This window comes from Triturus cristatus, chromosome 5_2 (assembly GCF_964204655.1).
Source record: "Triturus cristatus chromosome 5_2, aTriCri1.1, whole genome shotgun sequence".
Classification (NCBI taxonomy): domain Eukaryota; kingdom Metazoa; phylum Chordata; class Amphibia; order Caudata; family Salamandridae; genus Triturus; species Triturus cristatus.
The window spans coordinates 1,100,364,832-1,100,509,010 of NC_140588.1; the positions used below are offsets into that span (position 1 = coordinate 1,100,364,832).

At 45.1% G+C, this 144,179-nt stretch overlaps 1 protein-coding gene across 1 annotated transcript; it reads right to left on the bottom strand.

Annotated features, from left to right (window-relative positions):
* Nucleotides 1-17,321: 17,321 nt before the first annotated feature.
* Nucleotides 17,322-73,149, bottom strand: LOC146829764 (nicotinamide N-methyltransferase-like). Its single transcript, XM_085608485.1, has 4 exons — nucleotides 72,962-73,149; nucleotides 53,529-53,736; nucleotides 29,129-29,182; nucleotides 17,322-17,787 (listed from the first exon to the last, which is right to left on the bottom strand). Exons 1-4 carry the CDS (start codon nucleotides 73,107-73,109, stop codon nucleotides 17,406-17,408), a joined length of 792 nt encoding a protein of 263 aa, XP_085464611.1. The 5' UTR covers nucleotides 73,110-73,149; the 3' UTR covers nucleotides 17,322-17,405.
* Nucleotides 73,150-144,179: the final 71,030 nt, after the last annotated feature.

Consider the following 144,179-nt stretch of genomic DNA (forward strand, 5'->3'; position numbering starts at 1 on the left):
ATAATGGCGCCCGAACAGGGACACTTTCTCATCTCACGCGCCGGCGGTGCGTTGCAGGCCCGGTCTCCTGCCACAGCTGGACGGACCATAAACGCGTACCAGCAGGATTTCCTGTAAGCTCCCTCCGGTCAAGCGGGGGCGACTGAGGCTGCGATCAACCCAGACGAGGCGGTGAGAAGTGCGAAGTATCCCGACCAGAGCCTAGCTGAGAGAGCAAGATCCGAGGTATACAGAGGCCCACCAGGTTTTCGAAATCCCGATGTCCAGAGGGTCCGCTGTCCGCAGTCATCGAGTCCCGTTCATTCTCTGAGGCCTTCCGTTTCAAGGAGCTACTCGGTGAGTACCATCGCCGGGGAGGCGTGTTGACAGCACATAGGTTGTGCTGGTCAAGACGGATTTGGGTACACAAATCCGGTCTGCACTGTTTAGCAGTGTATATGTACTGTTTAGCAGTATATCAAGTATTCCGAAGTATTCAGTTATTATCAAGAATTCAGCTTGGTGATTAGTTATGCAGACTGTCATCATTGTCGGTCATTTTTAAAAATGTTTAATGTTTAATGTTTAAAGTGTTAAAATGTCTTGCATATTGTGGTATGAATGATTGTTCATTGTTCACCGTTCATTATTGTGTTTTCCGTATTAAGTGAATTCAAGAGTAAGTATCAGATCAGTTGTCGAGATGCCGCTCTTCTCGAAGTTAAGACAGATTACTACCAGAAAAGGGGTACTTGAAGAAGCCGTCCCTATTCCTCCTAGGGACACTCCAGGGCATTTTATGTATCACAAGCATGGCTTAGATGCCATATTGTTTCTTGATCTATGGGTAGATTATACCAAGGGATTGCCGGAAAGTCAAAGGTGGCCCGCAGCGGGAACCTGGGATGCAGAGTGCATCATGAAAGTGGAGGAAGAGTTATGGAAAAGAAAAGTCAGACAGTCACAGAAAGACGCTGTTGAGTTATGGCGTAAAGAATCTCATAGACGAACAGAAAAAGCACGTGGACAGGAGGAGAAGAGTAAAGAGAGTTCTAATAAAGTTCAAGAGAATCTACTAATTGAGGAAGGTATCCGAGTGAAATCAGAACAAGTAGATAGACAAAGAAACGCTCTTATGAGTGGTATGTACCCCCTCCTAGCCGAAGGACTACCTAAGGCTGTTCCAGAGATGCCAAAAGACTTGCCACCCCCATTATTTCCAATTAGGGTACATCCAAAAGGGCATCCCAGAACCGCAGAAGATGTTTTTCTTTCCTCATATCTAGATGACGCAGCTCCCGAGTATGCTAACCCCACACCACATAGACCGTCTGGCGGAGGGGTTCAACGTCAGGATCAGGTATCTGTCCCCGTGCAACAGCAAGTCCCGACACGAGCTCCGGCAAGCACATCTGTTTCCGCATCTGTCCCCGCAATCGATTCTACAGTGGTATCGACACCTATAGTTGCTGTATACGTTCAACGAATCCATTCACACCCGACGCCCCTGAAGGGGCCACGGGAGGTGCAAGCAATACTTTTACGCCACCTAGAATAAATAAACTTGTTTTTCAAGAATCAGCGCATTCACGTACACCCAAGTTCGTAAGTGAACGTACGCTTAAGGAACTCCTTATAGATTGTAGATATGACCCAGTGGTCGGTAAAGAGGACGAAATGGTCCTGGCATCCTTACGTATCAGACGAGCCGCAGAGTATTTAGCAAGGTTACCAGGAAAGATTACGCATCTAGATAAAATATATCATTTTGTCCAAACAGGGCGAGACCCAGAATGTATTAACAGAGCTATGGAATTCCAGAAAGTAGAGATACAGGGGGAACTGTTACGTTTCCTCATAAACTGTGTGATCAGAAATCAAGACCGACCGGGGGTAGACCCGAATACAATGCTTACTCTTACAAGATGGAGCCAGAATATATCAGAAGGGAGACACGATAAGAAAAACTGTATAATAGCCATGTGCCGAAAAATCCGTAGGGAAATAGAACGTATTCACGAAGAAAGATTGGAAACAGACGAGTTCGAGCAAGATGAAGTCTCCGAATCAGGGAATTCCGCAAGACAGTCAGAAACCATAGCATACGTAGGCAGAGGAAGATCCTGTGATAATACTAGATGTTTTTCTGATCCCATACACTCAGAATGTCCAAATAATAGCAGAACGTATCCGACGCCTGTAATAAATTTAAAGTCTCCTGAACATTTGTTCCAAGCCGCAGATAAAATACTACGGGGACGAAGGGGTTACCATCTCCTCGATTCCCTGGATGAGCAAGAATTAGCCAGATCAGCCGTTCACTGGATTGACAGTCCTGAAAAATACGGTGATGAGACCGTAGCACACACGTTTTTTAACCTTAGTGCAGATGAACAACGTCTAGCTGGAATCTATATGATTCAGCAACTCCTTATACTGTATAAAAGCCAACATGCTGACCCTGGTCCTTTACCTGATATATTAACGGAACTACTCACGAACAGATGGAGAGGTTCTAGTAACAAGTTAATTAAAGAAATATTAGTGTCACGTAAACAGTATGTCCTTTTTGTAAATCCGGATTCTTTCCCACTGCCCCGCAGAGAAAGAACGCCGTATTATATGGATAGACAAAATCCCTTACGAGAAGTGCACCCAATAAAAGGCGAAGACAATGAGTTTCACCGTGTATTTGTATACACACCCATATCAAAAATTGAATTGTTAGAAATGAAGAAAGTAGTACCAAGTCATGACAAAGACCCAGCGGGTTTCCACCGAGAAATTAAGGACATGTTGCTGATGGGAGAGTATACCTATCCTGATATTATGACGATATTAAAGGTGCTCTTACCTGCTGGCATTTATGAAAAACTGAAAGAAAAAGAGTGGGAAGTGGGAGACCAAAAGATAGATTGGACAGCATTAGAAACGGAAGAAAAGGCCCGAGCTGCAGGTTCAGGGCTCGGGGATAAAGTCAAAGCATTACCAGGTTTACTAGTACAAGTACTGCCACGTTTATTAACTACGAAAAAGGAAGATTGGGGTGCAATCACGGCCTGTAAACAAAAGCATGATGAAGACACAAGTGACTATTATGCCCGATTTGAAAAATGTTTTGGAATAAATAGTGGTATAAAAACAAGTAGTGAGTCGTATCCACATTTATTTGTGACAAAATTAGTAGAAAATGCTTTACCTCCAGTAAAGAATAGAATATTGAAATTCGAGAGTACCTGGCAAAGTAACACTCCGTCACAAATGCTACAAATGTTACAGTATCATCACAATAGAATTCGAGATGAACAAGAACACGAACAAAGACGTATGAAGGATACAAAAATGAAAATGCTAGTGTCTCAGACAGTACCGGCTGAAGGACATAAAAAGGGTATGACACAGTCCGATTCAGCAGGACCGGTAAAAGGAACATGCAATTATTGCAAAAAGCCAGGTCATTACGTACACGATTGTCCAGTTTTAAAACATAATATCGCCATAGGTAAAACACAAGAAAGATCACGGCCACACAGACAAGATCAGAATGAACAAGGAGCTATGCCGCATTCCCAGGCCATGCCAGCCGCACAACAGCCAATACAGTTTGTGCCAGCTGCACCGCCGTTGCCTGTTACTGCCACACAAACCACAACACGACAAATGTATCAGACTGCACAGTATGAATATCCTGAGTATCAGCGTTACGCATGAACCAGCCTAGAGAGGGAAGTTGACTTACCGCTTATCGAGATTCCTGTAGATCAAGAAGGACCTTATGTACATAGTGAATTATTAGGTCAAGATAGAAAATTCTTACTCGATACAGGGGCAAGTCGAACAACTATAAAACGTAGTGAAGTTCCAGGGGCACCCCTCTCAGGCTCTCAAAATGTTTCCCTTGGTTTTTCAGGAAAACCTATTGTTAATGAAGTATCACAGCCTCTTCCACTTACGATAGGACCTTTGACACGAACCACAGATTTATTGCTTACTAAATCATGCCCAGAAAATCTGTTAGGAATTAAAACTCTGAAAGCCCTAGGAGCCATAATATGTTGTTCTCCGGAAGGAGTAAGATTGTTTTTACGTGATTTTAAAGGTCACTATGTATCTAGAGACATGGATCCCCGACTACAGACTTTACCAGCACATCTATGGGCACAAGGCCCTACTGATGTTGGTTGCATGAACATTACACCATACCGAGTTACACTCAAGGCAGGAGTGGTATTACCACGAATGCGACAATACAAGTTACCGCAAGATGCTGTAGTGGCTTTGTTGAAAATCATTGATGAGCTAATTGCCCAAGGAGTAGTTGTAGAAACAGACTCCAATGTATGTAATTCACCGATAATTCCGATTCTTAAACGAACTGACCCTACTGCTCCGCCAGTATACCGATTGGTTATTGATTTGCGTGAACTAAACAAGTGCATTGTGCCACAATTTCCTGTGGTCCCCGACATATCATCATTATTGACAGCAATTGATTCCGAAGCAACATTCTTTACTGTAATTGATCTCAAGAATGCCTTCTTCAGCGTCCCAATAGATCCGGAAAGCCAATATTTGTTCGGATTCAGTTTAAATGGGCGCAGCTTTAAATTCTCACGCGCTCCCCAAGGATTTACAGAAAGCCCCAGCATCTACAGCCAAGCACTGAAACGAGAACTTGACAGTATCCACATGCCAGTCAACACTGCACTGTTTCAATATGTCGATGATCTGCTGATCACCGCGAGAAGCGAACCTGAATGTGAAAAGGCTTCTCTGACAGTTTTACATTTTCTAGCCGACAAGGGGCACAAGGTGTCTCCTTCTAAGCTGCAATTCTGTGTCCAGCGAGTTATTTATCTTGGTCACTCGCTGTCCAAGGAGGGAAGGCAGCTTACACCAGATCGCATCCAGTTAATTGCTAATATGTCAATACCCCAGACACAAAAGGAGGTGCGGGCTTTCATAGGCCTCACTTCATATTGTAGGCAGTGGATCCCTCAGTACGCATTTCTAGCAAAACCACTCATTCAGTTAACCACACAGGAGGCAGCCACATCGACTGTTCTCCCTTGGACTCAGGAACATACACAAGCTTTTGAAAGCCTAAAGGAAGCTTTATGCCAAGCACCTGTTTTAGCAACACCATGTTATAGCAAACATTTCACACTCTTCGTTACAGAACGCGAAGGTACTGCTTTGTCAGTACTCACTCAGGATCAAGCAGGATCACACAAGCCATGTGCTTATTTTTCCAGTACATTAGATCCCGTAGCTCAGGCTTTGCCCGCGTGCCTGAAATCAGTGGCAGCAACAGCTTTAGCAATCAGACAAAGCGATGCCATAGTGTTAGGACATCCATTGACAGTACAAGTACCACATGCAGTAGAAGTTCTTGTGAACCGAACACAAACACAACACTTGACCATAGCAAGACTTACCGGTTATGAACTGACATTGTTTCAGCCACACATAGAGATCCGACGGTGTAATACATTGAATCCTGCTACACTATTACCTGTAATTGGAACAGACCCACTAGCTCATGATTGTGTTGAAATTATTGAAATAAAGACGAAACCTAGACAAGACTTGACAGACGTTCCATTGTTAGATCCAGACCTGACGTTGTATGTAGACGGATCGTGTATGAGAGCAAGTACAGGAGACTTAGTGGCCGCGTATGCAGTCACAACAGACACTGAAGTTATTGAGACAAATTGTATAGATACTTTGTCAGCCCAAGCAGCAGAACTTATTGCTCTAACACAAGCCTGTATTCAAGCCACAAATAAGAAAGTTAATGTATACACTGATTCACGTTATGCATTCGGAGTTGTACACGACTTCGGCGTGCTGTGGCGAGAGAGAGGTTATTTAACCTCCCATGGTACCCACATTCAGCACGGAACCCTCATTCATGCCTTGTTAGACGCAATACATCTACCAACTGCCATATCGATTATGAAATGTAAAGCACACACGAAGGTTACTGATATCATTTCTCAAGGCAATGATTTAGCTGACAGAACAGCTAAACAGACTGCTCAGAATCGCACATTAGACATGACAAAGCCAATAGTTCAGACACCAACACAGTGTATGACAATTAAGGATCCCGCACTTGACGTAATTGACATACAGACACATGCTACTGCAGAAGAATTAAAGAAATGGACTGAACTAGGAGGGATCCAGACAGATCAGGGATGGATGACGAAGGAGAAATCTGTATGGTTTCTTCCTGACTCTATGGTCCAAGCCATTATAGCTACAATTCACAGCCCAGCGCATTTAGGAGAGAAAGCTATGCTAGATAGCATCCAACACATTTGGTTCAACAAACATTTACGAGCAGCAGCTAAACAAAAAGTCCGTACCTGTATGATATGTTGTCAGTTCAACCCAGGAAAAAGTGTTCCCGTAGAACAGGGTGGATTCCAGACTCCTGATCATCCTTTTGAAGTGCTCCAAATGGATTATATCCAGATGGAACGATGTCGAGGATTCAAATATGTTCTCGTAGTTGTCTGCGCTCTCTCCCGATGGACTGAGGCGTACCCAGTATCAGATTACACGGCCCCGACTACTGCCAAACAGTTAGTGCGAGAATTCTTCCCGCGGTACGGTTTACCACGTGTTGTATATTCAGATAACGGCCAGCCTTTCTCATCCGAATTAATGAAACATGTCTCACTTTTGTTGGGATATCAGTGGAAATTCCACTGTGTCCGACACCCCGAGGCAGCAGGTCTTGTAGAAAGACATAACCAGATACTGAAAATCAGACTGTCTAAAATATGTAAGGAGAAAGGTGTTGACTGGATAGTAGCATTACCAGTTGCACTATTTTACATAAGAATGGTAGCACACTCTCGAACAGGGCTATCCCCGTATGAGGTGATCTTCGGTAGACCACCAAATATGTGGGGGACGCCTATACCACGTAAAATAACTGATGTTAATTGTAATATGCTGACAGATTACTTGGCTTCCTTGATGTCTGCACTACAATCTTGTCGTTCACAGGTAGCTGCAGCTTTTCCTGACAACACTGAGGTGAAACCCCATGACGTTGCTCCGGGGGATCTGGTGTTTAGAAGAAATTTTGATCGGAAGACCCAGTTGGAGCCCAGGTGGAAAGCACCGAAGCTAGTCCTGCTGACCACAAGAACAGCCGTGAAAGTTGAGGGCCGCAAGGGCTGGATACATTCCAGCCATATTAAGAAATTTCATGGACTATCCTCGGATATAGACACTGTGCCCTGCACTCCCTCACAGACTGATTCAAAACTTCCTTTTGTTGAACAGAATGACTCTCAGTGCTATAAATTAAAGCTTAGGCCCAAACAGTCGAGCAATTTGATTGTTTAAGTCCTCTCCAAGGTGAAGCGGTTGAATTGTCTCCGACATGTATCCCTTGGACCTGAGTAGAGAAAATACCCGAGAAATGTTGAAACGACAGGCGTATTGTAAATCACTGCGTAGCTACTGTATGAGGACATTATTAATTTTGTTTTTATTGAGTGTTTTAATAATTATTACGAGTGTGATTTTGCACATATATCATCCTATCTCTAGACATGTTTATAATGTTGCTGCTGAACATTCTTTTAGTGACCTACCGCCACATGAATTATCTTATAGACTTGCGCTGCGCAATAACACCTTCATTAGTATGTTACATCATTCCCATCAGACTAGTAATGCCACCAATTGTTGGGTGTGTGGCCGACTCCCTCCCTATCAGAATAACAAAGGAGTTCTGCCTTTCTTTCCACATCCATTCACACACAATGGCTCCTGTGGAGCATGGTTTAGCTTACTAAATTCCATAGACCCAGACACAGCAGTTTATCAACAACATTGGATATGGGGAAATCTGAATCTAGTTTTATTCAAAGTCTGTCATCCTAATAAGGAGGGTCGCCCCAGTAGAACAGGAACTGATCTAGAAAATGAAGTGTATAAATTAGGTAATTTTACACCTAATCTTATGATTCTGAATGTCAAATCCGAAGTTGAACTAATTCTGCCCACTATGTCAGTATTTCCAGTTAAGGGTGAATTATGTGTAAGAAAAGTTGGTTCCATACATATGGGCCATAGCCAATGCGTTACTACAATAGAATATAGTGATCAAGGTAAATCCTCATTTAGAGCTTCTCGCCATTCTTACTTTATATGTGGTCAGACGGCATATATGCGTCTGCCTCTAGATTGGGATGGTACCTGTTACATAGCATTCCTTTTACCACCTGTTTTCCTAGCTCCCCCTGATTATTATCGGAATGTTCATTTAGTACACAATAGAGAGCGAAGAGATCTCCCAGTTGTCGATTATACTGAGACGGCATGGGACAAGTATGTAGATTTCAATAAAGGCATCTTTCCCTATATAGGTACAATATCAAATAGTAAGCTGATACGTAGACTAACCAAGACTCTCGAAGCTGTAGTAAACGAGACTATAGCCGCCCTAGGCAATCTGACAGAGGAACAATCAGTGATGAGAATTGTTGTTCTCCAGAATCGTCTTGTTCTCGACGTCATCCTGGCCGATAGGGGCGGAGCTTGCAGGGTCATCGGATCCAGCTGCTGCATATTCATACCAGAAAATTCGCCATCTGTATATAAAGCTATAACACGCCTTCATAAGATTGTGAGCCAGATACACGAAAATCCAGGCACTTGGACGTGGTCCGGGTGGTTTTGGAGTGTGATATCAGCCTGGGGATGGAGAGTTCTATCCTTCCTAGGTATTGGCCTTCTTATGCTCTTCAGTTGTTGTTTATGCCTGCAATGTGGACCAGCGATTTGTGGTCTGTGTGCCACATCATGCATTCCATATCAAGGTTCTCGTTCAAGATCCCAGAAGAAGAAGGAAGAACAAATGATGCTATATGAACAGATCAATGGATTGATGAAGATTGATATCTCGTGAAGGGCAAGAAGGGGACAAGGAGGGAATGTGGAAATATGGATTTTTATGGTCAGTTATGTCCCCTATCTTGGACCCCAACGGTTCTATGTGCATGTCACAAGTACATGTATGTTTCCCTCCAGTTCCAGTTTCCAAAACGCAAACATATGTGCGTCCACCGTCAACATGTTCTCTGTCAGATCCGCCATCAATGGGCTGGATATTCGATTCCTAAGTATGAAAGGCCACCGACTTTATATGGCTAAGTTACTCCATTTTTACAGTTCAGGCAAGTAGGCCCGATTCTGTCCTCAAAGCCTTCCCTGCTCTCTGTCTCTGACAGCTTCAGCTTGAGCTCGCATCTGTATCCATGAACTTTGTCCTACTCCCTGTGCAGCTAACGGTGCCTGCCTCGGCCAGTTTTTGCCTGCCTGCCAAGAAACTGTATTTCACCTTCGAATTATCTACTTTGCTCTTCAGCCGATGCATTCCTGTCCAGTGATTTAGGTAAACATTTCCTTTAGCTCATAGGCAAAGGACTCGGCCTTTCCGTCCTCCTGCAAGTAATTCATAGCCCTGTTGCCATGGAAAGTTGTCTGCCCCTCGCATCTCATATAGACACTTAGACGCTTGTACACGCACACAGTCAGTATAGAATAGATTCTGTCCGAGAGTCTCTTCTTGTGGATAACATAGTTCTCTAAACATAGGATGTTAGATATGATTTGGGATTAGGTTGACTTGACCCCCCAGACTTCTTGTCTCCACACGTAGAGCTAAATGTCAAGTCCCCTTCACCCCCTAGTTGCACGTCAATCACACGTCATGCTGCTGCGCGCGCATCTATGTTAAGTATTATCTTATAGATCCACCTATGCATGATAATCAGAGCCAATCATGTTTCTTTCTGCTCCTTATTACGCCTAGTTTCGGCTACGCACACCAAACGTCAATGTCCTTATCAATTGTTACGCCTACTGTATTCACTTCATTGTGATGTATGTATTATAAAAGTTACTTCTTGTCAATAAAGTATTGTACTTCACTTCCTGAACCCTCGTGGTGACGGAACCTGAAGGCCGCCACTCGAGTCGGCCATTTTGGAATAAAGCCCATTCAGAAAATCTCTTATACCACGGATTCTGCCTCTTGTTATTCTGAGCTATTTTACTTTACTTTAGATTCCGTATGAAATTCAGTCAAGGTAAAAAAGAATATTTACCACAGAATTTGCAAGGTTTTTTAAATGCTAATTCCTAACTATAACGTGTGTGAAACCTATGGTTTTTTCAGTGAATTTGTACGGTTTTTTAAATGCTAAGTTACTTTACGCCATTCGTGGCGTGCGCACCCACTTTACGCAGTTAGTGCCGTGCCCACGTTACGCTAGATGGGCCATGTACGCACGATGCGCTTCGCGCACCGTGCGCACATGGAGGACATATTATGCGCTTCCTTGTGATCGGTAATCTGTTGAATTTTTTTGGGGAATTTCTGTGCTCTAATAAGCCATGCACAAATGGTGGCCTGCGGCCACCATTTGCAGACGGGGTGGAGAAAGTGTGGATTTTTTTTTTTTTTTAATTTTTGACCGTACGCGTACGGTAAGCGTACCGTAAGCGTAATCGGCGAAATTGCCGAAAAAAAAATAAAACCTTTTTTGCTCTTGGGGGATGTTTCGGGGCTCCCTTAACATGACTATGTGGGAGGGAGTTGTCAAAACAGCCCCGTAACATGTTTTTGGCCATCAGGTTTGTTAAACAACACTCAGTGCGAGAGACAAAATGGCGGACGCCGCTTCCTGGTTTCGGCCGATTCGAATGTTTACTAAGATCTAAGAGCCAATCAGAATCGCGCTCGCGCATGCCACCGTACGCTTACCGTAAGCGTACGGTAAGCGTACCGTAAGCGGGCTCAGATATATATATTGATTTAAAGGCTATTTTCTCAGAATCTACTGAACAGATTTACACCAAACCTACAAAAGGCACTTCCTTGACCTAGGGACTACCTCTCTGCCAAATTTCTAGTAATTCTGTTCAGCCGTTCGGGCTGTAGCTCGTTCTAAAGGTCCTATGGAAAAATGCATGGGAAAAACGCGTTTTGGGACCCCCCTTTTATCTCAGCCCCCGCTTGACGAATCCCCCCGAGACTTTCAGGGTAGGAGCGGAGCGTAGCGCCCCACCTATTTTGAGAAATTCGCGAGGATTCGTCGACCGGCGCCAAAGTTATTCAAAATAGAATGTTGAGGTTTTCCTATGGAAACGTGGTCCTAACTATAACTACCTACTGGCGACCGCCAGTAGGTAATATATATATATATATATATATATGTATATATATATATATATATATATATATATATATATATATATATATATATATATATATATATATATGCTTTCACAGGTTTGCTCAGAAATTGAGGACACACTCCGTAGCAGGTAGGTACAACCTTTTAAATAAAAAAGCAGGCAGCTTCACATCCCGAGATATCATCCTTCGGCCTGATGCATTTCAGGGAGTCATTTCCCCTTCCTCAATGCCCATAGCGAGCAGCTGCAAAGTTACGTGCTCTGCACTGTCCCCTATGTGCTCCTTTTAAATTCAATTAATTTGTCCTCCAGTGTGCCTCCCATTAATTCAGTGTTCCAACGCACACTTTGAGACCTGCAGTTCCGATTCTGCACTATTTTTCTCTCCAGTGCAGAATCGGAACTGCAGTTCCCAGCGAGCATTGGAATACTGAATTAATGGGAGGGACACTGGAGGCCAATTTAATTGAATTTAAAAGGAGCTCGCAGGGCTCCTTTTAAATTCTTCAAATATTCTCCATATTTAAACAGGGTAGGTAATGACAATAGGTATGAGAATAGGAGATAAATGAATTTTTCCATCTGTACTTAAATGAGTAAACTGAGGTTTGTTTTTATTTTCTATAAAGAATTTTAGATGGTTTTGGATATTTCTTTTAACAAGTTTCGATATTTTTTATTTTGTAAATAGGACCATGTTCTTATGAGAGACAACTGTAACAAAAAGAAAAAAGAGAGAGGCTCAAGATGTAATAATTTTCCTGTGGTGATTAGTTCTTTGCAATTTAGGTTCTAAGATGCTTCATGTGGATACGCCCACTTGGGCTGGACCTTAATGTGTATATTAATATCTGTAACTACAGCAAATATGCCCACAAGGGCGAAACTGGACATGTCAAATATATGTAAGGATGAATTGATTCCGGATATATGAAGTGTTATGGGGACAAAAGGCAAGAGCAAAAGAAAGATGATGCACACATGTATTTATCATTAATATGCTGCTGCTGGGCTTTAGTGTGCTTGGAACATATACTAAATATGATCTGTGTATCCATTCAACTGTGGAAGGCTGTCTTCATTATCTATGCACACAGAAATGCTTTTGAGTAATATCACTATAGATTAAATATTGATTTGTGTTAAACAATGAATGTAAAGAAAACCCATTACAAAATGGCACTTAAAAAATTGTTACAAACAGAAGCCTGGCCCGAATTCTATGTTTATCACATGTGTATGTAAACGGAAGTTGAATATTGCTTGCTTCACCGTGACCAAGCCGTAATTGGCGAAACGCGCCGGTAGGAAGCTTTGTATTTGCATTAAATAAGAATTAAGTATCCTGGAGAGTCCTACACTGTTATTTCTTTAAGGAGAAATGTTGTCACTTAAAAATAAGCGACACCCACCTCCCCTTGGTAATCTTGATTAAAATGCGGGGGTCCTTTGAGAACTCCCAGCCCCGGGGGTCCCCACCTCCTGAAGCCCTCGATGGCCCTGGGGACTGCCACCCCCCAGGGCCAGTTCTTACAATGTCCCTGGGTGCCCACTCCCTATGGCAGGGCAGGAGAACGGTTCACACCCTGCCAGAGCAAACACTGCTCTTGCTTCCAAGAAGCAAAGTAGAATTGTGTCCTGAGAACCTCAGGACTGAAATGGACTTAATCCCTCGAGCAGCAGTGCGCCAGGTAGCATATTTGCTGAGTGGTGTAGAAAGGGGTTGTGACCTCGGAGCACTCTCAGCAATCTAGCTGTGTTGAACTTACTGGAGGTAACAGGAGGGCTAGTTGGCCCCCAGAGACCCTCAGTAGGCAAGGGGACTTTACCCCCAACCAAGAGTGCACCAGGAGGTGTGTTTGCAGAGAGGTGGACAAAGGGGGTGTAGCCTAAGTCCACCTCTCAGCATTCCCACTTTGTGGGGTTTACTGGAGGTAACAGGTAGGCTAGTTGTCCCCTAAGGACCCCCAGCAGCAAAGTGGACTCTAATCACCATGCAAGGGCATGCCAGGGAGTGCATTTGCAAAGTGGTGGGAAAAGGGGGTGTGGTATGCTATGAGTACTTAGCAATGCTGATGTGTGGGACTTACTGGAGGTAATAGGAGGGGTAGTTGCCCCCTAAGGTTGTCCTTTGGGGCCAACTACTTCTTGCCTATTTTGGCACCCCTCTTCTATCTTTCTGCACCCCTGTTCCCTCTTTTTGCACCTCTTCTGCCTGTTTCTGCACCTCTGCTGCCCCTCTTTTTAAACTTCTCTTACCTCCTTCTGCACCGCTATTGCTTCTTTTTGCACTTCTCTTACTCTTTGTGTATCCCTCTTGCCTCTTTCTGCACCTCTGTTGCTTCTTTCTGCACTTCTCTTGCATCTTTCTGTAACCCTCTTGCCTCTTTCTTCACCTCTGTTGATTATTTCTGCACTTCTCTTGCATCTTTCTGCACTTCTCTTCTTTCTGCACCCTGTGTGCTTCTTTCTGTACCCTTCTTCCCTCTTTCTATACCTCTGCAACTCTCTTGCCTCTTTCTACAGTCCTCTTGTCTCTTTCTGCACCTCCGTTGCTTCTTTCTGCACTTCTCTTACCTCTTCTGCACCCCTTTTGCCTCTTTCTGCACCTCTCTTGGTTGTTTCTGTACTGCTCTTTTTAGGTCTCACCTGGCTATCGCGTAAGCGATCCATCAGCGAGTCTTATGTAGGGGCTTCAGAAAATGCTCCCAAAGGCTTCCCAGGCAGATTGGGTGGCGGTTACGCGCACAACCACGCGCATTCCATTTGCCACCAGCTACTTTCTGCGCGTGCGCCGCCTCACGCATTCAGAGAGATTTAGTAAGGGGCACAAGACCTTAGGAATGCGGTTTATGGCCAGTGCATGTGAGGCATTAAAGCGCGAAGCTGGCATCTGGCATCGGACTTGAAAGCAGCAGACTGCTTTAGCCAGCGTGCGCTCGGCCTCACTTCCTGCATCCCCTCTTACAACAATTAACTTTCGTTATAACTCACACCCCATATGCTCGTTCCCTCCCACCCTTCCTTTGATGTCCGCTTTTCTTGTTGTTTACAAACCACGCCACACACTGCTGCACGCCACACACTGCTGCATGCCACACACTGCTGCACGCCACACACTGCTGCACGCCGCACACTTCTGTACGCCACACACTGCTGCGCACACTGCTGCATTACACACTGCTGCATTACACACTGCTGCACGCTGCACACTGCTGCACACCGCACACTGCTGCACGCCGCACACTGCTGCACGCCTCACACTGCTACACAAAACACTGCTGCACGCCTCACACTGCTTCATGCCTCACACTGCTGCACACACACACTGCTGCACACCACACACTGCTGCACGCCACACACTGCTGCATGCCTCACACTGCTGCACGCCTCACACTGCTGCACGCCTCCACTGCTGCATGCCGCACACTGCTGCATGCTGCACACTGCTGCACTCCGCACACTGCTGCACGCCGCACACTGCTACACGCCACGCACTGCTGCACACCACACACTGCTGCATGCCACACACTGCTGCATGCCGCTGCATGCCACACACTGCTACACGCCACACACTGATGCACGCCGCACACTGCTGCATGCCGCACACTGCTGCACGCCGCACACTGCTACACAAAACACTGCTGCACGCCACACACTGCTGCACGCCACACACTGCTGCACTCCACACACTGCTGCATGCCACACACTGCTGCACGCCGCACACTGCTGCACGCCGCACACTGCTGCACACTGCTGCATTACTCACTGCTGCATGCTGCACGACACTGCTGCATGCAGCACACTGCTGCACGCCGCACACTGCTGCACGGCGCTGCACACCACACAGTGCTGCATGCCTCACACTGCTACACGAAACACTGCTGCACGCCGCATGCTGCTGCACGCCAGACACTGCTGCATGCCACACACTGCTGCATGCCGCACACTGCTGCACGCCGCACACTGCTACATGCCGCACACTGCTGCACGCCACACTCTGCTGCACGCCGCACACTGTTGCACCCCATACACTGCTTTTATGCAAGATTATGCTACTGACATTGTAAATGACAATGCCTTTTATTTGTTTTAAAACCAAAACATAAATAAAAGGCATTGTAATTTTACAATGCCAATAGCTCAAACTCTTATAAATGCGAGACCTATAGCATTGCAAATGCTTGTTTCTTTCTGCATCTGTCTTGCAAACTTCTGCACCCCTCTTGCCTCTTTCTGCACCCCTCTTCCCTCTTTCTGCAGATCTCTTGCCTCTGTTTGCACCCTTTCTGCCTCTTTCTCCACCTCTGTTCCTTCTTTCTGCACTTCTCTTGCTTCTTTCTGTACTGTTATTGCCTTTTTCTGCACGTGAGTTGCTTCTTTCAGCACTTTTCTTGCTTCTTTCTGCACCTCACTTGCAAATGTCTGTCCCCCTCGTGTCTCAGTGTGAACCTCTCTTGCCTCTTTCTGCTCATCTCTTGCCTCTTTCTACATCCCTCTTGCCTCTTTCTACACCTGTTTTGCTTTTTCCTGCACTTCTCTTGCCTCTTTCTGCGCCCCTATTGCCTCTTTGTGCACCTCTGTTGGTTCTTTTTGCATTGTTCTTGCTTCTTTCTGCTACTCGCTTGCACATTTATTCATACCCTCTTGCCTCTTTCTGCACCTCTGTTAGTTCTTTCTGTTCCTCTCTTGCCTCTGATTGTACCCTTGTTCCCTCTTTGTGCACCTCTTTTGCCTGTTTCTGAAACTCACTTGCCTCTTTCTGCACTTTTCTTGCCTCTTTTTGCACCTCTGTTGCTTCCTTCTGCACTTCTCTTGCCTCTTTCTGCACCCCTCTTGTCTCCTTCTGCACCTCTGTTGCTTCTTTCTGCACTTCTCTTGCTTCTTTCCACACCTCTCTTGCTTCTTTCTGCACCCCTCGTGCCTCTTTCTACACCCTTCTTCCCTTTTCATGCACTTCTCTTGCTTCTTTCTTGCTGCACTTGCCTCTTTCTGCACCCCTCTTTCCTCTTTCTGCACGTCTTTTGCTTCTTTCTGCACTTCTCTTGCATCTTTCTGTACCCCTCTTGTCTCTTTCTGCACCTCTGTTGGTTTCTTCTCCAATATACTTGCATCTGTCTGTCCCTCTGTTGTTTCTTTCAGCACATCTCTTGCTGTTTCTGCACCTCATTTGCCTCTTTCTGCACCGTTCTTCCCTCTTTCCCTATATATAGTCTTATCAGACAAGGTCCCTGTCTAATATATTTATTGACACTGAGTACTGTGTCCACAGAGGCTGCAGCCTTCAATTGTATCCTGTGGGCTCTGATTATAGGGCTTCACATCCAGTCTCAGTATTCCTCAAGTCCGACTGTCCAGACTTCACAGGGTATGACCTCTGGCAGCACACAGTGATCTCTGGGCAAACAATATTGTTGAAGGCCACAGAGCATGCAGGGTCCAAGGATCCTTCAGTACAGGATGTGGCCCACCCATAGTATAGTCAGTGGTGTCACGCTCTTCCCAATCTGTTTCATGAGAACATCTGCATTACATGAGCTGGCCAACATCTATGTTCAGTCTCCATACACCCAGTGAGAAGCAATCTTTGATTAGAATGAGTCAGTACTAGAATCAGAATGCAGAATGCACTTATTATTTGGCTCACTCTTGTAAACAACCTCAACATATTCCTCCTTAAATACTTCTAATTTATATTTAAAAATAATGAATGTCAATATATAATCCTCACTTCATTAGGGTAAATTGAAATCTTCATTTTCAAAATGAATATATAGAAAATAGGAGCACATTCTCAACCTCCCTTAATGAAGTTAATATGGACTAGTGGCACATTTATCCAGAAATCTTAGCACTAACCCAGTCCATTCTCTGGCTTCTGATTATTATTGCCTGTATGAGGATCCAGATTCTTGGCTTTGTAATTAAAATCAGTCATGGTATTTGATAAAGAAAGTAATGTGCAGGAGGTGGGATGACAACATTTCTTACTAACATTTCACCTCACCACTGTTACTCAGCATTGTATGTCCAGCTTGATAGAACATTTTAATGTTTTACCAACATGTCACTATAATTGTAAATACATGAATAAAAACATCTTAGGAGAAATGGAAAATAAATTTATTTGATGCTCGTCCGAGCTGATATTTTCATCACTGTGCTTTGGGAGGTTTTCATCTATTGAAATGTTACACCTCTCTTTCTTTGCATGCTTTTAAAACGACAAAACTTGTATAATCTGCTACAGAATACACACTGTTTTGTTTCCGATGAATAATGTAAAATTCCTCGATGACATAACCAGCCCTGATGAGAGCATTTCTCAGAAAATCCTCATTCATGCAGAGAAGAGGAAACCTTACGTCACCAACCAAAAAAAACGTGGCTTCTAGGGCAGCAATCATTATTAGATGTCCTTTAGTCTTTAACAGTGAGGAGACATTTTTCAAAGCATTGGAGAAGGACTTTTTGTCTCTGACAAGGTTCTCCAAACAGTGTGCCAAGACCAGACAGTCAGCCTGGGGCTGGATGATAGGCGACAGCGGGTTACTGCTCATGACATCACATTTCCAAACTTGTGGAAATGTGGATTTTCCTGATCAGTTATGTCCCCTATCTTGGACCCCAACGGTTCTATATGCATGTTACAAGTACATGTATGTTCCCTCCAGTTCCAGTTTCTAAGACGCAAACATATGTGTGTCTACCGTCGACATGTTCTCTGTCAGATCCGCCATCAATGGGCTGGATATTCGATTCCTAAGTATGAAAGGCCACCGACTTTATATGGCTAAGTTACTTCATTTTTACAGTTCAGGCAAGTAGGCCCGATTCTGTCCTCAAAGCCTTTCCCTGCTTTCTGTCTCTGACAGCTTCAGCTTGAGCTCGCATCTGTATCCATGAACTTTGTCCTACTCCCTGTGCAGCTAACGGTGCCTGCCTCGGCCAGTTTTCGCCTGTCTGCCAAGAAGTTGTATTTCACCTTCGAATTATCTATTTTGCTCTTCAGCCGATGCATTCCTGTCCAGTGATTTAGGTAAACATTTCCTTTAGCTCACAAGCAAAGGACTCAGCTTTCCGTCCTCCTGCAAGTGATTCATAGCCCTGTTGCCATGGAAAGTTTTCTGCCCCTCGCATCTCATATAGACACTTAGACGCTTGTACACGTACACAGTCAGTATAGAATAGATTCTGTCCGAGAGTCTCTTCCTTGTGGATAACATAGTTCTTTAAACATAGGATGTTAGATATGATTTGGGATTAGGTTGACTTGACCCCAGACTTCTCGTCTCCACATGTAGAGCTAAATGTCAAGTCCCTTTCACCCCCTAGTTGCACGTCAATTACACGTCATGCTGCCGCGCGCGCATCTATGCCAAGTATTATCTTATAGATCCACCTATGTCTGATAATTCTAACCAATCATGTTTCTTTTATTCCTTATTACGCCTAGTTTCGATTATGTCACTGTCACGTCACTTTTCTTAACAAATGTTACGCCTTCTACATTCGTTTCATTGTAATGCACTTATTATAAAAATACATGTCTGTTAATGAATTATTGTACTTCACTTCCTGAACCCTCGTGGTGACGGAACCTGAAGGCCGCGACTCGAGTCGGCCATTTTGAATGGAATAAAGCCCATTAGAAAACCTCGTATACCACGGATTCTGCCTCTTGTTATTTTGAGCTATTTTACTTTATTTTAAGATTCCGTATGAAATTCAGTCCGGTAATATTTATTTTATTTACCACATAATGGCGCCCGAACAGGGACACTTTCTCATCTCACGCGCCGGCGGTGCGTTGCAGGCCCGGTCTCCTGCCACAGCTGGACGGACCATAAACGCGTACCAGCAGGATTTCCTGTAAGCTCCCTCCGGTCAAGCGGGGGCGACTGAGGCTGCGATCAACCCAGACGAGGCGGTGAGAAGTGCGAAGTATCCCGACCAGAGCCTAGCTGAGAGAGCAAGATCCGAGGTATACAGAGGCCCACCAGGTTTTCCGAAATCCCGACGTCCAGAGGGTCCGATGTCCGCAGTTATCGAGTCCTGTCCATTCTCTGAGGCCTTCCGTTTCAAGGAGCTACTCGGTGAGTACCATCGCCGGGGAGGCGTGTTGACGCGCACATAGGTTGTGCCGGTCAAGACGGATTTGGGTACACAAATCCGGTCTGCACTGTTTAGCAGTGTATATGTACTGTTTAGCAGTATATCAAGTATTCCGAAGTATTCAGTTATTGTCAAGAATTCAGCGTGGTGATTAGTTAGGCAGACTGTCATCATTGTCGATCATTGTTATAATGTTTAATGTTTAATGTTTAAAGTATTCAGAAATGTCTTGCATATTGTGGTATGAATGATTGTTCATTGTTCACTGTTCATTATTGTGTTTTTCTCGTATTAAGTAAGTTCAAGAGTAAGTATCAGATCAGTTGTCAATATGCCGTTCTTCTCGAAGTTAAGACAGATTACTACCAGAAAAGGGGTGCTTGAAGAAGCAGTTCCTATTCCTCCTAGAGACACCCCAGGACATTTCATGTACCATAAGCATGGCTTAGATGCCATATTGTTTCTTGATCTATGGGTAGATTATACCAGAGGATTACCGGAAAGTCAAAGGTGGCCCATAGCGGGAACCTGGGATGCAGAGTGCATCATGAAAGTGGAGGAAGAGTTATGGAAAAGAAAGGTCAGACAGTCACAGAAAGACGCTGTTGAGTTATGGCGTAAAGAATCTCATAGACGAACAGAAAAAGCACGTAGACAAGAAGAGAGGAGTAAAGAAAGTTCAAATAAAGTTCAAGAAAATCTATTAATTGAGGAAGGTATCCGAGTGAAATCAGAACAAGTGAATAGACAAAGAAATGCTCTTATGAATGGTATGTATCCCCTTCTAGCCGAAGGACTACCTAAGGCTGTTACGGAGGTGCCAAAAGACTTGCCACCCCCATTATTTCCAATTAAGGTACATCCAAAGGGGCATCCCAGAACCGCAGAAGATGTTTTTCTTTCCTCATATCTAGATGACGCAGCTCCCGAGTATGCTAACGCCACACCACATAGACCGTCTGGCGGAGGGGTTCAACGTCAGGATCAGGTATCTGTCCCCGTGCAACAGCAAGTTCCGACACAAGCATCGGCAAGCACATCTGTTTCCGCATCTGTCTCCGCAGTCGACTCTACAGAGGTATCGACACCCATAGTTGCTGTGTCACGTTCAACGAATCCATTCACACCCGACGCCCCAGATAGGGCCACGGGAGGTGCTAGCAGTACTTTTACACCACCTAGAATAAATAAACTTGTTTTTCAAGAGTCAGCACATTCACGTACACCTAAGTTCGTAAATGAACGTACGCTTAAGGAACTCCTTGTAAATTGTAGATATGACCCGGTGGTTGGTAAAGAGGACGAAATGGTCCTGGCATCATTACGTATCAGGCGAGCCGCAGAGTATTTAGCAAGGTTACCAGGGATGACTACGCATCTAGATAACATATATCATTTTGTTCAAACAGGACGAGATTCAGGATGTATTAACAGAGCTATGGAATTCCAGAAAGTAGAGATACAGGGGGAACTGTTACGTTTCCTCATAAACTGTGTAATTAGAAATCAAGATCGTCCGGGGGTAGACCCGAATGCAATGCTTATTCTTACAAGATGGAGTCAGAATATATCAGAAGGGAGACACGATAAGCAAAATTGTATAATAGCCATGTGCCGAAAAATCCGTAAAGAAATAGAGTGTATTCATGAAGAAAGATTGGGAACAGACGAGTATGAGCAAGATGAAGTGTCCGAATCAGGGAACTCTGCAAGACAGTCAGAGACCATAGCCTATGTAGGCAGAGGAAGATCTTGTGAAAATACTAGATGTTTTTCTGATCCCATACACTCTGTATGTCCAAATAATAGCAGAACGTATCCGACGCCTGTAATGAATCTGAAATCTCCTGAACATTCGTTTCAAGCCGCAGATAAAATACTACGAGAACGAAGAGGTTACCACCTCCTCGATTCCATAGATGAGCAAGAATTAGCCAGATCAGCCGTTCACTGGATTGACAGTCCTGAAAAATACGGTGATAAGACCGTAGCACACACGTTTTTTAATCTCAGTACAGATGAACAACGTTTAGCTGGAATCTATATGATTCAGCAACTCCTCATATTATATAAGAGCCAACATGCTGACCCTGGTCCTTTACCTGATATATTAACGGAACTACTCACGAACAGATGGAGAGGTTCTAGTAACAAGCTAATTAAAGAGATATTAGTGTCACGTAAGCAGTATGTCCTTTTTGTAAGTCCGGATTCTCTCTCGCTGCCCCACAGAGAAAGAGCGCCGTACTATATGGATAGACAAAATCCCCTACGAGAAGTGCACCCAATAAAAGGCGAAGACAATGAGTTTCACCGTGTATTTGTTTACACACCCATATCAAAAATGGAATTATTAGAAATGAAAAAAGTAGTACCTAGTCATGACAAAGACCCAGCGGGTTTCCACCGAGAAATTAAAGACATGTTACTGATGGGAGAGTACACCTTTCCTGATATTATGACGATATTAAAGGTGCTTTTGCCTGCTGGCATATATGAAAAACTGAAAGAAAAAGAGTGGGAAGTGGGAGACCAAAAGATAGACTGGACAGCATTAGCAGAGGAAGAAAGGGGCCGAGCTGCAGGTTCGGGGCTCGGGGATAAAGTTAAACTATTACCAGGTTTACTAGTACAGGTACTGCCACGTTTATTAACTACAAAAAAGGAAGATTGGGGTGCAATCACAGCCTGTAAACAAAAGCAAGATGAAGACACAAGCGATTATTATGCTCGATTTGAAAAATGTTTTGGTATAAATAGTGGTATAAAAGCAAGTAGTGATTCATATCCACATTTATTTGTGACAAAATTAGTGGAAAATGCATTGCCTCCAGTGAAGAATAGAATATTGAAATTCGAGAGTACCTGGCAAAGTAACACTCCGTCGCAAATGCTACAAATGTTACAGTATCATCACAATAGAATTAGGGATGAACAAGAACACGAGCATAGACGCATGAAGGATACAAAAATGAAAATGCTAGTTTCTCAGACAGTACCAGCGGATGGTCACAAAAAGGGTGTGACACATTCTGGTGATTCTGCAGTTCCTGTAAAAGGAACCTGCAATTACTGTAAACAACTAGGCCATTATGTACATGATTGTCAAGTCCTGAAACGTAATATAGCTACAGGTATTGCAAAGGAGAGACCACGATTAGTTAGACAAGATCAGAATGAACAAGGAGCTATGCAGCATGGACAGTCCATGCCAGTTCAGCAACAGTCCATGCCAGCCTCACAGCAACCCATACAGTTTGTGCCAGCTGCACCACCGTTGCCTGCTACTGCCACACAAACCACAACACGACAAATGTATCAGACTGCACAGTATGAATACCCTGAGTATCAGCGTTACGCATGAACCAGCCTAGAGAGGGAAGTTGACTTACCGCTTATCGAGATTCCGGTAGATCAAGAAGGACCTTATGTACATAGTGAATTATTAGGTCAAGATAGAAAATTCTTACTCGATACAGGGGCAAGTCGAACAACAATAAAACGTAGTGAAGTTCCAGGGGCACCCCTCTCAGGCTCTCAAAATGTTTCCCTTGGTTTTTCGGGAAAACCTATTGTTAATGAAGTATCACAGCCTCTACCACTTACGATAGGACCTTTGACACGAACTACAGATTTATTGCTTACTAAATCATGCCCAGAAAATCTGTTAGGAATTAAGACTCTGAAAGCACTAGGAGCCATAATATGTTGTTCTCCGGAAGGAGTAAGGTTGTTTTTGCGTGATTTTAAAGGTCACTATGTGTCTAGAGACATGGATCCCCGACTACAGACTTTACCAGTGCATCTATGGGCACAAGGCCCTACGGATGTTGGCTGCATGAACATTACACCCTATCGAGTTACATTGAAAGCAGGAGTGGTACTACCACGAATGCGACAATACAAGTTACCGCATGATGCTGTAGTGGCTTTGTTGAAAATCATTGATGAGCTAATTGCCCAGGGAGTAGTTGTAGAAACAGACTCCAATGTATGTAATTCACCGATAATTCCGATTCTTAAACGAACTGATCCTACTGCTCCGCCAGTATACCGATTGGTTATTGATTTGCGTGAACTAAACAAGTGTATTGTACCACAATTCCCTGTGGTCCCTGATATATCATCATTGTTGACAGCAATTGATTCCGAAGCAACATTTTTTACTGTAATTGATCTCAAGAATGCCTTTTTCAGCGTCCCAATAGATCCGGAAAGCCAATACTTGTTCGGATTCAGTTTAAATGGGCGCAGTTTTAAATTCTCACGCGCTCCCCAAGGATTTACAGAAAGCCCCAGCATCTACAGCCAAGCATTGAAACGAGAACTTGACAGTATCCACATGCCAGTCAATACTGCACTGCTTCAATATGTCGATGATCTGCTGATCACCGCGAGAAGCGAGCCAGAATGTGAAAAAGCTTCTCTGACAGTTTTACATTTCCTAGCCGACAAGGGACACAAGGTGTCCCCTTCTAAGCTGCAATTCTGTGTTCAGCGAGTTATTTATCTTGGTCACTCGCTGTCCAAGGAGGGAAGGCAGCTTACACCAGATCGCATCCAGTTAATTGCTAACATGTCAATACCCCAGACACAAAAGGAGGTGCGGGCTTTCATAGGCCTCACTTCATATTGTAGGCAGTGGATCCCTCAGTACGCATTTCTAGCAAAACCACTCATTCAGTTAACCACACAGGAGGCAGCCACATCGACTGTTCTCCCTTGGACTCAGGAACATACACAAGCTTTTGAAAGCCTAAAGGAAGCTTTATGTCAAGCACCTGTTTTAGCAACACCATGTTATAGCAAACCTTTTACACTCTTTGTTACAGAACGCGAAGGTACTGCCTTGTCAGTACTCACTCAGGATCAAGCAGGATCACGCAAGCCATGTGCTTATTTTTCCAGTACATTAGATCCCGTAGCTCAGGCTTTGCCTGCATGCCTGAAATCAGTGGCAGCGACAGCTTTAGCAATCAGACAAAGCGATGCCATAGTATTAGGACACCCATTGACAGTACAAGTACCACATGCAGTAGAGGTTCTTGTGAACCGAACACAAACACAACACTTGACCATAGCAAGACTTACCGGTTATGAACTGACATTGTTTCAACCACACATAGAGATCCGACGGTGTAATACATTGAATCCTGCTACACTATTACCTGTAATTGGAACAGACCCACTAGCTCATGATTGTGTTGAAATCATTGAAATAAAGACGAAACCTAGACAAGACTTGACAGACGTTCCATTGTTAGATCCAGACCTGACGTTGTATGTAGACGGATCATGCATGAGAGCAAGTACAGGAGATTTAGTGGCCGCGTATGCAGTCACAACAGACACTGAAGTTATTGAGACACATTGTATAGATACTCTGTCAGCCCAAGCAGCAGAACTTATTGCTCTAACGCAAGCCTGTATTCAAGCCACAAATAAGAAAGTTAATGTATACACTGACTCACGTTATGCATTCGGAGTTGTACACGACTTCGGCGTGCTGTGGCGAGAGAGAGGTTATCTAACGTCCCATGGTGCCCACATTCAGCACGGGCCCCTCATTCATGCTTTGTTAGACGCAATACATCTACCCACTGCTATATCGATTATGAAATGTAAAGCACACACGAAGGTTACTGATACCATTTCTCAAGGCAATGATTTAGCTGACAGAACAGCTAAACAGACTGTTCAGAATCGCACATTAGACATGACAAAGCCAATAGTTCAGACACCAACACAGTGTATGACAATTAAGGATCCCGCACTTGACGTAATTGACATACAGACACATGCCACAGCAGAAGAAATAAAGAAGTGGACTGAACTAGGAGGGATCCAGACAGATCAAGGGTGGATGACAAAGGAGAAATCTGTATGGTTTCTCCCTGATTCCATGGTTCAAGCCATTATAGCTACAGTTCACAGTCCAGCACATTTAGGAGAGAAGGCTATGCTAGACAGCATTCAGCACATTTGGTTCAACAAACATTTACGAGCAGCAGCTAAACAAAAAGTTCGCACCTGTATGATATGTTGTCAGTTTAATCCAGGAAAGAGTGTTCCCGTAGAGCAGGGTGGATTTCAGCCTCCTGACCATCCTTTTGAAGTCCTCCAGATGGATTATATTCAGATGGAACGTTGTCGAGGATTCAAATATGTCCTCGTAGTTGTCTGCGCTCTCTCCCGTTGGACAGAGGCGTATCCCGTATCAGATTACACTGCCCCGACTACTGCCAAGCAGCTAGTTCGAGAATTCTTCCCACGGTACGGTTTACCACGTGTTGTATATTCAGATAACGGCCAGCCTTTCTCATCCGAATTAATGAAACATGTCTCACTCTTGTTGGGATATCAGTGGAAATTCCACTGTGTCCGACACCCCGAGGCAGCAGGTCTCGTAGAAAGACATAACCAGACACTGAAAATCAGACTGTCCAAAATATGTAGAGAGAAAGGTGTCGACTGGATAGTAGCATTACCAGTTGCACTCTTTTACATGAGAATGGTAGCACACTCTAGAACAGGGCTATCCCCGTATGAGGTGATCTTCGGTAGACCGCCGAATATGTGGGGGACGCCTATACCACGTAAAATAACTGATGTTGACTGTAATATGCTGACAGATTACTTGGCTTCCTTGATGTCTGCACTACAATCTTCTCGTTCACAGGTAGCTGCAGCCTTTCCCGACAACACTGAGGCGAAACCCCATGACGTTGTTCCGGGTAATCTTGTCTTTGTGAGAAACTTCGACAGGAAAAGTCAATTGGAGCCCAGGTGGAAAGCACCCAAGTTGGTCCTGTTGACCACAAGAACAGCCGTGAAGATCGAGGGACGAAAAGGGTGGATTCATTCAAGTCACGTCAAAAAATTTCATGGACTACCTTCAGATATAGACACTGTGCCCTGCACTCCCTCACAGACTGATTCAAAACTTCCTTTTGTTGAAAAGAATGACTCTCAGTACTATAAATTAAAGCTTAGGCCCAAACAGTCGAGCAATTTGATTGTTTAAGTCCTCTCCAAGGTGAAGCGGTTGAATTGTCTCCGACATGTATCCCTTGGACCTGAGTAGAGAAAATACCCAAGAAATGTTGAAACGACAGGCGTATTGTAAATCACTGCGTAGCTACTGTATGAGGACATTATTAATTTTGTTTTTATTGAGTATTTTAGTAATTATTACGAGTGTGATTTTGCACATATATCATCCTATCTCTAGACATGTTTATAATGTTGCTGCAGAACATTCTTTTAGTGACCTACCGCCACATGAATTATCTTATAGACTTGCGCTGCGCAATAACACCTTCATTAGTATGTTACATCATTCCCATCAGACTAGTAATGCGACCAATTGTTGGGTGTGTGGCCGACTTCCTCCCTATCAGAATAACAAAGGAGTTCTGCCTTTCTTTCCACATCCGTTCACACACAATGGCTCCTGTGGAGCATGGTTTAGTTTATTAAATTCCATAGACCCAGACACAGCAGTTTATCAACAACATTGGATATGGGGAAATCTGAATCTAGTTTTATTCAAAGTCTGTCACCCTAATAAGGAGGGTCACCCCAGTAGAACAGGAACTGATTTAGAAAATGAAGTGTATAAATTAGGTAATTTTACGCCTAATCTTATGATTCTGAATGTCAAATCCGAAGTTGAACTAATTCTGCCCACTATGTCAGTATTTCCAGTTAAGGGTGAATTATGTGTAAGAAAAGTTGGTTCCATACACATGGGCCATAGCCAATGCGTTACTACAGTAGAATATAGTGATCAAGGTAAATCTTCATTTAGAGCTTCTCGCCATTCTTACTTTATATGTGGTCAGACGGCATATATGCGTTTGCCTCTAGATTGGGATGGTACCTGTTACATAGCATTCCTTTTGCCACCTGTTTTCCTAGCTCCCCCTGATTATTATCGAAATGTTCATTTAGTACACAATAGAGAGCAAAGAGATCTCCCAGTTGTCGATTATACTGAGACAGCATGGGACAAGTATGTAGATTTCAATAAAGGTATCTTTCCCTATATAGGTACAATATCAAATAGTAAGCTGATACGCAGACTCACCAAGACTCTTGAAGCTGTAGTAAACGAGACTATAGCCGCCCTAGGCAATCTGACAGAGGAACAATCAGTGATGAGAATTGTTGTTCTCCAGAATCGTCTTGTCCTTGACGTCATCCTGGCCGATAGGGGCGGAGCTTGCAGGGTCATCGGATCCAGCTGCTGCATATTCATACCAGAAAATTCGCCATCTGTATATAAAGCTATAACACGCCTTCATAAGATTGTAAGCCAGATACACGAGAATCCAGGCACTTGGACGTGGTCCGGGTGGTTTTGGAGTGTGATATCAGCCTGGGGATGGAGAGTTTTATCCTTCCTAGGTATTGGCCTTCTTATGCTCTTCAGTTGTTGTTTATGCCTGCAAGGTGGACCAGCGATTTGTGGTCTGTGTGCCACATCATGCATTCCACATCACAGGTCCCGTTCAGAATGCCGGAAGAAGAAAGAAGAAGAAATGATGCTCCATGAGCAAATCAATGGAATGATGAAGATTGATGTCTCGTGAAGGGCAAGAAGGGGACAAGGAGGGAATGTGGAAATGTGGATTTTCCTGATCAGTTATGTCCCCTATCTTGGACCCCAACGGTTCTATATGCATGTTACAAGTACATGTATGTTCCCTCCAGTTCCAGTTTCTAAGACGCAAACATATGTGTGTCTACCGTCGACATGTTCTCTGTCAGATCCGCCATCAATGGGCTGGATATTCGATTCCTAAGTATGAAAGGCCACCGACTTTATATGGCTAAGTTACTTCATTTTTACAGTTCAGGCAAGTAGGCCCGATTCTGTCCTCAAAGCCTTTCCCTGCTTTCTGTCTCTGACAGCTTCAGCTTGAGCTCGCATCTGTATCCATGAACTTTGTCCTACTCCCTGTGCAGCTAACGGTGCCTGCCTCGGCCAGTTTTCGCCTGTCTGCCAAGAAGTTGTATTTCACCTTCGAATTATCTATTTTGCTCTTCAGCCGATGCATTCCTGTCCAGTGATTTAGGTAAACATTTCCTTTAGCTCACAAGCAAAGGACTCAGCTTTCCGTCCTCCTGCAAGTGATTCATAGCCCTGTTGCCATGGAAAGTTTTCTGCCCCTCGCATCTCATATAGACACTTAGACGCTTGTACACGTACACAGTCAGTATAGAATAGATTCTGTCCGAGAGTCTCTTCCTTGTGGATAACATAGTTCTTTAAACATAGGATGTTAGATATGATTTGGGATTAGGTTGACTTGACCCCAGACTTCTCGTCTCCACATGTAGAGCTAAATGTCAAGTCCCTTTCACCCCCTAGTTGCACGTCAATTACACGTCATGCTGCCGCGCGCGCATCTATGCCAAGTATTATCTTATAGATCCACCTATGTCTGATAATTCTAACCAATCATGTTTCTTTTATTCCTTATTACGCCTAGTTTCGATTATGTCACTGTCACGTCACTTTTCTTAACAAATGTTACGCCTTCTACATTCGTTTCATTGTAATGCACTTATTATAAAAATACATGTCTGTTAATGAATTATTGTACTTCACTTCCTGAACCCTCGTGGTGACGGAACCTGAAGGCCGCGACTCGAGTCGGCCATTTTGAATGGAATAAAGCCCATTAGAAAACCTCGTATACCACGGATTCTGCCTCTTGTTATTTTGAGCTATTTTACTTTATTTTAAGATTCCGTATGAAATTCAGTCCGGTAATATTTATTTTATTTACCACAAACTTCCTTGACTTTTCTTTGTAATATGTGTTGCTTCTCAGTCCATGTTTCACTGAAAGCAGGGAGATATAAATATGTTAATTGTTTTAAATGGTTGAGTAAAAGATGTTCTGTAATATGAATATAATCATCTTCATGGCTAATATATAAAAATGTATAGACAATTTTAAGATGGTTATCCCCACGACCTGTGCTGCACACTTTGTATAACTCTTTACTCTGGAGCATTCTCTGGTTTAGGAACTCATCATACAGATATCTTTGCATGTCCGTCTTCCCTGGTTTCCTATTGAACATGCTGGTATAAGTTTTGCCATTTTTGGAATTAGTTGTTTGCTTGACATACAAGAGCATAGCATACATTTAGAGACACCAATACCTGCAATGCAAAGAAGATCCACATAATGAGAAATGTGGTCATTTCCAGATGCATTTATAATCAATGCCTCGCTACTTCTCATCACACAATACTGAAGCCTCACTGTGAGAGCAGTAATCTCCTTTGCCATCAGTCAACCCTCCATGTGACTCCAACCTCTCATACATGCAAGAAACAGCAACAGCTATCAACCCAAGAGAATCTCCTCCAAACCACTGGCAGATGATAATGGACCTCACCTCCACTAGGTGGAGTGACACTCCTTTACAGAGCAGATTCACATTTCAATTCAAGTTTTTACAGTGTAAACAGGTCTACATCTTTCAATGTCTGGCAGCGCAAGTGAAGTTTGCAGATATGAGGAACATCAAATGTCACACCATCATTCTGTTGACAGACCAACTGAGAGAATTCAGAGAAGAAAAACAAACTCCGTTCCCTATAACATCTTCCTAGAGTACCCTTAACATTTACTACAAGATGGATTTGACAAACCTGCTGTGCTTTTTTTTCTCTTTTTACTCAATGATGATCTCCCTTAAGTACACTTCTCACCCACTCACACAAAAGGAGCCACACTTGGTCTGATATTCACCAAGGAAGAAATCCTAAAATCGGACACTGATCCCGGTAAATTGGCCAGACCACCACTTACATTTTTCCCACTCCTCCTTTCCATAATGTCAACTCCTGGACAATTAAGACAAGCAATATAATGGACCAGAGACAACAAAAGTGTTCATAAGTCCATCGTTGTTTCTTATGCCCCGTTTAACCGTATTAAGATCTCAGATGAAATTTAAAAAACACTCTATGCAACCATGGCCATTAAATCTGAACAATGTTAGATATCATGAAAAATTACCATTTCCTAAATTAAAGAGTTAAAACAATCCCCATTTAAACTGCAAATGTTATTTATTTAGCACTTAAGACTCCAATTTTTAACTGTAAATGTTATTTATATAGCACATATCCCCCTTACAAGTCATTGAAACACTTTGTGGTAAGTAGCACTCTACTATGGAAAGTTAAATAATTAGTAGATTGCTAATATAAGCTTTCTTTATCTTTGATGGTTAGTTATGTTGAGTTTGTTAAGTTTGTGCACTAGAGATCTCGTATATTTACTGTAGCAATGTCAAAAGGGAAGTGGATTAGTAAATAGAAGATGACAATGTTTTGAAATTAAAGATTTAAATAAAATGTATGTCCTAAAGGATTTGCAGAAAGTCATTGACACTAAAAGTGAACAAGCTGCAAAGTGATAACAGAAAAATCCTGCACTCCAAGATCAATTAAATGGTATAGGGTCAGTGACCCAGGGGAACCCAAAGGGGAATGGGCCTACCAGAAGGCTCCCTCAGACAATACAATGCAGGTGTAGAGAAAAGCACCACTAGCAAGAGCTTGTCAGTTTAGCACCTTGACCTGCTCAGGTTTCACTGCTGTGACTATTCTGTACATGGCATGACTCTTCTGTCTGTCAGTGCTTGCCCCTTACATATATGTAGAAAGGCAGTAATCTAGCATTCCAGTCACACAAAAGCTGCCAATTGGACAATCCGCTGTTAATGGCCAATATGTGACTGACACCCCAACAAACCAATGGCTGAATAAGGATTACCCAAAGCCATGGTTGTATGTCACAATATCGATAACAAAATATCATCTGACTAACATATCGAGGCCCAAGTAACACTTTAAAGAATATCACTCGCCTGGGTGTATTTTTTTGAAATAATAACTGTACCATTTATGGCCTAAAATACTTGCCATTTATTTGCACTGAAAAACAGTAATAGCTCCATCAGTTGAATGTTTGCACATATGGTTTGCATTCAACCTAGCTTCACTCCAAGGGGTCGATTCCGATCCGTTAAAACCCGGGTACGAACCGTCGGACGGAGCGTTTTCTCTGTCCGACTCGTACCCTGGAAAAACACCTTACAAACAAGCAAGTACGATTCGTACGGAAACACCATTTCCGTACGATTCATAAAAACCACCGACCGACAAAAACATACCCACAATTCTGATCGGGGACACTGCGGACGTGACGTCCGGACGGAGTCAGGCAGCGTTTCACGAACCAGCAAGTACGATCCGTGCCCACGTCACTGCGCACGGATTATATTTTACGGCAGCCAAAAACTGCCTGGAAATCAGGACGACGCGCAGAAGGAGCACCTGTACGCGACGGACAGCCATGGACCCCAACCTACGTGTCATCCCGGCCCTCATAGCAGTCGACCTGATGTACAGGAACCGACGCAGACGCCGCAGAAGGTCAGAACAACACCCAGTGGCAAAGGGGGGGGCAGGGGCAGGAAACATAACCCCCACCCAAGTTAAAAATCATACATGCCCTGTACATACCTGACCCCCAGGGCCTGGTCACTTCAGGGGGTGGGGGCGTGTCCACCAAGGCCTGCGTCCGCCACAACGGAAGTGGACATGGACGCGAACCGTCAACACAACAATTGTGTTACGCACCGTACCGCCTTAAGAGCGTGGGTATGGGTCGTACCACGCCCACCCCTACGTCACCCCAACAATGGCGGTACGGCCCGTACCCATGTCCCAAAGGCATGGGTACGGCCCGTACCCACATTGTTGGGGTGCCGTAGGGGTACGGCCTGTACACATGCCATTAGGACGTGGGTAAGGGTCGTACCACGCCTACCCCTGCGGCACCCCAACAATTGCGGTACAGCCCGTACCCACGTCCTAAAGGCATGGGTACGGGCCGTACCCATGCCTTTAGGACGTGGGTACGGGTCGTACCACGCCTACCCCTACGGCACCCCAACAATGGCGGTACGGCCCGTACCCATGTCCTAATGGCATTGGTACGGTCCGTACCCCTACGGCACCCCAACAATGGGGGTATGGGCCGTACCCATGCCTTTGGGACGTGGGTACGGGCCATACCGCCATTGTTGGGGTGCCATAGGGGTAGGCATGGTACGACCTGTACCCAGGTCCTAAAGGCATGGGCACGGGCCGTACCCCTACGGCACACCAACAATGGGGGTACAGGCCGTACACATGCCTTTGGGATGTGGGTATGGGCCGTACCGCCATTGTTGGGGTGACGTAGGGGTAGGCGTGGTACGACCCATACCCACGTCCTAAAGGCATGGGTACGGGCTGTACCCCTACGGCACCCCAACAATGGGGGTACGGCCTGTACCCATGCCTTTAGGACGTGGGTACAGGCCGTACCGCCATTGTTGGGGTGACGTAGGGGTATGGCCCATACCCAGGCCTTTAGGACATGGGTACGGGTTGTACCACGCCAGTGGACAGACACATAGGGGTGTGTGGCCATCAGCCCCAGCAGTGCCCAGACATAGGAGGAGTGGGTGCAGATTCCTCCCAGCAGTGCCCAGACATATGAGGGGTGGGTGCAGAGTCCTCCCAGCAGTGCCCAGACATAGGAGGGGTGGGTGCCTATCACTCCCAGCAGTGCCCAGACATAGGAGGGGTGGGTGCAGAGTGCTCCCAGCAGTGCCCAGACATAGGAGGGGTGGGTGCAGAGTCCTCCCAGCAGTGCCCAGACATAGGAGGGGTGGGTGCAGAGGACTCCCAGCAGTGCCCAGACATAGGAGGGGTGGGTGCAGAGTCCTCCCAGCAGTGCCCAGACATAGGAGGGGTCGGTGCAGAGTCCTCCCGGCAGTACCCAGATATAGGAGGGGTGGGTGCCTATCACTCCCAGCAGTGCCCAGACATATGAGGGATGGGTGCAGAGTCCTCCCAGCAGTGCCCACACATAGGAGGGGTGGGTGCCTATCACTCCCAGCAGTGCCCAGACATAGGAGGGGTGGGTGCAGAGTGCTCCCAGCAGTGCCCAGACATAGGAGGGGTGGGTGCAGAGTCCTCCCAGCAGTGCCCAGGCATAGGAGTGGTGGGTGCAGAGTCCTCCCAGCAGTGCCCAGAAATAGGAGGGGTGGGTGCAGAGTCCTCCCAGCAGTGCCCAGACATAGGAGGGGTGGGTGCAGAGTCCTCCCAGCAGTGCCCACACATAGGAGGGGTGGGTGCCTATCACTACCAGCAGTGCCCAGACATAGGAGGGGTGGTTGCAGAGTCCACCCAGCAGTGTCCAGACATAGGAGGTGCGGGTGCCTATCACTCACAGCAGTGCCCAGCCATATGAGGGGTGGGTGCAGAGTGCTCCCAGCAGTGCCCAGAAATAGGAGGGGTGGGTGCCCATCACTCCCAGCAGTGCCCAGACACAGGAGGGGTGGGTGCAGAGGACTCCCAGCAGTGCCCAGATATAGGAGGGGTGGGTGCAGAGTCCTCCCAACAGTGCCCAGACATAGGAGGGGTGGGTGCAGAGTCCTCCCAGCAGTGCCCAGACATAGGAGGGGTTGGTGCCTATCAGTCCCAGCAGTGCCCAGACATAGGAGGGGTGGGTTCAGAATCCGCCCAGCAGTGCCCAGACATAGGAGGGGTGGGTGCAGAGTCCTCCCAGCAGTGCCCAGACATAGGAGGGGTGTGTGCAGAGTTCTCCCAGCAGTGCCCAGAAATAGGAGGGGTGGGTGCAGAGTGCTCCCAGCAGTGCCCAGACATAAGAGGGGTGGGTGCAGAATGCTCCCAGCAGTGCCCAGACATAGGAGGGGTGGGTGCAGAGCCCTCCCAGCAGTGCCCAGACATAGGAGTGGTGGGTGCAGAGTCCTCCCAGCAGTGCCCAGACATAGGAGGAGTGGGTGCCTATCACTCCCAGCAGTGCCCAGACATAGGAGGGGTGGGTGCAGAGTGCTCTCAGCAGTGCCCAGACATCGGAGGGGTGGGTGCAGAGTCCTCCCAGTAGTGCCCCAACATAGGAGGGGTGGGTGCAGAGGACTCCAGCAGTGCCCAGACATAGGAGGGGTGGGTGCAGAGTCCTCCCATCAGTGCCCAGACATAGGAGAGGTGGGTGCAGAGTCCTCCCAGCAGTGGACAGAGACATGGTGGTGTGTACACCATCCTACAATTAGCAAAACTTCATGGGTGCATGAAGGCATACACAAAGTGCGACTATATTGAGAGTGGCATGCCAACACATCACTGACAGCAGTGTCCTACTCCCATGAGGGTGGATGTCCATCCCCCACTGCATGACAAACCACATGTGGGTGTGATGACAAATGACACATGCATACCCACCCCTGGCGCTGGCAGCACAATACACACACTGAGAGCATGCAACAAGACTGTATATGTCAGGTGCCCAAAGACCCTGCAGAACACGTAGCACATGTGTGCGAGGCTGGTAGTACACACATGCATAGTGCAGAAAAGGGAACATGTCCACATGAAGTCATGTCAATATACTCTATACACAAGTACTGTGACCACCAAGGATGCCACAAATGATGCAGGTGGAGACATTGCTGAGCATGCATGGCCAAAGTTGAAGGGATCCGTCACACACCCAGGATATGTAGACACAGCTCAGCACAACAATTGGGAAACACCCTGCAGGGAAGATGTCAGGGTCCACAGAGGAAGGAACACACCTTGGGACAATGTCACCATACTGTAAGAGCTTACATGACCAACGATTATTTGCAGAGACCTTGTGATGGCACGCAGATAACAGGGTCCACCCCATGAGCAGCACACTACAACATTTCCCAGACACCTAACACATTATCACCACCCCAAATCATGGAGCAGCACCACCAACAGCAAGACCAGAAAAGCATTAGTGTGCAAATGAAAAACAAAATGCTTTATTCAGGAGAAAAAATTATTGCAAAATAAATGTCCACTATATACAGGGCCCATAGGCCAGGCCATGTGCGAAGTCCTGGTGGCGGACACTTTGGGACGCGTCTCCCCTAGTTTGCCTGTACACTTCACTGTTCCATATCATCCACAGAAGGGGGGACATCATGTGGGGGGGAAGGACCAGGCACCGCAGGGACAGGAGGGGCAAGGGTAGGTGTTGTGTGTGCAGGGACGTACGACTCCACCACAGGGGGTGGGGCAGAGCCAAAGGTGGTGGTTAGCAGGGCGCTGCACACAGTTGCAAGGTCTTCCAGCGTCTCCCCTGTACCCGAAGGAATCACAGGCCCCAAGGAGGGGGGGGTCGGAGGGATGGGTTGCAGCGCTACTGGGGGAGGTTGTGGACAGAGGGGACTCAACTACCCTGCCTGGGTACTGCCTCCACCGCTTGCGGGGTGATGTTACACTGGGGCGGAGGGACACACTGGCCATGAAGGACTCTTTGTCTGACTGTTGGGCAGGAGAGCTAAGGGGAGTGGTTTTGGAGGAAGTGGGACGTGAGGACTGCGGACTCCCACTGTGACTGCGTGGCTGCTGTATGCCCCCCGACCCAGTGGCTGTGCCTACTCCCCCATGTGTGTGCGTGACAGGAGGTGTGCGCTTGGCCTTCCCTGGTGGTGTGCTGCCTGTGTCTGGTGGGGTGCGTGCATGGGGACGACTGGGTGTGCTTGGGACAGGCATGGGAGTGGGAAGTGTGGATGGTGCAGGGGTAAGGGGGGGGACGGAGCGCTGCAGGAGACCCACTGCTGCTGTCAGTGATGAGTCCATGGACCTCAGCAACATCCGTTGGTCAGACATCGCTGATGACATGCCCTCCATGTACGACACCATCTGTGTCAGCAGTCTGGTGTGGCCATGGAGGACATTAAGGAGCGATGTCTGACCAACCTGCAACTGCTACAGAATGTCCACAGACTCAGCATTGACGGCAGCAGGGGAGACAGGGGCAGGGGGTGCGGTGCCTGGCACAAAGGAGACATGTTGTCGCCTAGCACCAACGGAAGGGACCTGAGCAAGTGGGAGGCCGGTGATGGGAGTGGAGGGGGCGGCGAGAGATGGAGTGATGCTTTCAGCTCTGGAAGCAGCCTCTGCCCCCCCTGGGAGCTCAGCCTCGGACCCGTCAGCATTATAGTCGGTGGTGGGACTAGACAGGTCCTCCGCCTCACTCCCCTCGGCCTCCGTGCCACTCGCTGCGCCAGACTCGACAGCACTGGTGGCACTGGTGCTGGATCCCTCCTCCACGTCCATGCCAGTGTCTCCCTCGGTTTCCCCCGACGATGCTGTGGGCAAGGTGAAGAGACAGGAAATAATCAGACACCTGTATATATATGACACATGAGTCAAAACTACATAGGTCACAGTGCATAGCATGAAAAGCAACATGAGTAACATCTACAATACTACGCACATATGTAGGCCCTGCACCACATAGTTGGTTGACCCACCATGCCACTGAGAAACAATGGAGAGCATGACACAACAGCAAATAACTTGATATCAAATTAGACAGAGGAGCTAGTCTCTGGGGAAAGTCGAGCACAGTATCTGGACCCCACACACATGTTGCCAAAAAAGGGATGGGCAGGAACCATGTCTTTTAACTTTTGGCACATGCTGCTTAGCAAATACATTAAACCATGCCCAACATGACTAGGTCACTGCATGTTGAGTGTATGTTCAGACAATCATCACACACAGGTCAGACCTGGCAAGGAGACATACGGTTTGGACATGTAGGCCTTGCCCGCACAAACCCCCCACTACCTGAGACAATGTGATTGAGACAGAGGAAGTACTTACACCTCTTACTCGGGGATTACAAAAATGCCCTTCAATAAATCCTGATTGTACACGAACTACCCCTCGTGCGCCTGACCGCACATATAATTGACAAACAACCATCATCAGATAGTTGTACCAAGACACACAGGCACTGGCCACTGTGAGTATGCACAAGTCAAATTGCGTCACCCTGTACAGTGGACACATGTAGCACACTTAACGTAAATACAAATTAGGCCAGGGTACAATGCCACAGAGACCAACCTATGCTGAAGACATAGAGAATGTCCACATTGTTGGATGACACACATGATACCTAGGAAAAGGTGCCCCAGGGGACTGTAGTGGCCACACTCCTCCATGGTCCTGTATGGATATGACTGTAACAGAAGCGACCGTCCCTGCACTATGCATATCTCCCACTCATGCACATCATGTCTGAGGGCACAACATTGGTCATGCATGCTGTAAGGCAGTACACTTTTAAGACACACTCCTATGTCGGGACTCATTATCAGTGCCAACTAACATGGACCCCACAATGACTGAACTGGCCAGGGCACAGGCAAGGTCCCAACACATGTCACACACCACCCCCACACATGCTGCTGCAAGCATTGGGAACTTGGATTAACTGGCAGCCTAGATAACCTTGTGCAAGAGTGACTACACACAGACCAGGGAACACATGTCAAGGAGGGGAAGGGAGGAAGAACAGCACGGGTTGACTTGGGGGAACATGATATGCACTGCACATATAAACCATGGCAGTGTATCCATGAGACTGCGCACTTCCAAAAGCTGGTGACACACAACAAACACACATGTACCTACCCCCTTCCTGCTGCTGCTTTTCCTGTAAGCGCATATCCATCTCTGGGAAGACCACCGCCAGGACACGCTTCATTATGTGGGTCAGGCGCCGGCGCCCACGGTTCTTTTTTTCTGGTGAGTCCCCCAGCAAGACCCGGGCGATCCTCCTGGTCCAGCACCGGATATCCTGCCAGCATTTCCTCACCTGGGCCATGCGCTGCTTCCGACCCTCCACCAACCTCACTGCCCTGACGGCTTGCTTCCAAATCTCCCCCTTGGCATAGGCGCCTACCTGTGAGGATGACAAAGTGAGACAACTTAAATACACCTGCTACATGTCACAGAGACACACATTTGAACAATTTGGCTGGTTTGAACAGGACATAGTATGCAGCAAACACATTGCACCTTTGTCATAGGGACATTATCCTCTGGTGAAGGCCAAATGCACTATGTGACATTGAAAGTAAACAGGTGGAATGAGGGGTGCGACACAACCAATGATCCAGGCTCACACTGTGCATCACAAGCTACACCAGGATTATGTACAGCACATCAAAGCAGTCACATGCCCCAGGCCACTGACGCAACCTCAGCAGAGTACACAGACACACACAGGCACAGGACAATCACCTGCCATTGGCAACTGCTGGTACAAACCTCACTCTGCACATGTGCCACTAGACTGGGGGGTGTCATAGGTGTGGGGCTGGCTCAGAATGGCAGACACAGAGCACTGCTCCCTGCTCACATCAGATGGGTAGGGTATATGCATCCCTCATGCAGCTGGGGTGCAACACTCCACATAGACACCCACCCACATGACAGCGGACTTACACACACACCAATGTACAGGGGACTAACACATCATTTGGACACTCTCATCACAGGTACACTCAACTCACACACATCTGTGGGTACAGTCACCTGTCACACTGGGGGGACAACAGAATCACATCAGGACTGTAGAAACAACAATCCCAAGAGGATTAGCCAGGCTGAATGTGGCATGCACCATGCAGTGATTGTCACTGTAAGCACTATGCAAGTGAGGAGTGCAGACATGCACTAGAGCATGCTCTGCATGGGAGAAATGAGGCATTCCCCCCCCTGGGACCCACTCTAAAGAACATTGCATGTCTGTCAAACCTGAACACAATGCCAGAAGTGACATTCACAAAAAAGGGGCACAGTCTAAGCTAGTGGAGTCAGCACTCACCTGCTCCCCTGGTCTCCCATACAGGCTGGGGTACTGTGGGAGGATGACATCCATCAATGCCACATTCTCCTCCAGGGTGAATGGCTGGGCCCTCTCCACAGACCTGGACATGGTGCCAGAGGAATCACAAGCAGCAGCAGTGGTATGGAATGAAAGGTTGTGCAGGCAAGTGCTCTCTCATGGGACCTGGCTGCCTTATATTTGCCTTGCTGGCCTGTTTCATTACAGGAGTACAGAGTGGTTGGTCAATCTCATTTGCATCCTACGTTTCCCCCAATCCCTTTAAACGTACCCCAGTAGGTGCCTTTGCATGGTTTAAAAATTGAGCATGATGTCAAGTCAACAACCACTTTGCAACATAGTATATTGTCTCCTACCGAATTTTGCTGGCCACCTGATGAAAAAATGTGAACTTGAAACTCGGTCTCCATGACAACCAGCATGCATTTAGGCCCTTATACTTGTCCCTCATGTGTCCCCTATGTAATTTCACTATACACACACATGTACGGTGTGTTCCACACCCCTAGGGCACCACTACTCCAGTGATACAGTCCGTACACGCGTGTGTACGGTCCGTATCACTATGGTAGTGTAGCCGTAGGCGTACGCCATAGGGATAAGGTCCATACACGCGTGTGTAGGGTCCGTATCACTATGCTAGTGTTGCCGTAGGCGTACGCCATAGGGGTACGGTTCTGTGTTTAGGAAATTTTGGATACATCGCTTCTGTATATATATATCATTCTAAATGATGCATGCCACTGCACCTTTGAGCACTGTACCATCTGCACTTAATTTGATTTTTTCTAGGTGATGAAAAATATCTGTTTTGGAGATGAAATGTAGTAAAATGTTTCTTGCACCAAGAGTGAGAGTTAGATTGATTGCATAGGAAAAGAGTTCCGGGGTTACCAGAGAGTGAAGGTCCAGGCCAGGATGTACTAGATATTTATTAATGTTTTATGTTCTTTCTAAAAGGCCATGATGAACAAATCTAACCTAATAAACCATTGTGGTTTTTTACTTTATCGTTCTGTACACATCGAGGCCTGATGGGTAATGCACGTATTTGTTTTAATTTCCTTTATATTCAATAACAGCCATGATCGTATAACTCATCCCACATGGATATTTGTCACACATTATAGCTGATCATTAGGACTTGGATATTCATATTTAGCTATAAATAGGTGTATTAAAATAAAAAGCATGCACTGATTTCAGAATCTTCCATTGTTATCACTGCCTGCTGATTTGTGTCTCCGGCTACCCCAGGCAGCAACTGGAAAGTTGCCACACAAGTTCATTCCAGATTGTGGTTGAATGTTGGTCCTCATGAATTTCAACCCTGACTCAGATTGAATGAATACATTTACTTTCTAATCATTTTCCCCTCTTAATTTGGCTGGGAAAAACATGGAGTATTTGATTGATTATTTACAAAGTGTTTCTTGGCTTCCAGAAATTTGCATCTGGCTTCTTGCAAAATATGTGTAAAGTCTGGCTGGAATGGAACTGGGGAACAATCATATTGGAGATCCAGATGTTTCCTATTTAGGTTCAGGATGTTCTCCCTGTCCCTATAATTTGGCAACTGGGCTATGATTGGTTTGGGGTCCACGCAGGCCTAGACTATCTCAATAATAAAAACTGTTTAAAATGTCTTGCATGTAAACATTGATCCAAGCAGTATTTCCACAAAAGGTTCCATATTTGCTGAGTTTTCTGTGTCGGCCATGCCTATGATCCTGATGTTGTTGTAGTGTGATCTGTCATTTACATTTACAAATGTATGTTCTTTTGTGAGAGCAACTGGGTGTTGGGACCCTGGATACCACACCCATCAATCTGATGCTGTGTTTGTCTATTTAGCCTTCAAAATGATCCATTCTTAGTGTAATACGATAAATCTCAGATTCAATAGCTTGCAGACTTTCTTTCAGTTCTTGGAGCATGCCAGCCATCTCCAGGACCAAGCAGGCACCCAACACTCCTCAGTTGTTACAGGAAAGTTATTATTATCAAGTTGCTGCAAAGGAAAAATGTGAACAATGTCTGCCTTCCGCTCAGCAACTTTACTTCTCCTATGTCACTGTGTTTTAACAATGTTGGATGATTTTCGTCGCACACTGCTCTAAACCAGAATCTACAACAGACCTGTAGCTATTATAAAACCATCCCATCTGAGGCACAGTAGGCACAGTAGAAGAAGTGGCACAGCACTTAACATAAATGCTCCACTCTGGCAAGCATCTGACTCATTTCCTTTTTCTATCTGTCTCTTGTGTCCTGCTGTGCTGCCCATTGATCTTTAAAAACTATGCAAACTGCCTGCATACTGATACACGTATTGCACAGGTGTGGTGTGTGTAGGGTTGTTTGGTTCAGATGCCTTTGATAAATGCATAATATGCTCTTCCCGTCTGAGAGATCCATTTTACCAATGAACCCACTCCTTCTTGGTTGTCGTGACCCTGAAAGGGATGGAAAATATGACAATGGTATGTCTCATAAAGTGGCCTTGCAAAGCCAACCTCTGCAGCCACAAGTTAATGTCTAATATCCCATTATACTGATTTCATGTAGAGAAACTGTATTGTAGTGCAACCAAGGCAATCCACTGAAATGTCTTTGTACTTTTCTTTCAACCTACATGTACATGAAAAGGGAAACGAGTTCCTGAGTGTCCCATAATCCAAAACTCAAAATTAGCTTTCATTGTACACCTTCTAGCTTTATTGGCCCCAACTTTTAATCTATATTTAAAAGATCCAGAGACACTCGCCCAGACATTTACCTTTGTATAACTTTGTAGGAGCCATAAGGTGAAACCAAAGTGGCTTTGTCATATGATTTGTCCACTGGAGGTGTAATTGTGGAGGTTGGTTTGTTTCTTCTTACTCTATCAGGTGTCATATTCAACACATCACCATAAAGTTGAATTAAGATTGTGAATGTAATGACCCTAAAGCCATTTTAGTGGTGTGATATGTGTGGAATCAAAGCTAAGCTAAATATGTCTGAAACTAAGCTTCAGACACATTTGGAGGCATGTTGAAATGTTATGATGATGAAAAGCATGCACTCAATGCAGTCTTCTTATTGGCTTACTGAATGACTGACTGGAGGCTTGTAAGGCAGAGCACCTATGGATGCTTCTAAGTGCTACATGTTGAACCCAGTGATGAAGCACGCCATACAATGTGAATAAGCATTCATCAGCCAAAGAGATGCAAGTCCTAAAGATTCAGGGGTAGATTTACAAGCTCCTAGCGACACATTTACGCCTCCTTTGTGTCACTTCTGTGACGCAGCGGTGGCGTAAACTATGTGCCATGTGGCGCCTTATTTACAACGTGGCGCATCTAGGGAGATGTGTCATGTTGTAAAGCCTTGCGTCACATTAAACCTGCGTCAGGTTTAATGTATGCAGGGTGGGCGTTCTGTCAGAAAAAGCCTTGGAAAAGTGACGCAGTGAAATCTACAAGATTTCAGTGAGTCACTTTTCCGACGCCGCTGCGTCAAATCCCTGCGCCTGCTCGAAGCAGGCGTAAGGCGTGACGCTGCATGTTAGGTTTGGGCAGCCCCTAAGCATTGCTGGAGTTGCGTCGCGCTTGCAACACGACTCCAGCAATGCGCCGCCCTTACGCCATCAGATGCGTCACGCATCTGTTTATCCTTGAGCCACATTGTAAATGCAGCGCACCTGTGGTGGCGCAAGGGTAAACTTGCATGACGCATCTGCAGGCGTAAGGTTGGCGCAGTGCTGGAGTTGTGTCGCAGGCGCAACGCAACTCCAGCACTGTTACAACCTGGCCTATCCTCAACAGGGTGCTTCAAGCAGGTGCAAGGTTTTGACGCAGCGGCGTCGGTAAAGTGACTGAGTGAAATCTTGTAAATTTCACTCAGGCACTTTTCCCAGGCGTTCCTGTGACAGAACTCCCCCCCTGCGCCGAAACGCCCACATGAAACTTGACGCAGGTTTCATGTGGCGCATGGCTTTACAACCTGACTCATCTCCCTAGATGCGTCACGTTGTAAATAGTGCGCAATGTGGCGCATGGTTTACGCCGCTGCTGCGTCACAGAAGTGACGCAACGGCAGCGCAAATGTGGCGCAGAGGGCTCGTAAATCTGCCCCTTAATGTTTTAGAGAAATAGAATTAATCACTCGAGCTCTTAAAATGTCAAAGGTATACATTTTTGGATGATAATCAAACTTGAATCTCAATGTTACACAACAGTTCTGGTTACCTATGCTTGTTGGCAAACTCCTTGAATCCGTTTGTGGCTTGTTATAGATTGCTGTTTGCAGTTGGGTGAATGTGAATCAGGTGTTTATTGAACTCATGAGCTGTGGGCACTACATTGGATCTCTGGTTATCTACATTTGTCATTTTGGTGGGGACTCAATATGTACCAAAAAAGGTAGAGAAAACTGAAGCTTTGCAGGTTGAATGATTGCATGCAAACTCTGCATTCTATAACCAAGAATCACAATTCTCCTGCAAGGTAGTGCATCTTAAGCACTGATTCAGATATGTATTCTCTCAGTATGGCCATCTGTATGCAGGTGGTTACTGGAAGATAATCTAACTTCAATACCTATGAAGTCACAAAGGGTTATCCAAATATGTAATCCAAACTGCCAACCCCAGTCTGAAATAGGCACTGAGGGACCCCATGCAGCCAAACTACCCACCTCAGTTTATATTTTTGCACAAAACAATACTTTAAGAACAATAAAATATGATATTGTAGTTCAATTATCAACAGTAACCAGAATGATATTGAATTAATCAAGTGTGGTAATTCAATTATATAGTCCAAATAAACTGTATGTCACAGACATGGTGGAGCTGGAATATGTTGCATTATCCCAGTGAATGCTGCATGGAATACCTTAATCTAAGCACATGTTGCACAAGTCTCTACAAATCTATTTGTGATTTTAAGTATTGTAGGCCAGTAAAAATGGTGTGTTTCAAAATCTAGAGTATTTTCTCCTCTGGATGGCTTGCCAAATGACTAGAGTGGCTCCACTGTAAAGCCTGTTCCTGTAGCTTTTTGGTGGGAAGAAATTGGACTTCATTAACATAATACAGTTCACTCTATTAGAATGTTGTGTTAGCACCTCTCTTCTTTCCAGGGACCTGTTCTCAATGAGATTGAGTCACAAATTAAATAGCTGTCATTACTTCCACAAGGTATTGAAGTAGGGTGAACTGGGAGTCCAATAGAGTGATACCCGGTTTATGACAAAGTGTCTGCTTCCCCATTCTTTTTTTCTCAGACTGAAAGCGATAATTAAGTCATAATCGTTAAAAAAAGTGTGCCCAACGTAACTGTTTAGCAGACAATGCTTGAGCTACTGGCTAACTGTAGATTGCAATGAACTGTCAAAATTGTAGTGGTATGCTGTGCTCCCAATAAATAGTGATAGCATTCTTCAAATGCTACGTTTATAATTAAAAAACATATAATGCCGCATTAGGACATGTGGTCATGCTTGACCAGAACAAAGTTTGAGGATACACTCAGTAGGAGGCCTCAGTCAAAATTTTACCTCCAGACTTAGAAACTATTCTGGAGGATTTTTCACTTGACTTTAAGCGGATCCCTCCAGCAGGCCAATTACGATGCAACATCAACAAATTGCTACACCACAAGACCCCAGACAAATCCTGGAAGTTTGGGGCTCCAGGGCTTTAAGCAGGATGAACCTCAAATACAGGCCAAGTCGCGGTTGAAGTTAAGCGACTTGATTCTCAACGTTGAGTGGGTCACCTTATACATCTTTTTTCCAAACTTCTCCACATTTCTGTAACTTCTTCCTGACATTCTCCTTGAGGTTTGTAAGTGTTCAAAACACAAATTGGAGGGTATGGAATCTCCTAGATGGCCCTTTCGATATCTGGAATACAATTCCCACAATGCACTTGGCCAAAACTGTAAAAGTCAACATGACGTACTCCCAGATGGAGACTCTTGGTTGAGATGATGCAGGTGGTCTCTGTTAACCTGTAGTTTGCAGGAAGTCCACTCATTAATTCTTCCTGAAGCAAAGCAACTTCCTTATGATTATTGTATCAAATTGTACAGAAGGTGCAATCCTTCTGAGTGCAACCCTTTGGGAGCACATCCGGATTCCAGCAGGGCAGCCCTTCTTCACTTTGCAGTTTCAGGTAGCAGACCTGAGGCAATGTGAAGCTCTTCCATATTGCTAGACTGTTCCTGGACATCGACCAATGAGATGTAGCATCCCACCCAGGTCTATGACCACTTCCTCCAAATTGAGGATTATTCGTGGCCTGAAAGCATTGTTCCCTCAAAAATTTAGAAATTCTCTCCAGAGTAACTGACTCAGACAAACTTAACCTACTGGTATGGCTAATTTTCCTAAACACTTCTCTTCCAATCCTCTCCCTAATCTAATGGCAGGGCTCCTTAGTTGCTGTGGTGGCAGGATGTGGAGGTCAACCTGCAATGTCCTAAAGTGTCATTCTCCCTTTGAAGACCAGTTTAGCTACACCTCACCCGCCTGCTGCCATCTGCTCTGCAGATTGTGCTTCTCTGCCCACAGGAAACCCACTGTCTCTCTAGCGGGGCTTTTCACACCCCAATGAAGCAGCCTGGCCAGCCTTGGCTGAGGCTGGCCAATCACGAGAGGGAAGCTAAAAGGCTCGATTTTGGCTTACAGAAAAGTAAACTCAATAACTTCTTTTGTGTCATACCTTGAAATGTCTTTATGCGTGGCCCCTTTCGACGAATAGAGAAATAAGGATAACCGGCCACAAAATATAATCAAAGAATAGAGAGTCATGAAATGTTGAGAATAAACAGGAAGAGTTACGGATTGTCCAAAACCCATAATAGTTCGACAATTTGATATAAGTCACTCCTTTATCGGTTCCATTGCGATTTAGGGAATTTAGATACAGCTAAGCAATAGAGAGTAAGGAACGTCAAGCCAATTAAGAAAGATGAACAATAGATCTTATTTGTACTAAAAATTCTAAACATAATTGAGTACACGCTATATAAGTGATATTTATTAATAATATGACAACAAGGAAATTTAAACTGTGTTTTTGTAGGATTTTTGAACCACTATAATTGAAAAAGTCTGGTCAAAGCTATTTATTGTTCTGCTGAAGACAACCACAAGTACCTCATTTTATTGAAAATAACAACAGTAAAGTCCAAGAAGTAAAACCTAGGACTACAGGGTAAGTTTCTAATAGTATATAAAGAAGCCCAGTATAACTTTTAAAAGAAAATTAAAATTAGGTACAATAACCCACACAATGTTATTTAACAGATACTGAAGTTTGGAAGAAAACTTTATGAGGGAGTCTCCTAAGTTAATTTATTTATCCTTATTTCAAGTAAGTAATGCAAATAAGAGGCATTTATTATGTGTTGTGATATCAAAAAGGATTTCAAGCGTAACAAAACATGTGATTTGCAGGGTTCCCTTGAAATAATTACAAACAAGGTGAACAAAGAAAAATCCGCTAAACACCATGGGCCCGATTCACAGAACTAACTTAAGACAAAATCCTAAACTTACTACCATTTTTGTATTCACAGAAGGCACTTACTCATTTTGGTATTCACAGAAGACTCTTACTCACTTCGGTATTCACAGAAGTTAGGAGTCCTAACTTTAGGACTCCTAAATGCCTTCTGTGAATACCGAAAGTCTTAAAATTATGATTTTTCTCAGTTTAGGAGTCCTAAAGTTAGGAGTCCTAACTTTACTACTACTAAATTGAGAAAAATCCTAATTTTAAGGCTTTCGGTATTCACAGGAGGCATTTAGGAGTCCTAAAGTTAGGAGTCCTAACTATACTACTACTAAACCGAGAAAAATCCTAATTTTAAGGCTTTCGGTATTCACAGAAGGCATTTAGGAGTCCTAAAGTTAGGAGTTCTGACTTGACTACTACTAAATTGAGAAAAATCCTAATTTTAAGACTTTCGGTATTCACAGAAGGCATTTAGGAGTCCTAAAGTTAGGAGTCCTAACTATTCTACTACTCAACCGCTGAGCCTTTTTAAGGAGATCTTCTCCCATCCTCGGGAGCGACCGCTGAGCCTTGCTTAGGCCTGGTCACCCCCTCGCTCCTCCTGCTGCCTGCCTCCTTGCTCCTGTGCCCCAGCACTCACCAGCACTCGCCTAGGGTGACCCAGCCGCCGCTGAGCCGCCCGCCCGCCCCAGACTTTCCCGCCGCTGACTCCCTGCGGCCCCGTCCCCCACCAGCCCATTGGGCGACCCTCTCCCGCCACCCAGCTGACCCTCCCTCACGGCTACCTTTTTAAGGAGACCTTCTCCCATCCTCGGGAGCAACCGCTGAGCCTTGCTTAGGCCTGGTCGCCCCCTCGCTCCTCCTGCTGCCTGCCTCCTTGCTCCTGTGCCCCAGCACTCGCTAGCACTCGCATAGGGCGACCCAGCCGCCGCTGAGCCACCCGCCCGCACCAGACTTTCCCGCCGCTGACTCCCTGGGGCCCCGCACCCCACCAGCCCATTTGGTGACCCGCTCCCGCCACCCAGCTGACCCTCCCTCCCGGCTACCTTTTTAAGGAGACCTTCTCCCATCCTCGGGAGCGACCGCTGAGCCTTGCTTAGGCCTGGTCACCCCCTCGCTCCTCCTGCTGCCTGCCTCCTTGCTCCTGTGCCCCAGCACTCGCCAGCACTCGCCTAGGGCGACCCAGCCGCCACTGAGCCGCCCGCCCACACCAGACTTTCCCGCCGCTCACTCCCTGCGGCCCCGCCCCCGCCAGCCCATTGGGCGACCCGCTCCCACCACCCAGCTGACCCTCCCTCCCGGCTACCTTCTTATGTCGCCCCCATGCACGTGCAGCGTTCACGTGCAGCGGGCTCACCGATTGTGCGCCGAAGGCGTGCCAAAGGCAAGCCTGTCTGCACCCGTCCGCGCCTGGACCGCGCCCAGGGCCAGACCCCCTGGCCCCCGAAGATGCCAGCCCACTCGCCGGACTTACGACGCCACCACCCTCAATGCACTCAACACCGGTCGGACCCCCGGCTGCCACCGAGCCACCCCAAGACGCACCCACGGACCCTTCACCTGCCAATCCTGCAAGTTCTCCTGCATCTGGACCTGCACCGCACCCGCCAAGATGAGCACCAGCAGCAACCACCTGAAGTGCATCCTGCTCAACACCCGCTCCATCCACAGACATGCCGTGGAACTCTGGAACCTGCTCGACACCACATCTCCAGACATCGTCTTCCTCACGGAAACCTGGATGAACGCCTCCTCAGCACCCGACATCGCCATCGCCATCCCGGACGGATACAAGAACACCCGGAGGGACCGCGCCAACCAGAATGGCGGAGGCATCGCCATCGTCCACAAGAACACCATCCGCATCACGACCAACTCCGAAGACACCCTCACAGCCGCCGAACACCTGCACTTCCAGATCCACACTGACCCCAAGACCACCCTCAGAGGCACCCTCATCTACAGACCCCCGGGACCTCACACACAATTCAGCAAAGACATCGCCGACTTCATCAGCCCGCACGCCCTCCCCTCCGCTGACTACATCCTCCTCGGTTACCTCAACTTCCACCTGGAGAACAACAACGACCGCAACACCACCACCCTTCTGGACAACCTCGCCAAACTCGGACTCAAGCAACTGGTGACCACCCCCACCCACTACGCCGGCCACACGCTTGACCCCGTCTTATCCTCCAGCAAGGACATCGCCTTCAGCCACGCCACCGGAGACCACAGCTGCGTCCACTTCAGCTTCAGAAGGACCACGACTCACCACCACCCGCAACTGGTCCCCCGCAGAAGCTGGAACAAGATCACTGCCGACCAGCTTACCACATCCCTGAGTCAGAACCCTCCCGCCAGATCAGCGAACCCCAACCAAGCCGCCAACAACCTCATGAGATGGATCAGCAACTGCGCAGACGACCTTGCTCCACTGAAGACCCCCCCCCCGCCAGACCCGGCACCAAGAAAGCATCCTGGTTTACCGACGAACTCAAGAGCTCCAAGAAGAACTGCCGGGCCCTCGAGAAAGCCTGGCGCAGAGACCCAACTACAGACAACATGACCACCCTCAAGCTCGCCACTCGAAGACATCACCAGCTGATCCACGTCACCAAGAAATCCGCATTCAAGGAACGACTGGATAACAACGCCCGCAACAGCAAGGAACTCTTCAACATCGTCAAAGAGCTCTCAAACCCTAGCGCCGGAAACAACGACATCACGCCCTCGCAAGACCTCTGCAACTCGCTCGCCTCGTTCTTCCACAGCAAGATCGCAGACATACACAACAGTTTCAGCACACAGCCGAAGCACCCTATGACCGGAACAACGCCCCCCACCACCACCCTCCGTGCCTGGACCCCGGTCAACACCGAAGACACCATCCGCACGATGAACTCCATCCACTCAGGATCACCAACCGACCCCTGCCCTCACCACGTCTTCAACAAGGCCGACTCCGTCATCGCACCCCACCTGCGGGACATCATCAACGCCTCCTTCGACACCACCACCTTCCCAGAGAGCTGGAAGCACGCCGAACTCAGCGCCCTACTGAAGAAACCATCAGCGGACCCCACCGACCTCAAAAACTACCGCCCCATCTCGCTCCTTCCTTTTCCGGCCAAAGTCATTGAGAAGACCATCAAGAGACAACTGGCCGCCTCTCTCGAGACGAACGGATCCCTCAACCACTCGCAGTCCGGCTTCCGGGCCAACCACAGCACCGAGACCGCCCTCATCGCAGCCACCGACGACATCTGAGCCTTGCTCGACAACGGGGAAACTACGGCCCTCATGCTCCTGGACCTCTCCGCGGCGTTCGACACGGTCTGCCACCACACCCTAGTGCAGCGCCTCAACAACATCGGTATCCAGGAGAAGGCACTGGAATGGGTCATCTCCTTCCTTGCCGGAAGAACACAGAGAGTCCGCCTCCCCCCGTTCAGATCCGAGGCCACCGAAGTCATCTGCGGCGTACCACAAGGATCATCACTCAGCCCCACCCTCTTCAACGTCTACATGAGCCCCCTCGCAGCCATCGCACGCCAACACAACCTCAACATCATCTCCTACGCCGACGACACCCAGCCTATCCTCTCCCTCACCAACGACCCCACCACCACCAGAACCAACCTACACGAAGGGATGAAAGACGTAGCCGAGTGGATGATGAACAGCCGCCTGAAACTGAACTCAGATAAGACGGAAGTCCTCATCCTGGGATCATCACCCTCCGCCTGGGATGACTCCTGGTGACCCCCTGCCCTCGGCAGCGCACCCAAACCAACAGACCACGCACGCAACCTGGGCTTCATCCTGGACTCCTCCCTCTCCATGACCAGACAAGTCAACGCCGTCTCCGCATCATGCTTCAACATCCTACACATGCTACGTAAGATCTTCCGGTGGATCCCCACCGAAACCAGGAAGACGGTCACCCAGGCCCTCGTCACCAGCCTACGGCAACTCCCTCTACGCCGGAACCACAGCCATGCTCCAGAAACGACTCCAGCGCATCCAGAACGCCTCAGCACGCCTCATCCTGGACATTCCCCGACACAGCCACATCTCCGTACACCTGAGAAACCTGCACTGGCTCCCCGTTAGCAAGAGAATCACGTTCCGACTCCTCACCCACGCACACAAAGCCCTCCACATCCAAGGCCCAAGATACCTCAACGACCGCTTGACCTTCTACACTCCCACCCACCAGGTTCGATCAACCAACCACGCCCTCGCCGCCGTCCCCCGCATCCGAAGAGCCACAACGGGAGGAAGATCCTTCTCCTACCTGGCTGCCAAGACGTGGAGCTCCCTCCCCATCCACCTCCGCCTGACCCAAGACCACCTCTCCTTCAGGAAGCAACTCAAGACCTGGCTGTTCGAGCAGTAGCGGACCCCCCTCCCCCAAGCGCCTTGAGACCCTCCGGGTGAGTAGCGCGCTATACAAATGCTCTGATTGATTGATTGATTGAAACTGAGAAAAATACTAATTTTAAGACTTTCGGTATTCACAGAAGGCATTTAGGAGTCCTAAAGTTAGGACTCCTAACTTCTGTGAATACCGAAATGAGTAAGTACCTTCTGTGAATACCAAAATGAGTAAGTGCCTTCTGTGAATACCAAAATGGTAGTAAGTTTAGGATTTTGTCTTAAGTTAGTTCTGTGAATCGGGCCCCATTTGTGGAATATCTGGGTGAGATTTCTGCCTTTTTATCAAAACAAGGTGAATGTAATACAAGTATTGAATGGGAGATGATAATAGATCCAGACGAAATACATATAAAATTCCCTTTGAATCGGGTGTTCCATAATTAAATAAAACCTATAATTTTAACCCAGTCATGTATAAATATAAAGACCAGCATGATGCCTTGAATTTAATAATCACCTTTATGAGTTATCACCTGAAGAGTTAATTTGGGTCAATCTAGGATGCACTGAACCAAGTTTAGAAGTTGTCTAAATCTACTCCAGGAACGAATTGATTTTTTAATTGTATTTTATTGCTTTGTAGATATATGACTTTATGTTCAATAATGAGAAATGTGTGAATATGATAACAGTCCAGAAGAAGGTGTTGAGAAAATAAAGATATACCGAAACACGTCGACACATATCTGGATTTTGTAACATATCAATAAATCTGTGGAAAGTGTATATTACATGTTGAAAATTATATAAATATAAAAGAGGCTGCCAAGAATGTGAATTTTTGAATTAACTGTTTTCTTGGACACTAAAGTGGTAGTATCTGCACCAACGATACACTTGTGAAGTACGCGCATTGCCACTATTATGATTTTTATTAAATGTGCATCATTATACAAATGATTTTCAATATATTTTTAGCGTTCACAATGTTTTAATTTCACTGCAATTACAAGCACGTCTTTTGTGCAACTGAAGTAATAACGTATACTTTTTTCAATGACCTGGTGTAAACATTTAAAGTTTTAGTGTAGAATTGCATGGTTCAGTGCAAACTAGTGAGAAGACAAATACGCGGTCACAAAAGGGAAATTTTCTTTTATCTTGTGCTAAGTACATGGTCCCTTTTGGCCTAACTGGGGTAAAATCTCTCTTACTTACAGTCCTTTCAATATTTATAGATAAATAAAATGTGACAATGGTAGCCTATGGAGCCATTCTCTACAGTGGGAAAAAATGAAATTCATGGTGTTTCCCTAACCAGGGCTTATAAAACATATTTTATGATTTCGCTACTTATAGGTACAAGGCCCCCTGCCCCTGGCGCATCTAAAGGATACCTTAGGGGAGACGTATATGTCAAATAAGGTAGAGTAATACGTTCAAAGTACCTTTAAATCGAAAGTTGAATTTGGATATATTTTAAATTTAAAAGCGCCCTGCAAGGCTGAACTGCCTTTTAAAATGACAGCAGTCACCACAGAAGTGCACGCTTCAGTTTAGAAAATCTAATGGGGCTCTAAACCTCCCAGCCCTATTTATTATATGCTAGGGACTTATAGGTAGTTTGAATACCCCTTGTCTTATTGTATACTAAGGACTTAAATGGGTCTGTCATTGCCAATTCTAATTATACCAAATTGCATGTACTGTATACACAGAGCACAGGCCCTGGAGCTGGTTAGCAGAGCCCATGGCAGTCTCAGAGTCATAAAACCAGCCGCTAGTAGTCAGAATAGGAACAAAAAGTAGGTGGACACTGCAAAGAGGTTCTGCTTTATCACAGACTAAAGTGTGGTTTAATTGCACGGGGCTGGCTTGTGACAAATGTAGACTTATGGGTGCAACTGACCAGTGATGTGATTTTGATGTGATTTTGAATATTCTCCCCATGGTGATTTATGAGACATGATTTATTTTTAGGAACTTCAGAAACCGCCAGAAGTAAGAATTCTCCAAAAACAGATTTCCATTCTTTCGCAAATTTCGAAATACCTTTTATCGAATGGCAAGGTAGTGTGAAAAAAAGAAACAAGCCCCTGTACTTCCCATTAGGCTGGTGGCAGGCACGGTACGCAAAGTAAGTACCACAGACTCATTTGTGCTGTCAACAACAATTGAAGAGTAGAATAACTGAATTTAGTAACAAAATCATCAGCTATGTAGGTATCCATGAATAGCAGTCAGATTGTTGGGCTCCGGGTGCATTTTTTATCTCTGCTGTGCCCGAACACCAAAGCCACGAGGACCACAGTCTTCTGTGGTGGGCGTGGTTCCCCAGCACATAGGATGGCGCTAAAAAAACTAGAAATTGTCCTGTGTATGTGTCCATATTTCCTGAGCACAGCCTCATCAGCACACCCATGGACTGGCCATGACAGCCATGACAGTTTTGCAAAGGTAGTCTGCATAGCAAAACATAGAGTGACAGTTTTAATACTTAGTAGAATCCTTACCCACAGCCCTGAAGTTCACATATCATCTTTGCAATCCCGCTCCAGTCCAAGGCATCAGGTTCATTCTTCAGCCATGTCTGTACCTGTTGAATGGAATGGTCAGTTGGACAAGCAAAGTTGATCTTCTTGAAATTTTCACAGACTGGGAGAGTGTAAAAGATGAAGGGGCCAAAGGAAAGTCCAGTCACTGTTTCTCCTTTAACATCACCTGTTTAGAAAAATATTCATAATATGTAAAATGTTACATGTCTTCCTTATCAGCAAACACAAATAAATAGACTAGCCCTGTTGTGCATCATTATCATGTATATGTTAAATGTTGTGATTCACTTGTGTCACAAGAGTCAAAAATATTTACTCTAAGGCTTTGCTTTCAGCTTCATAACCTCCCCAGATCAATGTTGGGGTCAAGGCCGGACAGTCTCTTGTTTGGAATGCAGCTCTAGTGCCTGGGTGGTGAGGAATTCGGAAGAGCGTTCCTTCCAATCATGCATTTTATCAATGGTGAAAGGTGGGTCTTCTGTCATAGGGGCATCTAATAGCCTCCAAACTGAGGTCCAGAATATTCTATTATTAAATAAATTTTAAGAAGTATAAGTAAGGCACCAATAGGTCTTAGAACCATTCCAAACAAGTTCACTCTCGTTGTGTATGTCTCCTCTGCATGGGAGATGCATACTTTGCTTAACATAATGTTTTATACTGCAGATAGTTATGAGGGGTGTCTTAAAATGGTACACCCAAAATGTAGACCTTCCACCTGGTATCCAGCAGGCTTGGGGTCACCTCTGGGAGAGATAAAGGGGCATGCGCTGTTGGGATAACTTTCTCTAAAGAACAAAGGAAAATGCTGTCTCCATCTCCCCACAGGCCCCATCATACCAAAAGGTGGTGGAAAGGAAGAGACAAGCAGCAGGTCTTTGCTAAAAAGGTCACTGCTGCATAACCACAGCAGATGTGTGTCCATTCTGCCACTCTTTAATGTCTGATACTAAATCCAAAGCTCAAGAATACCTGAAATACATCTTGATGGTCATGAAAAGGCTGCCTCCAGCCTTCAACTTGACTCATGCTTTATCAAAGGTGATCCAAAATGAATTCCACTGCATGGCAGTGAGACATGTTCATCCAGATAAGTAGAAGGTCACGTGATTTTCTCCAAATGGGGCAAATGTCAGTTGCACAGCTCCTATTATCAGGAACATTACAAGGACTACGAGGCAGAAGCTGGGAAAGTTATAGACATGCTAAAGCTGTCACCATGCAGAACTCTTTGAAAAAAAAAAGTGGAAATATACACAAACATCTCCAACGTTAAAACACAGCTCCGACCCACAAAAACAGTGTCATTTTCTCCCTTAGCTATGAGAATGCATTTGAATCCCTTATTTCAGAATTATATTGATGGCTGCTGGAGGTGTATATCTAGTCTAGCTACTACTTTCTGGGACAAATATGCACATTACTGGCAGCCGTCCCAAATATTATGCTTGAAGAGAGACCCAGACAGGGCTGTCCACTGTCCCCTCCTATACTTGTACTGTTGATGGAGTCACTACTGAGTCATAAAATCAAAGGGTCAAGGGAATTACAATCGGCATTGATAAGGCTCAAATAAGCCAAAACAAATTGGGAATTGCTTGTATCCCAAAATAGCCACCTGGAGGTGTGGGCTGAGCTGTTTGGATTGAAGTAGCAGGAAGGGCCATTTGCACATGGCTTGTTCTTGTCTAAGGTATCATGGTGGGAAAATAATAAGGGACAGGATTACAGTCTTCAATAATAACCATCAGCTGAGATCAATTCAAGCAATCCACCCATCACTTTTGTTTTGTTTAGGGAATTTTAAAGTATGGAGAGATGCAACATATCATTTTATTCTAATTCTGTAAATACTGTTCATTAATACACAAGCAGCTGACTATGAACAATCGTATATCTTCTGTATCTATGTTTTGATTTGTACCAAATTATGTACGTTCTTCTTTCACTTAAAAATGTTATAATGGGAAACCTTTGTAGCTCTTTCAGCTGAGGGGAAATGTTTGAGAAGAGCTGTTGCTTGTAAAGAACCACCTGGTACTTGCTTTTGGAATGCTACTTTTTAATTGTAATAATGAAGATTTCTAACAATGTAGAATTTTTGGGAAAAAACACCCCTATCTCTAGAAGGAATTGTTTTAAACATATTGTCTTCAAGGAACAGTTCATAATGGACATGGATTTAATCAGAATGACCCTTTTTTAACATTTCTTGAATAGATATACTTTTATCATTCCAATGTCTTTATAAATCAAGTGTCCAGCGCAGGTGTTAAATTCAGCTATCAAGACAGGACTTCCGAGGTCGTGGTCCACTGCTTTAATTGTACCTATTTTCAAAAAAGGAAATAGGAACAATCCCCAATGTTACAGACCCATATCACTGATAGATGTTTCGGCCAAAATACTGGGGCGGGTGGTATTAAATCGTTTAATGGCCTGGACTGAAGAGCACCATACAATAGCGGATACCCAGTACGGGTTTAGAGCAGGAAAATCGACCAGTGACCAATGCTTACATCTATACCTACTGGTTGCTAAATACACCAGAGCAAGTAATGGTACCATTTATATGGGATTCATGGACCTGGCAGCGGCCTTTGATAACGTGAATAGAAGTAAACTTTGGGAAAGGATGAGCACTTTAGGGATTGACCAGGGACTTATAAACATTTTGAGAGAACTACATTGGAACACCACAGCTAGGGTTCGTTTCAGTATGGAGGGGGGGCAAACTGACTCCTTCCCATGCTCTAGCGGAGTAAGGCAGGGGTGCATTCTTGCCCCCTTCTTGTTCTCATTATACATTAATGACCTCGAGTCATGCCTTATAGCCCAGGCAGTTGATTGTCCCAAGGTAGGGAAGCGTCAAATACCGGTGCTGTTGTACGCGGATGACGCGGTCCTGCTCGCTCGGACACCGAAAAGTCTTCAATCTCTGATCAATGGATTTGTAGCTTTCATGAAAAAATTAGACCTTTCCGTGAATCTGACCAAGTCCTTTGCATTGATTGCAGGCAAAAAACCTACTAAAAAACCGGTGTTCAAAATTGGAAATCACCCCATGGGCATTGTAACCACCTTCCCATATTTAGGTCTATTATTTGATGGCAAGATTCAATTTAATACTCTGCTAGAGGAACATTGTACTTAATTGGCTTCATCATGTGGTGCAATCATGCACTTCGCCCAAAGACTAGGACGTTGGTCCCCAGAGCAAATAATGAGTTTATATAGCTCAATAAGCATAGCCAAAGCAGTATATGGAGCTGAGGTATGGGGCTTCAGGGATGCCAAACAGCTACAATTAGAAGAAGATAAATTTATCCGTAGAATCCTCAAGATCCCGCACTCAATACCAGCTGAAATTGCACATTCCGAACTCGGAATCCCATATATTGTAGACCAGATCAAGATTAGACCGGTCTTGGCTTGGCTTAGTATTTGGGCTAACCCAGAGGCAGTACTAAGCCAAGAAATTCTCTCTGATTGTTTACAAAGGGACAAATGGATGTTAATCCCTTGGCTGAAATATGTTAAAATAACTTTAGAGTTCGTAGGCCAGCATACCCTTTTTAGTACCCCTGCCTTAATATCAAGGAATAGCAAATCACAAATCAAAAGATTGTTGCTTGATAAATTGGAGATGCATAGGGAGACTAAAGCTTTTGAACTAAAACGTTCAGTCGTAGCACACTCCCTAGTTAAAGAGGCAGTGGGTATGGAACCCTATCTATTTTTGATGCATAATCAGCAGGATAGGTTTTTAATGTGTCGTTTTACGCTCAATTTGTTGCACAATTTTTTATCTTATCCGTCTGGTTTTACTGTAACTATTGAGCAGAAGGGTGCCTGCAGCTGCGACAATATGTCTCCGCAGGACACCCTTCATTTTGTACTATTATGTCCGGTTTATCGTTTTCCTAGGCGTATGTTTTTGGTCGAAATTTTAAAAAACAGAAAATTTCGTCTCGCTAAAATAGCCTTGTTGTTCCTTCAGAGAGCAAACGATATGTACACTCTATGCTCAGTAATAGGCTTTCTGAAAGCGGCAGTAAGATTAAGAAATACCAGAGACTAACCTATTTTTGAATAATATATTGCATTTTATGTGAATTGTAACAATCTGATTGATGGTTAATTTTATATTGATGTAAGATAAAATCATATGTGATGTTGTGTTTTTATAATATGTACTTTTTATGATGATTTTTTAACCATCAAAATAAAGGAATTGATTGATTGAAGTGTCCAGCGCAAGTATATCAAAGGTATCCACATAGTTGGCATTGGACAAAGCTGCCATTCCCATAAAATTCCGTCAAATGTAAATAGAAAGCATACTTTTGTCATTCTTGTACAAATTTCATATGTTTTATGAATGTGTCTTCACAGCTAGTGCTTTAATCCTTTAGTTCTCATTAAATGTGTAAAATAAATGTCATGTACTTCAATTCCACCATGCCTGTATTTTCTCAAAGGGAATATTGTTTCTATTTTTTCATTTAATCAATAAATATTAATAGTAATAACGTTCATACTTCTTAGAAAAGATGAATCAACTGGCTTGGGAATATTATCCATTCTCATCAAAAAGTGTCTTCACAGACCTTTTGCTACAGATGCTTGAATAGTCAATGTTATGCCTCTCGCTCACTGAACTTAACCAGAAGGTAATTTACATTATTTGGCAAACCCGAGCAATTGACCTCCAGATCGGTTGAAAGCAATCCACATGGGCGTAGAAAAGAATAGTAAACGCAGTAAAAGAATGGCCAACTCCTTAAACTGGACTTTGCCAATTTTTATAGACACCTTGTATATGAGACCTCTGACATAATTCTACCTATGCCAAGCCCAGGAAGCAAAAATTCAACAGGCCTCTGGAGCAATGTTAAAACCAAATCCAAAAAATGTGTTAGGCATGCACATTATGAGACTAGTAAAAGCATTAAGCGAGTTGACATATGTAAATCCAAATGGAACATGCATGGAGTAATATTGAACAGGCCTTCAATGTAATGCTTTTTACCCAAAAACATCTTACCATGGCTCCTATTTTAAAACACCCAAATAGTGAATCGTCATTCATTGTTGGTTCAGATGTCTCTTCCTACGCCGTTGGAGGGATTGTCTCCCAGAAAGATCCTGAGGTTAGCCCAGTAAATCCTGTGGCATATTTTTCTGAGAACATTTTTATCATTCAAGACGGCGAGGTTTTGGCCATTACTTAAAATCCATGAAATGTATGAATCCAAGCCATGCACGGTGATGCCTGTTTTGCTCAAGATGTGCCAATGAGATCATACAGAGACCCACAGAGAATAGAAGAAAAGAGGGTCCTTAATCCACCCTCCACATCAATGTTGATAAGAATGAGTGGTAAAGATGTGAAATCCCCCCCTCTGTTTCTTCCCTCTTCCCTGGGGCAGAGTTTGACATTTCTAATCCAATTGAATGCACCATTACTTTGTTGTTTTTAATCATTTGGCCCAGTGTCTTTCTAGTTTGAGGCTGTGCAGCTTTGCACTGTGTGTCCTAGGTGAGTTTGCTTCCTGTGGGGAGACAAATTTGTTGTTGTGAGCAGCATCTCTGTAATATTGCAGGCATAGAAAATTAGGGATTCATAGTTTAGTAGTCCATGACAGATTTTCTTCCCTTGGATAAGGGATCTTCTTAAAGTTATGTAGTTTCTGAATTACCCAAGGTAAATAAAACACTTATAACTTCATAGGTTTACTAACTGATTTGGATTTAAAAGGGGACGAGACAATTCAGATTGCCCCTCAGTAACACAGGCAGCAATTGGACGCTGGCTGAGCTGTGACTCCAGAGGTACTTGTTGTGATTCCCGGGTGCACGTCTGATCAGATCGCGAATGCCTGCCCATAAAAGGGGGCAAGAGGCAGCAGTCGTGTCTTTCTGCTCACCCCACTGGCTCGCAAGGATGCTGCCCCACTGTTGCCAATGTTGTGGATCCTGCCACACCATGCCAGCAGCGTCTTCTTTGTTTGTTTTCTGTTTTCTTCTGTTTCAGGCCAGTGTGCTACACTCTGTTCTGCATCTCATACATCACAAGCTGCAGCGCAGCCATCTCCAGTCTGGGGGCCCCCCAGGTTACAGCCTAGCTCACTTGGCTTTGCTCTCAGTGTTGGCTCAGATTGGGGGCTACTGTTGCTGCAGCTGAGTGGGGCTGCAGTGTGGTGTGGGCAGTGTTTTTAGGCAATTTGCTAGCCCTGGCAGTTTGGGCACCATATCAGGAGAAGTGTGTGCAGCATTAGGAGGCTGCATGTTTGGCAGCTCGTGACTACTGTTGGGTTCAGTTGCTTGTTGATGCCTATTAGAGCTTTGGCTGAGGGGTGGTATTTCAGCACCTTGAACACTGCTTAGTTTAGTGAGCATTTTTGGGGCTGTTTTTTTCCCATTTTGGGAGCTCTCAAATTGTTTTCACCTGTTTTTTGAAGTGGGGCAGTTTTTTCGAATGGGCTTGTGCTGTTTCAGTTAACTGCGATGCTAGGTTGTGTCAGCCACGCATTGGAAGCAGCATTATTGGAGTGCCTTAGCGGGGGCATTATAGTGTTTTTTTGTGCTGACAGAAAACTTAAGAGCAGGGTATCAGGGTGTGCAGGGTGCCCCAGACTGGGATTCCTAGGACTCCTATATTTTTGGCCAGTAGCATAATGAGTCTGTGAGCTTTGTTTTTCTATGCTGCCACTATGTCTATGTTAGCTGACCCTGTTTTTACATGAAAGGGCTGACCGGCGTTAGTGTCCCTGTGGTAATGCTTCATGTAGCTGTTGTCTGCAATTGATTTTCTATGTCATCAGAATACTATCTTTGCATATTGAGCCTATGAAGTGTCTGGATAGGTCACTATCAGTCGTTGAGGTATATACTGCACATCAGTGGTGAATTGGTTTGAAGTGCTCAACGCCCGAGGTACTCCAGGGGGCACTGGTCCAGAGAGTAGATGCTTTGCCTGAGGCGATTACTGTATTGAGGTTGCATCCTTCAGGGGCAGTTGCTCTGGAGGATCAGGTTGAGAGGCCATGGAGGATGGGAGTGCCGCTCAAAGGGGCATTTCCCCTGGTATCAAAGAGGGTCAGGGAGAAAGGTAGGCACAAGGGAGCTGGGCAGGTTCAGGCATTGACTGCTACCGGGTCATTGAGTGTTCAGGACCCCACCGCATTTGATGACGTTCACAGGGGAGTCAGATCGCATAGCCTAGTGAGTCAGGCCAAGGTACAGTGCAGGGTGCTGTCACCACGATAACAAGACGGACAACAGGCAGTGGCATTGAGCAGAATGAGGCTAGTTGCATAGCTGTCGGAGCTGTGCCAGTAGTAAGACCTGTACAAAAATGAAGTGGGCACAGTGGAAATGTGCTTAACATAGGATCCAACATCACCTTAGTAAGTCAATGTATCCAATGTATTCATACTCATGACATATTAGTGTTCATATTAAAAAACAGCACACATATCTGCCTAGTTATAAAAAAAGGTGCTCCAAAGGAATAAAAAGAGAGTGCTCAAAGGTGTGTGCTAGTGAGCGTTGATGGAAAAGGAAAGGCGATGTGCAGTATATACCTCAACGACTGATAGTGACCTATCCAGACACTTCATAGGCTCAATATGCAAAGATAGTATTCTGATGACATAGTAAATCAATTGCAGATAACAGCTACATGAAGCATTACCACAGGGACACTAACACCGGTCAGTCCTTTCATGCAAAAACAGGGTCTGCTAACATTCCAGCATGGGGGCAAGAAAGGGGGGCCTGTTGGGATTTCAACAGCCACACCTGTATTAGAGCAACAAGGTTCTGTAGATGTAGGCACTGATGCTCCCTCTGTTGTTTTTCCTTGCACTCCAAATCCAAAGGTTTTAAAAAATACAAAGACAGAAGTATCAAGAAGAAGAATTGATCATCTGGTCTTACAGAGGGCTCCATTACTGGTAATCTTGTTGGCAAAGGTTTCATAGCTCAATGTGTACAATAACAATGTGGCAGCTCAGATACTGAATGGAGGAAGATTTTAGGATCCTACAGTGGGCTACATGGGTTTTCCCTACTGTAAAAATCAACAGTCGCTCAGGGCTAACTCAGGGGTGGCCAGGGAGAAGATGCTGAAGATGTTGCATCATAGCAAGGTGGCAGGTCCATTGGATGGTTTCATGTGCTCCCCTCTTGGTGTTGTCCCTATTAAAGAGCCAGAGGAGTTTCAGTTTATTCAAACCTGACAGCACCAAGAGGGTAGTCAGTGAATGAGGCCATCGATGCAGCTCTGTGCTCGGTGAAGTACGCTTCTCTCTATCAGGTGAATCAGATGCTGCAAGAGCTGGATACTGGGACTTTGCTAGCTAAGTCTAACATTGAATCCACTGTCCACTTGCCACCTGTGCATCTGCAGGATTGAAACCTGCCCAGGTTCCAATTTGAGGGTGCCTTCTATTCTGATAAGTGTATTTCCATGGGCTGCTCATCATCTGGCTCTTTCTTTGAGAAGGTCAGTACCTTCCTGAAATGGGTCTTCACTTGTAGGAGGGACCACTGTTGCCTGTTGCATTATCTCTATGAATTCCTCTTCCTGGGGCAGCCTGGGTTGGGGCACTGTCCAGAGGCACTGCAGACTTTCTGGGAGCTTATGCATTAGTTCATGGTTCCTCTGTCTCAGGGGAAGACACTGGGCCCTACAACCACTTTTGAGTTTCTGGGAATGGAGTTAGATTCAGTCACTGGGGTCTCCAGGTTCCCCGTTGAGATATTTGACTCTTTCTCCCAGGCCTTGTGGACACATCTGGGGGCTCAGAAGGTAATGCTTTATCAGTTGCAGCTCTTGGTAGGGGAGCTGAACTACGACCTATGGATCATTCCAATGGGCCACCCATTTTCTCAGTCCATTGGCCAAGCCATGTCTGGGCTGAAGGCTAAGCATCATCATACCAGGCTGTCTAGTGAGCTAGTGAGGTCAGGCAGGATATGAGAATCTGGGAGTCATTTCTCCAGGACTTCAATGGGAGAGTGGTGTGGCCTCAGCAACCCAAAAGCAGTGAGGAGCTAGGTCTGTTCACTGATGTACCAGATAGTGAGGGTTTCAGAGCCATCTTAGGACCGCAATTGTGTGCACACCAGTAGTCATGGAAGTGGGTGCAGTCTGGGCTGGTTAACAATAAAGGCTTCCTTTAGTTGTTCATAATTTGGTAGCACTCTCTGTTTGGCCGGACCAGTTCCACAATCTGCCTGCTGTGTTCTGGTCTGATAATGTGACTGCAGTAGAGTGAATTTATCTAAATTATCTTGATTCTAAGTCTGTTACACAAACTTATTTTGTTGTGTCTGAAACTGAATGTTCTGTTTAGAGCATGCACCAGGTGTCTTAAACAATGCTGCTGATGCATTGTCTAGTTTCAAGATGCAGGCTCCATCACCCAGAAGCAGCAAACTCACCTATGCCCTTCCTGGACCATCTGTGTCAGCCTGGTGCCCCAGCTTACTGGGCCTCTTGGCAGCCAGCTTAGCTCCCAGGACCAAGCATACTTATGAGAGGGTGTTCCTTGCTTAGTGTGACTTCTTGAGCAAGGCAGGGTATGGGGCATGGTTTACTTCCTCAACAGTTATGGGATTGCTTGGGGCTCTGTGGGGCAAGGGGTGCTTGGTGGCTTTGCCAGGTGACACATAGCTGCATTTTCATTCTTGGTGAAGAACACTGACGGGACCAGGTCCTTCTTAATTCAGAGGGCCTTGAGGGGATAGGGGTGCCTGGAAGTTTATAAGCCAGATGCAAGGTGACCCATTGATGCAGGCAAATTTGCAGGGATTCTGCTGAAGCTGGGGGTCATTTGTAGGTCACTGGAGGGGGACCATTAATTTAAGGCAGCATTTCCTCTCAGCTTCTATAGTGCTTTCCGTGTGGGTGAGTTGGTAACCAAGAATGAGAATGACATTGGTGGGTGATTGCAACTTGCAGATGTCCAGTTTTTCGGATGGCTACAGGTCCCTGGCAATTAAAAATCCCTGATCCAAAACAGACCAGGCTGGTAAGGGTGGCATGTCATGCTGCAGAGGGCTCTGACAATGCATGCTGCCCACTTGAGAGTCTGGAGGTATTCTTGGCTGGCCACATACGGGGTACCTCTTACTTGTCAATGCTGATGGGCCCCTCTAACCAGGTACTAGTTTTGCAGAATCCTACACAGGGCCAACCGGATGGTAGGCTATGACCCCTTGGATTTTGGGTCTCACTCCTTTAGTATTGGGGCAGCCATTGTGGAGACGGCAATGATGCTCTCTGGTGTGGCAATACTGTAGTGAACAGAAGAAGGTCCAGTCCAGGTAGTTTCTTCATGTAGGTTTTTTTAAGATAAGATGTTGAGTAGAGAGAGCTCCACCATGAGCAGCCTTCCTGCTGCTCAGCCCCTCCACCAACTGACTCACACACTCACCATCATTCCACTCATCAACATTCTCTGATCACAGACACACTGACTGAGCAGCATGTGTAACAAATACATACGATTGGCAGGTGTCTTTGAATTTCTACAAGTGCTATGTAAGGCTGCATATGTTGTAACAGCTGTGACAATTTCCAGATCCCTCTCTCCATCTTTCTTTCTGGTGCAGGTTATTGGAACAGTGAGTTGAATAAGTGGCTTGAATTCTTGACGGCCCCTATCCATGCCTATGTGACCGGCATTACAACATTTGGGATCTAGGACATTCCTGTGTCTGATGCATGAAGGAGGCCATTGCAGGTCATTTCCCAGAGCGTGCCACCCAGTTACCGCCTGCATTTTTATCACCGGAGACTTGCAGCTGGCCCAACTGAGGACTGCTCTGGAAACAATGTTGCCCATGGGGATCACACCCCTTGGGTCATTGTACTGTATCGGGGTGACAACAATTTGGTTCATGTTAGTTGTTGATGGCTGTTGGAATTGCTGATAACTGAGATTCATTGGCTATCTCAAAGGTTCCCTTAGGCAGTGCTGGCATGGTCACACATCATCCCAAGGTTGGAGTAGAGGGATGGTAAATTGATGTGTTTTTGAATCATTCAGTGAAACGGTTAGATAACAGAGTCAGTAAATTGTTCAGATCACCTAAGCTGTCATGCATCCCCCATGGCTTCATAAAAGATTACTGTTTTTCCTCGCAGGACGGAGTGCACCTATTGAAGTTTGGTAATGATATGTTCCTTAGAAATGTTTTGGCATGGCTTGTGCATCACCCTCAAGAGATGAGCAGGCTGGGGGAAGGTCAGAGAGTAGAGGAATTATGCCGGATGGTGGCAGGTGAGTTCATGATTGGGGGTCAATTAGGCATTACCTTTTCTTACATTGTGCATTACAGTGCGGTCACAGGCCCACCCAAGGGGTGCTGACAGGAAGTTGAATGGAGGATCCAGGGGTATGGGGGGTTGCGACTAATCACTGGCATCTGGCCCTTCTGGCCACCACACATGCATGCACTATGAGTATGAGACTAGCACTAGCCCTTGCGGGGTAAGTAATGGGTGTAGGAGGTGCCCAAGGTAGATATCCTAGAGAGCAGAAGGGCCCCTTGCATGGGTACACCACGGAGAGGGGATGCAATGTGGGTGAGTGGGGTCCAACCCTACAGATCATTTGGCGAAAAGGCTGGACCAGGACCTGGGAGACAACACTAGAACCAATCATGATCTTACTCAAGGGCATTAATTGCGATACGCAGTAATATGTGTAGATAGTGGCAGGAAATTGAAGTCTAGCACCTCTGTTAAGGTTAGGTATGCATCACCATGTGTAAATAAAGCTGTAAATATTAAGGGTTACTGCATATAAAATAGTTGAACTGCTGTTTGTTTGTCTGTTAATATGTGTTGTTATAAAATGCGGCCGGGGTTTATGACCCCTAATCCAAAACAATTTGCATAATTTATGTCTTCAGGTGGGGGGGGAAGAATGGATGTGGCTGGACGTGGGGTTGGAGCAGAAGGCCTTGATGATGACAGGCCATGTCAGAACTCTTTCTTCCTTGATCATAAAATGATATATATTTTCTCAAGAGATTTCTACACAATATTGTTTGCATGTGATAGAGTTTTATCAGTAAAACTTCTTGTCAATTGGAAATGCTATGGCCAGTTTGAAGGAAAATGTACTCATTGTAAATGAGAACACTATCACATCATGCTTTAGTAATATATTTGTGACAGTGTAGCCCAAAATGCACCACCAGCTGCAAAACACACCCTTATGACTCATCTGGCGCTGAGGCAAATCTTTTTTGCATAACTCAATAACTCCAGTGATGAAACATTGATAGCAGGACACCCGACTTTGAAAACTGTTCCAGCCCAACTGTTTCTGATTGGCTGATTGCAGCACTGTCTCAGACTGCAAAGTCAGTGTTGCAGTCAGTCAATCAGATATCAGATCACACTTGTGTTTTCTGTCAATGATATAGTAGGATTTTATTTGGCTGATTAGAAGGTGGGATTTACAGCCCCAGACACCGGCACACTGCATTTGCCAACCCTTGCTTGAGGTGCCATAGTGCCCTGTGCAGGATTCTGTAGCATCACCAGACTCCCCTTGGAACGTGGTCCTATAGCAAAGAATTGTAACACATCAGCTGCCTCAGACGTTGGCTATGTCACAGTCCTGCTGATCCAATCTCTCTGACTGGCAATGCGTGATGCACCTCTAGGCCCTTCACTGATGCCCTCCTTGTTGAATCCTGGTAAATTCAAAAAAGTGCATTTATTTAAAACCTCCGAAGCATGTCGTCTACATCAGATGATATTACATTATTGAGTATGTGTTGAAAGTGAATATGTAATAAGAAACCTTGCTGCCTCTCGGAGCCCTGATAATAAAGCAAGAAAGTGTCTGCTACAGCCTGAGTCCATAGAACCAGACTGAAAGGACAGATGCTTGACCTCTTACACTTGCGTAGAGTTTGAAAGCACATTTCATGGTTGTACTTTTGCATTCCTCAAGTCCCTTGGTGTGACAGTCTCCCCTGTATGTACCACAATTTCTAGTCATCCGAAGAAAATAGAAATGCAACAAGCTTGTGGATGTTATCAGTGCTGAAGAAAAGTCAATAACTTTATCTGGGTGAGGTCTATACAATTTAATTCCAACCGAAACTGCATTTCTAAAGAATGAATGTGAGCTTTACATCACCTAGCTCCTTCAATCATAATAATATTGCAACTATGCAAAGATAAAGATCTCATCAGGGTAAAACAGGGAACTGGGACTATGCAAAGATCAAGATCTCATCAGGGTAAAACAGGGAACTGGGACTATGCAAAGATCAAGATCTCATCAGGGTAAAACAGGGAACTGGGACTATGCAAAGATCAAGATCTCATCAGGGTAAAACAGGGAACTGGGACTATGCAAAGATAACGATCTCATCAGGGTAAAACAGGGAACTGGGACTATGCAAAGATCAAGATCTCATCAGGGTAAAACAGGGAACTGGGACTATGCGAAGATCAAGATCTCATCAGGGTAAAACAGGGAACTGGAACTATGCAAAGATCAAGATCTCATTAGGGTAAAACAGGGAACTGGGACTATGCAAAGATAAAGATCTCATCAGGGTAAAACAGGGAACTGGGACTATGCAAAGATCAAGATCTCATCAGGGTAAAACAGGGAACTGGGACTATGCAAAGATCAAGATCTCATCAGGGTAAAACAGGGAACTGGGACTATGCAAAGATGAAGATCTCATCAAGGTAAAACAGGGAACTGGGACTATGCAAAGATCAAGATCTCATCAGGGTAAAACAGGGAACTGAGACTATGTAAAGATCAAGATCTCATCAGGGTAAAAACAGGGAACTGGGAAAACACCCCAGTAAAGCTAGTAGTAGTAGGGTAGTGGCATATGAGAGTTGCATGAAAAGAGTCAGACACTGGTCGCCTGAAAAGGGAACAGTTTGCCAAGTTCAGTGTTATTATCACATTGGATGTATCAACTAGTAATAAAAAATCCAGTGTCCAGTGTGAATGTGATTTTGTTATCTGCATTTCATGGAGCAAGGACTCATCTTTTTGCGAGACTTGCTCTGATTCAATTCACTCGTTTAACTTATTAACATGAAATGATTAATTATGTTTTGTGATTAATCCTTGCTCAATAGAGTTACATAAATAAGACAGTGAAGTTTGCCTATGTACTGTGTACTAATAATTACTACGGATAGCGGACTAAAAGCACAGCTCTAACAGGGAACAACCTTACTGTGCATGCGTTAACTGCACCTACGTAACGTGACGTCTAATAAGCTTTGGAGGGAATTTCCTGTGCATGAGCAGAGTACACTAACATGGTGTCTTCAAGACCCACATGCCTTGCACTTGCTTTGCTATCTACAAAACACTTTATTTACCAAGAGCTAAAGCAGGGAAGTATTACATAAATAAAGGGAAATAGAGTAGATGTAGGTGGTATAGAGTGAAATCATTTATTTCTTGAATTAATAATATTTCTTTTGACCTTTTATTATTTTGTATCTTGGGCCTTCTTGCCGCAAATCTGAGTAAATGAGCAAAACCGTCTGCGCATGTTTGACCTCTACTTCCCCTGGAAGAATGATCCCATGATTGGACCACATCCAAGGCCATAGACCGCTAAATCCTGGGAAACACGGATGATTAGAATGCAGTGGCTGAACTCATATGAACATTATTGATAGAATTCTTTCGATTGTGAATAAACTCGGGTGGGAATAAGAATAAAATTAATATTAATAAAGGCGTGGGTCTGGGAACAAAGAAAGTACTATGTCATCATAGTGTGATGACCACACGCCCCTTCGCCTGTCCAATCAAAAATCATAATTTTGTGACATTGCAACTTTAGGGGGTTGTACATGAATCTCAAAAGGTATAACTAAGGTAGTTTAGTTTGTTGTGTTTGCATGATCTTGAGAGAATGCTGAGAGGGGAGATGCTGTCGGAGTTATTGATGATGCTAATGCTGTGAGATGCTGAAGAAGATTCAAATCGAGAATTACTTATCTTAAGCAAATTATTAGAAGAAGATCACGGAAGAATCTCGAGGAGGAAGAGTGTGTCAGAGAGGGGTGCAGCAAGTCTTCGATTCTAGAGAGGATCACTATCCTGTCCTCATACCTGTCCTGAAGTCTTTGTCACCTGATCTTTCCCAGAGGACCCTTACCAGCCCTTTGGCCAGAGGGTTGGTCTTCACACCATCTGTGGTAACTATAAATTTGTATGTATCCTGATGTACTGCTTTCTCTATCCTCTCCATTTAAACTTCAGATAAAGGTTTTGAAAACTTCCCGAGTCTGTGATCATTATTATAGATGAATTATTTGCTAGAAAGGTTATGTGCATCATCACCATCAACTAGTTCCAACTTATTTGGTTCATCGATCAATTGGAAAGAACTTATTGATCATTGATCAGCAACAAACCCCAGGGGTTAACGAAGGGAATTTAAGTGTATGAGTCATTGATGGGCCCAGGTGAATATATTGTACTGGAGTATATGCTATTGGTGCGCCACTGGATCACATTCATGAGATTGTATTGGCTTGATACAAAGCCAGGTGGTATGCCGTTCCTATAGTGTGTTGCAGGTAATTGTATGTGTAGAGACAACACACAGGGACACTCACTCAGGACAGGAGAAAACTTTCCACCTTTCGGAAAAAGACCCTCACACACCCCGCCAGCTAGGTGTCTTGCTTCATCATTGGGTCTGTTCCTCATCGGGTCGGTGCTGCAATACCTGATCGGCACCCATGATGGGGCCTTCTTGGCGGAGATCTTTTTACCTTTTAACTGTTGGGTGCAGTGCATGTGAGGGCCCTTAGTGAGTGTAGATGTATCAATGTGAAAGAGGTGTAAGGTTAAAACATGAATTAGTGGTCCACTCAAAACAACTTTAATGAAATTTGGCCACTAACTTGATTAAAAACAAGGAAGCGCACACACATGCTCTAAGGTTATAGGGTTATGCGCTTGGAAATTAGGACAATATTTATCTTCAGGACCGTAGTAAGATCTATCTACACTTTTTGGTGGTGGTCTGATTAGTGAAAAAGTAGTGACCACTCATACAGCACCCTAAAATGTGGTACTTATAGATCTACAACATAGCCTGCAATAAGAAAGACTCGTAAAATTGAGTGTGTCAAATTACAACAATCTATAATACAACACTAATAGTGCAACACTTCAATTCAAAGGTGCGTCACACGCATGCTTCACACTCAAGTGCCTGTGACCATGCGCAAGGTGTTATAAAACTATAGCAGCAGTAGCATTCAGGAACTCGTTGTGCATCGAGCACGGTATTGAACTCACCCTATATGGGTAAACAAAGCGTACCAACGTGTACCGGCAGGTGCAGACACTATAAGGTGTAGTGTCCTAATGGATGGAGAAATTGATAAAAATTAAAACATAGGTATACAGGCAAGGACGCCTGTAGGCAGTTAATAATCCATGGTTGAAACAACAATGTGGGACCAGGTAGGTGTAGGTCCCCTTGCAACGACTCACCGCCTGGATTTGGAGACCGTGTGTCTCCTGAGTGTTATAGATGGGAAACACCAGGTAGTTGTCCCCACAGCGCACCTCCCATAGTCCCCCTTCCTTGGAAATATTGTATTGACTTGAGCATATCTTTGTAGTGTTGCACAGCTACAATAAACAGGTCCATACCCATGCAGATTGTGTCCGGTTGTTGGTTCAAAACTGTGTTTGGTTGAAGTAAAAGGTGCTGCTGCATGGGGATAAAGCACAATAGGCAAACCAGAGGCTCCCATACCACAGGAATGGGACTGCCATAAGAGACGCAATCATTTGAAATGTTTTGTGAAAAAACTAAATATGGTACAATTGTGTCATTTTGAAATGAAAGAAACATACCAAAAATATGCTTGAACAACTTAAAATAGAGGAAAGTTTTAAAACCAATGACCAACTCAATAACAGTAACATTTGTTAACGTGAGAAACGAATAAAGTAAACAATTACTTGTAGGTAAATGTCAGTGAGACCAAGGATGGAGATGATGTTGAGGGAACTGAAGGGGTGTTGTGCTGTCTCTCAATGCTCATTGATGGCCTGTGACATTGTCAGCTTGAACTCTTTCCCTAGTGTGTCTTCTGTATTCTGTTGACTGATAGTAACAGTCAGCCTGTGGGCTGTGTGTGTATCAATCAATCAATCAGTGACATTTATAGAGCGCACTACATACCCGTAGGGTCTCAAGGCGCTGGGGGTGGGGGGTGCCGCTACTGCTCGAACAGCCATGTCTTCATCTTCTTCCTGAAGGAGAGGTGGTCTTGGGTCAGGCGCAGGTCGGTCGGGAGGGAGTTCCAGGTCTTGGCGGCCAGGTAGGAGAAGGACCTTCCTCCTGTAGTCGCTCTTCGGATGCGGGGGACGGCGGCGAGGGCGAGGTTGGCTGATCGGAGGGGGCGTTTGGGAGCGTAGAAGTTGACTCTGCTGTTGAGGTAGCTCGGGCCTTGGTCGTGTAGGGCTTTGTGTGCGTGGGTGAGGAGGCGGAAGGTGATTCTTTTGTTGACGGGGAGCCAGTGAAGGTCTCTCAGATGTCCGAAGATATGGCCGGTTCGTGGGATGTCGAGGATGAGTCTGGCTGAGGCGTTCTGGATCCGCTGGAGTCTCTTCTGGAGCTTGGCGGTGGTACCGGCGTAGAGGGCGTTGCCGTAGTCCAGTCGGCTGGTGACGAGGGCCTGGGTGACGGTCCTCCTGGTCTTGGTGGGGATCCACCAGAAGATCTTCCGTAGCATGCGTAGGATGTTGAAGCACGCCGAGGAGACGGCGTTGACTTGCCTGGTCATGGAGAGGGAGGAGTCCAGGATGAAGCCCAGGTTGCGTGCATGGTCTGTCGGTTTGGGTGCGGTGCCCAGGGCGGGAGGCCACCAGGAGTCGTCCCAGGCGGAGGGTGAGGAGCCCAGGATGAGGACCTCCGTCTTGTCCGAGTTCAGCTTCAGGCGGCTGGTCGTCATCCACTCGGCTACGTCCTTCATCCCTTCGTGTAGGTTGGCTCTGGCGGCGGCGGGGTCGTTGGTCAGAGAGAGGATTGAACCCAGCCTGATGGCTTTTCAGTTCTTTTAATAGATGGACAGTGAGTATATCCTTTTTCTTGAAGTCTAGCTGCTCTTTCATAATCTCCTGTAGGGCAGGGAGGGCAGGTATGGCATGTACAGTTTGTGAATACCTAGCATGCAGTGCCTGTGACTCCATGGTACAAATCCTGGCTTACAATTTTTAAGGAACTCCACAGTCTCTCTGAGTGCATCAACATCTCCTTGTGACAGAGCATCAGTGTTTTTCTCTACCTCACATTAATTGCCCATTGAAAGCTATCATTGATTGGGCCGGGAAAAGAGGTGTTATAAAGTTCACTCAGGTGTACAGAGTATGTAAATGAGCTATCTCTGTGTTCTTTCTTCAAAGAACAATCTAGTTTTTTAGAGGGGCTGTAATGAATATATAAATTTGATTTAATGTATTTGTCACCTGACTGCCCGATCCATGAATTCTTTTTTTTTGGGGGGTGGGGGGGTTGTAAATTTTGAGAAATTATTTTATGGTTGTGGCATTTATTATTCAATATTATGCAAATTAATGTTATCTCTATGCCTATCTAATCTGATTGCTGTAAATTAAAAGTTGTCTTAATCATATCTATTACATGAAGTCATTCATGTGTGCCAAGGGACCTTCTTGGGATCCTTCCGGGGAGCTGACTTTAAAAACAGTGTTGATTAAAATGCATTTTTAACCCAAGTCCAAGTCAAAGTCAAAGAAGTCTTACTGTATGGTGAATTAAAAACTTGCCAATATAAAACATTTTCATAAAACCTGTTATGCAGAAGACAGGGAAAAATAGAAATGTCATTATAGTACCCTCTAGCATAAACAAACAGTATTGATAACAATACAGTTTCAATCCTTCAGCCATCAGAAAGGCATCTTTAAACAATCCTCTTGCATTTATGAGCACAATACACCTGAAACACAGATTGGTACACACACATTCCATATACCATATTTCAGTTTTTATATCAGAGTTGAATAATGAGAGACCAGGCCAAATCCTTTCTGTTTCTAGTTGAGGAACAACTTATACAATTATACTTATGGAGCAACATTTACTCTTCCTTTTTGGGGCTGCAACACACATATCTGAAATTGAGACATTTTCCTAACACTCCAAGCATACTTTATGCATAACAATTTTAATCATCCCCACACTTGAAAATGGTTTGGACACAATAGTTATGTTAGATGATATTCCACCATGAGTTTATCTGCTGCAAAAAGACAAAGACAAAAAGACAATGCTACTGTCTGTGGATGAGCAGGGACATGAATAGTACATACCTGATGACAAGATTTTGATGAAATGAGAAAACACCCCAATAGCAATATCCTCGAAAAAGCTAGATGTTGGTATGAAGTACGCCTCCCTGACCTTTTGTGTATCAGAATACTTCTCATGAAATTCCTTTAGGTCCATGGTAGCAGCCATTTCTCAGATGCAGCCTTGTCCAACGTTCTGCCTGTGCTACTTGCACTCAAGTTATATAGGCAGAAATCTAACTTGTAAATGATTTTCAAACAAAGACAACTCTGCTTATTTCAGCTTCAACACAATTTCACTTGTACCTTCAGAGTCAATAGCCCAAGGCTGAACTTATATTGTTAGGTGTTGGCCTTACACTTAATGAACAAACAAGCACATGTCTGTGGAGGTTTTTATATGTGGCTCCGCATATATTATAGATATTCAGGCAATGTCTGGATCAAAGGTCAAATAACAGGGAAAGAAAATAAAAATACATAATTAACATAAGACTCCATTCCAAGGACTAAGCAGTCACATGATGTTCCAAGGTGCAAGTTAAAAGATATTCTTTATTTCACAATTTTCTTCATATTCCTTATATTGCCATATCAAAAGATGATTGAACACTATTGTAGCTGATATATTTCGTTCATGCAGAATCTTTTCAACGCTACAAAAATCATAAGAAATCATATGATATACATATATTTACACACCAATAAAATCTTCTAACAACAGTGAGTAATAGCTAAAATGAATGTTTTATTTATACAGACTGCAAATGTCATGTTTGAGAACATTTCTTTAGACATGATTCACCTTTTAATCCCCATCATAAAACCAATTCACATGTATTAGAATAAAAAAGACCATTTTGACAATTTGACAGAGAGATTTCATTTATACACACACACATATATACATTACCTACTGGCGGTCGCCAGTAGGTAGTTATAGTTAGGACCTAGTTTCCAAGGGAAAATCGTTTTATGATTTTCCAATATCTTTGGTGCCATTTGATGAATCTTCTTGAAATTTTCAAAACTAATAAAACGCTCCGGTCAGCTTCTGTCTTAAAAGTTTCGGGGTGATTCATCAATTGAGGCTGAGAAAAAAGGGGGGTTTAAAAAGCATTTTCTCCATGTTAATTTCCATAGCAAATTTTAGACACAGCTGCAGCCAAACTGCTTAATGGAATTAAATCAAATTTAGCAAAAAGGTAATTCTTGGGTCATAAAGTGTTTTTTGAAATGGTGTAAATCCATTCAGTAGTTCCTAAAATATTCATATTTAAAAAAATATATATTTCTGGTGACCGCGGTGGATCTTCAAACTCTCCTGAGAAACAAGCTTGATTCTGATTGGCGGCCCACACTCTAAACCAAAAAGTATAGGCAGCCATCTTGCTAGAACCTAGTTACAAGAAAAAGGTTAGAAATTAAGAAAAGGCTTTGGGGTAGAAACACCCTGCTAAGGGGGTCCCACACGGACTCCCAGGGCCCAAAAATTTTTTTATTTTTTTATTTATGGCAGGATTTACGCTGTGTTTGTGAATTCCACTGAAAACGTTTTAAAAGATGAATCGATGACTCTTGTGCTCTGTTTTCTAGAAGACCCTGGGTGGGCCACATATATTATGCAGAGGGCCATGGGGCTCCCCCAACCCCGGGGACCATCACCTACCTGGGGTGATCCTTTTTTATGGGTGGGGGAGCATCGTGGGCCCGCCAAGCACCGGGGAGCATCACCTCCCCAGGGCTACAGCTTAAATGAATAAGTGTGGGGGGCTCCTGCCCCTCCCCACACTACCCCGGGGACCACCACATCCTCGGGGCACATTGAAGTTATGGGCAGGGGGCCTCACAGGCCCCCCCAATCCCCAGGGACCACAACCTCCCCAGGGCTTCAATTTAATTCAAGAATTGTGGGGTGGCTTCTGCCCCTCCCCCACACTCCCTGGGGCCCACCACCTTCCCGGGGCACATTGTATGCATATACGGGGGTCCGTTGCGGACTTCAAGCCCGGAGGACCACCACCTCCCAGGGGATATATGTATGTTCGGAGGGGGGCCATGTGGACGCCCTCCTGGGGCCTTTCATGGTCCTGGGCACTGCCACCCCCGGGGCTGGCTCCAGAAATGCTCCCATCCTGTCATTGCAAATTTGTGCTTTGCTTCATGGAAGCGAAAGCAGGAAACCTGCTCTCGCTTCCATGAATTGAAGCAAATAACTTTTGGACAAGGGGAGCTGCATGTTAGCAGCTCTCCTTGTCTAAAAGCAATGCCGGATCCCGCAGGAGGCAGGGAACTGGCTGGGAGAACATGGGCATTGGGGCTCGCTCCACGGTCCCCATCGTGAGGCCAGGACCCAGGGGATGGGGTCCCTGGGGCTATAATTCGCCTCAGGTGGGGGGACACATGGCCCCTTCCAAAATTTGAGAATAAAAGAGAGGCTAGTCAGGCCCTGGGGATGGGGTCCCAGGGGCCATAACTGGCCTCAGGAGGAGGGACACGCAGCCCCCCTCCAAAATTTTAAAATAAAAAAAAAGCTGGCCAGGCCCAGGGTATGGGGTCCCAGGGGCCAAAAGTGGCCCAGGAAAAGGGACACATGGCCCCCACCTGTAAACTTAAAAAAACCCAAAGAGGCAATGCCTAGGACGATGGGATCCCCTGGACCAAATAAGGCCCAGGAGTAGGGCCGCATGGCCACTCCTTTAAATGCCGATTTTTCACCATGACCTGGTGGATGGCGTACCTGTGGCCAAAATCAGCCTCGGGAGGGGGGCCGCATGGCCCCCTTCCCATTTTTGTAATTAAAAAATTGCTCAGGCCCTGGAGGGTGGTGTCCCCAAGGGGCCCAAATGGTGTGAAAAGGAATGGGGCCCACACATACCCCATTCCATAAACAAGAGAAAAAAAAATAAGCTGGAATCTCGCCGGAGGCCCTGCCCCCTCCACGCACCACTATGCAAACGCTTCTCCTGGTACATTCTGGGTTGGGGGATTAAGTCCCCTTGAATCCTAAAGGTTCTTAGGGCCTACCAGGTACCTCTGGTAAGCCCCACACAGTGGGATTGCTGAGAGGTGGTCTGAGGACATGCCCTTTTTACACCACTCTGCAAACGTGCATCATGATGCACTGCTGGTGGTGCAATGAGGTCCTCTTGTGTCTTAAGGACTTCAGGACTCAAGTGAACTTAATCCCCAGAGCAGCAGTGCACCATGCGGCGTGTTTGCAGAGTGGTGGACAAAGAGGGCATGCTTGTGTCTACCTCTCAGCAATCCCACTGTGTGGGGCTTACTGGAGGTAACAGGCAGCTAGTTGGCTCCTAATGACCCCCTGCAGTCAATCAATCAATCACTCAGTAATTTTTAAAGCGCACTACATACCCACGAGGGTCTCAAGGCGCTGGGGGGACCGCTACTGATCGAACAGCCAGGCCTTGAGCATCCTCCTGAAGGTCATCAGGTATTGGGTCTGTCGTGGGCTCAGTGGGAGGGTGTTCCATGTCTTGGCAGCGAGGTGGGAGAAGGATCTCCTGCCGGTGGTTGTTCTTCGTATGCGCGCGACAGTGACGAGTGAGAGGTCGGCGGAGCGTAGCTGGTGGTTGGGGATGTAGAAGGAGAGCCGTCTGTTGAGGTAGGCTGTGCCGGTCTAGTGGAGTGACTTGTGTGCGTGGATGAGGATCTTGAAGGATATCCTCTTGCTGACGGGGAGCCAGTGCAGGTCCCTCAGGTGGGGGGTGATGTGGCCGTGGCGTGGTACATCGAGGATCAGTCAAGCCGAGGCATTTTATATGCGTTGTAGTCATTTGATGAGCTTGGTCAGGGCTCCCGCGTAGAGGGCATTTCCATAGTCGAGTCTGCTGCTGACGAGGGCCTGGGTGACTGTCTTTCTTGAATCTGTTGGGATCCATCTGTAGATCTTGCGGAGCATGCGGAGGGTGTTGAAGCAGGAGGAGGAGACGGTGTTGACCTGCTTGGTCATTGAGAGCATTGAGTCAAGGATGATTCCCAGGTTTCTTGCGTGGTTGGTGGGTGTCGGGGCTGCTCCCAGTGCCGTCAGCCACCAGAAGTCCTCCCAGGCTGTGGTAAATAATTTAATTACCGGGACTGAATTTGATATGGAATCTAAATAAAATAGCTCAGTAAAATAAGAGGCAGAATCCGTGGTATAAGAGGTTTCTGAATGGGCTTTATTCCAAATGGACAACTCGAGTTGTGGCCTCCATGTTCCGTCACCACGGGGGTTCAGGAAGTGAAGTACAATATTTTATTGACAGACAATCATTTTTATAGAATGCACATTACAATGAAACAAATGCAGAAGGCGTAACAATTGATAAGAAAGATGACAATTCACATGCGTAACCGAAAATGGGCGTAATGAGGAGTAAAAAGAAACATAATTGGTTATGATGTCACATATAGGTGGATCTATAAGATAATACTTGGCATAGATGCGCGCGCAGCAGCATGACGTGTGATTGACGTACAACTAGGGGGTGAAGGGGACTTGACATTTAGCTCTACATGTGGAGACAAGAAGTCTGGGGGGTCAAGTCAACCTAATCCCAAATCATATCTAACATCCTATGTTTAAAGAACTATGTTATCCACAAAGGAAGGACTCTCGGACAGAATCTATTCTATACTGACTGTGTGTGCGTGTACAAGCGTCTAAGTGTCTATATGAGATGCAAGGGGCAGAAACCTTCCATGGTAACAGGGCTATGAATTACTTGCATGAGGACAGAGAGGCCGGGCCCTTTGCTCGGTAGCTGAAGGAAATGTTTACCTAAACTACTAGACAGGAATGCATCGGCTGAGGAGCGAAGCAGATAACTCGAAGGTGAAATACAGTTCTTGGCAGGCAGGCAAACCGGCCGAGGCAGGCACCGTTAGCCGCACAGGGAGTAGGACAAAGTTCAGGGATACAGATGCGAGCTCAAGCTGAAGCTGTCAGAGGCAGAGAGCAGGGAAAGGCTTGATGGCAGAATCAGGGCCTACTCGCCTGAACTGCAAAATGGAGTAACTGAGCCATATAAAGTCAATGGCCTTTCATACTTAGAAATCGAATATCCAGCCCATTCATGGCGGATCTGACAGAGGACATGTTGACGGTGGACGCACATGTGTTTGCGTCTTCGAAACTGGAACGGGAGGGAACATACATGTACTTGTAACATGCATATAGAACCGTTGGGGTCCAAGATAGGGGACATAACTGATCAGAAAAATCCATGTTTCCACATTCCCTCCTTGTCCCCTACTTGCCCATCAAGAGACATCAATCTTCATTAATCCATCGATTTGTTCATGGAGCATCATTTCTTCTTCTTTCTTCTTCCGGGATCTTGAGTGAAAACCTTGATGTGGAATACACGATGTGGCACACAGACCACAAATCGCTGGTCCACATTGCAGGCATAAGCAGCAACTGAATAGTATAAGAAGGCCAATACCTAGGAAGGATAGAACTCTCCATCCCCAGGCTGATATCACACTCCAAAACCACCCGGACCAAGTCCAAGTGCCTGGATTCTGGTGTATCTGGCTCACAATCTTATGAAGGCGAGTTATAGCTTTATATACAGATGGCGAATTTTCTGGTATGAATACGCAGCAGCTTGATCCGATGACCCTACAAGCTCCGCCCCTATCGGCCAGGATGACGTCAAGGACAAGACGATTTTGAAGAACAACAATCCTCATCGCAGATTGCTCCTCTGTCAAGTTGCCTAGGGCGGCAATAGTTTCATTCACTACAGCTTCAAGAGTCTTAGTTAATCTACGTATTAGCTTACTATTTGAAATTGTACCTATATAGGGAAAGATGCCTTTATTAAAATCTACATACTTGTCCCATGCCGTCTCGGTGTAATCGACAATTGGGAGATCTCTCCGCTCTCTATTGTGTACTAAATGAATATTTCTGTAATAATCAGGAGGAGCTAGGAAAACAGGTGGCAAAAGGAATGCAATGTAGCAGGTACCATCCCAATCTAGAGGTAGACGCATATATGCAGTCTGACCACATATAAAGTAGGAGTGGCGAGAAGCTCTAAATGAAGATTTGCCTTGATCACTGAATTCTACTATAGTAGTGCATTTACTATGGCCCATATGTATGGAACCAACTTTTCTTACACACAATTCACCTTTAGCTGGAAATACTGACATGGTGGGCAAAACTAGTTCAACTTCGGATTCGACATTCAGAATCATGAGATTAGGTGTAAAATTACCTAATCCATGTACTTCGTTTTCTAGATCAGTTCCTGTTCTTTTGGGGCGACCCTCCTTGTCAGGGTAACAGACTTTGAGTAAAACTAGGTTCAGATTTCCCCATACCCAATGGTCTTGATAAACTGCTGTGTCTGAGTCTATGGAATTGATTAAACTAAACCATGCTCCACAGGAGCCATTATGTGTAAATGGATGTGGAAAGAAAGGCAAAACTCCCTTATAATTCTGATAGGGAGGGAGTCGGCCACACACCCAACAATTAGTAGCATTACTAGTCTGATGGGAATGATGTAACATACTAATGAAAGTGTTATTGCGCAGCGCAAGTCTATAGGATAATTCATGCGGGGGTAGGTCACTAAAAGAATGTTCATCAGTTATATTGAAAATATGGTTAGAGATAGGATAATATATATGCAACAATATACTTGCAGTTATTATTATAAAACTCAAGAAAAACAAAATTAATAACGTCACTATACAGTGGCTACGCAGTGATTTACAATACGCATGTCGTTTCAACATTTTTCGCGATTTTCCATGATTCAGGTCTAAGGGATACATGTCGGAGACGGATTCAACCGCTTCACCTTGGAGAGGACTTAAACAATCAAATCGTCCGACGGTTTAGGCCTGAGTTTCAGTTTATAAAGTTCCTGACTGTTGGCCTCAGCCAAAGGTAGTTTTGAGTCAATGGGTGAAGACACACGAGGTGGGCTATTTACATCCGAAGGAAGTCCATGAAATTTCTTGATATGACTTGAATGCACCCATCCTTTTCTGCCTTCGATCTTCACGGCTGTCCTTGTGGTGAGCAGGACCAATTTGGGTGACTTCCACCTGGGCTCCAGCTGAGTCTTTCGGTCAAAATTCCTCACAAGAACGAGGTCCCCCGGAACTACGTCATGGGGTTTCACCTCAGTGTTGTCGGGAAAGGCTGCAGCTACATGTGAACGACAAGATTGTAGTGCAGACATCAAGGAAGCCAGGTAATCTGTCAGCATATTACAGTCAACATCAGTTATTTTACGGGGTATAGGCGTCCCCCACATATTCGGTGGTCTTCCAAAGATCACCTCATAAGGGGATAGCCCTGTCCGGGAGTGTGCTACCATTCTCATATAAAAGAGTGCAACTGGTAAGGCTACCACCCAATCAACACCTTTCTCCCTACATATTTTGGACAATCTGATTTTCAAAGTTTGATTATGTCGTTCCACGAGACCTGCTGCCTCGGGGTGTCGGACACAATGGAACTTCAACTGATATCCTAGCAAGAGTGAAACATGTTTCATCAGTTCGGATGAGAAAGGCTGGCCGTTATCTGAATAGACAACACGTGGTAAACCGTACCGTGGGAAGAATTCTCGAACTAGCTGCTTGGCAGTGGTCGGGGCAGTGTAATCTGATACTGGGTATGCTTCAGTCCATCGGGAAAGAGCACAGACAACTACGAGAACATATTTGAATCCTCGACATCGTTCCATCTGGATATAATCCATCTGGAGGACTTCAAAAGGGTGATCAGGAGGCTGAAATCCACCCTGCTCTACTGGGATGCTTTTACCTGGGTTAAACTGACAACATATCATACAGGTACGGACTTTTTGCTTAGCCGCTGCTCGTAAATGTTTGTTGAACCAAATGTGTTGAATGCTGTCTAGCATAGCTTTCTCTCCTAAATGCGCCGGACTGTGAATCGTAGTTATGATAGCTTGGACCATAGAGTCAGGAAGAAACCATACAGATTTCTCCTTCGTCATCCATCCCTGGTCTGTTTGGATCCCTCCTAGTTCAGTCCATTTCTTTATTTCGTCTGCTGTAGCATGTGTCTGTATGTCAATTACGTCAAGTGCGGGATCCTTTATCGTCATACAATGTGTTGGTATCGGAACTATTGTCTTTGTCATGTCGGATGTGCGAGTCTGGGCAGTCTGTTTAGCTGTTCTGTCAGCTAAATCATTGCCTTGAGAAATGATATCAGTAACCTTCGTATGCGCTTTGCATTTCATAATCGATATAGCAGTGGGCAGATGAATTGCGTCTAACAGAGCATGAATGAGGGACCCGTGCTGTATGTGGGTGCCATGGGAAGTTAAATAACCTCTCTCTCGCCACAGCACCCCGAAGTCATGTACAACTCCGAATGCATAACGGGAATCCGTGTATATGTTAACTTTCTTATTTGTGGCTTGAATACAGGCTTGTGTCAGAGCAGTAAGCTCTGCTGCTTGGGCTGACAAGGTATTTATACAGTTTGTTTCAATGACTTCAGTATCTGTGGTGACTGCATACGCGGCCACTAAATCTCCTGTACTTGTTCTCATACATGATCCATCTACATACAACGTCAGGTCTGGATCTAACAATGGAACGTCTGTCAAGTCTTGTCTGGGTTTCGTTGTTATTGTAATAACTTCAACACAATCATGAGCTAGTGGGTCTGTTCCGATTACAGGTAAAAGTGTAGCAGGATTCAATGTATTACAACGTCTGATTTCTATATGTGGCTGAAACAATGTTAGTTCATACCCTGTAAGTCTTGCTGTGGTCAAGTGTTGTGTTTGCGTTCGGTTCACAAGAACCTCTACTGCGTGTGGTACTTGTACTGTCAACGGATGTCCTAACACTATGGCATCGCTTTGTCTGATTGCTAAAGCTGTTGCTGCCACTGATTTCAGGCACGCAGGCAAAGCCTGAGCTACGGGATCTAATGTACTAGAGAAATAAGCACATGGCTTGCGTGATCCTGCTTGTTCCTGAGTGAGTACTGACAAAGCAGTACCTTCGCGTTCTGTAACAAAGAGTGTAAAATGTTTATAATAACATGGTGTCGCTAAAACAGGTGCTTGACATAGAGCTTTCTTTAAGCTTTCAAAAGCTAGTGTGTGTTCCTGGGTCCAAGGGAGGACAGTCGATGTGGCCGCCTCCTGTGTTGTCAACTGAATGAGTGGTTTTGCTAGAAATGCATATTGAGGGATCCACTGCCTACAGTATGAAGTGAGGCCTATAAAAGCCCGCACCTCCTTTTGTGTCTTGGGTATTGGCATGTTAGCAATTAACTGAATGCGATCGGGTGTAAGCTGCCTTCCCTCCTTGGACAGCGAGTGACCAAGACAAACAACTCGCTGTACACAGAATTGCAGCTTAGAAGGGGATACCTTGTGCCCCTTTCGGCTAGAAATTGTAAAACCGTCAGTGATGCTTTTTCACATTCAGGCTCGCTTCGGGCGGTGATCAGCAGATCATCGACGTATTGAAGCAGTGCAGTGCAAACTGGCATGTGTATACTGTCAAGTTCTCGTTTCAGTGCTTGGCTATAGATGCTGGGGCTTTCTGTGAATCCTTGAGGAGCGCGTGTGAATTTAAAGCTTCGTCCATTTAAACTAAATCCGAACAGATATTGGCTTTCCGGATCTATGGGGACGCTGAAAAAGGCATTCTTGAGATCAATTACTGTGAAGAATGTAGCTTGTGAATCAATGGCTGTCAGTAATGATGAGATATCGGGGACCACAGGAAATTGTGGCACAATGCATTTGTTTAATTCGCGCAGATCAATAACCAGTCGATATACTGGCGGGGCCATTGGATCAGTTCGTTTAAGAATCGGAATTATCGGAGAATTACATACATTGGAGTCGGTTTCTACAACCACTCCTTGGGCAATAAGCTCGTCAATGATTTTCAGTAAAGCCACTACAGCATCTGGTGGTAACTTATATTGTCGCATTCGTGGTAGTACCACTCCTGCCTTTAATGTGACTCGGTATGGTGTAATATTCATGCAACCAACATCAGTAGGGCCTTGTGCCCATAAATGTGCGGGTAAAATCTGCAATCGATGATCCATGTCTCTGGACACATAGTGACCTTTGAAATCACGTAAAAACAATCTTACTCCTTCCGGAGAACAACATATAATAGCCCCTAGAGCTTTCAGTGTCTTTATACCTAACAAGTTTTCTGGGCATGATTTGGTAAGCAATAAATCTGTAGTTCGTGTCAAGGGACCAATCGTAAGTGGAAGTGGCTGTGATACTTCATTAACAATAGGTTTTCCTGAAAAACCAAGGGAAACATTTTGAGAGCCTGAGAGGGGTGCCCCTGGAACTTCACTACGTTTTATTGTTGTTCGACTTGCCCCTGTATCAAGTAAAAAATTTCTGTCTTGACCTAATAATTCACTGTGCACATAAGGTCCTTCTTGATCTACAGGGACCTCGATAAGGGGTAAGTCAACTTCCCTCTCTAGGCTGGTTCATGCGTAACGTTGATACTCAGGATATTCATACTGTGCGGTCTGATACATTTGTCGTGTTGTTGTTTGTGTGGCAGCAACAGGCAGCGCTGGTGCAGCTGGCACAAACTGTATGGGCTGTTGTGAGGCTGGCATGGACTGTTGCTGAGCTGGCATGGACTGTACATGCTGCGGAGCTCCTTGTTCATTCTGATCCTGTCTGAGTGGTCGTGGTCTTTCTTTTGCAATACCTACAGCTATATTACGCTTCAGGACTGGACAATCGTGTACATAATGACCTAGTTGTTTACAGTAGTTGCATGTTCCCTTTACAGGAACTGTTGAATCTCCGGAATGTGTCACACCCTTTTTGTGACCATCCGCTGGAACTGTGTGGGAAACTAGCATTTTCATTTTAGTGTCCTTCATACGTCTTTGTTCGTGTTCTTGTTCATCTCTAATTCTATTATGATGATACTGTAACATTTGTAACATTTGTGACGGAGTGTTACCTTGCCATGTACTCTCGAATTTCAATACTCTATTCTTCACTTGAGGCAAGGAATTTTCCACTAATTTTGTCACAAACAAATGTGGATATGACTCACTATTTGCTTTTATACCACTATTTATACCAAAACATTTTTCAAATCTGGCATAGAAATCACTAGTGTCTTCATCTTGTTTTTGTTTACAGGCTGAGATTGCACCCCAATCTTCCTTTTTCGTAGTTAATAAACGTGGCAGTACCTGCACTAGTAAACCCGGTAGTGCTTTAACTTTATCCCCAAGCCCTGAGCCTGCAGTTCGGTCTCTTTCTTCGGCTTCTAATGCTGTCCAGTCTATCTTTTGGTCTCCCACTTCCCACTCGTTTTCCTTAAGTTTTTCATAAATGCCAGCAGGCATTAGCACCTTTAATATCGTCATAATGTCAGGATAGGTATACTCTCCCATCAGTAACATGTCTTTAATTTCTCGGTGAAAACCCGCTGGGTCTTTGTCATGACTGGGTACCACTTTCTTCATTTCTAACAATTCCATTTTAGATATGGGTGTATATACAAATACACGGTGAAACTGATTGTCCTCGCCTTTTATTGGGTGCACTTCTCGTAAAGGATTCTGTCTGTCCATGTAATACGGCGTTCTTTCCTTGTTGGGCAGTGAGAAAGGATCTGGGCTTACAAAAAGAATGTACTGCTTTCTGGATACGAGTATTTCTTTAATTAACTTATTACCTGAACCTTTCCATCTATTCGTGAGTAATTCAGTTAATATGTCAGGTAAGGGACCAGGATCGGAATGTTGGTTCTTATATAATATAAGAAGTTGCTGAATCATGTAAATTCCAGCTAAACGCTGTTCATCTGGACTGAGGTTCAAAAACGTGTGTGCTACTGTGTCATCACCATATTTTCCGGGACTATCAATCCAGTGAACGGCTGACCTAGCTAATTCTTGTTCATCCATAGAATCGAGGAGGTGGTAACCTCTTCGTTCTCGGAGTACCTTGTCAGCAGCTTGAAACGAATGTTCGGGAGACCTCATATTTATTATAGGTGTCGGATAAGTTCTGTTATTATCTGGACATGTCGAATGTATTGGATCAGAAAAACATCTAGTATTATTACAGGACCTTCCTCTACCTACATAGGCTATGGTGTCCGACTGTCTTACGGGATCTTCTGATTCTCCCCCTTCGTTTTGCTCAAACTCATCTACCTCCAATCTCTCTTTATGCATTCGTTCTATTTCTTTCCTTATTTTTCGGCACATGGCTACTATACTTCCTTGTTTATCATGTCTTCCGTCTGATATATTCTGACTCCATCTCGTAAGGGTTTGCATTACTTCCGGGTTTACCCCCGGTCGGTCTTGATTTCTGATCACACAATTTACGAGAAAACGTAACAATTCCCCCTGTATCTCCACTTTCTGATATTCCATAGCTCTGTTAATGCATTCAGGATCTTTCCCTGTTTGGACAAAATAATATATGTTATCCAGATGCATAGTCATTCCGGGTAGCTTCCCTAAAAACCCTGCAGCTCTTCTGATACGTAATGATGCCAGAACCATTTCGTCCTCTTTTCCGGGCACCGGGTCATATCTGCAATCTACTAAAAGGTCCTTAAGCATGCGGGTATTTATAAGTTTGGGCGTACGAGAATGTACTTGTTCTTGAAAAGTAAGTTTACTTATTCGGGGTGGTGTAGAATAAACGCTAGTAGCACCTCCAGTAGCCCCCTCTGGGGTACTGGGTGCAAAAGGATTTGTTGAACGTGCTACAGCAACTACAGGTGTGGACACAACTGTAGAATCGGCTGCGGGGACAGATGCAGAAACAGATGTGCTTGCCGAAGCTTGTGTCGGAGTTTGTTGTTGCACAGATACAGATACCTGATCTTGACGTTGAACCCCCCCAGCAGACGGTCTATGTGGTGCGGGGTTAGCATACTCGGGAGCTGCGTCATCTAAATATGAGGAAAGAAAAACATCTTCTGCGGTTCTGGGATGCCCTTTAGGATGTACTTTTATTGGAAACAATGGGGGTGGCAAGTCTTTTGGTATCTCCGTAGTAGCCTTAGGTAATCCTTCGGCCAGAAGGGGATACATACCTTTCATAAGGGCATTTCTTTGTCTATCGGCTTGTTCTGCTTTTACTCGTGTACCCTCTTCAATCAACAAATTTTCTCGGACTTTATTTGCACTTTCTTTACTTCTCTCTTCCTGTCTTAGCGCTTTTTCGGTACGTCTATGCGATTCTTTACGCCATAATTCAACAGCGTCTTTCTGTGACTGTCTAGCTTTCCTCTTCCACAACTCTTCTTCTACTTTCATAATGCACTCTGCATCCCAGGTCCCAGCTACAGGCCACCTCTGACTTTCTGGTAATTCTTTGGTGTAGTCCACCCATAAATCAAGAAATAATATGGCGTCTAAGCCATGTTTGTGATACATGAAGTGCCCTGGAGTGTCCCTAGGAGGAATAGGGACTGCTTCTTCGAGTACCCCCTTTCTAGTAGTAATCTGTCTTAGTTTCGAAAAAAGCGGCATATTGACAACTGATCTGATACTTAAACTTGAACACACTTAGTACGAAAAGCACAATAATGAACAATCATTCATACCACAATATGCAGGACGTTTTAACACATTAAACATTAAACATTTTTAACCTTTAAAATGACCAACAATGATGATCGTCTGCACAACTAATCACCAAGCATAATTCTTGACAATAACTAGATACTTCGGAATACTTGATATACTGCTAAACAGTACATATACACTGCTAACACAGTGCAGACCGGATTTGTGTACCCAAATCCGTCTTGACCGGCACAACCTATGTGCACGTCAGAACGCCTCCCCAGCAATGGTACTCACCGGGTAGCTCGGAACGGAAGGCCTCGAAACGGAGCTGAACTGGACTCGACTCGACAACTTCGGAAAACTGCGGACATCAGACCCTCTGGACGTCGGGACTTCGAAATCTGGTGGGCCTCTGTATACCTCGGATCTTGCTCTCTCAGCTAGGCTCTGGTCGGGATACTTCGCACTTCTCACCGCCTCGTCTGGGTTGATCGCAGCCTCAGTCGCCCCCGCTTGACCGGAGGGAGCTACAGGAAATCCTGCTGGTACGCGTTATGGTCCGTCCAGCTGTGGCAGGAGACCGGGCCTGCAACGCACCACCGGCGCGTGAGATGAGAAAGTGTCCCTGTTCGGGCGCCAATCATGTGGTAAATAATTTAATTACCGGGACTGAATTTGATACGGAATCTAAATAAAATAGCTCAGTAAAATAAGAGGCAGAATCCGTGGTATAAGAGGTTTCTGAATGGGCTTTATTCCAAATGGACAACTCGAGTTGTGGCCTCCATGTTCCTTCACCACGGGGGTTCAGGAAGTGAAGTACAATATTTTATTGACAGACAATCATTTTTATAGAATGCACATTACAATGAAACAAATGCAGAAGGCGTAACAATTGATAAGAAAGATGACAATTCACATGCGTAACCGAAAATGGGCGTAATGAGGAGTAAAAAGAAACATAATCGGTTATGATGTCACATATAGGTGGATCTATAAGATAATACTTGGCATAGATGCGCGCGCAGCAGCATGACGTGTGATTGACGTACAACTAGGGGGTGAAGGGGACTTGACATTTAGCTCTACATGTGGAGACAAGAAGTCTGGGGGGTCAAGTCAACCTAATCCCAAATCATATCTAACATCCTATGTTTAAAGAACTATGTTATCCACAAAGGAAGGACTCTCGGACAGAATCTATTCTATACTGACTGTGTGTGCGTGTACAAGCGTCTAAGTGTCTATATGAGATGCAAGGGGCAGAAACCTTCCATGGTAACAGGGCTATGAATTACTTGCATGAGGACAGAGAGGCCGGGCCCTTTGCTCGGTAGCTGAAGGAAATGTTTACCTAAACTACTAGACAGGAATGCATCGGCTGAGGAGCGAAGCAGATAACTCGAAGGTGAAATACAGTTCTTGGCAGGCAGGCAAACCGGCCGAGGCAGGCACCGTTAGCCGCACAGGGAGTAGGACAAAGTTCAGGGATACAGATGCGAGCTCAAGCTGAAGCTGTCAGAGGCAGAGAGCAGGGAAAGGCTTGATGGCAGAATCAGGGCCTACTCGCCTGAACTGCAAAATGGAGTAACTGAGCCATATAAAGTCAATGGCCTTTCATACTTAGAAATCGAATATCCAGCCCATTCATGGCGGATCTGACAGAGGACATGTTGACGGTGGACGCACATGTGTTTGCGTCTTCGAAACTGGAACGGGAGGGAACATACATGTACTTGTAACATGCATATAGAACCGTTGGGGTCCAAGATAGGGGACATAACTGATCAGAAAAATCCATGTTTCCACAAGGCTGAAGGGTTGGAGGTGAGGATGAGGACTTCTGTCTTGTCTGAGTTCAGCTTCAGATGGCTGGTCTTCATCCAGTCGGCGACAGCCTTCATTCCTGCGTGGAGGTTGGCTTTGGCGGTGATGGGGTTCTTGGTGAAGGGGATTTAAATCCCCATCGAAGAGCAGCCAGGGAGCGCAATTGCAGACTGGTGGACAAAGGGGCAGTGGCCTGCTATGAGAAATTACCAATGCTGCTTTGTGAGACATACTAGAGGTAATAGGAGGGGTAGTTGGCCCCCATGGTGGGATTGATAAGAGGTCTTCAGAACACTACAGGTTGGGGGATTATGTCCACTTTTTGCCTGAGGTACTTTGCGGGCCAAGAAGCCCTCCTGGTACCTCCTGTAAGTGCTATGCAGCAGAACTCCTGAGCGCTGGTCGGCGGCCCGGCCCCTTTTCTCCACATCTCTGCAAATGTGACTACTAGTTAACCTCTTCAATGCCCATGCCGAGCTGGTCTCGTCATGGGCCGCGGTTGCGCTGTGCCCATGACGAGACCAGCTCGTCATAAACCCCGCCCGCTAATGCAACGGCAGGCACAGGGCGGGGAAAGGGGCGGGCACTGAAGGGGTTAAGGAAGCATTTGCAATGTAATAGGTTTCATATTTGTGAGAGTTAGAGCTATTGGTGTTGTAAATGTAAAAGTGTCTCACTAATGTTTCTTGGAGTGGAGTGGAGTGGATGTAGGTTGTGTGTAGTGGAATTATGTCGTATGATGTGCAGTGAAATTATGTGGATAGAAAGTATATGCTATTAGTGTAAAGGAGTTATGTAGAGTAAGATTATGTGTAATGGAGAATAATTATGTGGTATAGTAGTCTGTGTTGAGGAGTGGTAACCTCAGGTTTAGTCTTCCTCATTTCCATAGAAGCTAAACTATAAACTCAATGAGACAAAAAAAGAAGGAACCACTGAGGAGCACTTCTGGACCTAGTCAGAGGTATGACCAGGACTTCCGCACAATTATACATTTTAAGCATTTGCCACATACTCCATCATCTGCTGCATAATTAGCAGATTTGAACAAAAAACCTGTGTTACAGCATGGTGGAATGTCCTTTGAAAACCTAGAATGGTCACCTATTAATCATTGCTAAATGTGGGTATTAAATTGGTACGAATGGTGTGAAAACCACTCTTGCTTCTTTCTGCACCTCTCTTGCCTCTTTCTGCATTTGTGATGCTTCTTTCTGCACCTTTCTTTCTTTTTCTACACTTATTTTGTCTCTTTCTGCTCATCTCTTCTAATTTCTGCACATCTCTTGCCTCTTTCTGCACATCTGTTGTCTCTTTCTGCACCTCACTTGCTTCTTTCTATACCCCTCTTGCCTCTTTATACACCCTTTGTCCCTCTTTCTGCACCTCTATTGCCTCTTTCCACACCCCAGTTCCCTCTTTCTGCACCTCTCTCCCCTGTTTCTGTACCTCTCTTGTCTCTTTCTACACTTCTCCTGGCTGTTTATGCACCTCTGTTGCTTCTTTCAGCACCTCTGTTGCTTCTTTCTGCACCCCTTTTGCCTCTTTATGCACCCTGCATCCCTCTTTGTGCAACTCTCTTGCCTCTTTCTACACCTCTCTTCTCTCTTTCGGTACCCTTTTTGCCTATTTGCGCACCTCTGTTCCTTCTTTCTGCACTTCTCCTGCCTCTTTCTGCACCCCTCTTGCCTCTTTATGCACCTCTGTTGGTCCTCATTTACACTACTCTTGCTTCTTTATGCAACTCTCTTGCACATTTCTGCATTCCTCTTGCCTCCTTCTGTACCTCTTTTGCCTGCAGCCCTGTTGTCTCTTTCTGCACTCATTGACCATCTTTCTGCACTTCTCTTGCCTCTTTCTGCACCTCACTTGCCTCTTTCTGCACTTTTCTTGCTTTTTTCTACACCTCTGTTGCTTCTTTCAGCAATTGTCTTGCCTCTTTCTGCACCACACTTGCATCTTTCTATATCTCACTTACTTCTTTCTGCACCCCTGGACCCTGGACCCTTCTAAGCCTGAAAGCTATCGCCCCATTTCGTTGTTGCCCTGGCCAGCCAAGATCACGGAGGCCCATGTTAATCTGGCCCTGTCTGAACATTTGACTCGGACCAATGCCCTCGACCCCTCACAAAACGGATTCCGTGCTGGGCACAGTACGGAAACTGCGTTACTTGTGATGGTGGAACATCTCCGGGCAATGTTGGATGCTGGTCAAACGGCGGCGCTTATTTTGTTAGATCTTAGCGCCGCCTTTGATACGGTAGATCACAGCATCCTCCTGCGTCGGCTCGAGGAGACTGGTATTGGCGGTCGGTGTTGCAATGGTTCCGCTCCTTTTTAGACGACCGTTCCTTCTGTGTTGCCATCCCTCCCTTCAAGTCCAACTTCCAACCACTGGCCATGGGGGTTCCGCAAGGGTCCTCGCTGAGTCCCACGTTGTTCAATCTTTACGTGAGACCGCTGGCAGATGTCGCTAGGCAGTGGGGCCTTACTTTAGTCTCATATGCTGACGACACTCAGCTGGCGGTTACTCTCAGCGGGGATGCGGAGATTGAGGCCCCCAGGTTTCAGTCCGGACTGAAGGCGGTGGCTAGCTGGCTGACAGGCAACTGCCTTCAGCTTAACGCCAGTAAAACAGAGGTGATGGTCGTCGGGAAGGGAGTGGAGCTGTGGGGCGACCACTGGTGGCCGTCAGAGTTGGGACCTACTCCGATCCCGGTATCGGAAGTGAAAAATCTGGGGGTATGGCTGGATGCGGGCCTCTCCTTTGTTGGCCACACTAAAAAAAACGCGGCCTGTTGTTTCGGTCTTCTGAGGGGTTTGAGACCTGTTCTCAAGTTCTTTGATGCCCCGACCAGGCAACTGGTAATCCAGGCTACCATCATCTCTCGCCTGGATTACGCCAGTTCTCTCCTGGCTGGGGCTAATCAGTCTGAACTAACCCGTCTACAACGGGTTCAGAATGCTGCGGCAAGGGCGATCGTGGGCCTGCCCAGATTCTGCTCGGTGACAGGTGTCCTTCGCTCCCTACATTGGCTTCCGGTCAGGAAGCGCATCCTCTTCAAGGTACTGTGTCTTGCTTTTAAAATCTTGCGAGGTACAGGTCCGGAGATCTTGTCGAGTTGTCTGTCATTCTATGTTCCTGCCCGCAGCCTTCGCTCTCAGGGTCAGGCCCTTGCGGTGGTTCCCAGATTCAGGCTTAGCCGAATGGGAGGCCGCTCGTTCAGGGTTATGGCTGCGTCAGCATGGAACTCCCTGCCTGTTGAGATCCGCATGTTGGAGGACCTTTTGACCTTTCGGAGGGCTATAAAAACCTTCTTGTTTTAGCCCTCTTTTAGTATCTGTTTTTAGCCTGTGGTTATGTTACGTGCTTCCTTGTCTCTGCGCCAGGACGCTCCTTGGCTGGAGTATCTGTGCGCACAATAAATAACCGTAACATAACATAACATAACATAACATAACACCCCTCTTGCCTATTTCTGCACCCATCTTCCCTCTTTCTGGACCTCTCTTGCCTCTTTCTGCACCCCTGTTCCCTCTTAATGCAACTTTCCAGCCTGTTTCTGCACCTCTCTAGCCTCTTTGTGTAGCTCTGTTCCTTCTTTCTGCACTTCTCTTGCCTCTTTCTGCACTTCTCTTGCCTGTTTCTGCACCCCTCTTGCCTCTTTCTACAACTCACTTTCCTCTTTCTGCACTTCTCTTGCATCTTTCTACACATTTGATGCTTCTTTCAGCTATTATCTTGCCTCTTTGTGCACCATGTTTGCCTCTTTCGGCACATCACTTGCTTATTTCTGCACCTCTCTTGCCTCTTTCTGTACCACTCTTTCCTCTTTATGCAACTTTCTTGCCTGTTTCTGCACCTCTCTTGCCTCATTCTGTACTTTTGTCGCTTCTTTATGCACTTCTCTTGCCTCATTCTGCACCCCTGTTGGTTCATTCTGCACTTCTCTTGCTTCTTTCTACATCTCTGTTGCTTCTTTCAGCAATTCGCTTGCCTATTTCTGCACTTCTCTTGCCTGTTTCTGCACCTCTCTTGCCTCTTTCTTCACCTCTCTTGCCTCTTTCTGCACCTCTCTTGTCTCTTTCTGCACTTCTCCTTCTTTCTGCATCCATCCTGCCTCTTTCTGTACCACTCTTGCCTCTTTATGCACCACTCCTACCTCTCTCTGCACCAGGCTTGCCTTTTTTTGCATCTCGGTAGGATATTTCTGCACTGCTCTTGCCTCTTTCTGCACCTCTTTTGCAAATCTCTGCATCCCGCTTGCCTCTTTCTCAACACCAATTCACCCTATATGCATCTCTGTTGCTTCGTTCTACACTTCTCTTTCCTCTTTCTAAACCCCTCTTGTCTCTTTCTTTACTATGTTACTTCTTTCTGCACTTCTTGTACTTCTTTCTGCACCTCACTTACTTCTTTCTGCACCCCCTTGCCTCTTTATATAAACTTCTTCAATGTTCCTGCACATCTCTTGTCTATTTCTGCACCTCTCTTTCTTCTTTCTGCACCCCTATTGCTTCTTTCTATACCCCTCTCACCTCTCTGTGCAGCTCTCTTGCCTATTTTTATACCTCTCTTGCCTTTTTCTGCAGTTCTCTTGCATCTTTATGCACCTCTTTTGCTTCTTTCCGCATATCACTTGCCTCTTTCTGTACCCTTTTTGCCTCTTTCTGCACCTCTGATGGTTCTTTCTGCACAGGTTTTGCTCCTTTCTGCACCTCTGTTGCAAATTTCTAAATGCCTCTAGCCTCTTTCTGCACCCCTCTTCCCTCTTTCGGCACCTCTCTTGCCTCAGTCTGTACACTTTATCCCTCTTTCTGCACCCCTTTTGCCAGTTTTTTCAACTATCTTGCCTCTTTTTGCAGTGCTCTTGCCTCCTTCTGTACCTCACTTGCCTCTTTCTTCACATCTCTTTCTTCTTTCCTCATCGCACTTGCTTCTTTCTGTACACCTCTTGCCTCTTTCTGCAACCTTCTTCCCTCTTTCTGCACCTCTCTTGCCTCTTTCTGCACCCCTGTTCCCTCTTTCTGCATGTCTCCTGCCTATTCCTGTACCTCTCTTGCCTCTTTCAACACTTCTCCTGCCACTACATACTGCCACTACATATCTGTTGCTTCTTTCTGCACTTGTAAATGTAAATGTATGTAAATGTAGTTGAGCTTATATAGCGCACAGCTACCCGCAGTGGGTTTCCCGGCGCTTGCTTAGGGAACCCGTCCTGGTATTCCCCTGTGAGATAGCAGGGTATCCACAAGGTGAAAGTCAGGCATCCCGCCGCGAGGGGCCGTTGTGGAGATTAAGCAAGCTATTGCCCAGAGTCGCAGAGTGTGAACCCGTGAGTCGAGGAGGCACCGGGGCGAGAATTATCGAGTCCGTGGAATTTTTAGCCCAAGACCCGCCGAGGCGGGGAATTGAACCCTGGTCCAGGACTGATCTCAGCTTCCGGGTTTGCCGCCTCTAACCCCTGAGCCACACTTCTCCACTATGTTGCCTCTTTTTACACTCCTGTTGCCTCTTTCTGTATCTCTGTTGCTTCTTTCTGCATTTCTTGTGCTTCTTTCTGCTCCTCATTTGCTTCTGTCTGTACCCTTCTCGCCTCTTTCTGCACCCTTCTTCACTCATTCTGCACATCTCTTGCCTGTTTCTGCATATCTCTAGCTTTTTCTGCACCCCTTTTGCTTCTTTATGCACCCCTCTTGCCTCTTTGTGCACTTCTCCTGCCTCATTCTGTACCTCTTTTGTTTCTCTGCACTTCATTTGCTTCTTTCTGTACCCCTCTTCCCTATTTCTGTACCTCTGTTGTTTTTTCTGCACTGTTCTTGTTTCTATCTGTATCTCTGTTGCAAAGTTCTGCATCCCTCTTGCCTCTTTCTGTACCCCTCTTCCCTCTTTCTGCTACTCTCTTGCATCAGTCTGCACACATGCTCCCTCTTTCTGTACCTCGTTTGCCTGTTTCTGTAACTCTCTTGCCTCTTTCTGCACACCTCTTCCCTGTTTCTCCACCTCTCTTCCTGCTTTCTGCACTGCTCTTGCTTCTTTCTGCACCTCTCCTGAAAATTTCTGTATCCCTCTTGCCTTTTTCTGTATCCCTGTTCCCTCTTTCTGTACCTTTCTTGCCTGCTTCTGCACCTCTCTTCCTTCTTTCTCCACCTCTGTTGCTTCTTTCTGCACTTCTCTTGCCTCTTACAGCTCCTCTCTTTCCTCTATCTGTACCTCTGTTCCTTCTTTCTGCACTTCTCTTGCTTCTTTCTGCACTTTTCTTTCTTCTTTCTGCATCACTTTTGCCTGTTTCCCAACCCTTATTCCCCCTTTATGCATCTCTGTTGCTTACTTCTTCACTTCTCTTGCCTCTTTCTACACCCCTCTTGTCTCTTTCTCTATCTCTGTTGCTTCTTTTTGCACTTCCTGTACTTCTTTCTGTACCTCTCCTGCTTCTTTTTGCACCCCTCTTCCCCCTTCCTGCACCTCTCTTGCCTCAGTCTGCAGACCTGCTCCCTCTTTATGCACACCTTTTGCCTATTTCTGTAACTCTCTTGCCTCTTTATGCAGTTATCTTGCTTCTTTCTATAACTCCGTTGCATCTTTCAGCAATTCTCTTGCCTCTTTTGACACTTCTTTTGCTTGTTTCTGCTCCTCTCTTGCCTCTTTATGCACCTGTCTTGCCTCTTACTGCACCTCACTTGCTTCTTTCTGCACCCTTGTATCTTTCTGCACTTGTCATCCCTTTTTCTGCACCTCTCTTGCCTCTTTCTGCAAATCACTAGGCTCTTTCTACACTTATCCTGCTTATTCCTATACCACTGTTGCTTCTTTCAGCAATTCTCTTGCCTCTTTTTGCACTTCTCTCGCCTGTTTCTGCACCCCTCTCCCCTCTTTCTGCACCTCTCTTGCCACTTTCTGCACCATTGCTTCTTCTTTCTGCACTTCTCCTCCATCTTTCGACACCCCTCCTGCCACTTTTTGTATCCATCTTGTCTCTTTGTGCACCTCTCCTTCCCCTTTCTGCACCCCTCTTTCCTCTTTTTACACCTCTGTTGGTTCTTTCTGCACTTGATTTTTTCTGCATCACTTGTAAATGTCTGCTTCCCTCTTCCCTGTTTCTCCACTTCTCTTTTTTCGTTCTGCACAGCTCTTGCTTCTTTCTGCACAGCTCTTGCTTCTTTCTGCACCTCTCTTACAAAGTTCTGCACCCCTCTTGCCTCTTTCTGCACCCATCTTCCTTCTTTCTGCACCTCTCTTGCCTCTTTTTACACCCCTTTTCCTTCTTTCTGCACCTACATTTTTTGCTGCTTCTGCAACTCTCTTGCCTTTTTCTGCACCTCTGCTGCTTCTTTCTGTATTTCTCTTGTCACTTTCAGCACCTCTCTTTCCTCTATCTGTACCTCTGCCCCTTCCTTCTGCACTTTTCTTTCTTCTTTCGGCACCTTTACTGCTTCTTTCTGTAGCCCATTTGCCTCTTTCTCTATCTCTGTTGCTTCCTTCTGCCCTTCTTCTGCTTCTTTCTGAACCTCACTTGCTTCTTTCTGTACCCCTCTTGACTCTTTCTGCACCCTTCTTCAATTTTCGGCACATCTCTTTTCTGTTTCTGCACCACTCTTACTTCTCTCTGCACCCCTCTTGCCTCTTTCTGTACCCCTCTTAAATCTTTGTGCACCTTTCTTGTCCCTTTCTGCACCTCTCCTTCAATTTTTCTGCAGTACTCTTGCCTCTTTATGCACCTCTATTGCTTCTTTCTGCACTTCACTTACCCTTTCTGTACCCCTCTTGCCTCTTTCTGCACCTCGGTTGGTTCTTTGTGCACTGTTCTTGCTTCTTTCTGCACCTCTGTTGCAAATTTTTGCACCCCTCTTGCCTCTTTTTCTACCCTTCTTCCCTCTTTCTGCACATCTCTTGCTTCCTTCTGCACTTCACTTGCATCTTTCTGTACCCCTCTTGCCTCTTTCTGCACCTCTGTAGGTTCTTTCTGCAATGCTCTTCCTTCTTTCTGCACCTCTGTTGTAAATGTATGCATCCCTCTTGCCGCTTTCTGCTCCAATCTTCCCTCTTTCTGAACCTCTCTTGTCTCAGTCTGCACAAGTCTCCCTCTTTGTGCACCCCCTTTGCCTTTTTCTGCAACTCTCTTGCATCATTCTGTAGTTCTATTTCCTCCTCCTGCAGCTCATTTGCCTCTTTCTGCACTTCTCTTGCTTCTTTCTGCACATCACTTGCTTCTTTCTTCTTTGTGAACCATTCTTCCCTCTTTCTGCACCCCTCTTCCCTCTTTCTGCACGTCTCTTGCCTCTGTCTGCACCCCTTTTCCCTCTTTCTGTACATTTTTTGACTGTTTCTGCAACTCTCTTGCATCTGTCTACAGTTCTCTTGCCTCCTTCTGCACCTCACTTACCTCTTTCTGTACTTCTCTTGCTTCTTTATGCACCTCTCTTGCTTCTTTCTGCATCCCTCTTCCCTCTTTCTGCACCTCTCTTGCCTTTGTCTGCACCACTTTTCCCTCTTTCTGTACCTTTTTTGCCTCCTTCTGCACATCACTTTCCTCTTTCTGCACTTCTCTTGCTTCTTTATGCACCTCTCTTGCTTCTTTCTGCACGCTTCTTCCCTTTTTCTGCACATCTCTTGATCCTTTAAGCACCTCCATTGCCTATTTCTGCACTGCTCTTGCATCTTTCTGCACCCGTAATCCAAAAGGGGGGACAAAGGGGCTATATTTAAGGAGGTCCGATGTACAAGCCCCAACAGACTATATCCAAAGCGGGGTACAGAGTTCCTCAAGTACTAGAAGGGGGAGATGCGGTTGGTAAATGAAAGATTCATTCACCAAGACTTGTTGGTAAACAACAAGGAGCCAGGAGGATTCCCTTAGGTGGAACTAATGCTCTCACAAACCCAGCAAGCTAGGTGTCATGCTTCATCATATGAGCATTGCCCCTCGTCAAGTCAGCGCTGCAATCCTTGACGGGCTCCCGAAACCGGGGCTCTTTATCGGGGATCTTTTGTTCCTGCCGATATATGCTTGGGTGTAAGGGGCCTCGTAAAATAAATGTAGCAGAAGATGGAAGTGTGTGGTAAAAAGGGTTGGTCAGTCCTAACAGTACTTTATTCAAAAGGTAGACTACCCTATTAAAATGTGTAGAGTGGCTAAATGCTAGAAGTAAGGTGTCTAGAAGTGAAGCTCTACTCTAAAATGATCGACATGTTTCTTGCCATATTTGTCAGAAGGATCAAGGCAATTCATCAGGATCAGGAACTGTCTACATTAAAAATGGTGATGTGTACTCTACATACCACGTCCGATGCTGCGACCTGTAAAGATGAAGTAACAACATCAAGGGTAAAACCAATTGCATCTCTACCATGAGTACATAATGTCAACAATGGTGTTTGCACACAGCACCGTGTATAACGTGACAATAACAACCTGCTTCAAGGTGCACTATTTCAAACGATAAGTGAACAATAAGTGAGGGGGGTGATTTGGTGTATTAGATCTACTAATACGCTAAAGCCGTTCTCAATGACAAAAAGGTTCACTCACCTAATACATTGACTAAACACGCTCGCAACGGAGCTGGCGGCTTTAAAGGACACCGATTGGGTCCTAGGGTAAAAAAAGGGGGGGGGAGGAGGGGGAGAGATAGAAGGGACACCTACTGACAATCAAGGTACAAATGTAAGAGCGATCGAGGTAGTTACCTCTAGTTGAGTTCATATGATAATACCGTTAAAAGTTATCAACCTTGAAATCAGAGCACGTCTGACTTAGTACTTTGCTAAAGCTGTCGAATCTAGTGACTGGCATGATCAACTTCATACGAGCAATGTTTCTAAGGAAGGTAGCCAATCAAAATCACTCGACCAGTTAAAAACATAATGGAGGACAAGGGAACAAGAATTTAGCCGTACTCACCAGCGCTAACGAGCGCTTCACTTCCAGACCTACCCAAGCCGCCAGTGTCCGGGGTGGTATTGGACAACTGCCGCTACCGTTTAGATATACGGCAAGAAGTGGGTGTGAGCCTGACGTCACCACGTCTCCTCACGTACCGTGATGACTAGTCTGGTTGCTAGGAGCCCAATACAGACGCTGGTGCGTGTCTCCATGGCGTCTAAAAGTTAAACACTATTGGTTGCTGCATACGTAATTATTGACGTCCCGCAGTAGTCTTATCGACAGTATGGAAAAAGGTGGGGCTCGTCGGGTCCGTGGACCCGTACAATTTGATTATATACTTCAGTCCAGTATCAAGTGTAGTGTGGGTTGCACTCGTCACATGCAAGTAGGTACATCAGCCGGTTGCAAGAATGCCAACTACTGGTTGTGTACAGTGTAGGGGCGTGTATGGAGGACTGAAAGAGTGGAAATAGATTCTATAAATTCTACTTATAGTTGTGATCTATACACTGCCTCTATTGTGTCATACTATCGCTATGGCTAACGTCTAGATGTTGAGTGGATCGCACTCACCAAAAAGCTAGTTTGCGATACACAAAAGGAAATGTATAGCAGTGTATGTGATTCACTGATAGGTAAAATTAAAAATTAAAAATTGGAAAATTATTACACCCCCAAGGGTAATTATCCAAGTGTCATATAGATTGTTTACTCTGAAAGGGTACTCAGCTCAGAGGATAAAGATGTCATAGTGGGTAGACCTTGGGAAGAGGGCTGCTGGTACCTAGTCGTTGATATGGGCATAATTATTAGCAGTCCACTGTTAGAATACATTGAACTGTCACAGACCACGCAGTTGAGTGTCTAGTTTATGGAAGAGCACTCCAAGGGATATCATCATTGAGTCCGATGGTGTCACATGACAGTCTATGCACCCATCTTTGTTCTACTCTAAACAGAGAAGTTTTGGAAATGTGAGTGTCGGATTCTAGAATAACCCAATGTAATGAGTCGGGAGAATGATGTGATTCCAAAAAATGCCTATAGAGTTTGGTTGTGGTGCATTGGCACCGTATGTTGCTCCTGTGTTCTATTATACGGGTTTTTACTGGTCGCATAGTCATACCTACGTATTGTAACCCACATGGGCACGTGATCAAATAAATACATTGTTTGGTGTTGCAATTGGTATGTTTCTTAATGTGCCATTTGAAATTGGTAAGTAACGTGACCTCCTTTGTGATTGTAGTTAAATCACAGACGGTACATGTACCGCATGGAAAATGGCCTTGGACTGGTGGTAGACCCCAAAGAGTTTTCTGTGTTGGGGTGACCTTTTTCTTAGGTCTAGTGTGAATCAACATGTCTCGTAGGCTACTTGTTCTCTTATAAGCAAATCTGGGTCTTGGTATCTGAAGATCTCCTGTATTGAGAATCCCCCAGTGTTTCAGAATGGTTTTCTTGGTCCATGCTGAATTAGGTGTAAATGAGGTAACACATGTCATGATGTCCTCAGGTGGTTTGTGGTGTACCTCTAACAAGGACTCTCTTGGATTATTGAGGGGCCTTTTCATAGAGTCTCTTACCACTTTATGAGGATAGCCTCTAGTCTTGAGGTTAGTGGCTAAGGAGGTTGCTTCTTCTTTGTAATCTTTAGTCGTGGTACAGTTACGTCTAATACGTAAGAATTGGCCAACAGGGAGGTTGTCTCGAAGGGCTTTGGGATGGTAGCTTTGATATAAAAGAAGACTGTTACGATCAGTGGGTTTCTTAAATAAGCTAGTTGAAAGCTGTCCCTCTGTTAGTTTGATGTTAAGGTCCAGGAACGCAACTAGTGTGTCCGAGATTGTGTGGGAAAACTTAAGGAAAGGATTCAGTTGGTTTATCCACTGTACGAAGGTGTTACAAGTGTCAGTGGAGCCTTTCCAGAAGATTAAAATATCATCAATGAACCGTTTCCAGAGAACAAGATGTTGTTGAAACGGGTTCCGGTCAGTGTTGATGATTTGTGCCTCAAAGGCTGCCATATAAAGGCAGGCTAGACTGGGAGCAAAGGTGCTCCCCATCGAAGTTCCTTGACACTGATGGTATAATTGCCCCTGATATTCAAAGAAATTTTCGGTCAGCGCTATGGAAGCCAGGTCCATTATGAATGTGACCGGGGTAGGGGAAGACCATTCCAATGAATTTAAAGCCATCTCTACTACTGTGAGGGTGTCACCCTGAGGAATATTCGTGTAGAGGGCCTCAACGTCAAGGGTTATTAGTAGATCAATGCAAGTAGGGTCTTCTATTGAGTCAATTGTTCTAAGGATGTCTGTTGTGTCTCTGATAAAACATGGTATTTCTTTCACCAAAGGTTGAAGAAAATGGTCCACAAATTTGGATAAAGGCTCGAGTATGGAGCCAATCCCTGACACTATGGGTCTCCCTGGGACCGGACTAGTACCCTTGTGTATTTTAGGCAAGGTGTAAAAGTATGGGGTCCTTGGATCTATGGCGTTTAGGAATGTTGCCTCTTTTTTACTTATCCACCCATTGGTAAGTGCCTCGTTAACTAATATCAAAATGGTATTAGCGAGTCGAGGTGTGGGATCAACGGGGAACTACCTTTACAACGCAACTTTTACAACGCTATGCTATTACAACGCATTTTTTACAACGCAAAAACTTTTACAACGCATGCTTTTACAACGCATGCTATTATATGGTAAGTACTTTTACAACGCATATACCTTTACAACGCATTCTTTGAAAATGCCTTTACAACGCATGCATTTACAACGCATGCATTTACAACGTATGATGTTATATGGTAAGTACTTTTACAACGCATATGCTATTACAACGCATTTTTTAATTTTGGTATTTTAATTTAAATAAATATATATCGTATAATTAATTTTTTTTAAATAAAATATAATTTTTAAAAAGTGAGTAGTTTATCAAAATATTAATACTTGAGTATTTTGTCTAATAGAAATGTTTTTTTGGATAGTTAAATGAATACTTGAGTATTTCTCTAAATAGAAAAAGTATTTTTAAATTTAATTTTAAACATATTAGAGTGAATAGTGAGTATTTTTAAAGTTAAATTAATACTTGAGAATTATTCTAAATAGAAAGAGTATTTAATATTTAAATTAAAAAAACTAAGAGTGAGTAACTAAATATTAATATTTGAGTATTTTTTAAATTTAACAGTGTATTTTTTAAATTAATTTAGTACTTGAGTATTTTTAAAAAACAAAGAGTATATTTTACATTTAATTAAAAAAAAAAATGTGAGTACTTTATAAAAATATTAATACTTGAGTATTGTAAAAAAAATATAAGTATTAAGAAAGATTAATACTAGAGTATTTTTAAGTTTCTAAAATAAAGTATAATTTTTTTCCAAAAAAAGGAAGAGTACTTTTTGACTATTTTAAAAAAAAATAAGAGAAATTTTTTTAAAAAAATTAAAAATATAAAAATAATTGAAATATTAAAAGAGTAATAAGAAATGTATTTTAAAAATAATAATAGGTAAAAAAAAAGAGAAGGAAAAAAAGTACTTACTTTTAAAAAAAAATTCCCACGCTTTTGCATTGAAGTCTATGAGCTTATTTGTCCTTCATTTATTTTGGCAGCTTCAGAATATACAACCTGCGGAACAAAAAAAGAAGGATCAGAAAGAGAAGAAAGAGGAAGTTTTGAAGGGAAAAGACAATAGAGTCGAGGTAAGGAACATATTTAGTAAATTTACATTTAAATAGTTAAAATTTTAAAGTTTAAATTACTTTTTAAAAAATAATAACAGTAAACAAGTAATGTTTTCAAAATATTTATTTATAGAAAAATCATGAAAAAATAAACCATATTTTTATTTAATTTTGCAATGTAAGTAACATTTTTTATAAAACATATAAATATTTTAATTACATTTATAAACATTTATTTACAGATTAGTTAAATAAAGTAGTCCGTTATAAATTTTGATGCACGCGATGACGTAATGACGTGAGCGTCGACGTAATGCGCCATTTCGCAGAGCATCGGAGGAGGAAGCAGCAGGAAGCTGATCTGCGGCCAGGTAGGAAATATTTTCAGTTGAAATTATAGATTAAACCTTTAAAAGGGATACATATATAGTGAGGAAAGAATAAGGAGATGTTGCGGGAAAACTAATTGATGTCTTAAATGTTTTTATACATGTCCACATTAATGTCATTAATGTATGCCTATGTCGGGTCGCGAAAAGTTATTTTTTTATTTAAAAAAAGTATGTAACTGTTAAAAAATTTAAAGTTACTGTTCAGAAAGTTGATTTCTTTACTTAGGAAGTAACAAAAGTAATGTCGATCTTCATTGCTAAGTGAAAAAAAGTAGCGCACTTGTAAATTTTGGAAATTAAAGATTGATAAAAAAATGGTGATTAAGCAGCAATGTGTATTTTGGATTATGGCTTGACTTGTAGAATGTAGATATGTTTGAGTTTTGGTGATTTCTAAGGACGGAAATTAAAATGGAAGTTATCGGTAATTATATTAATGGAGTTCCGATGTTGAAAAATTGTTCGAATACTATGGGACAGTAAATTTGTAGACATTGGTAGTTTTTGCTAGAAATGAAGATTTGTTTAAAAAAAAAAAGGACCCGACTTGTTTGTTTGAAAAAGTTTTTAGAAAAAAACATTGTATGCCAATTGTAATTTGAAAAATATTAAATTTTGAAGCAAAGCAGGAAAGTAAGTTTAAACATTATTTTAGAAAGAAAGAATGTTAGAAAGATTTTCCAGGTAGTCTATAGCCACACACAACGAAAATTGTTGTAGAATTGCCAATAGTCTCTCAGACATTTCCCTTGTTTTGACTGTTACTCGTGGGTTTAGACTACCTGCGAGTGTTTGTGCTATTCTCATTTCTTGGAAACTTTGCTCCTTCTTCAAAGTTTCTAAAAAAGAGTAGAAGTTTGGATGTGGTTTGGCAATTGTGTGGTTGAAGGAGTTATGCCATCCCTCAATGGCATTGTTTGTTTTTGCTTCTCCCTCTAAACAACTCGTGTAGCAGTTCCACCACTCCACATGGAATCGTGGCTTCCTCCTGCGACCCGATCTGCTTAGGTGTCCAATCCATGTGTCCTCGAAATAATTTAGAATGGGTGCCAATTTTTCTTCGTTACTCGTATAATAAACAGATTCTATAATTGCAGTGTAGTACTCGTCCACACTATCGGGAGGAACAAAACAAAGTGCAGTTAATTTTTTAAGTTCAAATTGTAGTTTGCTATCCCGAGAATATTCTGCAACTAGGGATGTTTTCTGTAATTTACGCCAAAATGCCTGCGAAAAATGAAAAAAACATCCCTGAATTTGGGTATCCGTGTACGTTTTAGTGATCACATTGATCATGCTCAATTCAAAATCAATAATTATTTTTCGAGGACTTGAAGATGTTTTACTTTTAATCACTGATAAAAGTTCAGTGTATGTTGCAGAAGTCTTATCAGGTAGCAAACTATAAACTAAGGGAATTACACTATTGTTAATTTTAGCATGTATAGTGTAAATTTGAGTGAAAGGATGGGGTGTACTTTTAAACGTCCCATCCATCATCCAAATTTCATTACTTTCTAACTTAGCAAGGTTACGTGGGGTACTAAAAATGAGAATTCGTTTCTGAGGGTTTTCGTTGTCATGCAGAAGGAAAGGTTCATCAGAAAAAGAAATAGAAAGATCATGTGGAATTCTAATGTCAGAGAAAGAATGTGGTGTAGATAATTGAATGTTACTTGCCTGCTTTTGTCTCTGAATAATTCTTCTCAAATTAGGAATTATAGGCATGTTACTAGCAACATGACTGGGGACATGCTGTGCAACCTTTCTTAAAATAAATCCTGTAGAATCATTGGAGGTGCTTGCAATAGCTTTCATTTCGTTTATTGTTTCTCTAATTTCTACCTCCATTGCAGAGGCAGAGTGGTTATGTTCTGTGGTTTTCACAACTAAATTATCAACAGTAACCGCTCTGCCACTGCAATGGGTAGTGTAGTATTGCACACACCTCCAATGATTTCTAGTTAAACTTATTCTTTCCTTACTATATATGTAACCACCATGGTTTAATACATTTTTGCCCTTCCTGGATTTAATAAACTTTGCAGCTTCCAGACTAGACATTATCTGAAAAGAGAAGAGAAGAAAAAAAAATTAGCCTGAAAAATTAAATGAAATACCTAAAACATAACATTTACACTATCCAAAACTTTCCCTACTGCTGCACCTTCCAGGAGTTAGAATAGTAAATTGCACCCCTACACCATCCATCACTTTCCCTACTGCTGCACCTTCCTGGAGTAAGAATAGTAAATTGCACCCCTACACCATCCAACACTTTCCCTACTGCTGCACCTTCCTTGAGTAAGAATAGTAAATTGCACCCCTACACCATCCATCACTTTCCCTACTGCTGCACCTTCCTGGAGTTAGAATAGTAAATTGCACCCCTACACCATCCAACACTTTCCCTGCTGCTGCACCTTCCAGGAGTTGGAATAGTACATTTTACCCTTACACCATCCAACACTTTCCCTGCTGCTGCACCTTCCTGGAGTTAGAATAGTAAATTGCACCCCTACACCATCCATCACTTTCCCTACTGCTGCACCTTCCTGGAGTTAGAATAGTAAATTGCACCCCTACACCATCCATCACTTTCCATACTGCTGCACCTTCCTGGAGTAAGAATAGTAATTGTTACCCCTACACCATCCAACACTTTCCCTACTGCTGCAACTTCCTGGAGTAGGAATAGTAAATTGCACCCCTACACCATCCAACACTTTCCCTGCTGCTGCACCTTCCAGGAGTTGGAATAGTAAATTTTACCCCTACACCATCCAACACTTTCCCTACTGCAGCACCTTCCTGGATTTGGAATAGTAAATTGCACCCCTACACCATCCAACACTTTCCCTACTGCTGCACCTTCCTGGAGTTGGAATAGTAAATTGCACCCCTACACCATCCAACACTTTCCCTACTGCTGCACCTTCCTGGAGTAGGAATAGTAAATTGCACCCCTACACCATCCTACATTTTTCCTACTGCTGCACCTTTTAATGTTGGTTAAAAATACCTTGTTTTTTCGAAATTGGTTTTCTTGATGACTCTTCTTAAGTGGGAATGGCGTGTAGGCTGGAGTAGACACTTATGTGTTGATTGGATTTGAAAAAGAAAAACAAATGTCTGGAAAAGTGAAAAAAAGAAAAAAAGAGAAAACTGAACGTTGTAGAGAAATGCGAATTTACAATAATTTAAAAAAAAAAAATTATAATCATTTGAACTTATAGTACATAACACTTTCCCTAGTGCTGCACCTTCCTGGAGTTAGAATAGTAATTGTTACCCCTACACCATCCAACACTTTCCCTACTGCTGCACCTTCCTGGAGTTAGATAAGTAAATTGCACCCCTACACCATCCAACACTTTCCCTACTGCTGCACCTTCTAGGAGTTAGAATAGTAAATTGCATCCCTACACTATCCAACACTTTCCCTACTGCTGCACCTTCCTGGAGTTAGATAAGTAAATTGCACCCCTACACCATCCAACACTTTCCCTACTGCTGCACCTTCTAGGAGTTAGAATAGTAAATTGCATCCCTACACTATCCAACACTTTCACCACTGCTGCACCTTCCTGGAGTTAGATTAGTAAATTGCACCCCTACACCATCCAACACTTTCCCTGCAGCTGCACCTTCCTGGAGTTAGAATAGTAAATTGCACCCCTACACCATCCATCACTTTCCCTACTGCTGCACCTTCCTGGAGAAAGAATAGTAATTGTTACCCCTACACCATCCAACACTTTCCCTGCTGCTGCACCTTCCTGGAGTTAGAATAGTAAATTGCACCCCTACACCATCCAACACTTTCCCTACTGCTGCACCTTCCTGGAGTTAGAATAGAAAATTGCACCCCTACACCATCCAACACTTTCCCTACTGCTGCACCTTCCAGGAGTAAGAATAGTAAATTGCACCCCTACACCATCCATCACTTTCCCTACTGTTGTACCTTCCTGGAGTAAGAATAGTAAATTGCACCCCTAGACCATCCAAAACTTTCCCTACTGCAGCACCTTCTTGGAGTAGGAATAGTAAATTGCACCCCTACACCATCCAACACTTTCCCTACTGCTGCACCTTCCTGGAATTGGAATAGTAAATTGCACCCCTACACCATGCTACATTTTTACGACTGCTGCACCTTATAATGTTGGATAAAAATACCTTGTTTTTTCGAAATTGATTTTCTTGGTGACTCTTCTTAAGTGGGAATGGCGTGTAGGCTGGAGTACACAATTATGTGTTGATTGGATTTGAAATAGAAAAACAAATGTCTGGAAAAGTGAAAAAAGGAAAAAAAGAGAAAACTGAACGTTGTCGAGAAATGCGAATTTATAATTATTTTTTTGAAAAAATTATAATCATTTTAACTTATAGTACATAACACTTTCCCTAATGCTGCACCAACCTTTAGTCATGAAAAAAAAATCTTAATTCTGCAACTCTTTCTATAATTATATTGTTTTTATTTTAACATTAACAATGAAATGGTTAGTCTAATATATTGAAGGTTAAGAAACCATGCTGAATATCAATACCTTGTTTTTTTGAAATTGCTTTTCTTGGTGAGGCTTCTAAAGTTGATTTGGCCTGTTGGCTCGAGATTTAACGTATGTGATGGAAAGAATCTTTCAGCAACGAAACAAACTGTTGTCTTTTGAAAAAAAGAGGAAATAAAATAACTTAACGTTGGTTTGAAATGTAAAATCTGATTAACTTTTAAAAAATAATGACATACAATATAACTAATACCACATAACACTTTACTAACCACTGCACCTTCCTGGAGTTGAAATAGAGAAATGTACCCCTACACCTACACCATACAAAACTCTCCCTACTGCTGCACCTTCCTGGAGTAGGAATAGTAAAATGCAACTCTACACTATCCATCACCTATCCAAATTCGGCACTTTAGAGGAGTAATAATTGCAAAAGGAATGATTTAAAATTTGATGAAAAAATAACACTGATAATGTAAAATACCTTTTTCAGTTGTTGTTTGTTCTCGTGCCTTTAAGGTAATGCTTGTAGCAGGATAAATTTATTTTTTTGTTACAGATGTACTCTGGAAATAAATAAATGTTTAATAAATTAATGTTCCTTAGCCAATGTTGGTTAAAAAAAACAAACAATTTTTAAACAATATGATATTTGACAAATGAGTATGAGTAACAATTGGTTAAGGAAAACATAATACACATTGAATGCATTTTTACAAAAAAAAAATATTGGTTACACCGATACTATCACTCAATTACTGTAATGCTGAACATTCTAGGACTTAGAATAGTAATAGTTACTCCAGTAACATGAATCGCTTTTTCAGATGTAGTACCCAACTGAAGTCTTATTAGTAATTGTTACTCCTGCATCATGGTATATTTTCGTTTATGATGTAGTGAGAATGAGGTAAAAAAAAAACACCTTTGCCATACATCACTTTAGCTAATTTTAAAAATATATTTAAAAAATAAAACAATTAAAAATAAATTACATTTACCAATAGTAAAGGTGAGTCGATTACGTGGTGGTGATGCTAAATTAGGTACACCAATTGTTGATTCTCAATATATTGCAAGTTTCTGTTTTTGGAAAAGAAAATACTTGTTTTAAGTTGGTGTATATTTTAAGTGATTAGAAATTAGAAACAGTACATTTTAAAAGTTATTATTAAGAATTTTATAAATTCATTTTTTTTGGTAAGTAAACATATTTTACGCAAAACCAAGGTTTAAAAATATTGTAATGACTTACTAGTAGTTGCTGTCTTATAATGCTTTTCCGAACGAATTCCGTGCTCTCTCTGAGGAGGTCGCAGTGGAGGTGACAGAGGGTCAGCTTTTGACGTCTGGTCTCTCTGGTAGTTGATAATCAACTGATTGCAAAATGGTGTCTTCCTGGTATTTATAAGTTTTACTCTGTGTCACTATTAATTTTTTTAAAAACTGCGTTCGTTGTGTTTTTTTAAATACTTTGTTTTACTGTGGAAAATGATAATTTAAAAATGCTTTTAAAAAAGTATTGTTTTCATTCATTTGCTCCGTTTTGGCATCCATTTTGGAACATGTCTTTTGGTATTGTTTTCATAGAAACTGTTGTAGGACAAGTTTTACAAGTGAGATGGTTAAAATGGCGCCTATGTGTATGTGTCTTATGTTTTACTTTGTTTACTTACTTTCCGTTCTAATCATGATAAAAATGTGTATGTATTGTTTTTAAAATTTTCGTTCTTTTTGTAAAACTTTGAAATGTGTGAAAACGGAATTTTATGGGGGATTTTGAGTAGTAATTTTAATACCCGAGTATTAATTGTAATACTCGAGTATTAATTTGGTAATGCATTTCAGTAGATTTACGCTCAGTTTTTCTCCACATTTTAATACACTTCCCCACCCTAAAACCCCTAATTTCCCTGCATCCCGTGCCAGATTTTATTGTACTTTTAATTTAAAAAAAAAAAAAAATCGCGTTGTAATGGTATGCGTTGTAATAGATTTCGTTGTAACAGCACTTTTCAGTATTTTAATAGGTTTTGCGTTGTAAAAGTCTTCGTTGTAAAGTAATGCGTTGTAGTAGTACTTGCGTTGTAAAAAATGCGTTGTAAAGGTATGCGTTGTAATAGCATGCGTTGTAACGTCATACATCCGGGATCAACAGAGATAGAGGCATAGTACCTATCATTGTTTAATTGGCGTTTGCATTCAATGTCATAGTCTTCTCTAGATTGGATCACAGTGGCCCCACCCTTGTCCGCCTGTTTGATGATAATCGAATCATCATTAGCCAGAGTGTTTGCTGCTTGTATTTCCTTCCTAGATAGGTTGTGGAATGAGGTTGGTGAGGGAGTAAGGGCTAAATCCTTCAGTACCGCTTTCTCAAAAGTTAAGATCTCAACCGGGACCATGGCATTGTGAGGTGTAAAAGTAGTAACTGGTCGAGTGATTTTGATTGGCTACCTTCCTTAGAAACATTGCTCGTATGAAGTTGATCATGCCAGTCACTAGATTCGACAGCTTTAGCAAAGTACTAAGTCAGACGTGCTCTGATTTCAAGGTTGATAACTTTTAACGGTATTATCATAAGAACTCAACTAGAGGTAACTACCTCGATCGCTCTTACATTTGTACCTTGATTGTCAGTAGTTGTCCCTTCTATCTCCCCCCCTCCTTCCCCCCCCCTTTGTTTTACCCTAGGACCCAATCGGTGTCCTTTAAAGCCGCCAGCTCCGTTGCGAGCGTGTTTAGTCAATGTATTAGGTGAGTGAACCTTTTTGTCATTGAGAACGGCTTTAGCGTATTAGTAGATCTAATACACCAAATCACCCCCCTCACTTATTGTTCACTTATCCTTTGAAATAGTGCACCTTGAAGCAGGTTGTTATTGTCACGTTATACACGGTGCTGTGTGCAAACACCATTGTTGACATTATGTACTCATGGTAGAGATGCAATTGGTTTTACCCTTGATGTTGTTACTTCATCTTTACAGGTCGCAGCATCGGACGTGGTATGTAGAGTACACATCACCATTTTTAAGTAGACAGTTCCTGATCCTGATGAATTGCCTTGATCCTTATGACAAATATGGCAAGAAACATGTCGATCATTTTAGAGTAGAGCTTCACGTCTAGACACCTTACTTCTAGCATTTAGCCACTCTACACATTTTGATAGGGTAGTCTACCTTTTGAATAAAGTACTGTTAGGACTAACCAACCCTTTTTACCACACACTTCCATCTTCTGCTACATTTATTTTACTAGGCTCCTTACACCCAAGCATATATCGGCAGGAACAAAGGATCCCCGATAAAGAGCCCCGGTTTCGGGAGCCCGTCAAGGATTGCAGCGCCGACTTGACGAGGGGCAATGCTCATATGATAAAGCATGACACCTAGCTTGCTGGGTGTGTGAGAGCATTAGTTCCACCTAAGGGAATCCTCCTGGCTCCTTGTTGTTTACCACCAAGTCTTGGTGAATGAATCTTTCATTTACCAACCGCATCTCCCCCTTCTAGTACTTGAGGAACTCTGTACCCCGCTTTGGATATAATCTTTCTGCACCCCTCTTGCATCTTTCTGCACCTCTTTTGCTTCTTTCTGTACTTCTTGCTCCTCTTTCTTCACCCCTCTTTCTTCGTTTTGCACATCTCTTCAGTCTGTCTGTCCTGTTCCAGGTCACATATTGCGTGCACCTGCCCGTTCGTGATTAGCATTTCCTGTTCGAGAAAACGCATATTACATGTTCGCAATCTTTTTTTGTGTGCTCGGGGGGAAATATCATGCAAACTTGCCCATGCAGTTGCAATGGGCGCGGCCTTCTTGTTTTTTGCTCTATTGCTATGGTTCTGGGCCTGCTTTTCTATCCTCCCTCCACCTTTGCAATCCTTTGTTTAAGTACACTTTTTTTTAATCATCTTTATTTATTATCTCTCTGTTTTCTTGATTCTATATTTTGAGTTTTTTTCAACTTTTTTTTACTTTTTCTACTACTTGTTCACTTTTTTCTATAACTTGCTTTTTTCATTTCTTTTATATTACATTTTTCATTTCTTTTACTTACTTTTCTAACTCATCCCTTTTCTTTTCCGCCCCTCCCAAACACAGAACCATGGCTAAGGGAGAGGGCAAGGCTACTCGTAGTCGATGGCGGCGCTCACAAGGGGTGCAGGCTAGGGACATCTTCAACGAGGCGGAGGTGGCTGCACTTTTGTTTTGTGCAGCGCCACATCCCCTTAACCCTAGCAGCAGGCGGCCGGCCTGGGTCCTGGTACGGGCTTCTGGAGCATCACCAGCAGTGGGGAAAGGTGCACCGATACCCAGCTGATACACCCGTGGTCTGATATCCTGGACCGGGAGCAGGACCTGCTGAACCTGCTAAGAGTGGAGGTCCCGGGGCTTGGTGAGTAGCTATTTATAATTACTACTTTGTGTTCTTCTGCTCTGTGTTATATATTGTGAATATATATTTGTTCTGAACAGCAAGAATGCTGCTGCTTACATTGCAGGTAAATTACATTTAAAAGTCTTCTGTGATTGTTCTGACACAGGTGCTCGGCACTACTAATCTTAAATGTTTGCAACTTTGCGCTCGCTTGGCCTGCACCCCTCTTCCCTCCGTCTGCACCTCTCTTGCCTCTGTCTGCACTACTTTTCCCTCTTTCTGTACCTTTTATGCCTGTTTCTGCAACTCTCTTGCCTATGTCTGCGGTTCTCTTGCCTCCTTCTGCACCTCACTTGCCTCTTTCTGCACTTCTCTTGCTTCTTTATGCACCTCTCTTTCTTCTTTCGGCACACTTCTTCCCTTTTTCTGCACATCTCTTGCCCCTTTAAGCACCTCCATTGCCTCTTTCTGCACTGCTCTTGCTTCTTTCTGCACCCCTCTTGCGTCTTCCTGTACCTCTCTTGCCTCTTTCTGTACTTCTTGCTCCTCTTTCTTCACCCCTCTTTCTTCTTTTTGCAAATCTATTGTGTCTGTCTCTACCCCGTCCCCTCTTTCTGCACCCCTCTTGACTCATTCCATATCATTCTTGACTCTTTGTGCACCTATCCTACCCCATTCTGCACCCCTCTTGCCTCTTTTTGCATCTCTGTTGGTTCTTTCTGTACTGCTCTTGCTTCTTTCTGCAACTCTTTTGCAAATTTCTGCATCCCTCTTGCCTCTTTCTACACCCCTCTTTCCTGTTTTTCCACCTCTCTTGCTTCTTTCTACATTTCTCTTGCTTCATTCTGTACTGCTCATGTTTCTTTCTGCACTTCTCTTGAACATTTCTGTATCCCTCTTGCCTCTTTATTAACTCTGGGCGGAGTTCCCGGAATAACGCTACACAAAGTTCCGTGAAGCAGTGAAAACACTCTGCGAGCTTTCATTGCTCCGCAAGTATGTGGAGTTGCTTTTTGCGCCCATTCGCGATATGTTTTTCCTGTTAGGGAACGCTGTTTGCGTGCTACGGGAAAAATATCTTGTGAACTTGCCTATGCGGTCACCAATGGGCACGGCCATCTTGTTTTTCACTTGTCCCGCCCGTTCGCGATACTTATTTCCTGTTCCAGGTCACATATTGCGTGCACCTGCCCATTCGTGATTAGCATTTCCTGTTCGAGAAAACACATATTACATGTTCGCAATCTTTTTTTGTGTGCTCGGGGGGAAATATCATGCGAACTTGCCCATGTGGTTGCAATGGGCGCGGCCATCTTGTTTTTTGCTCTATTGCTATGGTTCTGGGCCTGCTTTTCTATCCTCCCTCCATCTTTGCAATCCTTTGTTTACGTACACTTTTTTTTAATCATCTTTACTTATTATCTCTCTGTTTTCTTGATTCTATATTTTGAGTTTTTTTCAACTTTTTTTTACTTTTTCTACTACTTGTTCACTTTTTTCAATAACTTGCTTTTTTCATTTCTTTTATATTACATTTTTCATTTCTTTTACTTACTTTTCTAACTCATCCTTTTTCTTTTCCGCCCCTCCCAAACACAGAACCATGGCTAAGGGAGAGGGCAAGGGCAAGGCTACTCGTAGTCAATGGCGGCGCTCACAAGGGGTGCAGGCTAGGGACATCTTCAACGAGGCGGAGGTGGCCGCACTTTTGTTTTGTGCAGCGCCACATCCCCTTAACCCTAGCAGCAGGCGGAAGGCCTGGGTCCTGGTACAGGCTTCTGGAGCATCACCAGCAGTGGGGAAAGGTGCACCGATACCCAGCTGATACACCCGTGGTCCGATTTCCTGGACCGGGAGCAGGACCTGCTGAACCTGCTAAGAGTGGAGGTCCCGGGGCTTGGTGAGTAGCTATTTATAATTACTACTTTGTGTTCTTCTGCTCTGTGTTATATATTGTGAATATATATTTGTTCTGAACAGCAAGAATGCTGCTGCTTACATTGCAGGTAAATTACATTTAAAAGTCTTCTGTGATTGTTCTGACACAGGTGCTCGGCACTACTAATCTTAAATGTTTGCAACTTTGCGCTTGCTTGGCCTGCACCCCTCTTCCCTCCGTCTGCACCTCTTTTGCCTCTGTCTGCACTACTTTTCCCTCTTTCTGTACCTTTTATGCCTGTTTCTGCAACTCTCTTGCCTCTGTCTGCGGTTCTCTTGCCTCCATCTGCAGCTCACTTGCCTCTTTCTGCACTTCTCTTGCTTCTTTATGCACCTCTCTTGCTTCTTTCTGCACACTTCTTCCCTTTTTCTGCACATCTCTTGCCCCTTTAAGCACCTCCATTGCCTCTTTCTGCACTGCTCTTGCGTCTTTCTGCACCCCTCTTGCGTCTTTCTGCACCTCTTTTGCCTCTTTCTGTACTTCTTGCTCCTCTTTCTTCACCCCTCTTTCTTCTTTTTGCAAATCTATTGTGTCTGTCTCTACCCCGTCCCCTCTTTCTGCACCCCTCTTGACTCGTTCCATATCATTCTTGACTCTTTGTGCACCTATCCTACCCCATTCTGCACCCCTCTTGCCTCTTTTTGCATCTCTGTTGGTTCTTTCTGTACTGCTCTTGCTTCTTTCTGCAACTCTTTTGCAAATTTCTGCATCCCTCTTGCCTCTTTCTACACCCCTCTTTCCTGTTTTTCCACCTCTCTTGCTTCTTTCTACATTTCTCTTGCTTCTTTCTGTACTGCTCATGTTTCTTTCTGCACTTCTCTTGAACATTTCTGTATCCCTCTTGCCTCTTTATTAACTCTGGGCGGAGTTCCCGGAATCACGCTACACAAAGTTCCGTGAAGCAGTGAAAACACTCTGCGAGCTTTCATTGCTCCGCAAGTATGTGGAGTTGCTTTTTGCGCCTGTTCGCGATACGTTTTTCCTGTTAGGGAATGCTGTTTGCGTGCTACGGGAAAAATATCTTGTGAACTTGCCTATGCGGTCACCAATGGGCACGGCCATCTTGTTTTTCACTTGTCCTGCCCGTTCGCGATACTTTTTTCCTGTTCCAGGTCACATATTGCGTGCACCTGCCCATTCGTGATTAGCATTTCCTGTTCGAGAAAACGCATATTACATGTTCGCAATCTTTTTTTGTGTGCTCGGGGGGAAATATCATGCGAACTTGCCCATGCGGTTGCAAAGGGCGCGGCCATCTTGTTTTTTCCTCTATTGCTATGGTTCTGGGCCTGCTTTTCTATCCTCCCTCCATCTTTGCAATCCTTTGTTTAAGTACACTTTTCTGTAATTATCTTTATTTATTATCTCTCTGTTTTCTTGATTCTATATTTTGAGTTTTTTTCAACTTTTTTTGACTTTTTCTACTACTTGTTCACTTTTTTCATTTCTTTTATATTACATTTTTCATTTCTTTTACTTACTTTTCTAACTCATCCCTTTTCTTTTCCGCCCCTCCCAAACACAGAACCATGGCTAAGGGAGAGGGCAAGGGCAAGGACAAGGCTACTCGTAGTCGATGGTGGCGCTAACAAGGGGTGCAGGCTAGGGACATCTTCAACGAGGCGGAGGTGGCCGCACTTTTGTTTTGTGCAGCGCCACATCCCCTTAACCCTAGCAGCAGGTGGCATGCCTGGGTCCTGGTACGGGCTTCTGGAGCATCACCAGCAGTGGGGAAAGGTGCACCGATACCCAGCTGATACACCCGTGGTCTGATATCCTGGACCGGGAGCAGGACCTGCTGAACCTGCTAAGAGTGGAGGTCCCGGGGCTTGGTGAGTAGCTATTTATAATTACTACTTTGTGTTCTTCTGCTCTGTGTTATATATTGTGAATATATATTTGTTCTGAACAGCAAGAATGCTGCTGCTTACATTGCAGGTAAATTACATTTAAAAGTCTTCTGTGATTGTTCTGACACAGGTGCTCGGCACTACTAATCTTAAATGTTTGCAACTTTGCGCTCGCTTGGCCTGCACCCCGCTGTTTGCTTGCTCGGGGAAAAATGTCTTGTGAACTTGCCTATGCGGTCACCAATGGGCACGGCCATCTTGTTTTTTACTTGTCCCGCCAGTTCACGATACTTATTTCCTGTTCCGGGTCACATATTGCGTGCACCTGCCCGTTCGCGATTAGCATTTCCTGTTTGAGAAAACGCATATTACATGTTTGCAATATTTTTGTGTACTCGGTGGGAAATATCATGCGAACTTGCCCATGCGGTTGTAATCCTTGAGCAATTGGAGTATCAGGGAGTAATATGAACATGTGTGTTGCCTATGAATAACCCTTTATTCACTGTGACGAAGCCTGACGGATCGTACCGCCTAGTTTTGGATTACCGGCACTTAAATTCGCACTGCCGGACGTGCGCGGTACAGAATACTCATAGTTCGGCTCTCGTCGATAGTCTTGTGAGAAAACGGTTTAAAACCACACTTGACATTTCCAATGGCTTTTACAGCCATAACCTGTCCCCTCAGAGTAGTGAGTGGACGCTTTTACCTCGGGTGGTAAACAAAGAAAGTTTAACAGACTACCAATGGGCTATAAGAACAGCCCTGAGGTCTTTGCTGCTCGAGTGGTCTCGCTCCTAGAGTATATAGACCCGGACGCATACTCGTATGTAGATGACATCTATCTAACGGACGACGAGTTGCTCCCACACCTAGCTCGAGTGGATAGCATTATTACTATGTTTGCAGACTTCGGATACAAATTCAATTTTGCGAAGTGCCACATTGCCGAGTTCACAGTGTTGTTCTTAGGGTACGAACTCAACAGTGAGGGTCGCGGCTTGGCTCCGCAGTTCCTTGAGAAATGCGCACGCCTTTGTGCTCCTACAACGCTGAACAATCTGCAATCACTGCTGGGCTTTCTGAATTTCGGTCGTACCTACATTCCTGATTATGGCCAGCGTATCAAGACGCTTTATGCCTTGGTACAACCTACATTTACCAAATCTTGCTGGCTGCCAGAGCATTCAGCTGCATTGCAATCTTTGCAGTCTGATCTTCTTGCTTCTAAATTCTTACAAACTCGTGATAACCACACTAACGTGGTCATTAGAATTGTACCAGGCGCAGTGGGTTTCACCTACTTAACGTTCAATGAGGGCGATACCGTCCTCATTGCTTACAAATCTCATCTGTACACTTCAGCTGAGCTGCGCTTTTCCGCTGTCGAAAAAGTACTGACAGCAGTTCAGATGGCGATCCTGCAAGAACGAGCGCTATAACAAGGAAAGCACATGCTGGTGGTAACACCGTACCCTGCCCTCGAGGCAGTCACTAAAGCTAGTGTACCAAATTCTAAGGCTTTGCATCCAAGGTGGATACAATGGGCAACTTCATTAGCTTCGCCAGACGTCTCATATATCTTTGACGTGGCGTTGCAGTCTCAGGAGTTCTTGGAGTATGAATTCGTTCATCCGACTCCTTTGACGTTGCGCCCACTAGAGGAGTACCGTTGTGTCATTTACACTGATGGGTCTGCGCAACCCGCTACTGGATCAAAGCACGCCTATTAAGCTGCCTGCGCAATTTTTGTTGGTACTTTCGTGAATGGAGAGTTCCAATCTGATGCTGTGCATACGCAGTCATTGGGTGATTGTACCGCGCAGTTGGCTGAGGTTCGGGCTCTGGTGCTTGCACTAGAGTTTGCTGATCCTTGGGTCACCACTCTTGTAGTGTGTGACTCGTTCTATTGTGTTCAATCTTACAATGACAACCTACATTTTTGGATTCAGAATGACTTTCGTGATTCCAAAGGTAGCACAATAAAGCATAAAACGCTTTCGGTTCGAGTGGCAGCACTTAAAGAACTACTGCCACTCGTGAATGTAATTCACACTCTTGGTCACCAACGAGTTGGTGTCCATGCTGTCGGTAACAGTTTGGCTGACGAGGCAGCAAAAACCGCAGTGGCGACATCTCTTTTATATTTTTTGCCTGGTTCAAGAGACATTTTTTGGTTGCACCTTGGACTTACATCTGGCTGGTGCTGATATGTATTTTTTTGTTCATGACAATTGGTTTTGTGGTAGTGTTTTTTAGACTGATAAATTGACACTACCTGAATGAACGATCTAAAATTCGATTAAATGATGGAACTTTAGCCCCCCATTCCTCATCACACATCATGAAAAGGGACCAGACTTTTGTGAACATCACCGCCTGGCCTGTACGTGATGGAATTGCTTGGGATGCTGTGAACTTTCAGATTCATGGTCCCACCAAAGTTATTAATGTGCCAACTGTTTTTTGTGTTTCTATGGGTGATGTAGTTAAGCAGAACATCCTTAGTGGCTCATGAGTTTGCCTGTTCTGGTGTTGGGTTTATGGCCTTGGGTGCTGCGCATGGAGTCCTTGGTGATTGGGACGTCGGAGAGGCCGCTATTGAATTCCTTGAAAGGAGTTATCTCGAGGATGCTGACAATTGTCCTGCTATGGTGCTGGATGATCCGGTAATTGAAGAACACGTGTGTTCGTTTCCCTTGCTAAATTGGATGGCAGAGACTTTTGCGGAACGCTCCAATGATTTCCTCTTGGAAGCTGTTGCAACTTACGGTGCTTATAACTTGATGGATTGACTTTTTTACATTGTCAAGTCATGGTGCATCCATGGATGTCAGTTTTTCCCCATTTTTTAATGGTTTTTTATATGGGACATCGTTTTTTCTTTTAATTTTTTCTTCTTCTTTTTTTCCCGAACTTTACACTTACCTTATATGGACTTATAGTTCATGCCCTTGGTTCCGTTCTATCTCACTTGAACTCTGCGTTCTTGATAAGTGCGCCCCTAGTGGTTAGTAGTCCGATCAAGGGGGGGTGTAGTATGGGTTAGCCACTCCCTATTTACAACACTAAGGTAGCATAACCGAGCCAACTGTTAGAAAGCCAGCTTTCTGTTTCTGCTGCTTTGCACGCGACACTGTTGTTATATGTTATTCATTTTAGAAATGCTTACTCGACTTTGCCTTACAGGATAACAGTCTGTTGTTTAACATTCTTAACAGTGTGCTGCGACCTTCGTCTGTACATCATGTAAAGAACGAGTCTAGGACACTAGACGGTGCAGGGTGTTGTGTTCAGATTGATCGTACCACTTTTTAGACATATCATACATGCAGCTGCCAATATCTGAAGGACGAGTGCTTTTAATATTGCAGAACAGAATGTTTTAGATTCATTTGAACAGAAGAGCAGTTGCAGGAGAGAGCCTAGCTGATCCTGTGATGTGATTCCACTAAGCTGATCTATACGGTATGGGGTCCCCCATTATAGCCTAAGAGACCTTCTATTAGTATAATAATAACCTATTAGTTGCTAGAGAAAGGAGTGTGGCTGTTTACCACTGTCATTATTATTATGATTGCTCCTTTTATTCTGTATGGTATTGTAACAATGCTGATGGTTCTGATCTTAACCATTTGTCTGCTAGTGTTAGCCGAAGTACTGCATCTTAGGACGCGAGGTTTATAAAAGAAACTCTTTAAACTTTACCGTGTCTGTATTATTCTGTTGTGGACTGATAAATAGATACAAACAGGTATTTCGGATTCCCACCACTCCTGAGAAATATCTAAGTTGCTTGTTCTGGGTTGTCTATACATTGGGACCGCCTAGCTAGATCTAGGCTAACGAATGGGACACTAAGCTAGTCGGATGAGGGGAGTTTCTGGTACACCACAATTTTCTGAGGTCCTGGTTACCTGCGCATAGTTCTGTGCATAAGCAGAATCCCTGCAACAGGCGCGGCCATCTTGTTTTTTGCTCTATTGCTATGGTTCTGGGTCTGCTTTTCTATCCTCCCTCAATCTTTGCAATCCTTTGTTTCTGTACACTTTTTTATAATCATCTTTATTTATTATCTCTCTGTCTTCTTGATTCTATATTTTGAGTTTTTTTCAACTTTTTTTTTACTTTTTCTACTACTTGTTCACTTTTTTCTATAACTTGCTTTTTTCATTTCTTTTACATTACATTTTTCAATTCTTTTACTTACTTTTCTAACTCATCCCTTTTCTTTTCCGCCCCCACCCGAGTCACAGAACCATGGCTAAAGGAGAGGGCAAGGGCAAGGGCAAGGCTACTGGTAGTCGATGGCGGCGCTCACAAGGGGTGCAGGCTAGGGACATCTTCAACGAGGCGGAGGTGGCCGCACTTTTGTTTTGTGCAGCGCCACATCCCCTTAACCCTAGCAGCAGGCGGCAGGCCTGGGTCCTGGTCCAGGCTTCTGGAGCATCACCAGCAGTGGGGAAAGGTGCACCGATACCCAGCTGATACACCCGTGGTCCGATATCCTGGACCGGGAGCAGGACCTGCTGAACCTGCTAAGAGTGGAGGTCCCGGGGCTTGGTGAGTAGCTATTTATAATTACTACTTTGTGTTCTTCTGCTCTGTGTTATATATTGTGAATATATATTTCTTCTGAACAGCAAGAATCCTGCTGCTTACATTGCAGGTAAATTACATTTAAAAGTCTTCTGTGATTGTTCTGACACAGGTGCTCGGCACTACTAATCTTAAATGTTTGCAACTTTGCGCTCGCTTGGCCTGCACCCCTCTTCCCTCCGTCTGCACCTCTCTTGCCTCTGTCTGCACTACTTTTCCCTCTTTCTGTACCTTTTATGCCTGTTTCTGCAACTCTCTTGCCTCTGTCTGCGGTTCTCTTGCCTCCTTCTGCACCTCACTTGCCTCTTTCTGCACTTCTCTTGCTTCTTTATGCACCTCTCTTGCTTCTTTCTGCACACTTCTTCCCTTTTTCTGCACATCTCTTGCCCCTTTAAGCACCTCCATTGCCACTTTCTGCACTGCTTTTGCGTCTTTCTGCACCCCTCTTGCGTCTTTCTGCACCTCTTTTGCCTCTTTCTGTACTTCTTGCTCCTCTTTCTTCACCCCTCTTTCTTCTTTTTGCAAATCTATTGTGTCTGTCTCTACCCCGTCCCCTCTTTCTGCACCCCTCTTGACTCGTTCCATATCCTTCTTGACTCTTTGTGCACCTCTCCTACCCCATTCTGCACCCCTCTTGCCTCTTTTTGCATCTCTGTTGGTTCTTTCTGTACTGCTCTTGCTTCTTTCTGCAACTCTTTTGCAAATTTCTGCATCCCTCTTGCCTCTTTCTACACTCCTCTTTCCTGTTTTTCCACCTCTCTTGCTTCTTTCTACATTTCTCTTGCTTCATTCTGTACTGCTCATGTTTCTTTCTGCACTTCTCTTGAACATTTCTGTATCCCTCTTGCCTCTTTATTAACTCTGGGCGGAGTTCCCGGAATCACGCTACACAAAGTTCCGTGAAGCAGTGAAAACACTCTGCGAGCTTTCATTGCTCCGCAAGTATGTGGAGTTGCTTTTTGCGCCCGTTTGCGATACGTTTTTCCTTGGTAGGATTATTGTTTATATAAATGAAGATCTCTGAGCGAATTCTGGGGGAGCCCTCATCTTAGAACCTAGAAGTACTGGTTACATCATAAGCTCTGTAAAGCTCTGGTTAGTAGACGGGAATCTTCCATCTTTAATGAGAAAAATGGTCCAGGTTAGTATATAGAAATCATTTCTCAGTTGTGCCAAAAAGTGTAGCATATTATGGCTAAGCAATATGGACTGACCAGAACTCCATAACAAAGTGACTTGTTTTTCGACCTTGTACACAGCACTCAGACAGTAGCAGTATGAGCTCATGTGGGCTCAAAAGCATCTTACACAACAAGCTGGAAGGTAACATGCACACAAATAATTGACACAAAGCTAAAATGGTTGCATGGCTCAGGCTGATTTAGCAAAGACTAGAATTACCCTAGGGACCATATAACACTGCTAGTGTCTACTTTACTCTAGTACCCGATTTGTACTAGTGATGTATGTTGTATATGTATGTATTAACTTTTTTTCAATCTTGCTAGTGAAAAACAATAAATAGGAGGAGATGTATATGGCATCTTAAAATGTGTAATGTTTTTTCTAGGAGTAGTACGGACCATCAGCGCCCAGGCCAGCAGCGATGGCAACGCAGCCACTTAAGAGGGAGCAGGAGATGCGGCAGCTGCAGGAGCTGCAGGGAGTGAGCCAGCAGCAGTGGCAGGTGGTGGTAAGTTATATTCCTTGCTTACTGACATTACACTCACTGCAAGGGTGTACTGTTGAGACTTAGTAAGTAACAAGTTGTTGTGAACAACGGTTGAAGAAGACACCCTTTACATAGCATTAGCAATAGCATTAGCGGCCAGAGTTGAGTAACCAATGGCCTCTTCTATCTGACTTCAACTCAGCTGTGAAAGCTTTATGGAGCAGACTAAAAGTCAGATCAGATGACCTTGATGGATGGGTTGAACGAAAAGAGAAAGAAGGGTGGAAGGAGGAAGGATGGGCGAGATGTAATATTTATGACTGGCAGAGAAGGATACCTTCCGATGTCAGCAGGTCTCAGGTGCACAAGTTACAGGGATGTCTGTGGTCACACATGGATGAAACATGGTGCGCAGCAGGACTTCTTTCGTGCAGTACAAATGGGTGATGATGGCATCTCCTCCTCTGTCTTCGTTTTGTGCACCTAAAGGCAAAGAAGCCAGGAGAAGAACATCAGTGAAATGTTGCAGTTGTTGTTGTGGTTCAATTACTACTAGTACAAACAAACGAATATAATATATAACTTAGTGTGTGGTGGTCACACTTGTTAGTGTTATATTATTGTCAAGAATTCCTGTCATGCGAGGGGAAGAAAACGGTAACCAGCGAAAACGGACTACATCTCCCAGGATGCTTAGCGGTTGAGAGGTTAGGTAAACAGGAGAGCTGTTACATAACTCAAGGAAAACACGCCCTTATGTAAACAGGAGAGCTGTTACATAACTCAAGGAAAACACGCCCTTATGTAAACAGGAGAGCTGTAACATAACTCAAGGAAAACACGCCCTTATGTAAACAGGAGAGCTGTTACATAACTCAAGGAAAACACGTCCTATAAAGGGAGGAACCGGGAGGTACAACGCTGTCGGATATTGTGTTTACACCGACGTACCTGCTTCGTGAAGAGCAGTGTTCCGGAGTGGTGCTCCAGTAAGGCAAGAACGGAGGTAGGTCGAGTCGTTACTCCCTGGGCCGTGTCTTGCCCCATCGTCACCTGTGAAGGACCCGGAAGCTCTACCGGTCAACCATTGAGCTTCGCTTTTTGACTCGGCTGAGTCAAAGCGCAGTGGCGCTTTTGCTGGTTGGAGTCGTAACTCCCAGCCAGACCAGAGATACAGGGACTGCCAGCTGTAACGCACACCAGGAGGTGTTTGCCGCATTACAGACTCGGAAGTCCACAGGATCGATTGAGCGGCTGCTCTCGGTTCAGTCTTCTTGCTTTTTGATTGGGGTATCGGTGACGCATCACCAGGAAGTGACTCCGCGTCCCGGTGCAGTCTGAGGAAGAGGTTGAGCGGCTGCTCCCTTCAGGTAGAGACCCCGGCTGGGTGTTTCCCTGACTCCTCGATTCTCCCCAACACTCTTCGTGCCCCTCACAGCCTACCGATTGGCATTGTCGGCCATTTCCTTTCTGCCCTCTGTTGGCATACGCCGGGATCGGCGTATATGCAGAGGACGGTTAGGACCATCCGTGCGGTGGGCTGGTAACTTACTTAGCCTGGAGGATTCCAGTGACTATAACTTTTGTTTGTTCTTTGTATTATTTTTGCCTTCATTAAAATAACTAACCCTTCACAAGTGGTTGCGTCCTCATTATCGTGTCTGTTAAACGATCCCGAGACGTTCAGGGCGTTACAAAATATCCGACCTTAATACACTAACTGTCTCCCGGTCGATAACAGACATGGCAACACTTGATGATGTGCTGGCTGCTTTAGCGACCGTGCAAGTTGAATTGGCTGCCTCTAGGCAAGAAACAGCCGATTTAAAAGCCAGACTGGATGCTATCCACTTGGACCCGCTCACGCCCAGCACCTCCCTCACGGACCAGACCCCTGCTGTAGTAGTGGAAATGCCGGTAGCCATCCCCTTGGCCACACCAGAGAGGTACAGTGGGGATCCTAACACAGTGCAGGTATTCCTCACACAAGTGGCGCTACATTTATCGTGCAAACCAAAGGCGTTCCCCACGAGTCAGGCTCGTGTGGCTTTCCTTATTTCCTATTTGGCTGGAAACGCGGCACAATGGGCCGTACCTCTGGTGAGCAGGGACGACCCCATCTTATGTGATTGGGGTGCTTTTCGCGAGGAATTCCTGAAGGTATTCGACAGAAGGGCTGACTCGTACACAGTGGACCATGAAATGCTTGAGTTGAGACAGGGATCCAACGACCTGGTGCAGTATCTCAACGCGTTCCGACGGCTGGTTGCGGAAACCAAGTGGCCTGTTGCTAAACAGACGGCGCTCTTCCATCACGGGCTGTGCGATGAGCTCAAAGACGCCGTGGCTCATATTGACCCTCAACCCAAGACATGTGAGGGCCTTATCAACCTGGTATTACCGCTGGAACATAGGCTAAGTGAAAGAAAAGGGGATCATGGGAGAAAAGGAAAATCCCTTCCATCCTATGTGACGGTGGGAAGTCCTGAAACTTCCACCGCATCCAAGGGAGAACCCATGGACATCGGCGCAATACGAACGAGCCTCACAGCCACGGAGAAAGAGTCACGCCGTAAACAAGGATTGTGCCTATATTGTGGCAAAAAAGGCCACTACGTACGGGAATGCCCTGCCAAACCGAAGACGTCACGTTATCGGGCCAACCGGTCGGTAACAGCCGTGGTGGACATACCGGCGGAAAACTAGAGGACTCCCAGACCAAAGAAGGGGCATCTCGGAGTCACTCATCCATCCCTTCACTTTCCAACTCGGTCACTAAGGGACACCGACACCTGTTTCTCACGGTGCACGTGGGAGTGCATGACCAGTGGATACCCGTTGTGGCCATGGTGGATTCAGGGGCCACTGGCATGTTTATGGACCACAACGAGGCATGCAGGCTAGGGCTAGTGCTTCTTCCCAAAGCTGTACCCGAAGACGTCTATGCTGTAGACGGAAGGCGATTGGTGACGGGGCCCATCGGGCAGCACACAGGGGTCCTTCCGATGAGATATGGGAGGAACCATTTGGAACAAATCGATTTTAACATCATCCGAGCGCCCCAATATGGCGTCATATTGGGATTGCCGTGGCTATAGAAACACAACCCCTCTGTGGATTGGCCAACACATCGCGTCGAAATGACGTCACCGTATTGCATCCTGCATTGTGGAAAAAGAACGGAATCCCTTGACGCAGATGAGAGCAGGAGTCAGACGGTGGCTACAGCGGCAGAAAAAGATGTGGCTCTCCCCCAGGCTTATCACAGTTTTGAGGATGTATTTGATGAGGTGAAGGCGGAAGTGCTACCACCACATAGACAGTTTGACTGCCAGATCGACCTGGTGCCAGGGGCCAGCGTTCCCAGCGGCAGGCTGTATGCCCTGACGGAGCCTGAAAACGTGCATCTCCGGGGGTACCTGGATAAACTCCTCAAGCTAGGATTCATCCGCCCGTCCAAGTCTCCGGCCGCCTCACCACTCTTCTTCATCCCGAAAGCTAATGGGGAGCTGAGAGCCTGTGTGGACTTTAGGCCATTGAATGCGATAACCATAAAAAATCGGTACCCCTTGCCTCTCATCAGTGTACTTCTGGAACAGGTCAAGAAAGCTCGTATCTACACTAAGTTGGATTTGAAAGGGGCATACCATCTGGTGCGCATGAGGGACGGAAAACCGGAAGGCGGACGCCCTGTCCCGTCAATCTGCAGTTAAGGAACCATTGCCTGCGACCGAGCGTTCCATCATTTCCCCGAGGATGGTATTGGGGGTTATCCAACCGGATACTTTCCTGAGGGGAATAAAGAGAGGGATCAGGTCGTTCGCATGGCAGAGGTGGCTCCTCAGTCACAGAGAATGGCAGCTGAAGGACGGGATACCCCTGAAGGGCAGGTGCCTATTGATACCCACACCTAGGCTAAGGAAACAAGCATTCATCTGGTGCCATGACTCTCCATGCGCAGGTCATTTGGGCTTTGAAAAAACGGTGACTAGCATGGGACGGCATTTCTGGTGGCCAACCATGAGAGTGGATGTCAGGAGGTGGGGACAGGAATGTCCTACGTGTGCTACCATGAAGGCCGACAATGGCCGAACCCAAGGGCTCTTACATCCACTTCCGACCCCGGATAGACCATGGGAAAGCATATCACTGGACTTCGTGGTGGGCCTACCGGTAGACCAGGGGATGACGGCAATACTGGTGGTGGTGGATTACTTGACGAAAATGGGGCACTTCATCCCCTGCAAGAGAGTCCCTACGGCCGGGGAATTGGCGTCACTACTTCTAAAGAATGTGGTACGACTGCATGGATTACCTGGGGTGATCGTGTCGGACTGGGGGTCACAGTTTACTGCGCAATTCTGGAAGACTTGGTGCACTGCGCTGCATGTTAAGACCGCCCTGTCCACCAGCTACCACCCTCAAACGGACGGCCAAACCGAGCGCCTGAACCAAACGCTCAAACAGTATCTGCGATGTTTTGTGGACCAGGGCAGGGAAGAATGGGTCGACTTGCTATGGGTTGCAGAGATAGCCTATAACAACGCCACTCACAGCTCCACACAGTCATCTCCGTTCTATAGCAACTATGGCCAACATCCCAGGTTCTTGCCATTTCTACATCCGTTCAGAGAGGACAGGATTCCCGCCACAGCGGACAGGGTGGCACACATAAAAGACACGTTGATGCGCTCAAGGGCTGTCCTAATAGAGGCCAAGAGAAAATACAAGGCTGCGGCAGACAGGAAGAGAAGGCCCGGGCCACTGTACCGCACTGGAGACTACGTCTGGATATCCACAAGAAACATGAGGTTTCGAAAGAACAGTGTGTTCCATCCCAAGTACATGGGCCCCTATCGAATTGCCAAGTGTATGGGTCCCGTGAACGTGAAGGTGTGCTTGCCCCAGTCATTGCGGATACACCCTGTCTTTCATGTATAATTGCTCAAACCTGCACCCTCCAAGCCGTCTGGGACACCTAGGCCGGTATGCGTGGAGTCGGAGGTGGAGTATGAAGTATCGGGCATACGGGCATCCAAATGGCGCAGGGGGAAGCTGGTTGCGTGGAAAGGCTATGGCCTGGAGGAGCAATCATGGGAACCGGCTGAAGGGGTTCATGCTCCGCGCTTGGTCTCCTTGTTCCATCGGCGTTTTCCTGCCAGCGCTGGACCCGTGGGGAGCCGCTGAGAGGGAGGATGTACTGTCAAGAATTCCTGTCATGCGAGGGGAAGAAAACGGTAACCAGCGAAAACGGACTACATCTCCCAGGATGCTTAGCGGTTGAGAGGTTAGGTAAACAGGAGAGCTGTTACATAACTCAAGGAAAACACGCCCTTATGTAAACAGGAGAGCTGTTACATAACTCAAGGAAAACACGCCCTTATGTAAACAGGAGAGCTGTTACATAACTCAAGGAAAACACGCCCTATAAAGGGAGGAACCGGGAGATACAATGCTGTCGGATATTGTGTTTACACCGACGTACCTGCTTCGTGAAGAGCAGTGTTCCGGAGTGGTGCTCCAGTAAGGCAAGAACGGAGGTAGGTCGAGTCGTTACTCCCTGGGCCGTGTCTTGCCCCATCGTCACCTGTGAAGGACCCGGAAGCTCTACCGGTCAACCATTGAGCTTCGCTTTTTGACTCGGCTGAGTCAAAGCGCAGTGGCGCTTTTGCTGGTTGGAGTCGTAACTCCCAGCCAGACCAGAGATACAGGGACTGCCAGCTGTAACGCACACCAGGAGGTGTTTGCCGCGTTACAGACTCGGAAGTCCACAGGATCGATCGAGCGGCTGCTCTCGGTTCAGTCTTCTTGCTTTTTGATTGGGGTATCGGTGACGCATCACCAGGAGGTGACTCCGCGTCCCGGTGCAGTCTGAGGAAGAGGTTGAGCGGCTGCTCCCTTCAGGTAGAGACCCCGGCTGGGTGTTTCCCTGACTCCTCGATTCTCCCCAACACTCTTCGTGCCCCTCACAGCCTACCGATTGGCATTGTCGGCCATTTCCTTTCTGCCCTCTGTTGGCATACGCCGGGATCGGCGTATATGCAGAGGACGGTTAGGACCATCCGTGCGGTGGGCTGGTAACTTACTTAGCCTGGAGGATTCCAGTGACTATAACTTTTGTTTGTTCTTTGTATTATTTTTGCCTTCATTAAAATAACTAACCCTTCACAAGTGGTTGCGTCCTCATTATCGTGTCTGTTAAACGATCCCGAGACGTTCAGGGCGTTACAATTATTACATTTTATTAACTCAGTTTAAGTTATAAAAAAACATAACAGTGTAGCCATTTGTAGCCATTTGTGAGACTTCGACATCAAGGGCTTTCATGGTATACTGTGTACACTCAGGAAGGATAGGAAAGAAGAACAAAAACAAAACTACAAATGTAATGGAAGTGGAACCTGTTTGGCATTAATTTGCTCATCACATCATTCAGGGAGCTGCAGCTGGCAAAGGGGATGGAAGCAGTAAGCCAGGAGGAACAAAGGAACGACATGCAGGAAATATGGCAAAAGCAGCACACTACTAAACTACCACCACAAAATGGGCACCAGCCACATGGTCACTAACAGACACAACAAGCAGGAGGCCTGGAAAACAATAAACTCAAGCAGGGCTATATGGCCAATCAAAGGAGGCATGCTAAACAACACAGCTTTAATGCAAAAACAAAAATCCACAGGGCTAAACAAGGTGTTGAAGTTACACAACAACCACACCACACACACACAACAAAAGCATTTATTCAACACACACCAAAAAAGTGAAATACCCCCCAAAAAAACACATTTTGCTATTCAATCCAATGCCATCCATGCCCTAAATGATTTTTAAATTCAACAGATCCCACAGAAACAGATGTTTCATTTCATGAACCCATGACTATCTCTGGGCCTACTGGATGAAAGGCCTATTGGCAGACTAGGCCACAAGCTTGCAGGCCTATGGCAAAAGCACACTGCCTGACTTCAAAATGGTCACCAGCCACATGGCCAGGACCCAAACAACAAGAAAGGAAAGACAGACAATGCAGGCCTATGGCAAAGGCACACTGCCTGGCTTCAAAATGGCCACCAGCCACATGGCCAGGCCCCCAACAATAAGAAAGGGAATACAGACAATGCAGGTCTATGGCAAAAGCACAGTTGTTTCATTTCATGCACCCATCACTAGCTCTGGGCCTACTGGCTACCCACAATATATATATATTTTTTAAAATGATGAAAAGTAAAAAAAATGTAGTTGCAGCAACTGCAATGCCCCAGTCAAACAAACAACACCAACTTGCTTGTAAAATCTCAAATCCAAAAGTCCTCAAATCCCATGTGCACACACTCTTGCGGCCGGCTACCAAAATCTTGTGGTGCATGTGAACGGATTTGAAAACTCGTTGGGGAATGTAGGGATCCAGGTAAGTGGATACTGCATGCACAAAAACACATTTTGAAAGCGCTAACAAGGGAAAAGCTCTGCCCTGCCGCGGATCGCGGAATTTTCAGTAACTCCGCATTCAGCAGGGAAGGCGGAGGTGGCAAAAATCCACAAACTCCACGAGCGGAGTGGATTTTACTGCCCAGGCTTATTCTTTATACACTTCTGTTCCTTCGTTCTGCACCTTTCTTGCCTGCTTCTGTACCTCTCTTGCCTCTTTCTGCACCTCTGTTGCTTCTTTCAGCACTTCTCTTATCTCTTTCTGCACCCTCTTGTCTCTTTCACCATCTCTGTTGCTTCTTTCTGCACCCCTCTTACCTCTTTCTGTCACAGTGTGAGTTTGTCATGCTGAAGCTTCACTAGTAGGGTATTAAGAACAATGGAATGGGAATTTCACCGTGCCTGGGAGGTTACTCTGCTCATAGGCCCTGTTTACTTTGCACTGGTGTAGTTTCCGGGAGAGTGTGCCTAGTCCTCCACACTTGGAGCGTTACCTACGGGATCCTAATCGCTATCACTGTCCAGAATCTTCAAGAGCACCACTAATGTGTCCCATGCTTTAGCCGCATCTAACGCCTTCTCAGTTCCCATTCTCTTCGCCAATTGCAAACTAACCATTCAGTCACATTCAGCACATTTCTTTCTTCCATCTACTTGTGGTGGGGCACCTTTGTGATTTACAATGTAAAGCGATTTTGTGCTTAGCCAACAGGAGTCTCATATCAATAAATGTACTAGTGATCTTATTCTTAGCCGTGTGGGGGAATCAATGTAGTATACAATGTCCCATAACCAATGCCAAGTCTCTGTTAGTAAGTTTGTTCAATTAGGTCACTACTGCACTATATGCAGTCAATTGTTGGCAGCCCCAGAACATGTGGTGGGATTCCGCTCCCTCCCCCCAACAACGTGGACACATATCCGAGCCAGCATGAAATTATTATTTTTTAAGATTTGCCGGTGTGAAGTAAGCTCTATGCAAGATGTAAAATTGCACCAACTGAAAGCGCACGTCCCTAGTGCTCTTCCATGCCCCCCTACAATATCGTCCTATGTCCCATCCGTTATCAGTTCTGTCAGGGGCAACAGCATCTCTTGCGCCATGCAGCGGTATAGGCATTTAACGGCCTTGAAGGTTTATGCTGCTGTTACTATCTATTGACATCACAGGGCTGTTTTGGTTGCCATGAGGCCCTCCTTCCAGTGTCTACGAATAGTCATAGCAAGTGCTGTGTGCAACTAAAAGTTGCCCCCTGATAGACCAGATCACTCCTATAGGTCAGCAAAGGGAAGGAGCATGCCATCCTCATATCGATCCATGATAGTAGTTAGACCCTTTGCCTGCCAACCATCCAGTCACCTCCTGGTCCCGCCGTAAACTAATATCTCACACATGGATAATGGGATGTCTGGTGCATATGGGACATCAATCTTTGCCCTTGTCAAACTCCTCATCCAACACCGCCATGCTGTCTTGAATTCACCTGGGAGGCTGCCTGTTGGAATGTGGAGGTTCAGTACAATTTGCAAGAGTATTTGAAGGCCCGGGGCTCTATCCCTCTGTTCCACAGTGTGAGAAGTTGGGCTGATATATGCTGTCCACTAGTTCTAGTGGGCACCTTGTATCAGTCCAAACAACCCCTTATGGTGATTGGTTAAAGACAACCTTTATTGAAAGCTATCCTAGTGGTAGCTATGGAGAGCATCCTTCAGGCTAAGTCTTGAAGAAATGTAAAACAGCTTGTTTTACCAGTCTATAATCTCTTGAATGATCAAATGAAAGGACAACCACACCAGGTATATATTTAAAATATATGTATTTAAGTTCAAACACACCCCTCTAGTCTCTTTATGAGACTGGAGTTCGAAGTACTTAGGTGACAAGTTAGTTATCAACAATATCAGCACAAATACACGTTTGGGCCCTAGGGGCGTACCAAACCATATACCAAAAAAGTGATATAAGAACCACGACTGAACTAGGCACAGGGCCTAGAGCCTGTAGAATCGCTGGGACCCCAAGGAACCACCAAAGGTAGTGACACAGGGGACCCACTGGGGCCGTGTGCAGTGTGTAAAAACAACCACGGGTTCCCGTTAGCTTCTATGGGCAATGTTGCGGTTGGAAATTTAAAGATTAGGGACACTTAGAATCGAGTCAGGACCAAACCCTTTTGGACTTAAGCAGTTCTAGCGCTTGCACCCATGGGTGCACCGGAGTACTTGTGTTACCTCACACAGGGAAGCCGGGTGCATAGGTGTCTTTTGGTGTTGGGTCGCGTCGTCGATTTCAATGGAAGTTGGTGAAGAAGTGCTGCTGCCATGAAGAGGAGAAGTGTCTGAAGAGATCCAAGCCTGGGTCTAGGATTTAAGGAACATGAAAGCAGAGGGGACAGCGTCTGGGTCACTTACCAGTGACCGAGGGCAGGATGGACCAATGCCCACAGATGTCGGGTGCTTCAGGTGAGTTGATGGGTGACTTGACTCTTCAGCCACGAGGTCCAAGAGGTGTTGACCAAGTCCATGAGCTGGATTTGAGTTGTCCCACAAAGTCTGTCGAGTGCTGCGGTGTCGGCGACCGGAATGGACCCAACAAGCCTTGGCAACGGCAAGTCTCGTGGAAAGAGAAGAAGGACGTCGGAGCAGACCAGCAAGGTCTGAGGGTCTCACCCAGTGAGGGTAAGTCAGGGCACATCTGGAGCAACCAGGAAAACTCAAGCAGAAGTGGAGTTGCCCTCGTGGGGACCCACTAGCCAATAGGCTAGCGATCGCAAAGGAGTCTTGAGCGGTGGCACTGGAAACTGGCCCAAGGTTCACTAGTGGATTGGAGGCCAGAGATCTTTGGTGCAGTTAGTGCTCAAAGCTGGGGCTACTAAAAGCCAAAAGCAGAACTTCAGGAAAACACAAGAAGTAGATGTACCAGCAATAGTATGCGGTGTCCAGGGATTACAGCTCCTCGTTGCCCACAATAGCCACAGGCCTCAGCTTTGCTGTGGACTCAGGGTAGCCTCGGAGAAAACAGGAAATCTACCTCTGGTGATGCAGAGACTTCGGCGTCCAACGGGAGCTTCGGAATTGCAGACCAGACAGTTGATTCTTTGGTGCCTGCCAAGTAGGGGAGTGACTCCTTGACCCCAAGGGAGATTTCTTCAGTCTTCTAGTCAGGATAGAAAGTCGAAGGTCCAGGATATATATCGCAGAGTTTCGTCCAGGGTAATTCAAAGTCACAAGAACTGGGTTCCCATATTTATACTAAGTTTAGGGGTTGGACATACTCTAGGGACCTACCTATGGGTGGGTTTGGAAAGAGGGGTGGTTACACCCATTTCCTTTGTCCAGTTTTGCACCAGAGCAGGGGCTGGTAGCCCCTTCAACCAGTTCAGACTGGACTATGCACAGGGACACCAAATGTGCCTCCAGTGCAGGACTTCAAAGCACCAGAGAGTGCTCCCGCCCAGCCCCAATACACATCTGCCTGTCTGGGGAGGTGATTACACCTCCCTGGGACAGGAAACCTATTGTCCAGGCCTCCCCTGCCGGAGATTTGGTCAGCAGCAGGAGGCCAGACCCGTGTCTGTGGCAGAGGCATCCATTATGTGATGCCAGGGCTCTAAAAAGTACTACCGGGTTAGACCAGTGTGAACATGTCTCTCCCTCTAGAAGGGTGGAATGCTACCCCTGCCACCAGAACTGGCGGGGGTGGGGGTGTAGTATTCCAAACACGACATGTTTCCGTGCAGCCAGTCCAAAGTTAGCATTTACCCCGAGGTTGTAATGCACTTAAGAGTATATGGTCTGGCTGCACCACAAACAGGATCAGAGGAGATGCTCCGAACGCTGTAGAGGGGCTCTGCTCATGCAGGGGCACCCACCCACATAAAAACCAAGCACTCTGCCTTCAGGATTGGTAAGGCCTGCCATAGGAGTGACTTATAGGTTTTATATGTGTGTGCAACGGTAGTGATATAGGTAGCCTATACCACTGTAGGGGTGCAAGCACAGCCTTACCCAGGCTGCAGTAGGAGACCTGTGGTGCCATTTTGGAGTGTTTCCCAGGGGTGGTATAATACATGCTTCAGCCCCTGGTAGGCCTCTGAGGTACCTATGCCCTATGTACATAGTATACCATATACTAGGGGCTTATAAGGCACTCCAGAATCCAATTAGATATGTACCTAATGTACATGCACACCATTTTAGGAGGAAGCAGCTAGGCTGTGGTCCTGATTAGCAGGGCCACAGCCAGACTAAGGTCGAAAAACAGTGATTCACCAGCAAAAAGTGGGGGTACCCATGTGAAGCAGATCCTACTCTCCTACACACAGTGCCACACAAACGATCCTCCATGTTCTGTGTGAACCATTGCAATTGGGCTACTAGATGATATGTTTTGAAAACAGGTACTGCCCATTCCCTGCTGAGCGTGCACACATTATAGTAGTCAAGGCTACACGATGTCTACCTACCCCACACAGGAATCATATAAACATGGACTTGAGTTGTTTAAAAAATTGCACCTGTAGCCATATTGGTAAGGTCATAAAATAAATCAAAATTCCAGTGAGGGCCACCATTTAAAGTAAGGCCACTCGCCCAGCTACTGACAATGGAAGCGTCCCAACAAAATCTAAAATACCTTTCAGTCCTGTAATCACTATGCAAATTTTTCCCCCGAGCAAGTCACTCTGTGCGTGAGAAATCTGTGTTCATAAATACATCAGGCATATATATTACACTGTCACCCCAGCTGTGGTCTGCAGACCCACCCTGTCCTCTACCGTTTGAAATAAGCAGGATTCTGAACAATCCCCACAAAGGACAGCCACCATGCCAAGGTCATGGAGCAGTTCTTTCGCCCCTTGCAGCGCTTCCCCCTCTATTTGCCAGGAACATCAGTGCTCATCTGCATACAGGGCAATATGATAAATTTGCCCTTGCACACTTAAGCACTGGTAATGCAGACCTGTGGCAAGGGGTTCTACCGCTAAGGCAAACTAAAGGGGGGACAGCAGGCATCCCTTTCTTGTGCCTCAGGTGATATCACAAGTATCAGATATCAATCCGCTCGTTTCAATTCGTGCAGTGACGTATTTATATAACAAGCACGTACATTTAACAAAGTTTTCTCTCAGGCCGAACGTATTCATCATATGGTACTAATAGGGCAATTCAATGCTATCAAATACATCTTCAATGTCCAATGACAAAATAGCGGCCTTGGACTCTTGGTAAGAATCCGCTTCGAATCTCTGCAATAGCTGCTGAACATTCATATCCGGATTCATGGTCGGGATGAAGCCGGACTGACCCTTATTTACTAAAGTAGACATATAGGGGAGTAGGCGGGTAGCCAGTATATGGCTCAGGGTCTGGTAATCCGTGGTGAGCATTGACAATGGCAGATTTACCTCAAGGTGGTTTCCCAGCTTTAAGGAGTGGGACGAATACTGCGTCTCGGGTCGTGACCGGAAGCTGGCCCCGTTGATTAGCGTTATTATAAAGCATTACTAATTTAGGCGACAATTGGTCAGTGTAGGAGAGTTAGAACTCTATTGGGAGTCCGTCGGTCCCTGGCGTATTATTCCTCACCATATGCTTAATTGCTCCCTCACCCCTTGCAGCTTAATGTCTCACCCTAGTATGTCTGCCTGATCCCTGCCAAAACGCAGCAGCAGCTGCAGTAAACCTGGCCAATAAGTTCTCCAACAGGGCCAATTTTGTGTTTGGTATAAGGCTGCATAATATTTAAGGAAAGACTCATTCACGCCCTGTTGAGTATTGCAAGCTGCCCCTCGCTGAACCCGGAGCTCCAGAATAATTGAACCTTGCTTATTTGGGCTGGCCAACCATGCCAAAAGTGCCCCAGATTCTTCTCTTTTGGCATCAGTGCATGTGATGTACGTTTCCTTTTCGAAGCTGCGCAATCCTTTAACTTGTGCCGCCACCGCTTCCATTGCCTCCAGGAGCGCACCCTGTCTATCTGGTCCGTACAGACGCTCTCTTATACTTCCCCGCAGGTGTTAATGAGCTTCCTGCACTACCTTCAAAAGCACTTTGGGTCCCCCCTCCACGACATGCAGCAACCTCTAATAATTGGGTTTAAGGCATCCCACTTCACTAAAGCTGATGTCGCTGTGCCCTCATCATCTCTTAAGTTTTGAGTTATGTCTGTATGCACTATATTGCGAAACATTGGATCCCCTAAGGGTTCAGGGTGCAGGCACTAAGTGGTTATCCCAGCTTGCGCATGAGTCCACTGTATATAGATCAAGAGGGGGTTATGATCGGACAGTGTCCTTGTGAGGTATTTGGTACTCTTTACCCCGGCATGCACACCAGGAGAGCACAAAAATGCATCAAGACGGACATGGAGTTCAGGCAAAGCAGAGAAAAAGGAATAGTACCGGTCCTCAGGGTGCTGGGCCCTCCAGGTACCCACAAACCGCCACCATCTGATCTGCCAATTGCGTCTTGATTCCATTGTTTCGTGAGTGGGTGTGTTCAGGAAGAGGGGGATGTGAACGATCTGGGACCACATTTGTAACACAATTAAAATCACCTCCGATCAACACTGATCTTATAAGAAAGGGTGCCAACCTCCCGGACAGGTGTGAAAAGAAGGCAGGCAGCTCCATATTAGGTGCATAAATGCTTTCCAGGACTATCTCCTGCCCATCCTTTTACCCTATCACCACAACATATCAGCCTTCAGTGTCTATTAGTTGGTTTGTGCAATGAAAGGGCACTCACGCTCGCACACAACTCAGTACCCCCGAGCAAATGCTAAATAAGCCGTATAAAAACGTGGGCACGCCCTCGCCGCTGTAGTGCCCTACCCTCATGGGCATGCAAGTGGGTCACCTGAAGTAGTGCAAGCTGGTACCCATGGCAAGCAGATGAACGCTTCATTACGAACTTCTCCAGTGACACATCTGGCCCAAAAAATACACTTAACTAACAAAAAACCCCAATTGCCCCTCCTCAGGACAGTTACTACCAAACCAGCTTCCATCAAAACGAAAACAATAATACCTAAAATCCTCCGTAAGTCACAGAGGCATAAGGAGCGTGGCTAACCTAAGAGACCTACGCCAAGCGTAGCACATCAGACATGTATGAAAGATAATTAGTCCAGAAACAATGACAGGCATTCTGAGTCCAGCACACTTCCGGGCACCCAAACCATTCTAGCTCAACATACTCATCTGAATTATATAATCTGCTGTATTATGCGGTACATCTGGCATCTTCACGCTATCACTATGGGACGTGTCTGTTTCACTGCCAGCAGATCATCTAGAAGATCCATCTTCCACTATTGGGGTGGGGCTCCGTGCCTGCGCCATTGTTGCCACTGCTTGTAGAGCCTTGGATTGTAGAGCCTCGGTTCGCTCCTTCTCGGTTTTAGATGATGATGGCTTCCTCTGGGTTCTACTATGGGATGGGCAATTCAATCGGTGTGCAGGGTTGTGAGGCTCCGGTCAGAGGAGAGCAAGTGCACACTCTTGTGGCTTTACACCCTTGCACACCTCTAACCAGTTCCAGGCATCTCCATGGGAGTCAAAGTATTGAGTGTTCCCCTCCAGGATGATACGCAACCAGGCAGGGAACATCAGAGAGTATTGGAGGCCTTCGTCCCGTAATGCTCTTTTAGACCTCCACATAGGAGGCCCGCTTCATTTGGACTTCAAAAGAGTAGTCCGTAAAAAGGGTGACCCTTCCATTGACCGCAATGAATGGGCCCCCAGATCTCACCTGTTGCAGGAGCACGTCTCTGTCACAGAAAAGTAGCCAACGGGCCACCACCAGGCACGGAGGCCTCCCCAGAGCCTATGCCCTTGCTGGTACCTGATGTGCGTGCTCTAGATTGAAGAAATCCGACAGGCCCTCAGGAGCCACCACACTACGAAACCAATTTCACAGGAAAGACACCATTTCATCTCCTTCTGACCCTTCCGGAAGACCCACGACCCTGATGCTATCACTGCGAGTGCGGCCCTCAGTGTCTTGAGCCATAGGCTCCAATAGATTTACTCTATCCGTGAGGGCTCACATTTGTTGTTCTATGGATTTCTGTGCCGGAGTCAGTTCTGCAATGCTGGTTTCAGTAGCCTTTACCCTTTCTGAGAGTTTCCTGTGCTCTTCCCTCAATAGCCCAAGCCCGACCTCTACAGTGCTAATGTCCTGGTGGAGAGTAGCCTTTGTGTCAGCTATGGCCTCCAATATTTTGTGAAGCTGCAGCTGTACAGGGTCCTCTAAAGTGGACTGCGGCTGCTCAGGGGTGGCATCCTCCGGGTCCTGGGAGGCACCAGCATTCCGTCCACATAGCTTTACCATGATGGTATGGTAGCAATAAACACCAGCAAAAGCAGTACCACCTCTTCGACTTTTTTCACAATGTGTCACGCAGTGGTCGCAAAGTGGCTGTTTACCATTCGCAGTCACACTTCTTCTGTTGCATATTGGCACCCCTGCACACCTTGCCTTCCACAACAGTCAAGCTTCTCCAGATTCCCCTGGGTGAGTGCTGATATTCAGCGTCCCAAACCAATCACATGGGGAATAGGTATAACTTCATCTCAAATGGGTTACCAGTCAGGGCACGTGGTGGCCGGCAGGTATTTATCTGGGCATCGAAAAGGCATATGGGCCCATTCACTGCAATGCACAAGTATACAAACACGCGAGCAGTGCTCACTGTGCAAGTGTAAGGTCCAGACCTTACCCAGGATGAAGCTCTACCAATCATTACAGGAGCCAGTAACGGCCACCGCTACATGCAGGTACAGAGGCGCGTAATGGCATCAGGGCTCAACAGCATATAGCTGCCCCCGAGGGGCTATTGCAGCTCTCGTTTGCAATGTTCGCTGCTCTTAACAAGGACCAGTGGGCCAGAGTCACTCCCCAGGCACCAAGTCCCTCGGCATGGCATTGCACCCAGTGCAAGTTTCTCCCTCTCGTTCCCTGCGCCTCCGTCGACTATAACTTGATAAGCCACAAAAGCAACAGCAGCAACCACTAACTGTAACACCCATGTAAGCACCATCAACGGAAAGTGCTGGGTGTGAAGGAGACAAATTAACAAAGACAGGAAAAGCCACACAGGCTGGCTGTTCCCTGCCCTGCAAATATGGTGCAGTGCACTGCACTGCCAGTGTGTCACAAAAAGTGATGTAATGTCAGTGTCAGGGCCATAGAAAGCTGAGCAGCAACCTCAAACACAAAATGCAATTGATGCCAATGTAATTCACTATTACAATCTCCACAAACTTGACGCACAACACATGCCATGTATACTGATGTCACCCTAAAGTAACACATTTCTACTTACTTTCCAATTACAGCTGATCAAGGATATGGTCTACAGACGTGGTTGATGACACCATTTGGAAATCCAGAGACTGAACCACAAAAGGCATACAACCATGCCCATTGCAGGACTCAAAACATCATCGAAAGAAGCTTCGAAATGCTCAAGTCCAGGTTGTGTTGCCTAGATTTAGCAGCCAGAAGTCTACTCTATTCTCCTGAAACTGTGTGCAAGATGATAATGACATGTGCAATACTCCACAACATATGTGTAAAAACAAATGTGCCCTGGGATTAAGAGGAACAGCTCCCTGAACAAATGGATGATGGTGATGAAGGTGAAGCAGAAGGACAAGATATCTGCCACACTGCAGCAGGGATAAGACGCCGCCCACACACATTGTCACACAATTCTAATCAGGTAGCAAATTTAAGTTTGTAACAATGTGCAATAAATTACTAACACGAAATTTAAGTAGGAGCATCAACTTTGTGTCCACTAAATTTACAGGTCATATGATAGACATGTATATGTGCCGATCAACCTGAAACTGCCGCTGAATGCCAGTGCAAGCACCTTGGTTGTGACAAGCTGTGACACTGGCATAGCACAGGAATGCAACATTATCTCAATGATATTTGCATTGTTGTGTGTAACCCTGCTATTTTGCACAAAGAGCTGACATGCAGTAATTTATGCACACTTGCACCATGATCTAAGGATGTCTGTGTGGTGTGACTGACATGCGTAGCTGCTGAAAGTGGCTCGCACATCACTCACTAAAACACAGGTGCAAAATCAAAAGCACCTTGTGCCGCTGATGTGTCACGTTTGGACATGTGAAAAGTGGTGCAGCAGTACCACCATGGGCCTGAAAATAAGGCACATTGTTACGCGCTGTGACATGGTAACCAAGGTACTGCAAGCAGTGCCAACAATGCGTGATGTAATGTTAGGCACCTGCTGTGCAAGTGCAACTTAAAAGTACCACTAACAAACCAATCACAATTCAATATGATTATGTACACATATACCATTACGTATGGAAATGTTGGTGACAGAAAATAACACAACTCAACATTCAATCAGGCAACATGTTGAGAAGGAATACACACATGTACCATATGTTACACATCCCTTGCACAACAACTTTGAGCAGAATGAGAAGCCCCCTGGGCCACCAGAACGTCACTTTGTGTGACATACTGGTGGTGCATGGGGCCCATCCATATTTACAAGGAGAAGAAAAGTCAACCTACGTGACTTTTCATCTCATTCTAAATACATCCCCTTCACACGCAGCACTTTGCGTTCAAGGGGTCATTCCATGCGATTGAAAACTAACCAAACATTTGTGAATCACGGGATTTCCATGTTTCTACATGTCCACCCGATCCAGAGGACGCCGCAGTAGGTTTGGAAGTGTAGGAGCAAGTACCCAGTAGGAGCTCTTCTCGCCTTGGACACGTAGAAGCATGGAAATCCCGTGATTCACAAATTTATTTACAGCTAAACCAACAATTATGGTTAGTTTTCAATTGCATGGTAAACACACCTTAGCGAGTGTGTAAAAATGCGCTACACACGTGGTTATTAATTTTTACCAGCCACTTCTTCACTTTTCACTTCAAACACACCATTCACCACATTGATAAGGTCCTGAAGAAAGCTCACCTGAATTTTTCTATAGACTTGAAACATGTCGACCTTACCTAAGGATAATTCAGACACTTAAATATAGTCCTGGAATATTATCCATCGAATTTTTTAACCATACCCTGGGCCACTGGGAATAAAGTACGGTATAATGAGTTTCCCAGAGGTATTGTTAAACATTACCACTTGCACCACTTCATCACACAAAAACAAAAAAAACAGCTCCACTGTAATCAGGTGTCGCAGCACAGTCGGGTGGCACTCTGCTGCCCGACTGGGAACCCAATGATGAAGCATAACACCAATTAGGTTGGTGTGTGAGGGTTCTTTTAAACAATTCCTGTTGTGTCAGACACTACATGGCAAACTAGTCACTCTATAGTGGCCCGTCTCTGTTGATTATCTTCACACACACACAGGCACCAGTGCCAAAAGTGGAAATATTAGTGTGATGCTTAAAGCTATGGGGCGGATCATTAACATACTAACGCAGCGCGGTGGTGCAAGTCATTTAAATGTGCAAAGCAGCATTATCTTCGAGTTGCAGGCATCCAACATAATGTACACATTAGGTCACATCTCTGTGCCAACCACTGCGCTGGCACACAACCTGCTACCATGTGCAGGTGCAGGGAGCCTTGCACAAAGGTGCAAGGCTGCCTGCGTCGTGGGGAGATAGTGTTTGTTCTGTAAGGGGCACCTTCCTGCACCCTAATGTTACAATTGAGCTGAATTACTCCTCCAATGTGTGCTGTCAAATACAGCATGCATTGAGCGATGGAAAAGGAAATAAATAAATATTCTCATTGTTGCACTACGCTATGCCACCCCTAGGGTGGAGTTGCATCCTGACGCTCGCACAGTTTAGCTCTTTATTGTAAGTCTGGCAATGCATCAGTGGATATGGGTGTTGTGTGTGAACAACCAACATGGAACATCCCTTGCTTGCAAACAACTGTGTGGAAAGGTGGAATAATCACAAGGGCATGGAAAGTCAAGCTGGCTATATTTTCTGGACATTGTAAATGTTGAGCACGACCCAGCACCACATGAAAAATAGTGAAGAACTCGTGGCACAGGGAATCAGGAAAATGTCCATGTTGTATTCAAGTGCTCAGGAACTTACACAGTGTGGTGCAGACAAAGGTCTTGTGTTGAATCCCTGCTGCACACTCTTGTATTTCAGTCCATATCCTGTGTATATTTCAAGATATACATGACTCTGGTTGTGTATGTAAGCATGAGGCATCAATCGACCAACCAATCTAGCATTGGAATCATAAGTGGTCTACTCACATGTGAGGGTCTGAATGCAGTTGCAGAGTCTGTTCCATACAGTTCCAAAGAAGATGTGCAGGGTGTGGTCTGCACAGGATGATTGTTGTCCACTCATTGAATGTGGGTCGTAAGTAGGCGCACTTCCACTTAAGGTGTAAAATCTCACTATTACACAGCCGGCTTCATCGTAAATGTTTAAGGTTGGAGTGATGGCTGCAGCAGCTTGGTAGAAGAGGTTTGGGACAGGGGTCCATTTGTGATTATCAATGGATGCCTCTCATGGTAGACACATGTTCTGGGGGCTAGCTGGGTTTGCATGAAGATTGTGTGGTTTCATAGACCTGTGTCTCATATTGGAACTTAACCACGAGGCACATGACCATCCATGTGGAGGTATGAGCAGAGCTTGTTGTAGTGGTCCTGGGAGGGGGAGATGTCAGTATTGTCAATGCAAGTTCTGCAAATGTAACTGATGAAGATGATTCTTACCTTTGCATTTCTGGAGTTAGTGAGGATTGAGTGGGGGATTCAGTTGCTCATTTTAAAATATGATGTGTGGGTGGATTGTTGATATGGTGTTCTTGCATTTGGATCCTTCTTCAGGGGATTTGCTGTTATTTATCTTCGCTGTCATTTATCTTCGCCACAAGTTGTCTGCAAGTGCCTCACAATTAATGTGATCTGTCCGGAAACCATGTTGCCTTCCTATGCTGCTGTGTGTTGGTGTCAGAGACTGGTGCAAGTTCATCTACACATTAGGATATCCATCTGTGTGGTCCATTTTGAACCAAACTAGTGTTGTGCAAGGTGTTGGTGGCATTTTGGTTTGTGGCTCATCATAGATTTTCCATGTCAATATTCTGTCTTTTCCTTTGTGGTGTGCAAATTGTTTTATATGGATGCAGATGTTTAGTTGACATGGAGGTGTACGTCGGACAGGTCAGTCCATGGGGGTACGTGGTCTGGGTGTAGTGGATGTGTTGAAGTTCAGACCGGGCTTGTGGGGAGTGACAAGTTGTTACTGTCAGACTTTTACAAGGTTGCCCATGCAGTTTGCAAATCTGTCGGCACTGAGGTTGTCAAGATGTGAGTTGAGGTATGTCACAAGTATGTAGCACATGTATGCGATGGCATGTTGTACAATGATGTATGTGATGTAGGTGGTGTACACAGTTCAAGGACTGGAAGGTCTGTGGACAAGGGTCCCTCGGAGTGTTGTCCTTGGGCTGGCCTTGATCTGGGAGCGTAGGTATTTAGTGTTTAGCGTGCTGTGGCTTGAGCTTGAGTTTGTGATTTGGAGGTAGCTATTGAGTGCAGTGGCATGGCCTCATACCGGACAGTTGGTGCAGACCATTCCTGAAATGTGAATGTTAATTGGTGATGCATTTGCCAATGTTGTTGGCAAAGGTGGCGTTTCCCATGATTCCTGTGAGTAACGCTACATCTGGTGCATTGTTGTCGAGGATGATACAGATCTCCAAGGCTAGTCTTCAAAGGGTGGACACTTTGAGGGCGATGCATTTCATGATCCAGAGTTGGTGCAGTTTGGTGTGTACGTAGTGTGTGTGCATTTGGTGGTGAAGGCCTGCGGGCAGTGTAGTCTGGATTAGTGTCCATGGGTGTTGCTCGGTGTGTAAAGGTAGTATCGTTGAGATTTTCCACTGGTACAGTCCATACAAATGTATCCAAGTCATAGCTGATGGATTGTGTATAAGCATGACCTGTGTCGATGATTGTGTTTTTGATGGCTAAAGAGGGGTTTGGCTGATGAGGTAATACTGTGCATGTCTGCTGTGTGTACAAGCATCAAACCATATGTTATTGTGAATGGTTAACGGATGTGCACCTGGAACTCTGGATTCGTCAGGTTGGAGGCACTTTGGGTGAATCAGCATCCAGAACGGAAGGTGAAGCCAGCAGCCAAAAGAACCACAAGACATGTGAAAGCAACAATAAATCACCAGCAAGGTCATATCAGTGTTCAATCAGACAACAAGATAGAATTTTACATGCTGCAAGAATGTTGAGAGTCGAAGTATTGTGAGTTTGCGAAGCAAAACACTGTTAACACATGTGCATGCGCAGACAAATATTGAAAAAAGACATCCTTGCAGCATTCTGCAATTGTGTCTGCATAAGGGCATGTCCGATGAATCTGTTGATGCATGTGCAAAATCACAGGGATTCCACACATGTTTGTTTCACACTCAGTGAACAGTGATGTGGAATTAATCCAGTATTGACAGTGTCCAGGTGTGGGTGACAAAACATTGCTGTACTCAATGTAAAAGGAGTAATATGGTCTAGTAATTACATGAATGTTTTACGCTAAATAATATTTTTTCCATAGAATGTACATATGTTGGGATTTCATACCTAATTGTACATCTGTTACTGTTTTTTAGGTGGACCGCGGCCATATACACAGGGGGAGGTCGACAACTTTGAAGACCACAACGCGACCACTGAGTATCTAGAATCATTGATTGTGATGTGGGTGATGTGGGAGGATGGAAGCTAGACTCTGTATGTGGGCAACTATCGTATGATCACTACATCTAGCTGCAGTCTGAACTTTGCAGACGCACTCAAAGTCCAAAGACCATGATGTAACACATTGTGAATGTTGTACTTCGTGGAGACATGCATGGATCGATCAAAGCCACACCAGTGTCAGACAGGCCCTCCCCTCATCCACAATGCAAAATGGAGTGCCCATTGCCACTTAGACTGGAGTAGCAGAAGCCAAGTGGAGACAACAGCATCAGATGGCTGACCTATGGAGAGGAGGGCATGCTGGACACAGTGCTCACTACATGTGGGGAGTGGTGTTGTCCCCAATCGTTGTACAGGGCTTGGTTCCAGGGTTGCAGTGTGGGTGCAAGGTCAGAGTCAGCTGGTCTGGGGAAGTACATGGCTTGCTAAGCTTTTCCACATTGATTCAATGTGATGACACAGAGAACAACCAGGCACAAACTGTCCATGCTCAGTGTCCATGATTGTCATATGTCTCTTCACGTAATTGATCATTTGGAATGAGAACACGTATAGTTTTGTGACAGATTTTCAGTGACGCACTTACCAACAACATGCCTAGCCCAGACTCATTTTTATACAAATGAGCCATAGGAATGGCAGTCTGCCTTATGTATTTGATTGGGGTAATCATTGTGCTGTGTCAATGACAATATCAAATTGCAAATATTCAAATGACCAGTG

Coding starts and splice junctions, on each gene's coding strand:
- LOC146829764 (XM_085608485.1), bottom strand. CDS start 73,109: ATGGCTGCTACCATGGACCTAAAGGAATTTCATGAGAAGTATTCTGAT. Junction 53,737..72,961: donor CATCAAAATCTTGTCATCAG/GTATGTACTATT, acceptor TTTTCTAAACAG/GTGATGTTAAAGGAGAAACA. Junction 29,183..53,528: donor TGTGAACTTCAGGGCTGTGG/GTAAGGATTCTA, acceptor CCCTGCTTTCAG/TGAAACATGGACTGAGAAGC.